This window comes from Tenrec ecaudatus, chromosome 6, assembly GCF_050624435.1.
Source record: "Tenrec ecaudatus isolate mTenEca1 chromosome 6, mTenEca1.hap1, whole genome shotgun sequence".
Classification (NCBI taxonomy): Eukaryota; Metazoa; Chordata; class Mammalia; order Afrosoricida; family Tenrecidae; genus Tenrec; species Tenrec ecaudatus.
This window is the reverse complement of record NC_134535.1, coordinates 97606403-97750581: the sequence shown is the minus strand read 5'-3', so window position 1 is coordinate 97750581 and position 144179 is coordinate 97606403.

The window sequence follows — 144179 nt, the reverse complement described above, 5'->3', positions numbered from 1 at the left end:
ATCAAACTATCAAACTTTCCATTTGTATTTCTTCATAAGTTTATGACCTGGTGGTTTCTAATTATGTGCAATGTGTTATTATCTACTATCATCATTCTGTAATTTGATTCTAAAATCATCCAGAGTTTGGCTACAGGGAGCCCATCATTCTCTCACCACTTCCTTGTTGTTTGGCACAAGACAATATTTTTGGTTGATTTATATTTTGCTTGCCTCCATGCTGGAGTTGGTAATATAATACCTTTAAAGAGCACAGCATCCTTTTAGTGAGGAATGCAATAAAGCAAGCTCTAGATGCTATGTGGGCCGTCAACCAGACTCGTAACCCAGGCAAGCAGGACGTGAACAAGGGGGAGAGGAAGAAGGTCTCCGTGTCTGTCTTATAAAATGGCCATCTTCCACCCCGAAAGAGGCAACATTAGGCTACAATATGATTGATAGTTTGAACTCCACTCCTACCTCTACACAGATACCATCAAGTTGACCAAAAAAATTTAACCATCACAGTTGAAAACATAACTTTGCAGTGATGCAATTATAATCTATTGACCCATTGCCATCAAGTAAATTCTGTCTCACAGCAGCCCTGTAGCACAGGGGAGAACTGCTCCTTCAACGTCCCACAATTATAAATCTTTATGAGGTAGACAACCTCATCTTTCTCCAGTGGAGGCGCTGATGGGCTTTAACTTCCAACCTTGGGTTTAGCAGCAATACACAAAGCACAATGTCACCAGATCTCCTTTATAATCCATTACACAGGTGACTTATTTTCTTCCTTATTCCTATATCAATTCCATTCTCTTACTGTCAGAAACCTTGATAATATATACATTTTCATAATACTTATTTTATCAGTGAGAAACACTGGATGCCCAATAGTTAGGAAGTTGACTGCTAATTGAAGGTTTAACAGTTCTAAGCTACCAGAAGTTCCTCAGAAGAAAGATGTGGCAATCTGCTTCCTTAAGGATGATAGCCTTGGGAACCCTATGGGAATGTTCTACTCTGTTCTATTGTGTTTAGAACCAACTCAAGGCAGTGGGGTTTTATTTGATCAATTCTCTTCTGTTGCGGAATCTTCCATCTTCATTACCCCGAGCACTTTTCTATGCATCATCCTCCTCATTCCATTTTGGCTTCAACATCTAGGAGGGAACCCTGTGAAGACTGCTTCGTGATCCTATTTGACCTCTAACACACTGCACTCAGCCCTCCTCTCCGCACGGTGCTCAGGCCTCACAAGCCTGCGTATCGCATTGTAAAAAAAATCCTACATGACTTGTTCATGCTCAGATACCCTAAGAAAGTCTCATCTTTGAGGAGATGCCCTTATAAACTCATAAAGACTTCAACACACCACCCCAGGCTGTCTTCCTGCATGGGTTCCCATAAATCATCACCTTGCTTGCATCCTAATACCCCATGCTGAGCCACCCCATCCATGTACGTTCTCTCCACTGGGTTTTGACACCTTGTAGTGGTTGGCCTCCTGGATGTCATCTTCAGTCAATTGTCTATTCCTGTCATGTGCTCGTTTTTTGATTATTTGTACTTTTCTTATTAAGATGTTGCAGTTTTCAATACATCTTGGAATTTAGTCCTTTACTTATCGCTCTTTTTGTCTTCTATAGTGTATATTTTTCATTATGCTTGGTCATATGTCTATGCTTTGTTTTTGAGCTCTTAAGTTTGTCCTATTTTTTATTGATGATCTTTATGGTGGTGGGGTTTAAATGTAAGTCTTTGATCTATCTTATATTTGTGTGTGTGTGTTATGGGACTTATTTCATTGTTTTGCAGGTAAAGATTCAGTTTTCCAGAACCATTTATGGAAAATTCTCTCTTCCCCACTTCATGTGTTTTTGTCCTTTATCAAAAATTTGGTATGTGGGGAATCAATCACAATGATTGACACATAATCACATACCTCCCTCAGGTTTCCCCACAGAAATCATGGGGGAAGGGAGACAGCAGTTGGTGAAAGATATGAAAATAATAATAATCTATCAAGGGGTTATGAGGGTGGGAGATGGGGGAAAAAGATAAGCTGATACCAAGGGCTCAATAAAAAGTAAATGTCTAGAAAAGAAGGCTGGCAACATATGTACAAACATGCTTGATGCAACTGATGTATGGATTGTTATGAGTTGTAAGAAGCCCCAATAAAATGATCCTTTATAAAAAATTAGATACGTATAGGTACCGATTGTATTTCTGGATTCTCAATTCCAATCCATTGTCTTAATATCTGTTGTACCAGTGTCAAGCTGTTTTGATTACTTTGGCTGTATGATAGGATTTAAATTCCAGAAGTGAAAGACTTCCCCCTTTTTAAAAAAAATTTTTGTTTTATTTATCTTGGGTTTCTTTATTTTCCATATAAAGTTAGTGATTAGTGTTTCCATCTCTTCAAAGAATTGAGGTGGGACAGGGTAGAAATTGCATTGAATTTGTAAAGTGGTTTGGTAATACTGACTTTCATTAAGTTTAGTCGACACCTCTAAAAACATGTTAGCTTGTTTCAATTGTGTGTTTCTTTTGGTTTCTTGTGGGAGTGTATTATAGTTTACCTTCTATAAAGCTTTTGTTTCTCTAGTGACATCTACTCCTAAATATTCTATCTTTCATGTAATTATTGTAAATTGTATCATTCTTTTAATATATATTTGGCGTGATCTTCTTTAATATATAAGAATCTAATTTCTGTATGTTAGTCTTATAGCTTGCTGTGTTGCCAAATTATTCAATCAGTTCTAGCAATTTTTAATCGACTCAGGGTTTTCTATACAAAATATTATATCATCTGTGACTAAAGAGGGTTTTATTTCTTCTTTGACTATGTGTATGCCTTTAATATCTTTGTGATATTTTATGGCTCTAGCCTAAACGCCCATGAGTATATTAAATAAAAGTGTTGATAAAGGGCAACCCTGTCTGTTTCTTATTTGAAAGGGGGAATCATAATTTCATGTCAACTTGAAGATATATAAAAGTATAGGGATGGAGTTTAGCCTGCCAATCAGGTCACAGCCTGATGGTGACTCCTTGTGGGTGTGGCTTTCTTATAGGGAGGGCCCTGGGAACTTCCCTTTTGCTCTCTGCCTTTGTCTTCCTACTGGTGGGCAGCTTGGAGACCTGATGCTCCCACTGCTGTTGGATCCACACGACTTTGCACCCACCACCCTGTGATGTTCCTGCATTCGGCATCACTGCTTGCTACTGCATGAGTCTGAATAGGGACTTATGGAATAGTTTGGAACTTATGGACCTAAGTTGGACTGTGCTGGGATGTTTCCTCAACACATAATTAGTTCTTGATATAAAACATTGTCTTACATGTGTGTCACTGGATTTGTTTCTCTGGTCAACCCAGCCTAACACATTCTGCATATATAGCTTTTATTTTGAGGAATTTCCCTTCTATTCAGATTTTATTGACTGTTTTCATCAGAAATGGATGTTGAATTTTAACAAATGTACTTTCTGCATTGATTGATATAATTATGTAGTGTTTTTTCTCCTTTACTTTGTTTAGGTAGTGAATCACATTGATTTTTAGAAGTATTAAACCATACTTGCATATTTAGTATGAATCCCACTTGATGTGCGATGTATTATTTTCTGATTCTCTGCTGAATTCTCTTAGCTGGAAATTTGTTAAATACCTTGGCATCTCTACTCATTTGAGATATTGGTCTATAATTTTCATTTCTGGTGATGTCTTTGTCTCGTTTAGGCATCAAAGTTATATTTGCCTTATAAAATTAGCTTGGTCGTATATTGTCCATTTGTATAATGTAAAACAGTTCATATAGAATTAGTAACTGTTCTCTAAATGTTTGAAGAATTCCCCAGTGAAATCCTCTTGTCCCAAAAATTTTGATGATGACAGTTTTTCTATGACTAGATTTGTTTATTTTTGTGTTATAGGAGTTTTTAGATTTTCTATACCAGTCTATAGTCATTTAGATATACAGTTCATTTCTATAAATTTATTCATTTTTTCTAAAATTTCAAATTTGTTGGAATATAATTTTTTTTCATAATACTGTACTTAAAAATATCTAATTTGGTTCTAGTTGATGACCATTTCAACCTGCTAATACTCCAACATCCCATATCAGGCCACATTCTTTGTGGACATCTTTATCAAATCTTTGACCTCTGGCACCTCACACTGGGCAGCCATCCTATGCAGATATTCTATTACTCCAAGTCAGATTTTGTGATTCCATAAACTGTAGTGCTTCAAGACCTGCTTCAGAATTTGAGTTAAGGCCACTCCTTTCCTAGGATACTCCAGCAAAAAACCGAGCACACTGTATTTGGTTACTAGTGGGAATCTTGTAAGGTCAATATTTGAGTCATACCTACTATTGGGTTGACTGACAGTTCCCCAAATCTACTTTTCCAACCTTATCTTTGATTCTTCCTCTTCTTCTTTCATAAGTAACAGATTGGCATCAAACTTCAAGTGTTCTCTTGTAAACCTTGTTTCATCTCCTCATTATCTGTTATAAACAATCCCCCAATAATCTTTTGCATATATAGCTCTGATTTTCTGAGGACCCGAACAACATAATTGGGCTAGAGTATTTTGCTCAATTATAGACTTATCAGTGTCTTTTTTCCTTCTAATAACTGATTTTCTGAGGACCCGAACAACACAATTGGGCTAGAGTATTTTGCTCAATTATAGACTTATCCGTGTGTTTTCTCCTTCTAATAACAGATTCTTCTCTTGGCATCTCTTTCATGCCCATGGAAATAAAGAAAAATACTATGTTCTATCTTCTCTGGAGAACGAGGCTATAAGCTACTTGCTACATCTCCATTAAGGTAAAAAAACAAACAAATAAGCAAATTAACAATAATCATAAAGTGATATAATGGCCTTCTCCATGCAATAAAGATTTCAGCCATCCAAAAGAGAAAACAGCAAAACCCAGCTGACTATACATAACCAAAGAAGGTAAAATGGCCTTGCCTAATAGTAAACCAGGGTCTGGAATGTGATTAAATAATTTTCTATCTCCTTTACTTGGTGTTGCAGGAAAAATGTGAGGTTTAACTTCCCTGAGACCCATAGTGGATAGAAAATGACCAGACTCAAAGAGAATAAAGTTTCTTAGTCACAAGAGTCAGAGTTTGTCCATGCCATATTTTTCATGGAAGAGGAATGATATGATTTGGATTAAAATAGGGGGAAGTGCAGAGTGGAGACCCAAAGCCCATTTATCGGCCAATGGAGATCCCCTTGCAGAGGGATCTAGGGGAGGAGATGAGTCAGTCAGGGTGCGATATAGCACCTATGAAGAATACAGCTTTCCTCCAGTTCCTAAATGCTTCCTCCGCCCCCTTCACCCCTCAACTATCATGATCTGAATTCTACCTTGCAAGTCTGGATAGAGCAGAGATGTACACTGGTGCAGATAGGAGCTGGAGGCACAGGGAATCCAGGGTGGATGATACCTTCAGGACCAGGGGTATCAAGGGCAATACTGGGAGGGTAGAGGGTGAGTGGGTTGGAAAGAGGGAACTGATTACAAGGATCTACATGTGACCTCTTCCCTGGGGGATGGACAACAGAAAGGGGGGTGAAGGGAGACGTTGGACAGGGCAAGATATGACAAAATAAAAATTTATAAATTATCAAGGGCTCATGAGGGAGGGAGGAGCGGGGATCGAGGGGAAAAAAGAGGACCTGATGCAAAGGGAGAGCAAAGGCTTTGAAAATGATGAGGGCAAAGAATGCACAGATGTGCTTTACACAATTGATGTATGTATGGATTGTGATAAGAGTTGTATGAGCCCCTAATAAAATTTTTTTTAAAAAAAGGAAGAAATATGAGTATCAAAGAGTGCCAGATTATTAGAACAGAGTGTTCTTGGGTTTAGGCCTTGAGTAGTGGCCCAAAGTCCATCTGCTATCTTAATACTTAACATAAAATGTTTAAATAAAAAAATATATAGAAATAAAATTTTAAAATAAATTAAGATATACTTTACTAAGGAAAGGTTGGTCTAAAAACTATTTCATGCAACCTGAGAAAATATATAAATACCTCTGTGTTAGGCAGGATTCTCTAGAGAAAGAAAACCAGGACACTTATAGTGATATGTGATAGATAAATAGATAGATAGATAGATAGATAGATAGATAGATAGAGAACATAAGAAATAAACAGCTAATAAGTCCACAGAGCAGTACAAATGGCTCAGTTCAACTCACTTCCGTGAGACAGTTAATACACTGGCAGTCCTTCAACTCAAGAGGGCTGCTGGATGCCAGTTAAGGAAGCAGACAGCTGATTCTTGTGTGGAACATAGAGACACCCTGACCACAGGCAGCAAACAGCAGGTCAGGTCACTAACAGTCAGCCAGATGATAGGGTCTGACAGTCCCCAGCTCAAGTGATATACACAGGTCTTCAAGGCACCTCAAACTATAGTGACACAGGCCATGGGTTTGGTGTCCCACAGGTAGTGTAGCTCACAAGTTGAGGCAGAGAACTAGCTAAGGTCTGATCATCAGAAAGCAGGAGACAGAAAGGTGAGGCTCACTGAGCCAGTTATCTCTTTGCACTTCAATTAAAGTGCAACCTTATTAACCTTCAAGCATTTATTGGCCTGTTTGGCACAATAATTCTATGTATTACAATGCACTCCTTGCCAATTTGGCATCTGTACACAATTTTTTAGCCATATATATAATTTTCAGACATTAATGAAATCACACTTATACTTAACATCAAACATCTGTCATACATATAACTGAAAACACACTGAGTCTAATTGTATCTGCTATATCATACATAAGCAAAGGAAAGATATTCAATAAGCACATATAAAGAAAATAAACTGATGATCACAAACCTCACTTTGCAATTGATCACATGATCATAACTGACGGGTTGAACTACCTTCTTCTACTACCCATTCTGTATCACCTTTGCCCTCAGCAAGCACCTCAGCTGGCTGTGGTTTTTTGCCTGGTGGGGTTACCCAGACCTTCATTCCTGAGGGATGTGGGTCAGCCTCTATCTTGTCAAACTATAAAAGTGGCATTTGCTGCATATTTCAAGTAGGTATTAAAGGAAACTTCACTAACTCTGTTTGGCTTATTGGAAATGCTTGGATGTTGCTGTGACGCTGGATGCTAGACCATCTGTGTTTCAGACACCGGCAGGTTTCAATGGAGCTGCCCAACGGAGACAAAGAAGGAGAACTTAGCAATCTACTTTTAAAAAAGGTAACCAGTGAGTATGCTATGAATAGCAGTAGAACATTATCTAGTAGTGCCAAGAGATAAATCCCTCAGGTTGGAAGGCATTCAAAAGTCATAATGTGAAAGATCTGCCTCCTCAAAGTGCAGTCAGCCTTCATTTGCTGATGTGTCATGACTCAGAATGAGAAGAAAGAACTGCAAACCTCCACCAATAATCAGAATGTGAAATTTGAAATATATGAAGTGAAACTAATCAAACGTGAAATTAAATTCATAAAGATCGATATCCTAGGCAGTAGTGAGCTGAAATAAACTGAGATGGATGATTTTGAATATTATATTTATATATTCTATTATACCATGAATGATAAATTGAAGAGCTATTGTGTAATATTTATCCTTAACAGAACATTTCCAGCTCTATACTGAAGAACAACTTTGTGAGTGATAGGATAATATTCATTTTACAACAAGGAGGCCAATGAGTGTTATTATTCAAAGTTATACACTGACTACTAATGTCAAAGAGGAAGAAATGAAAGATTTATCAACTTGAACAGTCAAGATACATGGACCATTACTGGTGGTCTTGGTGTTTAAATGATGTGGAGCTCATGGTGGACTTTTGCAAGCTCAAGTGTTCTCTGCAAATACCTCTTTTTGATAAGAAAAATGGTCACTATACTCATTGGTCGTACCAAAGCAATACAGAGGAATCAAACCAGCTACATCTGTGGGAAGAGACAATAGAGAAGCCCGACATCATCATGCAGAACAAGGCAAAGGGCAGACTAGAAAATACAATTAATGACTCACATACAAGTTCAAGTTGCACTTGAGGAAAATTAGAACTAGTCCACAAAAGCTCAAATATGATTTCCATATCAAAGAAAATCTCTTGCCATTGAGTCTGTTCCAACTCAGCGTACCCTATAAAACAGAATAGAACTGTCCCTGTGGGTTTCTGAGACTGTAAATCTTTACCTTTCTCCCTCAGAGCAGTTGGTGGTTTAGAACTGCTGATCTTGAGGTCAGCAGCCCAATGCAGACCCCACTTCACCACGAGAGCTCTTGAAATTGAGTTTATAACCACTTGATCATCCAGTTAATTGATCTAAGGAGATCTGGGAAGATGGCAGCCAGATAGCATCTCATCCCTAAAACTCTCCCTGTCCACGTCAGTAATCAATAGGTAGTGATCTAAATTCTGGGAAATCAGATGCAGGACCTGCATTCTCAGTACTCCACAAATATTTTGGTTTTCCCCTCCCCTTTTTGCACCCTTGTAGAAAGTGGAGCTAAGCAAAGGAGCAAGCCCATGCAACCCCCTGTCCTCTAGTTCAGTGACCTGCCAGTGCGAGGGACTCCCCCTTCCTGATCGCCCACCAATTAGAACCCTCTTCTACCTGGTTTCCCCATTTCCCATCCTTCTATGACCCCTGAAAACCTTAACTGGAGGCCAGAACTTGTGGTAGACAGCAAGAAATTTCCCATCACTCCACAATATCACCCATCACCATCCCACTCCTTGCAAGAGTTCAGTTCTGATGGCAGCCAGATAGAAACTTCCACGGAACGTGACCAATCTCACCCAGAATCTAACAGCTAGAGCCCCTCACCCTGGTAAACCAGACACAAAAACTGAACTCTGGGTATTTAAAGCGTAGTTTAATTTTTCCTTTTTAAAAAACAAAACAAACAAGAAAACAAAAAAATTTTTTTCCCTACCCCCCCAGAAAACTCTAAACCAGCAAGTCTTGTCAGCTTTCCCAGCTTGGTTACTAGCTGGTGCTAGGATATACCTCCTACTGACCTACCCCTAAATAGAAGCCCCCCTTCACCTGAAGACTCAATTTTGATTACCAATTTCCACCATGGGACATCATCCTGGAGGGCAGACAGTGTGGTGTGGTGCAGAATTCAGATGTCATTTCATGATCTCCTGTAGGGACTCTCCTTCCCTTGGAGCAGAGATGTAGTGTGCCACCAAACAGGGTTCTGTGGTATAAACTTTATTTGCTGCACTCCTTAAATTCTATAGGGGGTCTATAAGTGACTGATAAATTACTAAATATACTCTCCCCTTATCCCAACCTAGTCCTTTCTAGTGAGATACACTTTCACACAAACAGGCACTAACAAATCTCTTAAAATTCCCTCTTCCAATTTATCAAATATCACTATATTTAACTAGAATCCTACCTGTGACTGATACCATCATGTAAACCCTAATCCCAAATCTCCTATTTGTCCTACCCACCTGTATTAGTCTGGTTTGACTAGAGAAACAAATTCATAGATACTCATATGTATATAAGAAAGAGATTTATATACAAGAGCAATTGAACATTGAGAAAACATCCCAGCCCAGTCCAGACCAAGCCCATAAGTCTTATATCAGCCGATATGTCCAATACCTATCGAAAAAGTCCTCTTCAGACTGGCAAAACACTCAATGACACCAAATGCAGGAAGATCACAGGCCAGCATCTCAGCATCGAGGTCTCCAGGTGGCTCCTCCAGCTCTGGGCACTAGCATAGTTCCATGTGTCTTGTCAGCTGCACTGTCTCCCAGGGAGTGAGCAAGTGTCCCATGTCCAACAAGCTATTGATCTCTTTAGTACCTCCAAATGAAGTCATCAAGCTGTGACCTGATTGACAGACTAAATTCCCCCCTTCACTCATATGTCTCAAGTTGGCAAATGATTATGTAACTACCACACCACCAATACAATCACTTCTTCATAATCTCCACATAAAAACAACTTTCAGTTTTATTTTCTCTTCTTCCTCTAACCCAAAAAACCAAGTCTTACCCACAACCCAGAACCTTGAACACCATCTACAACTGGATCACTCTGCTGTGCAAACAACAGTTAGCAGCAGAAAACCCAACAACTTATAAACAAAAGTCAACAGCTGAAGATTATCTAAACTGAATGGAATACACACACACAAATTCCCTTGAACTACCAGAAAGAGAATACAGGATGTGTTAGACCAGAGTAACAAATCCAGAAAGACTCTTATATGTATGAAAAAGAGCTTTATATGGAAGAGCAATTTCATATTAAGAAAAGATCTCAGCCAAGTCTAGCTCAAGTCCTTAAGTCTGATATTAGCCCAGAAGTCCAATACTAGTCCATATCCATAAATCCCTCTTCAGCTCAGGCAACCCATGCAATGATGCAAAATGCAGGAAGATTACAGAAGAGTGGGCTCAAATTGTTGTGGATACAGTGGTGGAAGAAGCATCTGCAGGGTTCGCACAGGTCCCAGCATGGCTCCACATGACTTGGCTCCACATGATTTGTCCACAGGAAAGTGAAAGCAGAAAGAAGGCCACACTCACCAGTTGGAACCACCAGGTTGTGACCTGATTGTCATGGTAGACTCCACCCCTACACTCTATTTATCAAATTTACATGAAAGTGTGTAACCACCACACAGGAGAATGATGTTTAGGACAATACAGGAGTCCTGAGGATCCATCTTGACAACAAAGGAAGAAACTGAGATACTAAAAACTCACATTCTAAGAAAACCAGAAGCAAAATAATGAGATAGCAGAAATAATGCACATTGTATAAGAACAGTACAATAGAATAGAGGAAACAAAAATTGAGTCAATGAACTCAAAGACAACTATACAAATGATAGAAACAATCAAACAAAAAAGCAAGAGAATCTGAAAAAAAGCCTGAGGGTGATATAGGATGCCATGAAGAGAAATAATGTACTTCTAATTGGAATGCTCAGAACAGGAAGAAACAAACAAGTCTATAGATAAATAGTAATGGAAGTAATGGAAGAAAATCCCCCCAATATCACAAAAGAGGAGACCATAACCATCCAAGAAGCGGTGAGAACACCAAATATGTTAACTATCCCACTCCAAAATAGATAGATAGATAGATAGATAGATAGATAGATAGATAGATAGATAGATAGATAGAAAAAGACAGACAATAGTCAAATTACTCAACTTCAAGGAGAAAAGAAGAATCCTTAGAGCAGCTCAAGGGAAAAAAATCAGTCACCAACAAAGGTTACCAGATAAGACTAAGTTTAGATCTCTCCTCAGAAATTGTACAGGAAAGAAGAATATGGAGCAACATAACCAATATTTGAAAACACAAAAATTGCCAACCAAGCAGCCTATATCCAGCAAAAGTGTCTATTAAATATGAATGAGAAATAGAAGTACTTTCAAACATTGAAATTTTGAGAATTTGTAAAAACAAAACTAGAATTACAAAACATATTAATGGGAACTCTATGGTAACCAAAGCAACAATTGTAGTACACAAAAATATGAGCCCACCACAGTATGTAACACTACCCAGATGTCAACACCTTGACATCACTACCCCAAATATATATATCTAGAGGTGAAATTAAGCTTCCCCCAACCCACCCCACTCCCCACCCCCAAAAAGAAGGAAATTATGAAACACAAATAAGACATGATGACAGCAACTAACCTGCACTTAAAATTGATAACACTAAATTTCAATGAATTAAGTACACTGATCAAAATACAAAGTGTAGCAATCTGGATTAGGAAACAAGACCTATCAATCTGCTGCCTTTAAGTGGGACACCTCAAATTCACAGACAAAAACAGACAGAGTCAAATGATGGCGAAAATTTTATCAAGCTAATTTTCAGGGAAAAATAACAGGAATGGAAATATTAATCTCTGACAAAATAAACTTCAAAGTAAGCCACAAGAGAGAAAATAATGGTTATTACATAATGATCATATGATCAATAGACCAAGAACACCTAGCCACAATAAACATAGATATGCTTAATGAAAGATCCTTGAAATAAATCAACCAAATCCCCAAAGAGATGAAAAGAGAAATCATCAGATTGGAAATAATATGAGGAGGCTTCAATACAATTCTCTCAAGATAGATTCAATAGGGAAAGAATTCAGTAAAGAAACTAAAGAACTGAACAACACGATTGAACAGCCCAAACTGCTAGATGTTCACAGAGTTTCTCCAACCAACAGAAAAAAATACACATGCTTCTCCAATGTACTTCTCTCATATTGTGAAATAGACCACATGCTAGGCGATAAAGCAAGTCTTAACATATTCAAACACATTGAGCTAATTCAAACTATCTTCTCAAACCACATTGCCATACAACTGGAAAACAACAATCGAACAAAAACATAAAGACAGACACATGGAGACTCAACCACACCCTACTCAAGAAAGACTGGATGTTAGCCCCCAAAATAGGACATTAGGAGGTTCCTTGAAACATACAAAAATGGTAACACACCAAAAATCTGGGACACACCAAAGCAGGTATCAGAGGTCACTTTATAGCAATTAATGAGCACACAGAAAAAGAAGAGAAAATAATTTTCAACACCTTAATACAATATGTCTAACCATTAGAACAACAGCAGAGTCAACAGCATAAACCCTCCAACAACAGGATAAAAGAAATCATAAAAGTTAGAGAAGAAATAAATGAGCTGGGGAGAAATGGGGAAAAAATCAACAAAACAAGTAGTTCTGTCTTGAAAGGAGCAAAAAAAATGACAAACCGTTAGCAGACAACAGAGGAAAAGAAAGAGCGGATGGAAATATCTAGAATGAGAGATGAAGCAGGGGCACCACAACAGATTCAAATGAAATAAAATTATTAAGAGTGTATTCCAACAAATTCAATCATTTAGTTGACATGGACAAATATCTAGATATACATTCTTGTCCCAAATTAATCAAGCTGGACATTAAGAACTTAAACAGACCCATAGCAAAATAAGAAATAGACAAGGTCGTCAAGAAACTACCAAACAAAAAAAGCCAGGACCAGATAGCATCATGGGAAAATTCTACCAAGTATTCAGAGAAGGGCTGTCACCAATTCTGTACTAACTATAGTATTCCAGACTATAGACAGACGCAGCAAGCTCCCAATAAGCTCCCAAACTTATTCTATAAATCCAGCATAACCCTGATACCCAAACCAGGCAAATACCCCACAAAGATAGAAAACTACAGACCAATATCCCTCAAGAACATAGACACAAAAATTTTCAATAAAATACAACATGGCTCTCCTCCAGTCTCTGGTCCCCTCTCCTCAGGTCTTCTTTCCAGCCCTGTACCTTCTCCCACTTCCCTCTCTTTCCTACCCTTCTCAACTTCCACATCCCCACGTGGACCACCAAACAGGACTGAGAATAAAGCAGATGGACTCCCCGTAGAAGGACCCAACCACATTTGGAGAAAGATGAAGGACAAGGGGAAGTTAAAGAAACCACCTAATCTTAACCATGATACTGTTTCCAGGTTGTTTATGGTCCAGAGAGAGGGACTATTTGTTTATGTTTTCACAGGTAAAGGAGATAGGTGGATTTCTCTTCAGCCAGCAAGGCCCCAAAAAAAGGAGGGAAGCCGATGCTATGACCTGACCCTGTCCTGCTACTGAAGTCCTCCGAAACGTTAAGAAGACCTCACAGATTCCTGAGAATGGCGATCACTGCCTGCTGAGATATTTCTTCCATTGCTGACGCTGCCTAAGGGACACTCTGGGACTCTATCATGGCTGAACATTTTATACAATAGTGACTGGACTATTACTACAGACTGTTCTTTTGCTAAAAGATCAAGATTTTGGACATCAATAAATGCTAAAATGTGATTGGAATGTATCTGATTTCTGTATAACCCCTTACCCATATAAGAAGACACTGAATCATTGGGGTTTGATTAGGAAACATTTACAAGAGTTAAAGGGGAACATTTCATTAGATGTTGATCAGCTAAAAAAATGATATTTCCTATGTGTTCAAAGATTGACTCAAGGCTTCCACCTGCTCTGAGGTGATTAAACAAATGGTGGATGGCATAGAGAGAGGCTGGATCCTGCCCACTTGGATTCAAAGCATTTATCATAGCCTGGGTTCCAGCCTAACACTGCTGCTCATGATCAAAATTTTTGTCCTGGCTATCACATGTTGCTTCTATAGAAAGCTAAGACATGTAAGGGAAATCATACGGCTTCCATGGCCCTTTTGAATTTTATGCATAGAGCAAACGTTGTGGGGAGCAGAGAACGGGAAGAGAATGTTTATGGATGAGTCCTCTATTCTCACACTCAGAAGCCTGGAAGGCTGGGTTTCTGGGGTTGGAGGGAAGCCTTCCCCCTTGTGAGTTGGAGGTAAATGCCAATCCCATTCTCATGATATTGTTCCCCACTTTACCCTCCTATCTGGTGCTGACTTAAAGTTATCTCTTACAAGCACCTAGCTGGTTGCTGTGTGGCCAGCAGTTTTAACTATAGAAGCAGACATTCCTATTTACTCTATCTCTTCCCACCATCACATCCAATCCTTCTCATACCTTCCTTCAGTAGTAATTGGGCATGGGGATGGGGGGTGGGGCTTTATCCCCCATGTCTGGATTCAAATTGCTTACCATAAACCAGAAATTTTGTTTTGGCTACATTAATTTGGTCATTAAATTTGCCTTGACAGCTTTCAGTGTATAGAAAATAACCATGCCAACCCTGTGGCTCTTTTGAATTTAATGCATAGAACAAAAGGGGGAAATGTGGCAGACTAACAAATGGCATTCCTGCCTTAAAATGAGCACATGGTTGATTCGGTCTCCCTGTAGAGGTGGGTATTTCCTGATTATCTTCTCCCACTGAGGCACCCATCTCCCCTCATATCTTCACCCTATGCAGGTATTAAGTTTCCTCACCTGAGCTCAGAGATTACCACCCACCTCATGAAAAATATAACTACTGAATATGCATGTCTTATAACTACCTATAAATCTCCCCAAAAACAATAAAGATGCTCTCTTCTCCAGGAAAAAGAAATACAGCATAACAAAAATAATAATAATACATCCTAACCAATGACCAAGTGTGATTCTACCACGGGTGAAAGAAAGCTACAATATTCAAAAAATAATTAATGTACTCCACCACACAAACAAGATGAAGGATGAGAATTATATGATCATATCACTTGATGCAGAAAAAGCATTTGACAACAATCAACACTCATTCCTAATAAAAGCACTCTTATCTGGTGCAAAGAGCACATGGAATCCAGGACAGATAAACCTCTCAGAAACAACAGTGGGAGTAACAATACCGTGAAGGTAGGGGAAAAGCAGGGTGGGAAAGGGAGAACCAACCACAATGATCGATATATTAACCCTCTCCCCCAGGGGGATGAACAACAGAAATGTGGGGAAGGGAGACAGGGGTTGGTGTGAGTCACGAAAATAATAATTTTTAAATCATCAATGTTCATAAGGGAGGGTGGGTGGGGAAGGAGAAAAAAATATGAGGACCTGATACCAAGGGCTCAAGTTGAAAGAAAATGTCATGTAAAGGATGATGACAACATATGTACAAATATGTTTGATTCAATTAGTGTAAAAGGTGTAAGAGCCCCCAATAAATGATTTTTTTAAAAAACTGAATGTTCAGGAAGATATTGTTGATAATATTAGTCGTGACAATTTTTGTGTCAATTTGGCAAGGTTGTGGGATTTATTATTAGGCTAGACACTCATCTGGATGTTACTATGAAGATATTCAGATATGATTAACATATAAAAATTAATGCCAAAGATTTTTTAAGGACTCAATAAGAAAGTAATAGACAGGACATTTCTCAACAAAATAAAGGCCATATATAAAAAACCAAAGCCAATATGACACTCAATTGGGTAATACTGAATGTATCCCCACTGAAAATGAGAATCCAACAAGGATGTCCCTTATTGCCACTCTTATTCGACACATTTTGTAAGTCCTATCTGGAGCCATAAGATAACAACAAGAAGTTAAGTGAGCAAATTTGGCAAAAAAAAAAAAAAAAGAGTGAAACCCTTGCTGTGTGAAGACCATATGATTTTATACAGAAAGAACCCAAAGGTCTGCACAATAGGATTGCTGGAAACAACTGGGGAATTTAGTAAAGTCGCAGGATACAATATTAACAGCAGAATTCAATTGGACTTTTATGTATTAGTGATGATTTTTCCTTAAAAGACATCAAAAAAAATAATACCATTCACAATAGCCACACAAAAGTTGAAATTCCTAGGAATAAACTTAACCAGAGAAACAAAAGAACTATACAAAGAAAACTACACAGTACATTAAAACAAGAAACCAATAGAGACAAAAATGGAAGAATATTCCATGTGTTTGGATAAGACGACTTGATATTGTGAAAATCTCAATACTACCTAAAGCAATCTACATATTCCATGCAATCCCAATTCAAGTCTCAACATCATTCTTTAAAGAAATGAAAAAAAATCACCATCCTCATATAGAGAGGAAAGAAGCCCAGGATAAGCAAATAATTTTTCAATAATAAGAAAATGTAGGTGGTCTTACACTACCTGACCTCAAAACCTACTACACAGCCACAGTTGTCAAAACAACATGGTACTAAAAAATGATAGATACATAGATCAATGGAAAAAGACTGAACATCAGAAATAAAAGCTTCCTTCTACAGACAAGTGGCTTTCAACTAGGGTCCAAAAATCAATAAATGGGAAGGGGACACCCTCTTTAATAAATGGTGCTGGGAAAACTGGATATCCATCTGCAGAAGAAAGAAACAAGACCCATATCTCACCCCATGCAGGAAAAATGAACTTAAGGTGTGTCAGAGACTTAAATGTAATACCCAAACCTCATCAGCGAGAAAATTAGGAAAAATCTAAGGGCAGGTCATACACTGGCTACAAAATATAACAAAGGAAGCATACACATTGAAACACAAAATAGATAAATGGGAACAATTAAAAATAAAACACTTGTTACATCAAAAGGTTTTATCAAAGGATACTATGAGAGCCATCAGATTGAGAAAAGATATTTAGCAATGACATAACAGACAGGAGGCTAATTACTAAAATCTACAGAATACTGCAAATCTACAACAAGAAAAATATCTTCTTAAAAGTGGGGCAAAGGAGTTGGAATAGACAATTTACAAAGATGACTCCTGAATGGCTAACTGGCACATGAGGAAATGCTCTCGTTCAGCAACCATCCTGGAAATGCAAATCAAAGAATGTTGAGCTGCCAGCTAACACCCACAACCATTGCCCCATTTATTAAAAAAAAATGCTGAAGAGGCTGTAGAGAAGTGAGAACTCTTACAAACTGCTTGTGGGTCTGTAAATATGTACAAACATGGTGTAAAGAGATATGGTGACTCCTAAAACAGCTGATAATAGAAACACCGTAAGACAGCAATACCATTGTTGAGCATGTACACCCCACCCCCAGAATAAGAGACAGATCGTGAACAAATGTCTGCTTTCCCGTGTTCAGTGCATCACAGTTCACAATAGCAAGAAGTTGGGAAAAGCACAAATCTCCAGCAGTAGAAGAATGGATAAAAATCACCTCTGGTGTATGCACACAAGGGTATACTATGCATCCCTAAAAACAGTGATGAAACCGGAAACATCTCAGGACATGGAGTCATATGGAAACCATGATGCGGAGTGAAGTCAGTCAGTCACAAAAGGATAAACACTGTGTGAGTTCAGCGCTGTAGGGATGAGCACCAGGAGGGGCGCAGGCTCAGGCTCAGGGCTGTCCAGTCTGCTGCTCAGAGTAGTCAGACAACTCAGTGGGGAGGCTGACTGGTGCCTGTGAACCATGCCCCGTCCTCTCTGTGTGTGCATCTTGAAGGTCACTGTCAGAGGGGTGCTCATATGAGTTGGGATCAGATTTATGAGAGAGGGGGAGGGGAGGATGACCACTTAGTGTCTTCCATGCAAACATATGGCGAGGTGTCCCCAGACTGGCAGGCATTCCTATCAGAGTGGTGAGGGATACTGGTGGGAAAGCCAGGACAGGGGAAAGGGAGCAGACATGTCTAGAGAAGATAAGTGCATGTCTGTTGGTAGAAAAAGAGGGAGGACCTACTTATTAGTGGGGAAAAAATGCCTACCAATACTTTAATGGACCCTAAGGGGGGAGAATGCCTGGTAATTAGCACCTAATAAACCACATTGGCCTGAGTTTCTGGACAACCCCTAGGGACCCAGGGCATGTGCCACAGAACACTGGGACATTGAATCCTGGATCTTCAAGGAGAACAGCATGCTACAAAGGCCATACCAGAGGAATCCAACATGGAAACCCCACTAGATGAACTAGACTCTACATCCAATACACCTGTAAGCTGAGGCTTGAAGACTGAAGTGACATGGTGACATGGTGTGTGAAGAAGCAGTTGAAGAGTATTGAACTGTCGGGGATAAGGGAACCAACGTTTTCTTACTACTTCACTGGCCTTCTTGCTGTGTTAAGATATGGATCATCCTGGCAGACCAGTGACTGACATTGTCAGTGAGTGTCCTGTACAAGTGAATAATCCGGGTAATGCAATATGTAGTTAGCCTACACTTTGGGGGATTGGAGAGACCATAAGCAACCGTCAGAGAGGAATCTCTGTTATTTTGCTTTTTTTTTTTAAGTTTTCAACAAAACTGAAAAAGTAGGTGCAGAGGCTTGGTTTGTATGTGCCGTTGATTCTTTCAGGTGCTGTGTGATGTCAGTTCTTACCCAGAGCACCTCTGTGCACAACAGCAAGAAACACTGCGTGTGCTGAACTGCTAACTGCAAGGTCAGCAGGTGGAATCCATTAGTCACTCCTCAACATACAGATGAAGTTTTCTTCTCCCTTAAAGATTTGTAGCCCCAGAAACACAATGATTTAGTTTTACACTGTTTCAGGGGTTCACTGTGAGTCTAGGTCCACCAACTAATGGCAGTAGGTCTATTTCCAGAGTTCCTCTTCATTTGGAAGCACTCGTGTAAGCTGTCACCTATACAGTTGAATGGTGCTTACTCTGCTGGTTGATCCGGATTTACTGTGTCTCATGGAGCCCGGGTTACTGATTCCATTGGCTGGTAGGATGACATCAGCAGACAGTTTCAACTCTCAGTGTTGGACAGCCTGCAATGGCAGACGAGCATACAAAGGCACTGACTGGTAACTTCTACAGGTCAGATCCTCTGTCTCCTGCAGTGACAGTTTGGTGATGATGCTACCTGGCCTTGGCTGTGTGTGGCAAGCCTGGGATTCTTCAGATGTACATTCAGGGCCCCCGGGCCCATGAGTTCAGGGGAGGCTAGTCCAGAGCCATTCCCTTTCTATCTCTAGGTGGGTCAAGCACCTTGGGACAACCAAAACTGAGGATGCCAATTGTTCTCCTTTCTTTGCAGGCTTCTAAACAGACCCCAGAAGCCTAAGACCCAGAAAGAGCCAGAGTCATGCCTGCAGATGACCTGAGAAAGCCCACCCCTAATCAGCCTGAAACCAGAACCTGAGGGGCTTCCAGGACTGACAATACAAATGAGACACCACTGAATGTATCTTTCCAGAGGGAGCTCAAGTGGCCGCATTATTAAATGAGAGCCAGGTGTTGGTTTCTGTGAGCCAACAGTACATGAATACTGGTATCTTGGTCCTCAGACTCAAACACCACTGACCATCAGTGTCAAGGAGCACCAAGAAGCCTGCTAAGACCCTTCGGACTCAGACTCTCTCATCCAAGCCAGTGGCATGCAGTTTTCCTCCACTGCCCTCTTTTTCATGGGAGAAAGGTCGACCCATCTGCTCCTGTGAAAACTTTTAGGACCTTCTGCTCTGTCCTGTACTTATGATACCTCTCTCTCTGTTCCACTGCCTTCCTGCTTGCTGGGATTCTGCTTGCCTAGAGGAGGGAGAGGCCATCACCTTGTCTGCTGCCAAACCTGCTGTGGCAGATTTCCACAGACTTTAGAGCTATGAGAAACTGCACCCACAGAATTGGGATCTTCCTGTCGACATCTCACTGCATGTTTCTGTGCCATTTGCCTACAGCTATGTGAGTTTGAGAAGGCCCCATTCTAGCATCAGACTTATGCACTTATGGTGGGCCATGACCCAGATGCCTTCTTAATGTAAAATTGTTTCTTGACATAAAACTCTTTCATATATTTTATATATATATATATGTGTATATATAATTGATTTGACACATGAACTCTACTGGCCAAAGACCAGGCATGTCAAGGGATCAAACATGAAAGGCATCAAACATGAAGAAAGTAAAAGGTCATTAAAAATCCAAGAAATAAAGAAAGAAAGGACCAAAATGGATGGGAGAAGAAATTCTGAAATTGGCTCTTGAATATAAAGTTCTTCAAGTGAACAAAGGAAGCATTAAAGTAATGAACTGAACCAAAGATTCTAAAGAGCTGCTCAAACACAAATACGAAGTAAAAAATTATAACAAAAAAAATCCTCTGAAAGAAGCATATCCAGAAAGCTCCTTGCTGTTAAGAATGCCAGGTCTTTTCTCATATACTTTGAGACATTTTATTATGAACGAGTGACTTCCAAAGATCAGGGTTGGTCGGGGTAAGAGAGAGACAAGCTAGATGGACACAGTGAGTGCGACAATGGGCTGACACCTAGGAATGATTCTGAGGATGGCACAGGACTAGGCAGTGTTTTCTCACACTAGAGCTGCTTCCAGAAGTTTGAAAAAATTATAACTTATTTTAACAAATTATAATTTTTAAATCGGAAATGAACATTGACTTCCTTACTACTTCCATACCACTCTCTTTATTACAAATGTTAGCTAAGCATTGATCATTTGCTAAGCTCTGTGACTTAGTGAAACTGAGGTCTTTGCATTACGAACTTTTATAATTTTGACTTATTCTTGGGATTTAAATGCTTACCATTCAAAGTAACCCTGAGACTGACTGAATAAACCACAGGTGTTTTCCCTTATATGGCTACCTTTCAGTTTTAAATGTTTTTGAGTTCTTCGAAATTACTTATTGTTTGAATAGGAATCAGAAATCAGATGGCTTTGGTGCATACTCAATCATAAACAAGTGCATTGATTCATGCCATGTGAAAATAATCTTCATCCAATTACTATATTAATCAATAACAGTGAAGAAATGCAAGAGTACCTTTTAAATTAAATTTTAGGTCACATTTCCCAAATTCTCCTGTCTTTCCAAAGCAGGTCAAGAAAATTTTGATCCCAGAATTCGTTATAATTAATCACAGAAAGGTATTGCTACCCCTGTGCTACAGTCTACCAGCTTGTTGAGAAAAGTGACCTCCATCTTCTTCCAAGTGGCAGGTGGAAAGTATATCTAACTAATTATTAACAGATCATCTGTGAAGGGACCCCTGGAGGGCAGGTTTTGCTAACCGAGAGGAGGGTGGTTAAGCCTATCTGCTTTGCCCTGAGAGCTCTGTAGCAGTATGTTTCCATGATTACAGTATTGGAAACACTATGGGCCAGATTATATGAAGAGTAAATGAAATGGGGACTTTATTCTTTGGATTGTCTCTGTACTTTAAGGTTGTGACTGTAGATTGAGAGTATATTATTGGATAATATTTTAACAAGCTTGAAAATTAATGGCTCTAGCTTAACTGATGCAGTCTGGTCTAAATATTAATCATTGGGTAAATAATATGGCTGTGAAATGAAGTGTGTTTTCGTATTAATGATGCACTCAAACTCAGGTAAGCTCGTACGTCTCTGGCTTCAGCGTAGGAGGAAGAGGACAAAGGCCATTTCCCAAATGTTTCAGGGAGCCATCCAAACTAGCTCCAATGCCAGGGATCTGCACCCTTCGACAGCTATTGGTGCTTCTGTGTGCCATCGAGCCGGCTTCACCCATCCTCACCATGTGGGTCAGGGTAGAATGGTCCCCCAGGCCCCCAGGCTTCAATATCTACAGGAAACACTGCCAGGTCCTTTCTCACACAGAGTGGCTGGTGGGTTTGAAACACCAACCTTTCCAATAAACACTGTGACAGCAGGCCTCCTTACCCTCATCAAAGTGAAGATCAAATCACAATATATAAAAATGACCTCTTTCTAGCCCTGTTTCTGTGGGTTTTATTGTCTGTTGTGGAACAAACTTTGACACTTGTTATCTAAGAAAGAGCTTCAAAACATTCGCGGAAAGTTGAATTGAGAGATAATGTAATTTCCCCACAAACTTTTAAAAGCTTTTCTTAGTCTTGGACAATCTGAATCCCTTTAGAACGTGGATAGAAACCAGGATCAGTGTAACTCAAGGGAAAGAAAGGTGGCATCGCATGCAATGAATGCTAGGAAATACAAGATAGGAAGTGGTCTCAGTACCCCAGAAACTCAGATTATATCACTGTTTCTCTCTTCCTCCCTCTTGTCTTTTCTAGCTACTGTTCCTAATTTTCTCACATTTATTTCCTTCTGAGGATTTTCTTCACTCTTTCCCAAACATGTGGGTTTCCTCCATGCACTCTAGAGAAAGAATGAATGGAGCTACAAGCAGGAGGCACAGAACAGCCAAGTTTAGCCATCCCCCAGGAAAGAACGCATCTCTCTTTCCGGACTTAAACAGAAAACCTCAGGAAAGACATCTTGGTTTGACTTGATATGCGTCACATGTATAAACTTGGAACCAATAGACAGAAACAAGAATCTTTACATATACACACCTGAGTTAAACATAGTCCGCTTCTGTCACTCAGGAGTCAAATTCTAGATTGAGGAAGTACAATTTTTCCAAGCTACAATATAAGCAGTTATCAAAAGACAGGAGGGATGGGAATGGGCACTCTGTCCTGAACAAATATAAGCCAGAATATTTCTTCCATTGTCTACTCTTCTTCGCATTATTCACCCCCATGGATGTCATATAACCACATATTATATGTATATAATACATATAATGTATTGGATTCAGAAAATCTGCTGCATATGGCACATTTACAATGTTGAAGAACAAGGATGTCACTTTGAAGAACAAGGTGCACCTAACTGAAGCCATGGTATTTTCCATTGCCTCGTGAGCTTGTGAAAGTTGGACACTGAATAAGGAAGACTGAAGAAGAATCGATACATTTGAATGAAGGGGCTGGTGGAAAAGACTGATAGTACAGTGAAATGCCAACAGGACACACACATCTGTCTAGGGAGAAGTACCGTCGGAATGCTCCTTAGAAGCAAGTACAGTAAAACTTCATCTCGAACATAGTTTGGACGTGTTATCAGGAGAGACCAAATAAATGCAAATATGTTATAATTTAAAAGAAAATATTTTAAAATATCAAGAATCTGGTTACGTAGAAGGTTGTTTCAAAGGACAGGGAAGAAGTACCCAGCAAGATGCAATATTCTAGGTATTAAGTTGCTTAAGTGTTTATTTAATTATCAGTTCTATAATGTACACGTGGAGCCTTGCCAGTGAAATGGTTCAGTACTTGATTGCTAACTGAACCGTTGAAGCTCACAGTGACTTCACAGAAGAAAAGACACCGGTGCTGGTGATCTGCTTGCATAAAGTTCGGAGATAGTATCTACTCAGTGAGATAGAAGGAAAACCACTTACCCATCCAGTGTCGACTCAGAGCAACTAGGTAAGACCGTGTAAGTTCTACCATGTAAGGTAGAACTGCCCCCCTGAATTTCTGAGCCTGGCACTATTGAAGGGAGTGGGAAGCTCCGTGTTTCTCCTGAGGAGTGGCTGGCGGGGGGGTGGTGGGAGCGGTCAAGCTGCTTACTTCAAGGATCACGCACCCCAACATTTAACCGCGGTGCCACAGAGCTCTGAACTTCCGTATGTTACATGCAGTTTGTGCATGTCTCAAATGTACTAATATGTAACTACTACTTAGGGATCTTCTCTTAAACAGCTGAGAATTTCTAAAGAGAGCAACATGAATATTATTTATTTATTCAATAATGGACTAACTTTAGGTTTCTAGTCATTAAATGGAATAAACCCTTGTAAAAGATATTATGTTCAGAGAAAGTATACTATGTTTTATACCCTTTAATTTTTATGTCTGCGGTTTGTATAGTAAATACTTATTGAATGAATAAAATAGTTAAGTAAGTCACAACATGCCAGAAAATTAGCTCTAATTGTGGATTTGAATTTAACATTTAAATAACCCCTGAGCGGCAGGAGGGAGAATTTTATTTAACAAAGGAAAGACATGAAAACTTTTGGTGGAGGGATGGGAAATAATATTATATGCCTTTGAAAGATTTAACATATCCTTGCACTAACAAAGTAAGGTCTTTAAAATATCTAGGGAGAGAAAATATTCTATGAGAAAGTTAGAATGATTTGAGGTATAGGAAATTGCCTAATGACTTATTAAGAATTTCCCTCTACATTTGAAAGGTCAGCCAAATGCCTAGTGGGATTTGGCCTAGCTTCCTAAAATTGCTAATGACAACCAAATTAAAACAAACAAACTCGTCATGAAGTAGATTCTAGCCTATAACAATCCTATAGGACAGAGTATGATTGCTCCTTCAGACTTCTAAAGCTATACATCTTTATGGGAGCAGAATATCTCATCTTTTTACCTCCAAGCAACTGAGGGGTTCAACATGCTGACCTTGAGATTGGCCACACGATCCACCATGCTGTCAAACAGTTTCCATTAAAATAGCAATATAGATGCCATAATATTTAAATAAAGACTGAAAGATCATTTCTTCCTCACAAATTGAGACACATAGCAGATAAACATTTTCCGTGATTGCTTACCTCTGAACTTGAGTAATAAATTGTGCTGTTATTGTGTACTGTCGACGTAGAATAGTGATTCTGTTGGTGTAAATAACTAATACTGAGACCATGGAAGCCCCTCGGTGAGAAGCTGTTGAAATAAACTGCACAAGTGGCTCTAAGGGGACAGTACACAAAGCCACATCTGAAAGAAGCAGCTTTCAGGGTTCCATTCACCCACTTCAGGAACAAAGAACTCGAGTTGTGGAAGAAAGATTGTCCCCCGTCTAGGCTGCTTGTGGAAGTCCTTTCTGCTATTCTCAGTAGTAGGGTGAATATCTTTGAGAAACTCTTATTTTAAACTGCAGTTTATGGGCGAAACAGCAGAGAAATTCTCCTGCTTCAGAGTTTTCTTGTTGATCTTACATAAATTGCCATGGCCCGTGCTAAGGACCCACAAGTCCTGCCCTCTAGTAGCAGAGCGTTTCAGCTTACCCTCACAGTCGGTATTTCTCGCAAACACCAAAATTCACAGTTATCCATTCTTCTTGGGTCTTCCTTCTCATGGCCAATTTTACCTGCAGATGAGGTGCCTGAAAACACCATGGTTTGGGACAGGTGCACATTAGTCCTCAAAGCGACACTTTGGCTGTTTAACACTCTAAACGAGTCTTTTACAGCAGTTTTTCCTAAGGGAAACAAAGCATTTTGGACAAATAAAGTAATGTAGTTTGGAAACACTCATCTTTGGTATCAGTTGCCATGCCAATTCTGACTCATGATGATCCAACATGTCAGTGTGCAACTGTGCTCATTAGAGTAGTCGATGGCTGACTTAGCTAAAATAAATCACCAAGCCATTCTTCCAGAGCACTTCTCAAAAGCAATTACATTGCCATCAAGTCAGTTCTGACTCATAGCAAGTCTATGAGTGGAATTGCCCAGTTAGAATTCCCAGATGATAATTCTTCATAGGAGTAGAAATCCTTCGTCTTTCTCCTGCAGAGTTTCTGGGGGGTTTGCACTGATGTTCTCTCGGTGGTTATCAACCCAGTGGCAATCCACTATGCCATTAGAGCTCCTCTAGGTGGACTCAAACCTGCACCCTTGGATTAGCAATACCCATGCCACATAAGGACTCCAGGGGAGTTCAAATAATCCCAGGAGTGATTGCACAGACTCACTTGCAGATAGTCTTCCTGGCAATTAAAGGAGACAGGACAAATGGGCATCAGAGTGATGGTCTCCCTCTCTCAGTCTGTAAAGTGGATAAGGTCACTGGTAATTATAAACTCTATTCCTGGTTCATTTCTATTCAGCCTTCATAAGCGTGTCTGGTAACTATTATGCCCCTATCAGTCATCCTTATTCTTTATACTGGTCAGGAAGTTATCATATCTGCCAGAAATATTATGTGCCTAAAGTATAACTGGCAATGAGTGCCATGATGCATTTGATGTTTGAAAAATAATGAAATGTCACTTCCATTACAGAACAATATGGCATTTAATGGAGTTATAGGAAGTTATTTGCATGACTCTTCCACTGTAATGATGTTGCTTGCAGTCACAGCTGACAAAAATATCACCGAATGTTAATTCAGATGAACTTTAAAGATAGCCACATGGGGATTGAGCTGAAATGAAAGCCTCTGGTCTTTGCCTTGAAAGAAGCCAGCCATTAAGAGCATCATTAGATATTCGCCCTGACCTCTCCAGCTTCAAGGATGGAAAGTGTATGAGAAGAGAAAGATGTGGGAAAAGTGCATGATATACAAACGTGCATGTGCTCACAAACTTTTTTCTTTGATGGAAGATATCAACTTTACCCATCTAAGTAAAAGTATATGCAATGTTGATGCTGATTAAAATGTTAATTACACTAATAAATAGAATATATGCAAAGGATCCTGAGCTTAGTTTGTAAGAGTTTTCATTTACAAATATTAATGTCTTAAAAATCTTTGCAAACAACCTGTGCCCAGCAGTTACCTTGCAATATAAAAAGAGCAAGGGATTCCACGTATTCTTGTCTCTTCAGGACCTCTCAGGTAGATTCAAACTATTTTCTTCTCTGTCCAGCTCCAACAATTTCAGAAAGTTTGATTCAAAGTAACATATTTGTGATTAATAATCTTGAGTCTGATCAAATATAACACATTTTGAGAAATAGCTGAAAAAAGCAGAAAATTTACTGTTTTTGTTACTCCTCCACAAGTATTATAATATTTTGTAATACTTTCCTGTGTCAGAATCAAGTTGGCAAAAGAGGAGTTGATACCAGTTCTAATTTCTTGTCTTTAGACAATTTGACCATGTTTATTGTTCTTGTGAATTTGTATAATTTGGATTCATAATGTTAACTTATAATCAAATGATTAATAGCTTCTTGATTTTATATATGTATAGATTTACTTTTATATCTACAAATTTAGATGTGAAGATTTATAGATCTATAAGTACATATGTAAATACATTTTGTATATCTCTAATTCTCTATAATCTAATTAAATTTCTAGCCAAAATATTGATATCACAGATGAGAAATTTTATAATAGAATACTTACATTTTTAAAAAATAATTCACTTTCAAGTAAAATGGAATGATTTACAGATTAAGGGGGGAAAAGACCTTAGCTTCTAGACCCCTTTGGCCTCTATTCTATTACACAGACCTTACCAACAGAGTTGTTCTTAAGTGCTATTGATTTGGCACCAATTCACAGTGACCTTATGTACAACTGAATGAAATACTGCTTGGTCTTATGCCATCTTCACAATTTTTCTTATTTTTGAGCCCATTGATAGAGTCATTGAAGCAATCCACCTTGTTGAGGGACTTTGTCTCTTTGGCTGCCCCACTGCTTTTCCAAGTATGTTGTCCTTTTCCAAGCATGATGTCCTGATCTCTCCAATATGTCCAATATACATGAGACAAATATCTCCATCCTGGATTCCAAGAAACATTGTGGATGCGCTTCTTCCAAGGCAGATCTCTTTGTTCGTTTGAGAGCCCATGATACTTTTAATATTCGCCACCACTGTAATTCAAGTGCCTGGATTCTTCTTCATGCTTTCTTATTCAGTGTCCAACTTTCATATGCATAGGAGACATAGCATGCCTTTGCATTCTAGTTTAGATTGCCCCACACTGACTCAATTCATAGATTCATTGATTTCAGTACCCATCCACCGCCATCTAGACTGCACTTCCCTTTAGCTCAGCTTAGACAGCCTGTGAACCATTCCCTTTAAAACATTCTGCACTCTCTGGCTTCTCTCTGCTGCCGCCTTAGCCACCAGGCCATGCACTAATCCTCAAGTAACTCAACCACTTCCTTTCTTTTGTCTGCATCTTAACAGCTAAACAATGATGCCAAAATAGTAAAAAATGGTGTATGTTGACCATTTTTAAAATTAAGTTAGGACCTATGAAAATATTAGAACATATGATGGGTGTGAGGAATAAATATATATTATTTTTCATTGCTCATACAACTTATGAAGCAACGTCATATTCTTTAAAAGTAGAGTCTGATTAATTTTTAAAATCATTTTATTAGGGATTCATACACCTCCCATCACAATCAATTGTGTAAAGCACATCTGTACATTTTTTGCCCTCATCATTCTCAAAACATTTGCTCTCCACCCAAGCCCCTGACATCAGGTCCTCATTTTGCTCCTCCCTCCCATTCCCCCCTCCCTCATGAACCCCTGATAATTTATAAATTGTTATTTTGTCATATCTTGCTCTGTCCCATGTCTCCCTTCACTCACTTTTCTGTTGTATGTCCCCCAGGGAGGAGGTCACATGCAGATCCTTGAAATAGGTTCCCCCTTTCCAACCCACCCACCCTATTCCCTCCTAGTATCGCCACTCACACCACTGGTCCTGAGGAGATTATCTGCTCTGGCTTCCCTGTATTTCCAATTCTCATCTGTACCAGTGTACCTCCTCTGGTCTAGTCAGGCTTGCAAGGTAGGATTCGGATCATGACAATGGGAGGGTGGGGGAAAGAAGCATTTAGAAACTAGAGGAAAGTTGTATGTTTCATTGTTGCTATGTTGCACCCTGACTGTCTCTTCTTCTCCCCAACACCCTTCTGTAAGGGGATGTCCAGTGGCCTACAAATGGGCTTTGTGTCTCCACTCTGCACTCCCCTGCTCATTCACTATGGTAAGATTTTTGTTCTGATGATGCCTGATTACCTGATCCCTTGACACCTCGTGATCGCACAGGCTGGTGTGCTTCTTCCAGGTGGGCTTTGTTCCTTCTGAGCTAGATGGCCGCTTGTTTACCTTCAAGCCTTTAAGACCCCAGATGCTATATCTTTTGATAGCTGGGCACCATCAGCTTTCTTCACCACATTTAGTTGTTCACCCACTTTGTCTTCAGCTATTATGTCAGGAAGGTGAGCATCACAGAATGCCAATTTAATCGAAGAAAGTATTATTGGATTCAGGGAGTACTTGAGTAGAAATCCAATGTCCCTCTGCTACCTTAATACTAACCTTATAAATATATGCACATAGATCTATTTCCCCATCCTCATGTATAAATATATTTGCATATGTACATGTCTTTATCTAGATCTCTACAAATTCCCTCTGCCTCCCAGCTGTTTCCTCTATTTCCTTTAACTTCCCTCCTGTCCCACTATCATGCTAAGTCCCCAGTAGGGTTTCAGCAATTCCTCTTAGTTACATTACCATTGATCATGCCCAACCAGGCCTCCCTCACCCTTCTCGCCACTGATTTGGATCACTTGTTGTTCCCTTGTCCCTGGGTTTATTAATACCACTACCTTTCCTCTGACCTCCCCATCTCCCATGTCCCCACGGAACTATTGTTTTCTCCTCTGATTGTTCATCCAGCCTATCTTATTTAGACAGACCTGCAGAGATAGTAACATGCACAAAAACAAGACAGAGCACAGCCAAGCAACAATATACAACAAAACAACAACAAACCAATGACAATGACAAAACAAAACACAACAAGAAAGAAAAGCTTGTAGTCAGTTCAAGGATTGTTTGTTGGCCTTTAGGAGTATTTTCCAGTCCAGTCTGTTGGGGCACCATGCCCTGGCCCCAAAATCCACCTTCAGCTTTCCCTGGGGACCTCGCTGCTCCATTCTCCTGCCTCGGTGTGGCATATCTGATCGGGTGTAATTCCCTCACTGTGTCTCCAGTGTTGTTGCCTATAGGGCTATGGGTCAGTGAGGGATATCCTGTCTCATAGTGGGGACGCCCATGTAGTCCTTTCTGTCAACTGGCTGTTCTAATTGGGAACATCGACCTCTTGGCCTGGTGGGCCATGATGTGCTCTACTCTCTCCTCCTCCCCCTTCATCTGCTCCCATGTGCTCTGATCAGATATGTCCCTCTTCCGGAGCTGTAGATTCAGTGCCATCCTTTGAAATAAATTCTTCTGAAGGGAGGGGCAGAAGTCCCCTTAGTAGTTGGGGTTGGGGCCGACCCCCCAGACCTCTCCACTGGTTCCCTACTCCACCCCATCATGTTGGAGCATAAGGTTGAAGTCTGGTCCCTCTTTCCCTGTGGAGACACAAACAATACCCTCCACTTGGGTGGGTTAGTGCCCTGTGTCCCCTCTACCCTTTTTTTATTATTATCATTTTTTCTTTTCCCCACCTCCTTTTTTAGTAGTCTACCATGTGTATCCCTGTATTTGGTCTGGTCCCTGCCATATTACCTGGTCCTCACCCCAGGAATATTTGTATACTGTAGCTTTTCCTCTATGCCCCATTTGCCTTTTTTTTAAAAAAAAGCTTACCTCAGCAGCCTTTCAAGTCTTTCTATATTTAAGTTAATGCTGTCTTTAGGTCTGTTTTCTCTTTTTTTCCCTCTGGGTGAAGTTGTTCTATGTAGTGGTCTCTTATTTATGCTTGGTGAGTGTTGTTCTTCTGGCTGTACTGGGTCGAGAAGGATCTTTTGTAGGGCTGGGTTTCTTTTAATGTATTCTTTGAGTTTTTCCTTGTCTGGGAAGACTCCTACTTCTCCATCTATCTTGATTGATATTTTGGCTGGGTAGAGTATTCTTGGGTTTGCATTATTTTCCTTCAATTTTTTTGAATATGTTACTCCACTCTCTCCTCTTCATAGTTTCTCCTGATAAGTCTGAGCATAATCTTATTTGGGAACTTTTATATGTGATTGCTTGTTTTTCCCTAGCTGCTCTCATGATTTTCTCCTTTTCCTCAAAGTTGGGTAGTTTAACTATTATGTGCCTTGGTGACTTCTTGGGGTCCAGTCTTGCTGGGGTTCTTTCAGCCTCCCGAATGGTTGCCTGGTTTTCATTCATTAAGCTGGGGAAGCTTTCCTCCAAGAATTCTCTCACTATTGTTGCAGATGACTTCTTTGTTGTGTCTTCCTCCAGTAAGCCAATAATTCTAGTATTATTCTGCTTCATAGCATCAGACATAGCTCTTAAGTTTTTTTCAGGTTCTCTGAGGATCTTATTAGATTTTTGTTCATGTTTGTTAAAGTCTGCTTGGCTGTCCTCCAAGTCACTGATGCACTTCTCTGATTCCTCCAGTTGCTTCTTGAGGTCCATGAGTCTGCTACTGGTTTTTGTTATCTCCTCCATAAGCTCCTGTATTTCTCTTTGATTTATGGCTTATACCTCTTCTATCATTTCATCCTTTTTTCTGTATTGTTTCCCTCATATCCTCTATGACTCCAAGTAGCATTCTAAAATTTCTTTCTGTGGCAGCTCAATGTCTGCTTCCTCTATGCATGTCATTATGTTTAGGACAGCTTCTGGCATTGCCTTTTGTTTCTCCCATTTTTTCGTTGAGGTCATTGGGGATGACGGCTGTTGGTGTTGCGTTGTTTTAGAGGAGCCAGATGCCATATTCCAGGGAGTTGAAGAGCACTGACTCTCTCTGGGAGACTTGTAGGAGTGCTTCTATGAACTGCCTATAGCTTATTTCACTATGGAATTAACCTATCACTTTATCCTCCTGGGACTTCCCTCTCAGGGGAGTGACCTAGAAGGGTTGCCTGCTTTGGTGTTGTGGAGGTTGGGCAGAGGTTCCTGCAGCAGCTTGGAACATTGAGGCGTGTAGGCCAAGCTGCCTTATGGCCTCAGGTACACAGGCAGGAATTCTCCAGTAAGAAGGTGAGCAGAGTATCCCCTGGTGGAGGTCATCAGGGCCTTTCCCAGCCTGGCTGGCTACACAGTATGGAGTTCTCCTAGCTGGGTGTAGCACAGGTATAAATGCCCTAGGCTAAAGGGAGTGGTCTGGAGGTTAGCAGTAGAGTGTGAGAGACCAAGAAAGAGGCAAAGAGGAGACAAAAAAGTTAAAAAACAAGCCTGTTGAGCCTGAGGATTTTATTTATTTTATTTTTTATCTCCTGGGCCAGCTAGAGTATACTCAAATGTAATTTTCTCTCACAGTCACCGGGCTGCAGCTCCTTGCTGTTTAGAGCTAACTTTTGCTACAGCGGGTCTTTATTATGCTAAAAGGCGAAGCCCTGTAGCTGAGTTCTGGCATTCCTTAGCTAAGTTACTTCTTTTTTTTGGAATTGGGAGGACAACAGTCTGATGGACTGAAGTACCGAGTATATTCAAAGCTTGGTTTTTATACTCTTCTTACAAGGGAATGGTTACAAAACAAACATCAAAGAATTTGCTTTAAAAAACATTCTGAACCTCTTATCTATGCAGATATTAATTAACTTGGCACACTTTCTAAACACTTGAATAATAACAGCACTATATTCTAAGATAAGCACAAGGACATGCAAGGTTCAAAAGAATCTTAAAGAGGTCTTAAAGAACTCAGTTATCTCACACTGCTTTTAGCTAAACAGGGGACTAATTAGTCACCCACCAAGAAACACCTGGATCAGCCTAAGGTCTCCCACAGGCACCCATTTATATGATTTTTTGTTCTTTGACATCTGATACCTGGTCCCTTCTACACCTCGGGGTCACACAGGCTGGTGTGCTTCTTCCATGTGGGTTTTGATGCATCTGAGCTAGATGGCTGCTTGTTTACCTGCAAGCCTTTAAGGCCCCAGCCAGATGCTATATCTTTTGATAGCCAGGCTCCATCAAAATTTTTTTGTAGTCTTCTTTTTTTCTTTTATTAATAAACCTTTTTATTGGGGCTCATATAACTCTTATCACAATCCGTACATACATCAATTGAGCAAAGCACCCTTATACATTCGTTGCACTCATCATTCTCAAAATTCACCTTCCACTTGGGTTCCTGGAATCAGCTCGGTTTCCCTTTTTTTCCCCTCCCTCTCCCTCACCACTCCCCCTTCCCCCTGGTCCCTTGATAGTTTATAAATAATTATTATATCTTATCTTACACTCCCCGGCATCTCCCTTTACCCACCTCCCAGAGAGGAGGTTACACATAGATCTCCAAGATCGGTTCTCCCTTTCTACACCCCCTTCCATCCTGGTGTCACCACTCCTACCGCGGGAGTTGAGGGGTTCGTCTGTCCTAGATTCCCTCTGTTTCCAGATCCCTACTGCACCGCTGTACATCCTCTGGTATAGCCAGGTCCGCAAGGTAGAATTGGGGTCATGATAATTGGGAGGGGAGGAAGCGTTCAGGAACTAGAGGAAGGTTTTGAGTTTCATTGTTGCTACACTGAACCCTGAGTGACTCATCTCCTCCCCACTACCCTTCTGGAAGGGATGTCCAGCTGTTGACAGATGGGCATTGAGTCCCCATCACGTATTCCCCCTCATTCACGGTGATGTGATTCTCACCACCACCCCGCCTTTGTTGCTTGTGACCTGGTCTCCTCTGCCCTTCACGATCACCTATGTTGGTGTGCTGCTTCCGTGTGAGCTTTGTTGCTTCTGGGCTAGATGGCCACTTGTTTGCTTGCAGGCCTTTAAGTCCCCAGACGCTATATTTCTCCGTAGCTGGGCACCATCAACCTTCTTCACCACACTTGCTTATGCACAGTTTCATCTTCAGCGATTATGTGAGGAAGGTGATCACACAATGATTGTTTTTGTTCCTTGGTGTCTGCTACATGGTCCATTCAACACCTGTATTCGCTTAGGGCATGTGCTTCTTCTTTGTGGGCTTTGTTGCTTCTGAGCTAGTTGGCCGCTTGTTTGCCTTCAAGCCTTTAAGATCCCAGACACTATATCCTTTTGATAGCCGGGCACCATCAGCTTTCTTCACCACGTTTGCTTACACACATGTCTGTCTTCAGTGATCATGTCGGGTAAGTGGGTATCCTGCAATGACCGTTTAGCAGGGCTAGGTGCTGTTGTATTGGGGGAGTATGTGTGAGGAGGCCCAATGTCCATCTGCTACCCTACTACTGAACCTATAAATATATGCACATAGGTCTATTGCCCCATAATCATAAATATATTTACATATGTACATGTCTGTATTTAGGCTTCTCTGTATGCATGTTGCCTCCTACTCCTTTCCTCTATTTCCTTTTGCCTTCCTCCCGTCCCACTACCATGTTCAGCCTTCATTCTGGTTTCAGTAATTCCTCTCAGTTACCTTGCCCTTGGCACTCCCTACCAGTCCTCCCCTCCCCTCCCTCCACTGGTTTTAAACCACTTGCTGTTCCCATGTCCCTGTGTTGGGTGACACCTCCTCCCTTCCCCTACCTCCCGTGCACTCATGTCCCTCCAGGACCTTTGGTCCCGTTATTTTCTTCTCTCATTATTTGTCCAGACTATCTGCTAAGTTACTTCTTATGCTGATTTATGTTAAGGGTCTCCCCCTGTGTGCTCCTTTGAGCTGAGCAACCTGACTTGGGTTTGAGTTTTAAACCAATAATATATATTTCACCCCTTTTTTATTTTTGCTTGTGATGTGCTCGGATTTGGGGGCTGTCAGGCTGGCCGCCTGAAGGGGAGATCCAGCTTATTAGGGGGGGAGGGGTTGCTTCCTTTGGAACTAAATTTGCTCCCTGGACTCCCAACTTTCTGACACACATGCTAGTTAAAAGACAGTAATGGTCAGATTGAATGAAAAAGTAAGGTCCCACTATGTATTGATTATAAGAACTATAAAGATGGGCCATGCAAACTTTTACAACAGGAGCGCTGGAATGGCAATATGATTAATAGTCATGAGAGTAGTTGTCTGAGTTTACTAGTGCTGCTTTAACACAAGTGATGACTTTAAGGAAAATAAATGCATTTTCCTCACAGTTCTGGAGGGGAAAGTCCAAGTCTGTTTCTCTTCCATGTGGATTCCTTCCTAGATGGTAGTTTGGACCCTCCTTGGTTTCATTTCTCTACCCTCGAATATACTTTATTCTGTAGCTAATCTGTTCCTTGCATAGTTCAGAAGTAAGTCACTTTAAGATTCATTTATCACTAATAATGGTCCCATTAACAACATTCTCAAACAGAACTGCATCCATAAGTCTAGGGTTTGAATCTAAACACAGGTTTTCAGGTGTGTGTTGGGGAGGTGGGGCTCACAAATTGATCCACAAACAGTAGCCTTCAAACCAAAGAATATCATGAGAGATAGAGAAAAAATATATGACAGCTGTAATTTTTTCCCAGACGAACAAACACTCTTAAATATGTATAAACCTAAGAACGGAGCTTCTATACACATGAAATAAACAAACACTGAACTTAAAGAGGAAGAACTTAATTACTGCAAAAAACTTTTAAATTCCTCTTTCAGTAATTCATAGAAACAGTAAACAGAAAATCAAGAAGGATCAGAAACCCTTGAGCAACACTGTCAACTTGACATGATTGAAAACATAAAGCATTCCACCTAACAGCAGAGTGCACTTTCTTTTCAAGTACACATGAACATTTCCAAAAGTAGACTGTATTCTGAACAATGCTACCACCTAACAAATGGAAAACAATTGAGATAATATCAAGCAGACCCTACAGTGATTAAAATGATTATACAGTAACATCACAGACAACTCTATCATATTCTATGATTTTTAGAGGCAGACTTCAAATACCCAAGAAAAAATGAACAACTGAAATAGTTCTATGTCCACGTGTAAAAAAATCAGAACAAACTAAACTAGACTCATTGTCATCAGGTCAATGCTGACTCAGAGTGTAGGTTCCTGAGACTGTAACTATTTACAGGAGTAGAACTAGCCCAGTCTTTCCCCTGCGGAGCTGCTGGTGGTTTTGAATGGCCTGCTATGCAGATAACCACTACATATTCATACTACACAAAAACGGAACCACTATACTCCAATGTCAACGTCTAGTTAATAACTTTTCAGTGAAAATTCTACTAAAATTTTACACAATCTCTTAGAGAAAACAAAAAAGAAGGACGCATGCCTTGGCCCATTTCATGATGTCAGCAGTAACATCATGCCAAAATTATACAAAACATTATGAAAAAAGTAAAAGACACATTCTTTCTAAAATTATGCACTTAATATCCTAAGCAAAGTGTCAGCTAATCAAATTCAACATCATGGTAAAAGAAACTTGAAGCAACTAAAGTCTATACCTATAACTAAAAACAGATATAATGTCAAATACCAACTAATACATTTTACTGTGATGGTTAGATTTTATGTCAAGTTGATGGTACTTATAGGGAGCTACTGGTGAAGTTCAACCTGTAAATTAGGCGGCAGCCTGATGACACCTCCATGGGGATGTTTCCTCTACAGAAGAGAAATACTGGGAACTTCTCTCTCTTGCCCTTGGCTCTTTTGTTTGCTTGAATTTGGTATCTGCCTCCAGGGATGGACTATTCCCACATGGCTGGGCCATGTTCCCACCAACCTAGGATACATGTGGCTCTATCTACACCCACCAACCTGTGCTTCCTGCATTACCTCTCTGTTCTCTGGGCTTCCAGTCATGTGGGTCTGAACAGGATTCCAGCTAGTACTGGATACACAGACTTGACTTGGATTAGACTGGGATACCTTCTTGATATACAATTCCTTCTTGATAAAAAATTCATTCTTATATATACAGGAGTGTCATTGGTTTTTTTTCTGTAGGCAACCCAACCTAACACACGTACCATAAGAGCAAATTAAAGCAGTAGAATTATATGATAATCACAAATAATATAGAAAATATGTTTTAAAAACTTACCACATATTCATGACTGAAAATAAAGTTATAATAAACTGAGCACAGAAGATGCTATAGATCAAATTTTGGCTCCCCCAAATGTGTTGTAAATTCTAAACCCTGTAGCTCTGGCTCCTTGATGGCATGATGGGTTAAGCATTGGGCTCTTAATTTCAAAGTCAACATCAAATCCACCAACCACTCAGGAGTAAGCTAAGACTGTCTGCTCCTGGAAAGATTTATAGCCAAGGAAATCCCATGAGGCAGTTCTAATATGTCCCATAGATATCTGATGAATCAGTATCAACTCCATAGTAGTGAATTTAGTTTTTGGTAAGCAGTGGCCATAATACCATTTAGGATTAGGTTTTTCTTTGCTATGTTAATACCAGTGTAATGTGTGTCTAACATTAATGAAGATTATATATATAACTATATACATATAATTTGACACAGAGCAGTTGGTGGGCACTAGTTGGAGATCACCAAAGCACATTAGCCTACAAACTCAGGAACTATTCAAGGAATACTGGCTCAAGATTCAGCACAATGAATTTGGACTTCTAGCCTCCAAAACTGTGAGAAAATAAATTCCACTTTGGTATTTCTATCATAACAGCATGAAGAAATTAAGATAGAAGGAAATGTCTTTATTCTAATCAATTAAACATCTACAAAAAGTTTACAGTTATCTCCTTACTTAATAATTGAAGACTGAATGCTTTCCAATAAATTTGGGAATAAAGCAAAGGTATCTGTTCTCATAATCTTGTTTCTTATCATATTATATTTTTCCATGGAATTAAACAAAAGGTTAAATTAAAATTGCACATATTGGAAAGAAAAGTAACTTTCTTCGAAAGGTCATAATTGTCTATATAGAAAATCCCAAATAATTTTTCAAAGCAAGGCTCCTAGAAATAATAAATGATTTTATCAAGATGACACAAAATATAAGAGTAATTTACAAAATACTATTGTACTTCTCTAGTCTGTCAATTAACATTTGGGATGTGATTTTAAAACCAAAAAATTAAAGATGGATATAAAATTAAGGATACTACATTAGTAATATATGTATTCTAAAACCTACAAAATTCTGATTAAAGAACACATAGGAAATAGAAATAAATGGAAAGAGAGTAGATTGCAAGTCACAAGATTGTCAAGACATTAATTTTTTCAAAATTGATCTGTGAATTCAGTGTAATCTGGATCAGAAATTCTAATGTAATCTGGATTAGAAATTCTAAGACATTTTTGATCATTGTATACAAAGACAATTCAATGAACAAAGGTCTTTTCAAACCCTGGTTCTGAAAAATATTAGATCTCTCTATGGACACATGCAAGGAGTCCTGGTAGTGGTGTGGCTTAGGCATTGGGCTGTTAATTGCTAGGTCAGCAGTTCAAATCCACTAATCACATGGAAAGAGACAGGCTGTTTGCTCCCATAAAGTCTTGGAAACTAGAATCTAGTACCAGCTGGCAGGGTGGTTTTGGTATAGGTACACAGGCACAAAATTAAAAAGATAATAAGTAAAAAGTAAATTAATAAAACTTTTAGGAATATCAGGTTAGGCATTTGGCAAAATTCAACATCCATTCATGGCACATACACAAAAAACTTGGTAGACTGGATATTGAAAACATTTACTATGCAAAAAGCATTGTTAAAAGACAAAAAAAGAATGAAATGACTGAGAGCAGGTATATTTAGATCATACCTGCAAGGTATTTTACACCAGAATATTAAAAAGATCTTTCAAAACAATAATAAAAATATTTTAATAAACTTTAAAAATTGGGTAAAATATGACATTGACACATCACCAAAGAAGATATGTACTTATAGCTAAGCATTTGAAATGATGTTAAAAAATTATTCATAAAGAAATACAATTGAAAATCACAATATCACAATTAGGTATTACCTAGCATCTACTAAATAAAGCACTTCTCTCCAGGTGCCCTCCCCCCTCCCAAATACTGTCCATACCAAGCGCTAGTGAAAATACAGACCAATTGGGATTTCCAGGAATGCAAACTTGGCGAAAATGCAAGGTGGTACAGCTATGCATTTAAAAAATAATGTTTGCAATTTTATATAATGTTAGATGCTGATATGCTATGTGCTACAACCGTCCCACTTCTGGTTATTTATTCTGGATAAAAGAATAAGTATATTCACATAAACACCGGTGCACAGTTCTTAAGGCGTTATTATTATAATCAGTAAGAAAACATGGATGTCCTTCAACCATTGAGTGGTACATTCCTCTAGGGAAGAAACAGACTTTTATTTGCACAAAAAATAGATGAATCATATCTATTTGTCAATAAAAGAAACCAGACCCAAAAGGTACATAAGATTGATTCCATGTATACAATACTTTGAAGACTTCAGTGCCACAAAGAGGGGAAGTGGCAGTGATCGCTGGGGAATGGAGACTGAGGAGGACCAGAAAGGGAAGCACAGAGAACGTCTGCAGGATTTGAACTTTTCTGTCTAGATTGTAGCGTGGTTATATGACTTCACTAACTGATATTCTAGTACAGTTACATGTATTCACTAATATGCATTATGCCTATGTGGTTTTATATATATGTAGTGTGGTTATATGTATTCACGAATATAACTAAATTCAGTAAATGTTTCTGTGTATAAATTAAACTTTACTAAAACCCGGTAGATTTTTCTGTGTATAAACTAAAGAAAAAACCCAAAAAATATCAGCCTGTGTATGAAGGACTCCTGGGTGCACAGTAGATGATGATGATGACCAGGATGGAGGATGCTGACTGTAATTTAATTGTGTGTCTCCGCCTCATTGAAACAAACAAACGAACACACTGCCATCAAGTTGTGGCCGAGTCACAGTGACCCTCTGGGGTGGGAGAGAAGTGTCCTGTGGATCTCTGAGTCTATAACCCTTTGCAGCAGTAGACAGTCACGTCTTCCTCCCGCGGGACCATCAGTGGCCTATCTGCCAATCTTGTGGACTGCAGTCCAGGGGCAAAGATCTGACTTAGGTAACTTTGACTGGAAAAGTGTTTTGAGTGGGTATTCTAAGGATAAAGACAAGATTTAGAATTTACAGAGTACTGATCAATGAAAGTCCTAGTGGTATAGCGGGTTAAACATTGGGCCACTGAGCACGAGGCTGGCGGTTCGAACCCACCAGCTGCTCCTTGGAGAAGAGGAAGCCGTCTGCTCCTGTAAGCAGCTCTGGAAACCCACTGGAACAGTTTTACTGTGCTGCATGGGCTCTGAATGCGTCACAATTTACTGCCTAGCAATGGGTAAGAATAAAACTGATATTTCAATCTCTTACATTAATTTGTATAGAACTAAAACATGAAATGTGATTACCTTCCTATGATTACATAAGGATTCCTGGTAGTAAAACCATTTATATTGATTAACAAGTAAACACAATAATCCTGTGCTTATCTTGCTTTTTAGGTAATCTTCCCTGGATTTATAACCCCATGATCATAGCCCTGTTTTTGTTTTCCACAAAAAAATGCTTGTGTAAATAGTGTCTTGTCACTTAAGTTTTTTACCTAATGGTTGTTTAATCAATAATCCACATATTTTCATCTAAAAAGATTTCCTATATATGTGTACTTTCCTTTTCTCAATAATGTTTTAAGTCTATACCATTGGCTAAATTAATGATATTCTCAATATAATTACCATATGCCCCATGGGGATGGCATAATGTTCTCCAATAAAAGGATACTTATGTCTCTAAAGTGAATCAGGGACATACATGAACTATAGCTATATGAATGGATTTTGAGCTTACACTTAATCTTAGCTCAGGTCTAAAAACAATTAGTTCTTATGATATGGTCCTACTAGATACTTTCCCTCATGAAGAATCACTGAAAATGAGTATGCTAGAGTAAAGTGATGAAAAAATGATATGGTGCCCAGCTACTGTATCAAGAATGGCATTTGGGCTCTTAAAAGCTTGTCTTAAAAGAAGCAGCTATCTAAGTGATATGTCAGCTACTTCCACACAGAAGCATACCAGCCTTTGTGGTCTGAAGATTGTAAATAAGAAAATCTAACACCAGAAGAGGCAATATTATGAGAGCTTAAATTGTGGCATTCACTTCGCAGAAGTCTATGGATGACAGTGGAAGCCCGCCCCAAACCCATTTGCGGGGACCCTTTGTAGATTAAGGCTTGGTGAATCCCCTCTGACAAATAACCAGGGTTGTAAATAGCCTGGCTATCAGACAGTATGATTATTGCAGACATAATTGGTTACAACTTAACACCTTATCCTTTGATTTCCCCTTTGACCCATTTGAAATTTAGTCTACCTTTAAATATTGCAGAAAGCCAAATTGACTAGAGAAACAACTCCAGGGACATTCATATATGAATAAGAAAGAGATTTATATGGAAGAGCAATTGTATATTGAAAAAATATCCCAACCCAATCCAAATCAATTCCATAGTCCAAAATTAATTGATATGTCTAACATTAGCCCATAAATTCATTCCTCTTTAGACTCACGCAGCACATGCAATGATACGGAATGCAATCATGGGCCAGTGGGTGGAAAGTCTTGTGGATCTGGTGGCTGGGGAAGTCTCCCAATGCATGGGGTCTCTACACGGCTCCTCCAGCTCTCTGAGTGTGGCTCCTCAGTAGGAAGGTGAAGCAGAGTGTGGCCTACCTTCCATGAGAAAGAGAGGAACTTCCTGGAATCGTCATGGGGAGGTCATGCCCATCAGGAAGCATCATCAGGCTGTGACCTGACTGACAGGCTAAACTCCACCTCTATTTATCAAGTTGACATGAAATTATGTAATTACCACAAACATTTTCTGCTTTTTCTTCTATCGAGGTTTATTGTGGTTTTATTTTGTTATTGTTGCTGGGTCTTATTTTATATGATCTCTGTATACAAAATCTAGGATAAGTAAAGCTATAGATAGAGCTGGTACCTGGATTAAGAATTTCTTAAGGATCTGGCAGGGGAGGTTCAGACAAAATAGGGACCTTATTAGTTCTCTATTGAGTACAAAGTGAGGACATAAAAAGAAGAAAATGTTCTAAAATGGTGACTGTGATGGCACCACTCTGCTTAATATGATTAAACTATTGAATTGTGTAATGTGTGAATTGCATGCAAATAAAACTGCTTTTAAGAAGCTCTAGATAAACTCTGTGAATGCTCACTCAATATTTGGGAATCTGCAGATGCCTGTTTATTTCATCTTTCATTACATTTAGTAGCCGAAGGATAGCCACATTGTATTAAAGCTACTGCACACTTTTAAAAGTATAAAAGCTTCAATTGATTTAGTTCTAGGCTCTTCACTAAATTTGATGGTTTCCGTGGTACACACAAACTGATATTGACAACAGGGAATGAGCACTTCTCAGCTTGTCAGCTAATCTCCTATAAAAGCTGGTGGCTTGGTGCTCGCTCTTCCCCCTCCTTCATGGCCTGCTCTAAACTCAGCCACTGCCTTCTTTAATTGGTGGACAAGCCCAGGCACAGTTATTTATTTCTGTTATGCTACTAACCCCACCATGCTTAGATTTTTTAGAAACTTACTTGGAAAACTGTTATTTCATTATTTTTACAGGTAGTTCATTCTTTTAAGAGATACTATATCATTTTAAAGCAAGTTATAGTATTATAGATTTTATTCTAATTTTTGAAATATAAGTTCTCTCAGAAATCAGATCAGTTCAGATTGGTAAACGAATTACCCCCACCCAGTCAAGCTTGCTGACTTTAGAGGGGGAGTGGGGAGACAGAGGAAGCCAATAGTTACACGGACTGTAAGTATAAACTTTGGGGTTGCTTTGGAAACATCTCCTAAGCTCACAGGAATTCTAAAATGAACCATAATAAAATTAAAGTTTGGCAAATAGAAGAAGAAAAAGCTTCATATCACTGTTAATAGCGTAGACATATTGACTTTAATATTGAACCAACAATCACAAGTGATTCTGAGAATATCATTGAAGATGCCTATAATGAATGTCTTAACAATTAACAACATAATCTTTAAGAAGGAATCACAGCATCAAGACAACTTTAAGCGTATCCTAATATGTTCAGTATGCTGTAATTTTTCCTGTTCTAGACAGGATAGTTAGAATCATTTCCTTGTGGAAAAGCTATGACTGTATACTAAACTCTCACTGCCAAAAAAATCAGTGCCGACTCATAGGTATCTGACCAGGCAGATTAGAACTGCCTGTGTGAGTTTCTCAGACTGTAACCCTTTCCAGGAGGAGACACCCCCATCCTCACTTTTCCTTTAAGTGTTTGATGGTTTTGAACAGCTGACATGTTGATTGAAGCCCAATGAGTAATCACTATCCCACCAGGGCTCCTGTATGACCATGTAGTGGGAAAAATTTTTTTGATTTTGTATTCTCAATTTAGGAAATTGTGGTAGTTACATAATCTGGTGTCAATTTGAGGATTAAGAGATTAGGGGTGGAGTCTAGCCTGTCAACCAAGATATAACCAATGAGGCCACTGTGTGGGTATGACCACCTGAGGATTCTGGAACTCCCGTATTTCCTCCTTGGAGGTAGGAGACCACTCTCTCTTTGCCCGCAAGTCTGAAGAGGACTTTATAGATTGGTATCAGACATATGGGTTAATATAGGATTTATGAACTTGATTTGGACGGCTGGGATGTTTCCTCAAGCTTCAATTGCTCTTGCATATGAAGCCCTTTCTTATACACATATGAATGTCTATTACTTTGTTTCTCTAGTCTACCTGGACTAACACTGAACCATAACTTATCTATCCAGTAACAGATGTATTATTCACTGTTTTGTACTACATTAAAAAGAATTTTAAAAATACTTATTTTCCCTTAGCATTTATAAATTTCAGGAAAAAGAAATAATAAAATTCTATAACTAGAATTAATAAAAGTCTCAGAAACTCTCAGACTTCCATGGCCTAAAGCCTTATTGTCCCTGATGGGAATAATATGTTTACCTGGATTCCACAGATTATTTTTCTATGAGCTAATGACATACTTTCCTATCTGTTCAGAAACTTTACTTCTGGTCATAGACCCTCCTCTATTACAGATAGAGGACAACAGAACAAGGAACTCTTGTAGCAGTTGGATCAGAGGCAGCTTTGCCAACAGAACAAGGCAATACCGAAGGGTTTAAAATCAGGAAAGGTCTGCATCCGGGTTGTGTCCTCTCATCATGCTTGTTCAATCTATATGCTGAGAATATATGAAGAACAACGTGACATCAAGACTGAAGAAGGCTTATTAACAATCTTTGGAATGCAGAGTATACAACCTTGCTTACTGAAAGTGAGGCGGGCTTGAAGCGCCTGCTGATGAAGATCAAGGGTTGTAGCCTTCAGTATGGATTAGAACTCAATGTAAGGAAGACCAAAATCCTCACAACTGGACTAAAAGGTTACAGGATGATCAATTGAGAAAAGGTTGAAGTTATCAAGAATTTTGTCCTGTTTGGATTCAAAATCAATGCTCTTGGAAGCAACAGCCAAGATTTCAAGAGATGTATTGCATTAGGTAAATCTGCTGAATATGACCTTTTAGAGTATTGAAGGACCAGGATGTCACTTTGAGGATTAAGGTAAGCCTGACCCAAGTCATGGTATTCTCTATTGCATCAGGCGTATGTGAAAGTTAGACATTGAATATGGAAGACCGTAGAAGAATCAACGAATGTGAATTGTAGTGCTGCTGCTAAAAGGGACAAACAGATTTGTCCTGGAAGAAGTAAGGCCAGAGCGTTCCTTAGAGACAATGATGGCAAGATTTTGTCATGAGAGACAAGTCCCCGGAGAAGGACATCATGTTTGGTAAAGTGGAAGGGCAGCAAAAAGGAGGAAGGCCCTCAACAAGATAGATTGATACAGTGGCTATGTCAATGAACTCAGGCATGGGAACAGTGGTGAGGATGGCGTAAGACCATGCAGTGTTTCATTCTGTTGTGCATAGCCTCGCTATGGGTTTGAGTTGACTCAATGGCACCTCACAACAACAACTCATGACTAAGTGTTCACCTGCTAACCAGAAGGTTGACAGTTCAAACCCACAAGCTAATCCACAGGAAAAAGCTGCAGCAGATTGCGTCCATAAGGAATACCATCTTCGTAAACCCTATTGGTCAGCTCTATTCTGTTCTACAGGGTCACTATGAGTTGCAATTTGACTCAACATCAGTGGGCTTATGGCTAATTACTGTCAAGGACTTGTATGATCCCTTCAGTGCATTAAGATTAAGAAGCACCTTACCAGCCTTTGGATGATATCTTGTATGACAAGATATACGAACATTGTCCTTAACTTTAATAGAAAGGCCTTATCAGATATTGTTAAAATAATTACAACAGTAAAATTCTAAAGTTTCAAGTCATGGATTCACGTTCACAAATAAAGATAAACATTGCTTTCTCTTGACTAAAGTATCTTTATTTCATTGATATAATCCAAACAGAATTCTTCGGTATTTTCCCAAAACTGATGTTTAAATTTAAGCATTTTTTTCTCCTAAGATTGCAGAATAAAAGTGGACATCTTATATACAAGATGATGGAATAAGACTATTCTGATTATTAATTTTTCTCTTTGCTTTTGCTCACAACTAATCTATTATTATATTTTGATAGAATCTATTAACTGACTAAAATTCTCTCAATCTTTTTAACTTAATCTTATACACACTATCAATTATTTCTTGGCTGAAACAGTTGTCTAATCTCAAAGTTAAAATACCTCATCATATCAGTTATCTATATACCCCCCATATTTCACTTTTCTTTCACACACCACAGTTCAGACATACTGACCTTTCAGTTCAACATTCTTATGAATATTTCTTATCAAGGACCTTTGTATAAATTTTAGTCTCTTGCTCAAAGATTTCCCCAACTCGCAGTCTTATGTTGGCAAATACGGCCATTTTCATTCCTTGGCTTTCAACGTAAATAAGAGTATAAGTCAAAAAGTGTTGTTACAAAATCAGGATAATTTTTATTAAACAAAAATATCAAAATGTGAACTTACAGTTTTCCGACATATTCTCCTTCTAGGCCTGTACCCTTCTGAAGGCAGTGTTTTCTTCTCTCTAACCCTCCCCTGAAGAATGCTGTGCTCATCAATCTACACCATGGCAACTCACCATTTCCATATCCTTTAATGCCTCAGACCCTTTCATATGTTCTTTGAGCTTAAGGAACAATAATGTGCTTGAAAGGGGCAAGGTCAGGGCGGTATGATGAGTGGGGCACGGTTTCCCAGGACAATTCTCTAAGGGTACCCCATGGTATACTAGAAGAATGAGTGGGTGCATTCTGAAAACAAACAAAGCTCCTCAAAACAACTTTCCTAGCTGTTGTAATTTCAAATAAAAAAAAAACACTTCTCTATAAATGAGCCTCCATGTCCTTTTTCCTATGTCCTTTGAGAAAATTGATCATGATTACCTTTTGATATCACAAAACACGGTCATCATGACCTTCTAAACTGATCTGGCTGCCCTGAATATAACTTGCCCAGGAGAAACCGCTAGGAAGCCATTGTTTTGATTTGAACATTTTAAGTATGTACCTTATTAAGACCAAGACAAGCATATCACTGAGGGAGTTTGTCTGCAGTTATCCACAGAGCGCAGAGACTTGTTTAAACATGTTTTGTTTTGAATAAATTCCTGCAAGTACAAACCGGGACTCTATACGCAATAATGCTTGACTTACTCTCCTATCAACTCTTCCAATGGCAACCTAACCAAGCAGTCCTTTGCTGTTTATTTTCCTATCACTAAATACACCAGGAGGTGCAATTATTACTCATATATGTTGTTGTAGCTTTGCAAGATGGTCTCATAATTCTTGTCACTCCTTCCATCATTGGTTGGCTTTTGAACCCTCTCACTTTGGATCCAGGCTCAGTACATATCTGCAGTAAAGTGACACTGACTATCTGGGTCCCAAATGAGGACTACTTTCTGTATCTTGAGTCTCTCCCTTTTGGAAGTCGCCATGCTCTGGGAAAAACAAAAGTAGCCTAACTGGAAAGGCCACGTAGATAATCTAAGATTCCTTTTGCTAAATCAAAGCACTATTGAAGACCCGGTCAAAGTTAGCACTAACTACCAAACACGTGATTGAAATAGATTGTGATTGTCTTTCTTTTGAGGTGCCTCTGAACTAAGGTGGATTTGAACCACCAAACTTTGGGTGAGTTTCCAGTTCATAACAGTGATGCCCAATAGCTTCTACCAGATAATTAAGACTAATTAAGCAACTAAACAGTACTCAAAGCGGCCTGTTATAATTCAGTGTTATGAGTTATAAGTTGAGTTTTTAACTGAATGTCAGCAGTTTGACCTCACCAGTTGCTCTACAGGAGAGAAATGAAGTTTCCGCTAATCATCAAGATTTCCAGCCATGGAAACCCATGGAGACATTCTACTCTGTCCTGTGAGGTCACTATGAATCAGACTCAATGACAGCTGTTTCTTTGTTTTTGTGAACAATACTGTGCATAAATAGAACTTTTTAGGCTGTAGAGATTGTCTTCCTAATTATATGCAATATTTTTCAGTAAAATCAATTTTTCATTCATTCATCATTTTTTATTTATGAGCTTCCATAATGCACCAAAGATTGTAGTAACTTTTAGGTCTATCCTGAAATACATGGAATGGACAAGAACCAACTTGACAACAAATATTGGATTTTGTTTGTTTGCTTTAATTATCCTATCCTTAACTGAGCATGAAAGAGAAAAATATGCAATGAAAGACAATTTGTGTGAAGCATGTGCTTTAATCTTTATTTTTTTGGCAAGTTCTGTGTGTCAGAATTTTATAATGTGTATATCAGTTATACAAGTTAGATTAATTTTCTATCTAGACCTTGCACTTAGTGGCAATAAATTTGAAAATGAGGTTAACAGATTTCATTGACTGACTAGATAATAGATTTTAGTTTTTCTCAGTTCTAACAAGTACTCATATTTGCTCAGGTATTTTTGCCTGGAGCTGTATTAAACCCAAAGAATATCCTGCATTTCTTAGCCTAGCTCTCAGTTAGATCGGAACTATCTGATTACAAAGCCAGAAACCATCCCCGCCCAACCAAAAAACAAACTGTTTTAAAGTCAGTTCCAGCTCACAGAGATCCGATAGGACGACGATGGTTTTCAAAGTTGCACATCTTTACGCACAGAAGTTTCCTCTTCCTCCTGTGCAGCCCCAGGTGGGTTTGAACCATTCATCTTTCACTTCACAGCGGAGTGCTTTAAACATTGCACCACCAAGGCGTACCTGACCTTGTGACTAGCTCTGGAAAATGAATCATAAGTGGAGCTACTGTGCCTCCGAACCTCTGTTGTTATAGCAACGGTCTGAAGGCAGAATTTCAGATGTCGTGTAGCTTGGTGTGTGAGGAGTGGCTGTGGGGGAGACCCACACTCAGTGCAATGTTTTTGTCAGTGAGAAACACTTTTTGTGTCAAGGTACTTAGATGCATGATGTATTTATTACTTCACCAAAGCCTAATCTATCCTGACTAATATCAAATTACCATAAGACCATGTGTTCAAAAGATGACTATTCCACTGGGTGCATTGTCATTAGTTTTAGTCAATCACGCACGTCAATTCTCATGCCAAAGCTTGATAGGCTTGCAGAAGAACCACGAGACAATGCCAAATCAATGAGCCTAAGGCAAGCCTGCTAAATGCCCTGAGAAAAACTTTAATCCTTAAGTGTAGAAACAAATACGATATCCTTTCATTGATAACTTTAGAAGAGTTGCATGAGAAAGTGATGTGTGGAGCTGATAGCCATTGTGTAACTAGAAGAATTGTGAGTCGATACATAGAGGATCATATCGCAGAGAGAACTTGGCCTTGATGATACTCTCAGGTGCTAAATTAATGAATTTTAGAGCTGAATTGCTTTTGAAATTCTTGTCCTTCGAAAGATCATTGATCTGTTGATTCATCGAGCTTTGTGTTCTAGTATTGATAGAGGGGAAAAAAGCTGAGAAGAGGAAGCTATTAGAGTTAAACTAACAGCCATGGTAAATAATAGCAGATGGCAGCTAACATCTTAAGAGCTGGAGGAACAAATAAGATTAATTTGAATGTATGGATGGAACACAAATTCATGTCGGTAATAATAATAGCCTTCACGTCCGAAAGTTTTGAAGCTATGCATAATGTTTTCAGTTGCTCTTTCCTTTGAAGTGAGAGCCAAGTCAGTCTTCACTGTCTGTTCTTAGTCTGGACTCTCTGCTGAAACTTGTTCACTTTGAGTGACCTTGCTGGTTTTGAAATAGCAGTGACATAGCTTCCAGCCTCACAGCAGCACACAATCAAGACAAAATGACAGACAAGTAGTGGAATGGAAAGTTTGACACAAGAAAGACCAAACCGATCTGTCTTGGAAGAAGTAAGGGCAGGGTGCTCTTTGAAGGCAAGGATGGCAAGACTGATCTTATATACTCTGGACATTTCATCAGGAGAGTCCAGCCTCTATAGAAAGACATCATGCTTGGTAAAGTAGAGAGGCAGAGGAGGAGAGGAAGGTACTCAATGAGACAGAGTGACATCATGGCTGCAACAATGGGCTCAGGCAGATGAACAACGGTAAAGAAGATGCAGGAGCGTGCAGGATTTCATTCTGTCTCACATAGACTCTCTGTGGGTTAGAGCTGATTAGCACCCAGCAACAACATCCCAAAGTAAAACTAGGAGAGAAAAAAGAAAGACAAACAGAAAGGTAAGTAAACAAAATTATATTCCTTTGTAAGAATACAGAGAATATTTTTAACTATAATCATTTAAGTAGGACAATTTGTGGCACATTGAACATGCGCCTTCCTTAATACCATTTCTTTCACCAAAAGCAATACATTATCTTTTTTAAATTATGGATTCAGAAGGAAAAATATTATGAAAGAAGAAATTATGTTTTAGGAACTTTGAAAATTAGAGATCAGATAGATCAATTTAACTAATTTAGCACCAGAAAAAGCCCAAACAAAATGCAAGCCATAATGGGGAAACTCAGAATCCTGAAAAACTGGAAATATAAGGTCTCCCTAAAAGTAGAAATAAGGAGCAATTGAAAGAAAGGGGTGGATTTAAAGGCTGAATGAGAAACTACATGGTGCTTACAATTTTCCATGGATTCAGCACCTACTAGATGACTTCTCATTCTGCACCGCAGCCAAAGTTTACTTTTTGGAGCTTTTAACCCAAGAAATTGGACACCAGACATAACTAAAGACAGATAGAATATACAAGGAAATCAAATGACTAACTATGATCTAACTTCTCTTTTCCTTTCTAGTTAACCCAGAGGCAGGAGATTGAAGTTACTCACAAGGCTTCTAGGCACAGAGAGCTAGGGATTCCCCAAAGAAACAGTCTAAGTGAACCACATGCTTGAACACACAGCTCTTGGAAACATAATAAAAGGGTATACAGTTGTGAACTTGTGAGCAGATGGCTGAGCGCACACAGACTGGAGGAAAAGCTCTTCCCTGAGAGCAAGAAAAGCAAATCAAACAAATAAAATAATTTTTAAAAAGCCTTCTTTGGAATCAACAAATAGAATTTAGGGGAAATTTTCAATAGAAAGCTATAATTATAAATATGAAGGTAATAGAAAATGCTGCATCTATAAGAAAGTGTAAAATGACTAAGTAAATGTTTGATAAGCTAAAAAGAGAAATCTTGAAAATTAATATAAATAAGAAACAGGTAAAAAAGAAAAGAAGAAGGAGAAGAAAATATAAAGCCTTGAAAGATAAAGTTAAGGAAATATGGAGAAAAGAGAAAAGTATTCAATTAAAAGAAAATGAGAAGAAAATCTAAGAAAATCAGAAGATCAGTTTTCAAAAGGCGAAACACTCAAATAGGAATATCAGAAAGGAAACAGTGGGTGTTTAGATAAGGGGTGAAATCATCAGGATGTAATCCAAGAATTTCCCCCACAACTGAAATTCTTCCGTACTGAGCATGTTCTTTTTATTTTATGAAAGATACACAATAAGTCACCAGAGAAACAAACTCATGGACACTCCAATGTGTATAAGAAAGAGCTATATATACAAGAGCAATTGAACATTGAGAAAACACCCCAGCCCAGCCCAGATCCAGTCCATAAGTCTGATGTTTACCCACATGTCCGATACCAATCTATAAATCTTCTTCAGACTCATGCAACATATGCAATGATGCTGAATGCAGAAAGATCACAGGCCAGTGAGTGAATAGTCTTGTGGATCCAGTGAGGGTGTAAGCATCTCAATGCTGAAAGGGGTCTCCACATGGCCTCTCCTGCTCCAGCAGTCTAGTGTAGCTCCATATGTCTTGTCAACAGGACTGTCTCTCAGGGAGAGAGCATGTGCCCCGCCTCCAGCGAGCTATTTGTCTCCCTAATGCCTCCAAATGAGGTCCTGAACCTGCAACCTTATTGACAGGCTAAACTCCATCCCTTCATTCTTCAGTCTCAAATTGACCACAGATTATGTAACTACCACAACCCCATTTCTAGAAAGCATTAGGAACAGACTTCAGAGTTGTTAACTCAGTAACACAAGAATTTTTAATGTCAGGAAGAAAAAATTGTTTTGTTTTTATTCTTTACTTTCATCATTATCAAGATATATAACAACCAAAATAAGTTTAACAAATACAAAATTTGCAATGCTTTTTAAATGTAACCAAATTGTCACATTCATCCATGGATTTATAATACAAGAAAAAAAAATGAACCTTCATTTCTATATTATTTTTATCTTATTTTATTATTAAATAAAAAACAAACTGAAAACTTATTTTATTTATAAAATATAATACAAAATTTATTTGTTTGTAAATTTAGTTACTGTGAAATTGAACAAAACAATTTTTTTCTTTTGTGATACTAAGAGGAACTTTGTATTTGCTGCAGAAAAATACTGGTGCACTTTTGCAGTTTACATTTTTGCATCTTCCTCTGTTTGTGACCTCAGGGTAATGGAGAAGCCCAACCAAATGGGTATCTCTTCCAGGGATACTTTTGGTGGCAGGACCTCTCCTCTTTTTTGTTAGCAAACTCAGCATCAGTAAAGCTAGTAGAAGGCCTGCCTCTTTTTGTTGGTCTATTACTTTTTCCTTCAAGAAGAACTTTGGTGATGCTCATTTTGAACTCTGGCAGACTTTGGATTTTTTTTTTTTGTAACTGAAGGCTCTCACAGTCTCTATGATAAAGTAACCAAGAGTGTGCAACAGATGCAGCTATAAAATGAAAAAATAATTTGTGATTTTTTTTGATCTGATGTGAATTCTGTACAGTGCAATTAGCGAGTCTATCATATCAAGCAGTGTACCACAAAATTGCTCAAGTTCCTGGGTATTTAGTGCAAGAAGTGTATTGGGATTTTGCTGGATTGCATAAAGATTTGATTGGTCGACAATATGAATAATGATATCCTTCGAGAAAAAAATGTCTAAAATATTCAACAGGACGTTTTACTACCCCAGAAGAATCTATTTGTCCTAACCATTCAGGCATAGATCTAGCTGTACTGTCTCCAGAAATGTACCACCAAAGAGGAATTCTTCTATTGCTTGATGTAGATTGGCTTTGGACTTGTAGTTTTTGGAATTGATTCTTCAACTTCAACAACTGAAGTTTCTAACTCATCTTCACCAGCATTATCGTTACTAACTAGAAGGTCATCTAATTCCTATCATGGGAAAAATAAATACTGTTATCAAACTTGTTTGAATAGCAACATAATTAAAATTTTATATTGTAAAATCAAATTTTTAAAATATAATACACATTTTATTTACCAATTTCATGCATATTAGCCTCTGGTTCCTTGTCTGAGTCTGTACCGCTTCCATCTAGGTCATGTGGTGAAGAAATCTGATGGTGCCCGGCTATCAAAAGAGATAGCATCTGGGGTCTTCAAGGCTTGAAGATAAACAAGCAGCCATCTAGCTCAGAAGCAACAAAGCCCACATGGAAGAAGCACACCAGCCTGTATGATGACGAGGTGTCAAAGGGTTCAGGTATTAGGCATCATCAGAACAAAAAAAATTTACCATAGTGAATGAAGGGGGGAGTGCAGATTGGAGATCCAAAGCCCATTTGTCGGCCACTGCTGATCCCCTTGCAGAGGGGTCTAGGAAAGGAGATGAGTCAGTCAGGGTGAGATGCAGCACTGATGAAGATTACAGCTTTCCTCTAGTTACTATAGTTACTAAATGCTTCCTCTCACCCACCAACACCCCCCCCACCCTCATCTCTCACTATCATGATCCAAATTCTGCCTTGTAAGTCTGGATAGAGCAGAGGTTGTACACTGGTGCAGATAGGAGCTGGAGTCACAGGGAGTCCAGGGTGGATGATATCTTCAGGACCAGGGGTGTGAGGGGCGGTGCTGGGAGGGGAGAGAGAGGGGGGGGTTTGGAAAGAGGGAACCAATTAAAGGATCTACATGCGACCTCCTCCCTGCGGGATGGACAACAAAAAAGGGGGTGAAGGGAGACGTGGTACAGGGAAAGATATGACAAAATAATAATTTATAAATTATCAAGGGCTTATGTGGAGAGCAAATGCTTTGAAAGTAATGAGGGCAAAGAATGTACAGATGTGCTTTACATAATTGATGTATGTAAGGATTGTGATTAGAGTTGTATGAGTCCCTAATAAAACGTTTTTTAAAAAAAGGAAAGAAAATGATGGTGGCATGTGTGGATTGTCATAAGACTTGTTTGAGCCCCCAATAAAATGATTAAAAAGAAAAAAATTTCACTGTTTTCCATAAAACAAATCACAGTACATGCTGTGATAATTTTTGTCACCGTCGATTCAAAAGACAAACGCAATGAAAAAGTTACGTTTAGAAAAAGCAGAAATATATAAGTATTATTTTATGAGTATTACACCTTTGATATAAAACTAGTTTTATGAACATATACAAAAAATATCAACACTAAAACGTCACTAGATTGGAAATTATCCTAAAATGCACTGAACGCCAACGACCACTTAACCTCAAATGCACAATCGGTCAAAACATGTCAAGCATTTTGCCCCTAAAATGTGTGACGAGCGGTATGCATTTGTACTAGTAAAGTGCAACAATTTTGTCCACATCGTCGGCTCCAAAAGCTTCATAATTTCTGTACCACCCACGTTTTGATGAAAACGTCGCGCTCGGTGTTACAGGGTCAAGGAAGATACTGCAACTTGAGGCCGGAGCAGAGCAAACTCTAAAAGCGGAATTCCACTTTCATCTGATTCATTATACGAAGTTTTAACAAGATATTAGTTCCATTCAGTAGTATAATGTGCAATTATTTTTAATTATGTCATAGGAATTTAATACACATTTATTGTAGTATGATACAGTTTATGTAACATGCATTTATGTTGGAAAGACTATACAGTAAAATATTCAACCTTTTATTGAACAAAATACAGCAGTAGTATAGAAAAATAAATTTTAAAACATGGAAATCCAGTTTTGAGATTTAATTTCAAATGAAATTTGACACAGGAAAAAAACTCATGACATTTCCTGGCATTTCCTTTTTAGAAAAAGAGAGAAATAAGAAAGGTGTAACACCTGAAGATCAAAAAAACTCAGGTGCGGGAGTCCACTACCCCACAGGTTGTGTCCGTGAGAGAGCCTGTCGGACAGAGTAGAACACTCCTGTGGGCTCCATGACGGTAAATCTTTACTGGAGCAGAAAACGCATCTTTCTCCCGCAATGCTGCTGGCTGATGCGAAAGGCTGACCTTGCCGTTAGCAGCTCAACATGGAAGCCAGTGTATCAGCAGAGCTCTTCACTGAGGGAATGAGGGGACAAGATCCTTCAGTCAAGGCGGAAGCAGTTTGAACGAAGGTCTCAGCTGTGGGGCTGCCTTTCTGGGGTGCTGTACAACAGGCTAGCATCTACAAGTGAAGCAGAGAGGGACTTCCCAGGCCACAGAGCAAGTAAAGTGGCTTTAAAGTAGAAGGCTGACCTATGGGGTTAGTTGCCTCTGGGCACTTAGCCCACAGAAATAGAGCCAAGAGCTGGTCTTGCTGACCCACAGAAATAGAGCCAAGTGGCTTTAGGCTGTGGCTCATTGGCATGGGGTGCCTCTTAATGAAACTGGGCTCACTGACTCACTGAACTTGAGCTGAATGCCTTTGAGTTGAGACTTACAGCAGAATGACATGCCTTTGGGCATGTATTAGCAGCCCTGAGAGAATTTTGTAACATGCCCTGATGAATAATTTTTCCCTGAGCTGTTCTCACTTGCAATGCAATTGGCTAATTCCTTAGAAAACCCTTTAATCACGAGTCTTGTTTGTAAATTCTGTGTGCCCATTGCAATGGGTTACCAAACTCAGTAGCTGGAAAAGTAGAGTGTTGTGACTGACAGAACATCTACCTTGAGTCAGACATGCTGCTGGAGAGTGGAGATCCACTGGGTAGCACAATCCTTGTCTCTGTCCTTGTAGAGCACAGAGAGGGGGAAAAGAGTTGGCCATAGTCAAGTAATCATACAAATTTATAAAAACCACAGTTAAAAGAGTCCTACAAATGACTTCATACTTCATCTAATTCTTAACATAACCCATCCCTTTTCAGGAGATAAGCCTTTGGGGGGGGGGGGGACAATAGAAGATTTGGGGTTGGAGAAATTCCCCTAATGTAGAAAGCGTTAGGGAAAACAGAGAGCACACACAGATGACAACTAAGAAATCTTCCCGTGATATAGGAAATAACGGGCTTTACTAAAAATTGTAAGGAATTTGTATTTTCAGTAAATCTTTCAGATTAAAAAAAATAAGTTTAACAGGTGATAGCATAGTCATGTGAATCTATCCAACAGATTCTGGACAGCAGGTTGCTTAGCTTTGAAGAGGTGAGAAATGGCAAATGAATTTCTGGAGCCAGGTCTGACACTGTGTGATCTGAGAACCATGCTGTTCCTAAGGAGTCACTTCTGTTCTTGGATGTGAGAATGAATGATTTTTCTGGTCAAATGCTGTAGGCCGCCAATAAGCAAGCCGAGGATATCATATGAGAAATAACTCATTGTCTACTTAGAAATTAAACTCTGGTTGACTGAGTATGCTCTTGGAGAGGAGACCGAAGATAAAGCTGCTTATGTTAACAATTTAGTGAAAACACAGAAATTTGGGAGAAGAATAGACACAGCTGTTCTCATCCTTAATTCATGCCCACATTTTAAATTAAATAATTGAAGTGCCTAGTAGAGTTTTATGAATCTGTATTCCTTTGAAAATTTTCAGACTAAATTTGTATTATACTTTTCAGTGCAAGGGACACAAAAGGATGTCAATAGTTCTTAACAGGAAAAAATATTTTTGTTTCAAACTATTACTAATTTTTTATTTTTGCTTTTTATTTAATAAACTTGAAGGTGTAGCAGAACCATAATACAGCACACAATGCCTACATGAAGCAGAGGATGGGAAGTCTTGCAGAGCATCAAGGATGAGAGCAGCAATAGAAAAATGAAGTGTGGTTTTGGATATAATACAGAATTAAGTATGTATGATACTTTCAATTTATTTTCCTTCCTACATAATGAAAATAAAGTTAAATGCCCATATTTTGACAAAAATACATTACAATATAGATTAGCCTCCAAGTTACTAAACCATGACTGAACTGTGTTCATTAGATAGGTTAGAAATGTTACCTAAATGTCTGCTGAAGTCACTTTTTTCTTGGATATCAAAATAACTTTTTCTTAGCCGCCTCTTATAGTTCTTTTATCTTCCGCCAAATTATCAGTGTCATTTAGCCCCCCATGCTGTTACGGTTGCCCTTTTCCACATTGATGTGAGTTCAGAACACACACATTTCAGGCCTCAGAGGACCTCGCCGCACCATAAAGAATATCCTCGTATGCAAAAAGTGTATCAAAACACCAATGTCACACTTGGGAGCAGCTGCTGAACTTTTATAAATGTTGCTTCTGCCAGAACCCTGGGCCAGGCCCTCGAACAGATTCCGGCTTTTTCCCGGGTCTCCCATTTAGCACGTTCTCAGGCAACAGCCAGAGTGGTGTTGGGTAAATGCAACCTGAAGCTTGTCGATGAAAAAACCACCAATGCCTTCAGTTCGCTAAGTGTAGAAGCCAGCAGCCTCTAACACTGAGTCTTCAAGAATGAAAGGTAATTTATACAGGTACCACATGCTACAAGGCTTCTCAGTGATCCCTGGAGAAGTAACTAGCAGAAGTCTCAAAATTTGGCAGCTATACATTTACTCCAGAAATTGACACAGAAATGAATTGACTCCCTAGCTACATATTGTAGCATATCTGTCTCTTTGTAAATAAGTCTAATTAAAAATCAGTAATGTGTCCTGATGATTAACTGCATCTTGAGCTTTTCTCACTTGTATCGCAACCTTTTAACTTCCGTAACAAACTCTTTAATCATGAATATTGTTTGTGAATTCTCTGTACCCATTGCAATGGATTATCCAACTCATTCGCTGGAAAAGTAGAGTGTTGTGTATGACAGAGCATCTACTATGTAGCAGACATGACGGTGGTGAGAGGAGATCCAGTGGGAAACACATTGTCTCTGTACTGTAAGGCACAGAGGTGAGAGAAAGATCTATGTCATTCTTATTGAATAGAACACTCTTCAGCAGAAGGTGCTGCCTTTCCAAGTGTGCATCAACATTCACCAAAACTCAACTCTCTAATTACAAAGGATTCTATTAATGACAATAAAAATATTCAGAAATGAAACACCAGCATTCATTTCAAGCTTAAGTATTTACATGAGAAATAAAAGCTATGTCTGTAGACATGTATGAAAATGTTCATAACAAGTTTATTTATAATAGTCAACACCTAGAAGAGAGTTTACACAGACAGTATAGTTAGAGGTTTGATGTTCTACGTGAACAATTTGCAGACCGAAAAGGTGTTGGTTGTTACATATCAGTTTAGTGACACACTGAAGAACAGTTCTACAAGTGTCTTTATCTTGACGTCACTAATTCTCTAGAATTTCATACACTATTTCTTACTCCGAGGTTTAAGCCTCAATCTTATGAATGCCTATTGGGCTCACATGTACTGCAATGCCCGTGAAAGTGGGTGGTGGGCATCTAGCACTTCCTTTTAGAGTAGGGATGGGGGACTTCCAGGCTCAGCCCTTGTACGGTCCATGAAACCATCAGTATCAGTTAATATCACATGCCTCACCAAAGACAAGCAGTTCCAGCCATCCAATTAAGGGTGAGTTAATTAAATGTGCAACCAAATAGGGCAGGCTCACTTTTAAGTTTTGAATTTTCTATCACCCATGAATGATGTCATGACTATCCAAATGGCCCTGGGCAGAATAAAAAATGTTCCTCCCCCCTGTTTAGGAGCTCTTCTCAGTGAGCTGTGGAGTTTCTCTCTTTCCTTCTCGTTTGTTCCAGCACGTAGGACAAAGAGAAGAGGAACACACATCAAATAAAGCCAGTTGGTTGTTACCAAATAGTCAATTCCATCCCAGCTCATAATGCCCCCTTGTGTGCAGGAGAGAATTGTACGCTCTTGGATGTTCAAGGTTATGACCTTTCAAAAGCAAATGGCCACATCTGTCTTCCGAGGCATCTCTGGATGGGTTTCAAACCTTGGGCTTCAGCGAGTAGTGTATGTAGCGCACAGGGATGCTGAAGACGCAGATATTCCTTGTTGTTGCTCTTTTAATTATTATTTTGTCTTTACCAGTAAAGACAACATACCAGTAAAAAGATATATATATTTTAAACTTTGCCACAGAGCAGGTTCTGGCTGCTGCCAACCTGGTGGGTGGTGAAGGAGAACTGTGTTCTGTAGTATTTTCAATGACTGAATTTGGGGGAGTAGATCCCCAGTCTTTCTCCCAGGTGCCTCTGGGCAGACTCCAGTTGACAAGGAGTCAATTACCAGCAGGTGCTGATCCATTTGCACAGGCCGCAGCACCAGCGACTGTTGTAGGGAACTTCCAGGCCAGTTTCCAAACACATTATGCTCCACAGAGTTTGCGCACGCTTACTGTATGCAGGTCAGACCTCCTCTCCCTTGGTGTTTGACTTTTGTCGTTTGTTTAGACATAGGAAATTGAGTTCGTTATTCTCCCTGGTTTATATTTTAGCTGAGAAGTGTCTTCTCGTGTGTAGTGGACTTTCTATTAACTTCATTCCTCCTGACTATTGCTCTCCCCATCCACAGATAAGCACTCTATTTTTTTATGTTCTTACAAAATGGACATTGCTGATTTATGCTCATAAATCTTTAATTTTAGAGCCCTGGTGATTCAGTACATAAAAGACTTGGCTGCGCACTGAAAGACCACCAGTTCAAAACCAGCAGCCACTCTGTGAAAGGAGGGTGGAGCTGTTTGCGGCCATAAAAGATTATAGGCTCAGTAACCCTGTGGGACAGTTCTGTTCTACTCTATTGGGTCACTATGAGTCAGATTCAACTGGATGGCGGTGGGTTTCTTTGCTTTCTATCTTAAATTTATTTAAATAACACTGCTTTACATCTCTTCCTGTTTCCTAGAAACAGACACTGATATTCAGCAGCAACAAGATAGCAAGTAGTCTCTAAGGAAGGAAAACATTACTAGAGTTACTTGTTTAATAAATTCTAGTTCCCCTGGTGTCTCACTAAGCTTCTTAAAATTGTGTACTTTGAGATGTACCTGTGTAAAATAAAGAGAAATCTCTACTTTTATTTAACTTGGCTTACATAAGCTTCTCTTTCCGTAAAACTAAATCCCCAACAAGGAAGGGGAGCGTGATTAATGTTGTTATCTTTTACTTCGAGTACATATGTACTGCGGTTATTAAAGTGATAGATGAACACCAGCTTACCCTTTGTACTGTGAATCCATAAGAACTAGTGACTAGAGTATGAACTAACACGAGAACACATTGTTAACTGAAGGCTTCCTCTTCCAAAGGATCTTTGAGCTACTCTGATGAAAAAGATAGTCCCCTGGAGAAAGAGATAAAGGAATCCTGAACCTGCCAAAGGACTGAAAGGGGTAGGTAATCTCAGATGGTGGAAATAATAACTATTTTCTCACCTTTATTCAAATAGAATATCCTTGGATGTGGGGCCATTCTGGCTGCAACCTCTGTCACCCCATTCATTTCCAGAGTTGAATCCACTAATCTGGCCAGTTGGGGGCCCCCTTCTTTCTTTAAGGCTCCATGTGTGTCCCTCCCAAAGTTTGCTTGGTTGAAGAGGACAACTTTTTTCCTCCAATAGAAATGGTTATCCTTCTATCCAAGGTAGGCATTTAGTTGGGCTTCCTTGCTAAAACCACCAAATAAGCTTTCAAAAGGAATATCCTTATGGAAACTATGTTTGCTGGCCTGGAGAGCCTCCAAGAAGCACTCCATGGCCAAACACACGACCGTCAGCTGTCTACAAACACACCCTCCCTCATTCTCAGTAAGGAGCATCTGCTTTGGGCATTTAAAGTTTCTATTTTCTAATCTTGCCACGTGAGGTTAGAGTGAAATTGAGACAGATGCTTGGCAAGACAGTATCACAGGGAACAAAATCAGAAATTTCCAACTAGCAGATACTATAGTGCAACATGCAGATCTTGTCATGCAATGACTTGCTGTCTAGCTGCCTGCATACACCCAGATTTAAGTGTGTACATACAGAAGCATGCTTCACCTGTCAGCCCCTGTAGGGGTTACCTTGTCTCTATGTTACAGAGATACTTCACCCACGGTTAGGCAAACGTCTTCCCTGGGTAAACAACATCCACTGACTGGTCAACTTGGAACTTTAAAGATCTGGTCATCTCAATCCAACTCAAGAAATTTCTGAAAGGTCTTTCTAGTTGCATGGCTCTCAAGGAATCGAAGAAGGCTCTCATGGAGCCTACATCACAGCTCAGCTTCCTTCCCCCAGACATGGGTCCTTCCCCCATTTTCCGTAGTAGTTGATCTCAAGGCCATCACTGGAAATCTGTCAGCCTTGGATAGACTTTTTAACCTACCTAGTACATAAACTTGAACTAATTCCAGATTTAGACATTTTCATATAATGTATTTGTACAGTTTGCATTGTAGAGGCCCAAAATCTCAAACTCTGAATCTAAGTGCCAAGGTGGAGAAACCGAGTTGGAGAGAAAGGAATAGATAAGCAAAGACAAATCAGAGACTATGACCCCATGTAAAAACAGTGAAATACAAAACTAAATGCCATCGACTAGACAAAACATCTATACGGTAGAGTTGGTTGCCAGACCCTGCAGGTGGCAGCCTGGCAAACCTAGTAAAGAAGAGAATTAGGTAAAGAAATCTGTCTAGTATGTCTTTTACTCTGACATGTTTTTCTTAATTGCTTGCATATTTCATAATTGTCATGAACATTTGGTAAGCACATATCACCCAAGTGAGAATAATGTAAATTGATTACTCACTGGAATTCACAAAGAAAACCCAACTTTAAAAAACTCTAGACCTGCATGGTTCTGAAGTCAGTTCTCCTCTCTGGTCATCACATAAGTGTCCTGCTGGTAGTGGAAAAAGACATAGGGTAGAAATTATGTTCCCATGCATTCTATAAATTTGAAATATTGCATCATTACACTCTGTAAAAACTCTTTTTATATGATTTATTTAATAATGATTATATGTAAATAATGGAGACTGTGGTTTGAATCTTCACAGATGACACTCAGTAATAGAGCAAAGTCTCTTCTGTATCTTTATTTCACATTCTCTTTAGTATTTTTTAAATTGGATTTTTTTCTTATAATTAAGTGTTGCCTCTATTTGATCGAAGTAGAAAATAGAATGGTGGCTCAAGAGCGACTCACAAAGAGAAAACAAAGACTTATCGGAACTCAATTGTTAAGGTGAGTTGATTTTATTACATTTAAATCATATCTCTATAAAGCCGAGTAGAGGAAATAGCAGGGGGGGAAATCTCATCAAAACAATCTTTTCAACATATGTACAAATTCACCTGATGCAAGCGATGCATGGATTGTAACAAGAGTTGTAAGAGTCCCCAATAAAATGATCTCTTAATAAAAAAAAAGAAATTCCAATCATTTTGCTTCGTCGGAAGTCCCTAGTTCCTCTTTGAATTTTGTCTCCTTTCTGTTCCCCGAACATACTCTGTCTTTGTCTCGCCTTTTCCTTCAGTCTGTTCAGAACTCACACTAACAGACATATTTCATGGTTTATATAAAAATAGCACTTTTCTGGGATTTAATCAATGACCCCAATCAAGATACATTTAAACACAACATAACCTCCCACTGTTCCAGTGAAATATATGACCAAACCCCCAGGCCCATTCTTCTTACTCTGATTAAAATCCTACGTTTTGAGGAGCAGCCTGGTGACGTAGTGGCTATTCCTCCGGCTGCCAACTGCAGGGTCCGCAGTTGTAATCGCCAGCTGCTCTGCAGAAGCTCCGTCTCCGCAACGCGCAGGGCAGTTCCACTCTGTTCTTTAGGGACGCTGAGTCAGCACGGGCAGGATCAGACTGAGGTTTGAGTTTTGACTTGAGGAATCAATTGCTCTGCAAATACTTCCTGATGCTTATCAGATGAACTCTTTGAACCCTATTTGAATCATTTAAACTATACACTACATATGTAGTTTTAAATATATATATACAAAATCAAGTTAATGTCAATGGTCCATTATATTTTAGTTTTGTTTTTTCAATGTCCTCTTTGAAGTCCCTGTGTGTGTGGAAAGAGAGAGAGGATGAAACCGTCTAGCTGTGAAAGGAATTTTCTTTCTGTTTTTGTTTCTATTAAGAAAAAAACTCCAGCACAAAGTAAGGGGAAGGGCAGCACAGAAAGCATTCCCTTATGAAGGAAAGAAAACAGAGACATTGGAGATAATAAAATGGCTGGAGGAAGAAAGGACGTTCAGACAACCCCCACAATGACCGAATAGACCCTTGAGTTTGGGGTCCGAGACAAGAGCGCTGCATGAGGTCTGGGGAACTGGGTACCAGAATATGCTATGCATACCTGCAAGGAGGAGGCATACTACAATGCACCAGCCAATTGCAGAAGACCCACCAGAAGGCCAGTCTTTGGTGGGAAGTCCACCGTTAGCCAGCATTATGTTTTGTGGGGCCTTTTATACTAGCTAAAAGCACTTTGGAATTCTTTCCTTAAAATTTTCCCCTTTCAATAAACTCACTCTTTCTGTTCAAACCTTTTCTCTGACTCTTGTCTGAATCTTGTCCCTCTTCTGAAATTTTTCTTGTGAGAGGGTCAAGAAGCGAGGAATAGAAGGACCTGAACATCTGAGCCTTCTTCCTGGTAACACCCTCATATTCCGGAACCTGACTGAATCGGGCTCTTGTCTTGGTGCAATGAAAGCTAGGAAGGAACATATCCAATAACTTCAATGCATGTAGGAAGATTAAGTTTGGCCAGCAAGGAAGAAATTTTGAGATGATGAAAATGGCTGTAAAGTGTAGAGTGTACATGTAGCAACATTTTTTCAAAATATTACTGAACAATTTTAATTTCATTTTAAGGGAGTTAATGTGGTTATTTTTATGGATTATAAACTCTTAAAATATTATAACTAAAAATGTTGTTCTCTAATAATGATTCATCATTTAAAAATGTTCTCACTTAAAGTCTAACAGTTTCCATGTATTTTGAATAATATGTTGAATAATACAGTCGTCCCTTTCTGAGAAACTCTTTAAGCAAAGTCACCAAGTTTGAAATTCCTCATGGAAACTTTAATGTTGGCATTAAGCTGCTGGAGCCAAATCAGCACACAGAGAGCATGTTATCAATGGTGGATCAAGATGACAAATTTGCGTCTTAAAATCAGTAAGAGCAAGAGCTATGGGCTGCTAAACTGTGAGGTAGCTGGTTTAGGGAAAGGAGGTTGTCCCTCCCATGCCTGCAAAGGCCCCCATAGAGGAAGTTGGAAAGAAATCAGGCAACTATTAGACACCTACAAAGACTCCAAACTGAACATGCTCATACTCAAGGCCCCAAGGCACGTGGGAGCTACATATGGGCACCCCGCACTAGACCTAGGCTCATGACATTTCCCAGGTGGGCTCAATCCAGCCAATGGGGTCAACCAATACCATCAACCACGCCTCCCCAGCCAGAGCCATGAAATATCCTGGCTGTGGGAAGGCCGCTCTCTCTTTCCCTGCTCCTGTTCACATGTAGGTTGGAGGGAGGGGTCGCATATACTCCGCCTGGGTATGCCCCAGCAGGGCCCACTTCAGGCCTATGCTTGCTGCCTTGCCCTCTAGCCTGTGCACCGTCTTGTCCCTTGATCTTTTGACCCCTTGGGTCCTGGGATTTCTGTGCCTCCCCTCCTCTAAGTTCTGCACCCGTGGGTGCTCTTTTCCTCAAGGTGGCTTGTGCCCAATTGTGAATCCCTTTAAGACTGTAAGATCTGAAACTTGTCCTGCCCTTCAATAAAACCCAATTGGATTACACAGGGGGTTCGCTTTCATCGTGCGAACCCAAGATCCGAGGTATTACCTACTTGAGAAACCTAAGAAAACTGGCAACCGAGCTAGTAAACCCAACAAAGACTCCATTAGATGTGTCCTTCAAAGGTACCTCTCTGCTCAGGTCAATATCAAAAGTATGTTCTTCACCAGCAAACTAAGCAATGTTGCTAAGTGATAGACAGGAAAAAAAAGATGAAGAAAGCCATCTCTTTGAAGAAACAGCTGAGCAGTTGCTAAGTATCACTTAATTTATGTTTAAACAGAACTTTCGGATCATCTGCTGTTAAGTGCGTCACGCCATTATGCACCAATAAGGATTTCAGAGTAGAATAAAAGGTAAGAAAGGTGATAAAATACGGAACCTTCTAAAATGCTACTGACCCCTTTTCCCAGGTGACTCAAAAGAGGACTGTCAGCTAGTGGCCCCTCATGGTCATGTACTCAAAGGGAAAAATAGCTCATTCGGTATTATTGGGTCTCTTTATCAAGATGGTTTATTCTACCTGTGCAGAAAACCCATAGGTAAAGGGACTAGGGGAGGTCTGGAAAGGAAATAATATGTACATAAATTGTGTTGTAAGTTTATTGCATTAGCCATCTAAAAACAGTAATTTATGAAAAACAAAGCAAAACATTAGTTTAACCCTACCCTAAACCATATGAAAAATTGACCTGAAGTAAGTCATGGCATTAAAATTATCTAAAACTACAAATTATCTAAAAGTCATAGGAACATATATTTGGACTCCATGATAGGCAAATTTCCTTAGGAAAGAAGAACTTCAAAATAACATAAAAGAAAATAATTGCCAAATTGGGCTTTATCAAAATTAGAAGAAAAAGAAAACCAATCTATTGTTTACAGTGTAAAAAAATGCAAAAATATGCCACAGATTGAAATATTGCAAAAAACATGTACCAGGTAACAAACTAACACCCAGAATATATCTATATATCTATATATCTATATATCTATATATCTATATATCTATATATCTATATATCTATATATCTATATATCTATATATCTATATATCTATATATCTATATATCTATATATCTATATATCTATATATCTATATATCTATATATCTATATATCTATATATCTATATATCTATATATCTATATATCTATATATCTATATATCTATATATCTATATATCTATATATCTATATATCTATATATCTATATATCTATATATCTATATATCTATATATCTATATATCTATCTATATATATATATAGTATAACACTCAATAATAAATAACCTATCTCATAATAAACAAATAAACATAATTCATAAAATGCAACCATAAACAACGTATAAAATTCAAATAATAAACAACAAAATGAACAACCTAAGCAAACATTTCAACAAAGAGGATTAAAACTTTCAAAATAAAGATAAACAACAAGCACATGAAAAGAAGCTCCACATCGTTAGCTATTAGGGAAATGCAAGTTAAGTCCTCCATAGCCTATTGATTCACCCATACCGCCGGAGAAAGCCTATCATTCCCAAGAGCTACTGAGGATGTGGAGCAACGGGAAATCCCATCCGTTGTAGATGGAACATGCAGTGGGTACAGACGTTTTGGAAAACTGGAAGTTTCTTATGAAGATAAACATAGATTTAATAAATGAATCACCAATCTCATTCCTCTTGGGTATTTGCTTAAAAGAAATCAGTTTTTATGTCCACATAAGAGCATGAGTGTTTAAGTATTTCAGAGAGTATTTTTATTCTTTTAAAAAAATCATTTTATTAAGGGCTCATACAGCCTCTTATCACAATCCATACATACATCAATCGTGTAAAGCACATTTGTATTTTCATTGCCCTCATCATTCTCAAAACATCTGCTCTCCACCCAAGCCCCTGGCATCAGCTCCTCATTTTCCCCTCCCTCCCTGATCCCCCCTTCCTCATGAACCCTTGATAATTTACAAATTATTATTTTGTCATATCTTGCACTGTCTGATATCTCCCTTCACCCACTTTTCTGTTGTCTGTCCCCGAGGGAGGAGGTTATATGTAGATCCTTGTAACCGGTTTCCCCCTTCCAACCTACCCTCCCTCCACCCTCCCAACACCACCACTCACACCACTGGTCCTGAAGGGATCATCCGCCCTGGATTCCCTGTGTTTCCAGTTCCCATCTGCACCAGTGTATGTCCTCTGATCTAACCAAACTTGTGAGGTAGAATTGGGATCTTGATAGTGGGGATCAGGGGAAGAGGGGAGGAAGCATTTAGCAACCAGAGGAAAGTTGTGTTTCATCATTGCTACATCGCACCCTGACTGGTCTCCTCCCCGAGACCCTTCTGTAAGGGGATGTCTAGTGGCCTACAAATGTCCCCCCTCATTCACAATGATGATTTTTTTGTTCCGATGATTCCTGATACCTGATCCCTTCAACACCTCGTGATCACACAGGCTGGTGTGCTTCTTCCATGTGGGCTTTGTTGATTCTGAGCTAGATGGCCGCTTGTTTACCTTCAAGCCTTTAAGACCCCAGATGCTATATCTTTTGATAGCCGGGCACCATCAACTCTCCTTGCCGCATTTGCTTATGCACCTGTTTGTCTTCGGCAATCCTATCAGAGAGGTGAGCACACAATGATATGACTTTTTTGTTCTTTGATGCCTGATAACTGATCTCTTTGGCACCTCGTGGTCACACAGGCTGGTGTGTTTCTTCCATGTGGGTTTTGTTGCTTCTGAGCTAAGTGGCCGTTTGTTTTTTTTTACCTTCAAGCCTTTAAGACCTGCAGATGCTATATCTTTTGATAGCCAGGCACCATCAGCTTCCTTCACCACATTTGATTATGCACCCATTTTGTCTTCTGCGATTATGTCGGGAAGGTAAGCATCACAGAATGCCAATTTGATAGAAAAAAGTATTCTTGAATTGAGGGAATACTTGAGTGGAGGCCCAATGTCCATCTGAGTAGCTTTATTCTTATTACCTGAACAATCCCAATGCCTATCAACTGGTAAATGGATGAATGAACTGTAATAAAACTATGTAGTGGGATGTTCTCATTGTCATCAAGTCAATTCTGACTCATGGTGACCTTATAGGTCTGGGTAGAACTGTCCTGTGCGTTTTTGAGACTTTAACTGTTTACAGGAGTTGAACGCCCCGTCTTTTTTCTGCTGATTTGAGTTGTGCTTTCAAACTGCTGACCTTGTGTTTAGCAGACTCACAACTGTTGGGTTTCTGGGGTAGAATACCTCAGTTTTTGTTTGGCAATGCTGAAAGAATTCACTCCGCAGAAGAACTTTTATGAGGGGAAAGGAAAATTTCAGGTATTGGTCTCAAAAAGTACATGCAGGGACCCTGCTGGTGCTCACAACTAAAGATAGCCACTTCAGGGGAGCACATGAACCCACAAGAAATGGAAATCCAGACAGGAGCATGAAACTGCACCTGCAGAACCAAGAGCCTCCCCAGAGGCTAAGAGCCAGTGGGCACAAGAGCAGAACCTCACCCCCTGCTGGCAGCTCGGTAGCACCTGAATAATGAGGAGCAGGCCTGTGTTATTCATCCACACTGGCTGGGGATGCATGGTTGAGGGTGTTGGCCAATCGTATTGGCTGAGTCTAAGCCACACCTGGGTGATGTCATGTGGCTGCTGCCTATTATCATGTGTGGGCCCTGGTTGGATTTTCCCACAGGTGACTAATTACTGTGCCTTCCCCTTTATTGTGGCCATGCCTGCTGATTTCTGATAGAGCTAGCATTTGGGGGAGACAAACCCCCTTTTATCCCTAATCTAGCAACCTACCATAACCATTACGCCACTAGAGCCCATCCAAACGGTATACTACTCAGAAACTCAAAAGTAAAGAATTACTGAAAAATACACCTAAAAAATATTAAGCTAAGTGAAACAAGCTAAAGTTCAGAAAGTTACATATTATATTATTTCATTTATTAGATAAATGGGAAAACCCAAAATTATATACCAGAAACCAATTAAGTAGTTCCACAAGGGCCAGGGGTGAGGAAGGGATTGTTTGCATAGTTGAAAAAACATTCTCATAGTTATACATATTCTATAATTTGATTATTGTGGTGGTTAATTGACTGTATATATTTGTGAGAATGCATAAAACTCTGCACTTTAAAAGGTAATCTTATTTACACCTTAACAGCACTGATCTCCTAAAACAACACTAAAACCCCATTCCTTAAAGCACTAATCATTTACTCTGACTGGGTGAAGAGGGGCAATTTTGATGTGGTGGCAGCTACTAAGAGAGTTCTACTTCATATTGCTCTTTCTCTTTGGAACAATGGCCTAGTTAAGGCCTATTTATGCATATGGGAACAACATTTTTACATTCATGCTTTCATTACCTCTCCAACATCCCATTGGTTAAAAACCTGGCCGAACTCAAAGGTAAGGGTAGGAAAGCAAGCTCAGCCTCCTGCACCTGGGACTCCATAACTGCCTGACCAAGCCCTGGGTCGGCCAGCAATTCGATCAAATTGAATTCTAAAAGTTACTTTTTGAATAATATTTTCGTCCATAATTAAAGGAATTTCTCACTGCTATTGAGTTAATTCTGACTCACACTATCAAATTAGATAGTCTCAGATAAAAATTTCATACAGTGACATTTATTATACCAATATTTTAATTTATTAAAATTTTATTGGGGGCTTATATAACTCTTATCACAATCCATCCATCCATCCATTGTGTAAAGCACATTTGTACATTTGTTTCCATCATCATTTTCAAAACATTTTCTTTCTACTTGAGCCCGTGGTATCAGTTTCTCATTTTCCCTCTCCTTCCCTGTCCCCTCCCTCATGAACACTTAATAATTTATAAATTATTATTATTTAGTCACATCTTAAACTTACCAATGTCTCCCTTCACCCATTTTTCTGTTGTCTATTCCCCTGGGAGGGGGTTATAGTAGATCATTGTAATCGGGTCCCCTATCTCCCTGACTTCCCCTTACCCTTCTGGTATGGCTTCTCTCAATATTGGTCCTGAGGGGTTTATATGTCCTGGATTTCCTGTATTTCCAGCTCTTATCTGTACATGCTCTTGTCTAGCCAGATTTGGAAGGTAGAATTGCAGTCATGATAGTGGGGTTGGAGAGGAGGAAGCATTAAAGAACTAGAGGAAAGGTCTATGTTTCACCGGTGCTATACCTCACCTCACTGGTTCATCTCTTCCTTGTGATCCTTCTGTAAAGGGATGTCCAATTGCCTATACATGGGATGTAGGTCTCCACTACACTCTCCCCTTCATTCACAATATGGGATTTTGTTCTGGGTCTTTTATGCCTGATACTTAATCTTCTGGACACCTCATGATCACACAGGCTGATGTGCTTCTTCCATGTGGGCTTTGTTACTTTTCAGCTAGATGGCCACTTGTTTATCTTCAAACCCTTAAGACCCCAGACACTATATCTTTTGATAGCTGGGCACCATCAGCTTTTTTCACCACATTTGCTTATGTACCTGTTTTATCTTCAGTGTTCGTGTCGGGATGGTGAGCATCATGGGATACCAGGTTAATAGAAAAAAAGTGTTCTTACATTGAGGAAGTACTTGGGTAGATTCCCAATGTCGATCTGCTACTTTAATACTAAACCTATAAATATATGTACAAAGATCTATTTCCCCATCATCATATATATAAATATATTTACATATATACATGCCTGTATTTAGACTTCTATAAATGTCCTTTGCATCCTGGTTCTTTCCTCTATTTCCTGTTACTTTCCTCTTGTTCCACTATCCTGTTCAGTCTTCATTTGGGTTTCAGTAGTTCTTCTTGGTTACATTGCCCTTGATCAAGCCCTAATAGGCCTCCTACACCCTCCTTGCCATTGATTTTAGATCACTTGTTGTTCTCCAATCCCTAGGTTTGTCAACACCCACTTCCTTTCCCCTGCCTCCCTCTCTCCCATCTCCCCCCAGAACCGTCAGTCCTGTTGTTTTCTCCTCCAGATTGTTTATCCTGCATATATTATCTAGATAGACATACAGAGATAAAAATATGCACAAAACCAAGACCGAGCAAAACAAAGCAACTAAAGAAAACCAAAACAGCAACAACAAAATCCAATGACCCAAAAAAGAAAAGCCTAATAATAGTTCAAGGTTTTTTTGTTGACCTTTAGGAGTGTTTTACCAGAAGAGTCTGATGAGGCACCACGCCCTGGCTCCAAAGTCTATTTTTGGTGTTCCCAGGAGACATTATTGCTCTATTCCTCTTGCTGTTCTGTTGCACACCCTTAGTGTTTCACCTCGGTGTGGTGGGATCAGATTGGGCACAATTCCCACACTGAGTCACCAGTATTGTCCCCATTAGGGCTATGGGTCAGTGAGGGATGCCGTGTCTCATATGGGACCGGCCATATGGTCCTCTCTGTGCATTGGCTGTTCTGAGCAGGAATATCGTCCTCAGGGTTTGGTGGGCCAGGATGTGCTTCACTCTCTCTTCCTCCCCCTTCATTTTCTTCCCTGTGCACTGATCAGACATGTCCCTCTCCCTGAACTGTAGCTTCAGTGCTGTCCTCTGAAGTGAATTCTTTTTTTGGTGGGGGGTAGGGTAGGGGTGGGAGTCGGGGAGTGATGGTGGCGGTGACTGTTCACACAATTGGGATTGGAACCGGTCCCTCAGACCTCTCTATTGGTAAGGAGGAACATAAGAGTTAACATAGCTGTTGCTGTGTAAAACTATTCTGTAAGACTGAAGAATTTCCATGTCTATTTTTTTCTTTGGACCTAAACTTGGGGACAGTGATGTTTCCGTCTAAGAATTCTCTCTGCCATGAAAGAAATTTGAGTTCGACTCCCAACCAATGCATCTCATATGCAGATCCCATCCATCTGTCAGTGGAGGTGTCATATTGGTAAATGCTAAGCGGATTTCAGCAGCACTTCCAGGATAAAACAGACTAGGAAAGCCTGGAGACCTTCTTCTGAAAATAAGCAATCCATCATTGATCTTACTCAGGACCAGGCAGCATTGTGTCCATTCTATGGGGCCCCATGCAGATAAGAACAACTTGATCTTACATGAATAGCTGACTTGTAGAGGCCTAATAATATTCTAACTTTAGGGTGGCTTGTAAATGGCTTAATAATTATCAGCACCCCCAAATCTCTATGCCAAGAGATGAACAGAAAGTGGTTTAAGAATCAAACCTCCATCATGACTCCCAAGTACACATACTACAGAGCTTATTAGATATATTTTGTGAAGTTCATGATGGCAAGTATACATGGATTATGGTGCTGGTGAGCCACATTGAAAGTAGCGAGGGCTGCCAAAAGAACCAGAAACACTCTCTTGGAAGCAATGCTTCCAGGGTGCTCCTTAGAAGCACGGATGGCAAGTCTTTTCTTACATACTTTGGAGATGTTGTCAGGAGAGACCTGCCCCTGGAGAAGGACCTCGTGTTTAGTAAAGTAAAGGGGCTTTGAGAAAGAGGAAGGCCCTCAACATGATAGATTAACACAGTGGCTTCAACAATGGTCTCAAACATATGAACAACTGTGAGGATGCTTTAGTGTCATGCAATGCTTCATTCTGTATGCATAGGGTCTCTATGCATCAGATCAACTAGATGGCACCTAACAACAACATGGCTAAAATTTGTTAGCTAATCTGCTTTAACTTTATTATCATTAATGTTATAAATGAGAGCCTCTTTCCAACTTTCATTAGGCTAATCAACAAATCATCAATTTCACGAGGGAATGCTAGCATAGAAAATTGAATAGCAAAACTTGTGTTCAGAAACAATGATAAATGAAGTAATGATGGACAAATATTTCAAAAGCAGTTGATTCTAAAAGAAGATTTTTCCAGTTAAAAGTCATGTAACAATCCCTTAGATGTTAAACCCCAATTACAGCACCTAAAGTGTGCAGCCCCTCTCCCAACTGTCATACTGTGATGGCTTGCATATCGCTGCGGTTCTAGACGCTGTGCCATGGATATATCAAATACTGACCAGATCCTCCATGGTGGACAGTTTCAGCAGAACATCTAGACTAAGAAAGAGCAGGAAGATTAACTGGCAACTTTCTTCTGAGTTAGTCAACAAAAACATGGACCATAACATTGTGTGACACTCTTGCTTTGTACATATCAGCTAGGGGCTTTGACAATGGAGGAAGAAGCATGTTCGGTGAGTAGAAGGCCTTCAGTGGTGTGGAAGCCAGTTGGTGAGCTGCACTGACGCTGTATTCAGAAGGATGGATTTAGCTTGACAAGAATTGTCTTAATAATGCAGGACTAAGCCACGTTCCATTCTGTTGTACAGAAGGTCAGCATGAGGCAAACCCAATGGCAGATTCCATCATCTATCTATCTATCTATCTATCTATCTACAATCCATCCATCAATTCATGCATCTATGCATCTATCTAAAGGATAGCTAGCAGAACATTAGTTATACATTTGAAATGTCAGATTATGTATGCTACAGTTCTTAAAATCAAGTCTCACAGAAGACATGCATATCCATAACTCTGACACCAAATTGGCCACATGTCCAACAATAAGAATAAACGATTCTGTGTTTACATAAAGAAGAATTCACACCAACAATATACAGAAAAACATGACGGAAACTCATAGGCTAGCGGTTCTCAACCTGTGGGTCACGATCCCTTTGGGGGGTCGAACTACCCTTTCACAGGAGTTGCCCAATTCATAGCAGTAGCAAAATGACAGTGATGAAGTAGCAACGAAAATAATTTTATGATTGAGGGGTCCCCACAACATGAGGAACTGCATGAAAGGGTCATAGCATGAGGAAGGTTGAGAACCACTGTCGTAGGAAGATTGCTGAGCGGGCGAAATAAGCCAAAAACAAGAGAGTAATTCAATCTGATTTCATTAAGATGTTCAAAATGGAGAAAACTAATTTGAGGTAATGAAGTCAAATATTGGTCAAATTTTAATGCAACAAGGTGGGAGTATTTCTGACTATACAACAGCATGTGAGAATCTTCTAGGATGTAGGAAATTCTACTCATCATAATGTGGGTGATTGAAAGGTGCACTCATATGCAAAGCATTATCAAGCAGTGTGCTTAAAGATCTGCGCACTAGATGCTTCTCCTTGGGGATACAAGGATAGGTCCCAAAGTATTGCTATTAGGCTTCCACTTCTTATGCACACAAGTTTGTTCCAAAAAAAATGTATGCAAATGTATCTCAGGGTCAGAGGATAGCTGCAGACAGTGCTCTCCATAATTGCAGAGTAAGTCAAGAATGATTGTTACAAAGTCATAAAAACTGTCATTAGGATCTTATATTGATCCAGAGATTTCACTGGCTAATGTTCAGAAGTAGACTGCACCACTTTGTCTAATCTGAGTCTGGGAGCTCTATTGAGACCTGCCCAAGGTGGGGGACCCTGCTGGTGTTCAAAGTGCCACTGATACAGTCAACGGCAGAGCAACATCCATGACACCGCACTATGACACCTGGCCGGCCGTGGTGGATCTACATCGCTACAGAGAAACATTTCTGAATCACTACTTTACCATTTAGGTTGACGTTTATTTCATCTATATCCAGGCATATAAATGAAATGTATATATGTTCACGGTGCTTCTCATGTGTGAAGGTGTGTCCAATTTGATCGTAACTTTTTATTTATTGGTACATTGTTCAATAAAGTATTCCTTTATCACTTTATACAAGATCCCTCCCCAAAATAAACTAAAAATGTTTTTGGTCAAAAATTTATTTCGTGTAATTATTATGGTATAATATGGTGGTCAGTGGTTATGAGTTGGGTCTTGATGGTCAGAAGTTCAAATCCAGCAGCAGCTCCGTGGGAGAAAGAGTGAGCTATCTTCTCACATAAAGAGCTACAGTCTTGGAAACCCACAGCGGGGTGGCTATGAATCAACACTGACTGGATGGTAGTGAGTAATACTTAACTGTGTAGACATTATTATGCACATAGTATACACAATTAAATATTATATATAGTAATCATGTATCACTATAATAATACTTTGTTTAGCAAATAATAGCATCTCATGTTATATAATTTGGTTAATTGCTACTTCAGCAGTATTTAAATAAGAAAATGTAAGTCACAAAATTAATTTTAAATTTTCATTAAATTTTTCCTTAATTTAAATGAAAAATTCTATGGAATAGCCCTTATTTACATTTACTCTATGTCTTCTAATCTCCCTGGTGACACCCACACCCACATGCCACAAGATACATAAAATGTAGTCTTCCCACAAGCATCTCATAATGTAAAGATAAAAACAATTACCCCCAGACTATCTTAATGACAAGGATTGTACATCTCTAAATAATACTTTCTTCCTGTAGATACTAGTGGCTTGTTTGATGGATGATCTAGCACAGAAGTTGGAAGTCTATTGGAAGCATGGAGTTCTAATCAATTTTATCCTAATGGAATACAATGTGGTGGATCCATAAAAAGAGGTAACAGATTTTATAACATAATTCTTTTTCATTTATAATTTAATATGAACACCTTGGGAGGTGTAACAGAATGTAAAGCAGACTAAGCTCCTTGAAAATCAGGACTGTGTTAACCACAAGGCCTAATGAAGAGCAGAGCAATCTCTGAAAAGACGTTCTAAAGTCTTATTTCAGGGAAAATACTTCTCTGTCCTTATCTTAGTGGAATATGACTAGCCCTTTGCTGATATTAGTTCCAAGTTCTTTGGCTTAGAACATGATAGATAGATAGATAGATAGATAGATAGATAGATAGATAGATAGATAGATAGATAGATAGATAGATAGATAGATACTCATTTGAGTTAGTTTTACTCTTCACAATAACGATTTATGAGAAACCATGTTAGTCAGGAGCTTGTACTTCCAAAGGAAGAGAAACAAGGAATAGTAAAGTGTTGGGGTTCTGACAGAAGTGGAGGAGAGCCAATGTTTTACTTGTAAAGAAAGATTCCACTGTATCTGTCAAACAACAGAGACATGTTTGGAAACACACTCACAACAAATTTTACGCCTTCCAAAGAAGTGATAGATTTGTTCTTGTTGAATTCTACGGCACTCATTCTAAAGAATTTTTGTCTGAGTTTCACTTCTTTTAGTATTACGCATTTGTTGTAGTCTATTTTTACCATCACCTACACACACTCTTATCCACTTTAAGAAAAGCACTCCCTCTTCCTCATATCCTTTCCCCATCTTTTTAGTTTCACATTTTATTTTCTTGATGCTGCCTAAAGCAAGAAAAATATGTTATTCGGCTTTAAGAAGAGACAGAAATGGCTAAATTGACTACTTTTCAATAACTGATGGGAAGCAGAGTTGGTTTGCAAGCATTCTTTCTCTTGATCTCCCTGGACTCCAGCAACATGCCTGTTAATATCCTCAGGTGCATTTTACCGTGAGAGCATCTTTCAATATCAATGCTGTAGTGCAACCAAAGGCTGGGTCTTCTTTCTCAAAGTCAGAAATATACATCCAAACAATCGAAATCGAAAATTTCATCTTAAATAGAGTCTTTCTTTTAGTTCATAAATGCATAAGTGCAATTGTATTTAAATTGGTCTTTCATTAAAAGGAGCACTCTTCGGGCATATAAAAGTGAACTGTGGGAGCAAAATGCACTCCTCTAATGCGTCCTGGGTGGCGCTGTTGGGTAAGCGTTGCCCTGCTAGCCACCAGTTGCTCCTACAGATTCACAGCCTTGGGAATCCAATATGAGCTTGCTATCATCAGAATCGACTCAATGGCAGTGGTCTTTCTTGGAGGTGGTGGTGGTTAATAAGTGTTGCCAGTGGGCCCTGGTGGTATAGTTGGTGTGGTACTTACATATTTTCATATAAATTGTAGGGGCGGAATCTAACCTGTGAATCAGGTCAAAACCTGATGATACCGTCTTGTGGGCATGGTCTTCTCATAAGGAGGGAATATCCCCTCTCCCTCTCTACCTTTACCGTCCTGTTGATGAGCCATACTGAGACCTGCTAAAGCCCGGCGAGGCTTCCACTGCCATCGGATGGATCCACAAAACTTGGCACCCACCAGCCTGTGCTCTTCCTGCATTCTGCATCACTGCATGATACTGTGTGATTCTGAAGAGGGACTTATGAACCAGTATCGGACTTATAGACTTGATCTGGACTGGGCTGGGATGTTTTCTTGATATACAATTACATCTTGATATAAAGCTTTCTCTTGCACATATAGGTCACTGAATTTGTTTCTCTAGTCAACCTGGCCTAACACAGTGGGTTTACACATTGTTTACCCATCATTCGCTCCTAGGGAGAAAGACCTGTTCTTGTAACAGTCTCTGAAACCCTATATGTAGGTTGCTATCAGTCAGAATTACTTGATGACAGTGGGTTTGGCTTAATTTGGTTTTGATGTGCAGAACAACTGTATAAAATATAAAACTCACTGAAAGAAGATCGATGTCTCACTCAATCCCTACCATCTGCGTGATTCTCTACAGATTCATTCCGAGCCTTTGTTTCCTCTGAGCACAAGGTCAGTAATTGTAAACAGCCCCCCAGAATTGCCTGCCCTCTGTTCTGAAAGCATCTGATCTACATTTCGAGAAAAATTGGAGGTTGATATGAGCTCTTTGTTCTGTTATTAGTTTTATCATTTATTTCCTGTGCTGTACAGTGATTACTAAGTATTACCTCAAAGCAGAACATATTTTTAAAAAGAAAAATCAGACTTGATATAAATTAAGAATATTTGGATTTAAAAGTTTACCATCAAAAAAGGGAAGAGCATACACAGACTAGAAAATATTTGAAAATCATATCTCTACAAGTTAATTGTATCCATCCTACACAAACATTTACAACTCAACAACAGCAACAACACAAAAACTCAATTGAAATATGGAGAACAATTTTGAATAAGCATATCTCAAAAATTATACCATCAATCAATAAACACATGAAAAAGATGCTCAACCTCATTCACCATATGGGACATTTGAAGGACAGCCAGAACATGATACTATTTTCCACATAGTAGGATGGTTATGCTCAAAAATTTAAAATAAAACAAAGCCAGATAATAACAAATGTTGGCAAAGATAGAGGATTTAGAGAAAATGGAATTCTCATACACAGTTAGTGGCAATTTTTAAAAAGTGCAGCCATTTTGGGATACAATTTGACAACTGTTTTAAAAAGCTAAATATATGACCGGGAAATTATACTCCTAACTGTCTACCCAAGAGATGAAAAACACAAGTCTACACAATTACATGTGCAGGAACCACAGTATTTTTTTACTATTGTCAAAGTTTGGAAACTACCAAAATTTCCATACACTGGAAAGAGAAAAATAACATTTGGTATAGTTAAGGACCATTACTCATAAGTAAAAATAAAGTGCTGATACATACTACTATATGGATGGATCTCAAAAACACGCTTACTTAAGTTACAAAAGAGCATATGTTGTTGCGGTAGTTACATAATCTATCAATTTATGAAGGGGTGGGATTAGGTTGCACCTTGGTGACCTACATTTGGAGTCACGAAGGAGATAAATAGCTCACTGAAGGCCAGATATACTCTTTACGTGTCTCCCTGAGAGACATTCCTGTTGACAAGCCACATAGAGCTACATTGATGGAGCCAGAACCCAGGAGCTGGAGGAGCCACCTGGAGACTCATGTCAGCGCTGAGATGCTTCTACCACCACTAGATCCACAAGACTTTCCACCCACTGGCCTGTGATCTTCCTGCATTCAGCATCATTGCATGTAGTGCATGACTGTGAAGAAGAATTCATAGAGTAGTATCAAACATATTGACTTATGTTGGATTTATGGACTTGAACTGGACTGGCCTGGGATGTCTTCTTAATATACAATCATTCTTTGATACAAAGTTCTCTATTACAAACATAAAAGTATCTCTGGATTTCTTTCTCTAGTCTACCCAAACTAACACAGTTGGATGGTTCCATTTATATAAATGTACAAAATGGCATATTGTAGAGATAGAAAACAGATTTAGTGTTGAGATTGGGAATGGAGGATGACTATCAATGAGCCTAACATTTCTTTCTAGGATAATACAAAGGTGCTAAAATTAGATTGCAGTGATGTTTTCTTAAAAATCTGTAAATATATTAAAATTAATTGAGTTTTAGTCTTAAATGGATCAATTTTAATAAATTATGACCCAATAATGTCATGATGAGAAAGAAAGGAATATTTTTTTCTGAAGAATCTGTGGAACAGCTTGCAACTTCTGACACAGAGATCTTGCCTTAAACATGATAGTTGTAATCTGAAGTGCCAAAATTATGAACAAGATATTAAACTTACATGATGCATTATGAAAATTAGCTAAAGATATAATTTTGCTATAAAGAAGGAATCAGAAAGAAGACTAATCACACTTTTTATGTCTCTAATTGTGCTTGTTATAAACATGATAAATCAAATTTTGTTCCTGTTCAATTTCTTGGTTAACAAGGAATCATGATTGCAAATTGGCATGCACTGATTAAATCTAACATGTCAATTGACACTTTTGGCCATGAAATTGGACAAGATTTGTAATACCTCTGAATTGCAGATGCTAAAGCTACAAAATAGAATGATACACACACTTGAGTCTTTAAGTATTATTTGGAAGATTAAATGGGCCTGGAACATTATGTAATGTAATAAACACTTAAACATTACATTTCATCTGTCATTCCCTGTAAACCTCCCCCCAGGTTGTAGAGCTACTGATGTCAATTTGATCTTACGTAGATACATTCTTTTTAAAAGCACACGGTTCAAAGCCAGTGCTCCTTAGTCGTTGGACTAAATGGTCCCTTAGTTTAAAAGATGCGGTCAAGGGATGGCGTTAGTTCAAGACTTAGATTTTATCACAGCACAATCGTTTCAGGTAACCCTTTCAGTCACAAGGAGTATAGTAATTTTGGATTTTAGAAGATTTTAAAATTCTGGTCCATATTTTCTTCCCTAGATCAAAACAATCAGGAATGTAGCCAATTACCATCCCATTCTTCGGGTCTGAAAACACAGAATCAATAGACCTACGGTTCTTATTGTATCTTTTCCCGAGGTCTCCTTCCTCTGCTGTTCCAGGCAAATAGAGAACAATTGTTGTATATTGGATGATTGCACGCAAGGCCCTCCAAATCCTAGGCATAATTCACTAGAAGGTAAACCAATTACTCGGGCCACATTGACTGCAAAATTTTCAGAATCATAATACTAAGATCATTTCTTTTCCTATATTATTTATGTTAGATTTCTTTAAAAATATTTCACAGGTACTTATTTTTCTTCTTAATTGATTTTAAAAATAATAATTCAGTATACTCATATATTGTAGGTTCAGCATGAGATATATAACAATAGGATACCACATTAATAATAATAGTGTATTTTTTTAAAACCACCACCAACCAAGGACAAATACCCTAATCTGTTTTCATCAATTCAATTAGAAATTAGATCCCTAAGTTAACCAAATGGCTAGGAGCATTGTAACCAAAGGATTTATGGTTTGGTTACAGTGCCACTGAAAGATAAACTTGGCCACTTCATTGCATAACTACGGAGCAAATCGTTGACATTGAAACCTATGTAATTGGTTTCCTTTGGGTTATATTTCATATTGAACAAATATATATATATTGTCATCGTCCCTAGTTTATGCTACAAATACAAGTAAAATTAACATGAAAATAATTCAAAAAAATATAGATAGCGATGAGAAAAAAATAGTGATTCAGTGGTATGATTTTTATTTGGTAAGGGTAGTATGACTTTCACTACCAAGAAGAATGATACAATTATATTGCACTGGATAATTCCATTACCTGTAATAATAAAATAAAATTCTGAGGGAAAAAATATTTCACAATAAAAGGGATATTGTTCCTAAATGAATTCAAGTATGATTGTGCTGCTTCTGCGGAGTAGACATTCTTAATGCTCATAGCTTGCTCGAGTTTCACATTTCATTTTCTTTCTGATAAATAATTCTTGGAAGTCTTTATGCAATATTCACATGGGTTTGGGGGCTGATTTCAATGTTTATAGAAAGAAAAACAAACAAACCTAGAAATTGAAATGGCATCAAATGTCCTCTTTTAGATACATAAAGAGGTCTGATACGATCCTAGCATGGCTTCAAATGGATGGCAGAGAAACTAATATTAGTAATGATAATAATATGATGGGAGACCCTCCAACCTCCTACGCGCCATGTGGGAATAGCATTTGGGACTGCTTTTTACTTTACCCCAACTCGCCACATGTCACCCGCAGACTTGGGAGAGGAACGCAAACGTGAGCATTAGTTTCGCACAGTGATATATTGATAACACGTCCAATCATATCAAGAGCAAGCACTTTGGATGGAAAATAATCAGTCTAATATCCAATTGAAAACTTTGCTTCCTTGGAAATATAATTTGCTTTGTAACTATTTTCTGTAAATTTTTCATTTCTGGTATAATGATACCCATGTGCATTGCCTACTCACTAAGTGCTTGTTAACTGTAAAGTGTGCAATTTACATATTTAATTCATGTAATATTCGTAAAGCTCTGATATGGTCATGTTATTTGTGCTTTTCAGAACATCTTTCTAAAAGATCACATTAGCTTGTCACCACAATATTGTAGATGAGGCAGAATGATAGCTTCATAAAGGAAACAGATACAAAATCAAATGACTTTCTGTAAATCACATTTTGTATGTGTCAGTTGAGAGTCAAACTAATTCTATTATCTAAAATACTCATACACTGAACAAGCAAGATCTTTTATTGGGACAACATAGATATATATTACATTATTTTAAATTTTATGAAGCTTTCTATTTCTCAATCCACAGTACATTTTTGCAAGGAGCTAGTATACCAGACATTATAGGTGTTCCTTACTGTGTCTAGAGCACATAGGTTTGGAACTGTTTGTGCAGATTCTCACATTGCTCTCGCCCTGTCACACCTAGAAGTATTAATACAATAGAGATTTATTTTTATTTCTTAGTCACTGCAGCCTTTCCAGGACCTGGTACAGTGCCCGACACCTAATTTACATAAATGTGATTTAATATAATAAAGGTAGGGGCAAAATTGGCCACTTCAGAATTATATTGTCATTAAAACTTGGAAAAAGCAAGGCTAAAAGCTCATGTCCTATTTGAACCCACAAGTCACCCTGCCGTGAAAAGATGAGGCTGTCTGCTCCCACAGAGATTTACACTCTCCCAAACTGTATGTGGGATTGCCAGAAGTTTACGAAGGATTCGCCAAACTCAAACTCGCGCGCATCGAGGTGATTCCTACTCATCTTCTGTATGCACTGTTAAAGTAGTCATGAACCAGGGCGACATTATACTCTCCCACTTACATTATCAAAGCCAAACATGGACTCCATGTTCTTTCTGCTAGGTAAAGCCAAGCAGATCTTTTGGCTCCCCTTTACCCGCCCCCACCCCGACCCCGCTGGGTATTTGTGTATACTTAGGAGACAATATTAGTTGGACTATATTAAGGTTTATTATTGAAAGAGAAGCCCTGGGGGTGTAGTGACTACGCGCTGGGCTGTGATCTGCTTGATGGGCAATTGGAAGCCACTAGCAGGGCTTTCCACTCCTGTAAACGATTACAGTCTTGTAAACCCACAGGGGGTCTCTATGAGCCAGCAATGACTTGATAGCAGTTAATTTGTTGTTTGAAGAGGAAGAAGAATAACACAGCAAATATTAGAGAAAAGCCCCTTAGATCTTCATATTGAATATTTCTAACTGCAGAATAATTGAGACTTTATGGCAAAATGCTGCCGCAGTAAGTTACCTGGAAAAGAGAAAGTATAAATATTGCAATGAGGATAATTGAAAAGGAAAAAATGAGAGACAAAGAGAGTATTAGTTGACAAGAGAAAGTTCTGACTTCTGCCAAGATGTATACTCAGGTTATTAACTGTGAACGCTATATTCATCTTCATGTCCAGGGCAGATCAGTGGAAAACTCTGGAAACAACACATTGCTTTTAGGTTAATTTTACTGTCTCCTCATTCTTCTAGTTAAAATAGGGTTAGGGATTTACTGTGAACTGATTATAGATTGCTAAGCATTGATTGTCAAAATCGGGATGACATCATTTTTCTTTTGACCTTACATGGTTTCTGGTTATGTTAAGTAAATTCTCCCTGAAACCTTTTTTATTAAAGCAAGGTACATCCCTTCCCTTTATACACATAGCTAAGCCAATGGAGTTGGATTTCATTAAAAATGAATTTCTGGGAAAGACTGTGGTTTAGTACCAAGACCATTGACTTTCAAGATTACAGCAAAGAACAACAACAAAAATCACTTGGTTTTGATTTCTGAGTTGGTTGCTTACTAGAAATGCAATCTTAGACTATGTACCTTTTCTGAATCTATAAATTTAAGATAATAATTCCTGATTTCCCTGGTGATTATGAGCATTAAATGAAAAAATACAGCTTTAACTAGAGATATATGAGTGGGCTTCCAAAAGTTCATGGGAAAAATGAAATTCAGAGATAGACATTTTCCGTTAATGCTTGGAAGTCTCTTCACATAGTACCACTATACCTGACTCACAGAAACCGTTAATAATAGCAGTTGCTGTACTCGTTCATCACCAAAAGATCATCTAGAACAAAAGTCAGATTTTTTAAATTTCCGTGGAGAACACAATAGTAATAGTGTAGACATTGTGGTCTATACCATCTCTTTGAAATGAGTCCCCTGTATCTGTGTTGCATGAAAGCTCCTGACAATAATATGTAAATGAATGGCAGAGGTTGTAGTCCATTGCATTTTATTTTTTTATCATATAAAAAATTATTGTGAATTGTATGAAGGTTGACAGAGCAAATCAGGTTAACATTCAATCGTTCATACACATTTTTCATGTCACTGATTGCAGTCCCTACAGTGTAGCATCACTTATCCCACTTCTTCCTTGGGTTTCCCATTTCCATTTCTCCTTCTTTCCTAACCTTCAGTCTTCTGTCTTCTGAACGTTGCCCTCGGGTAACTGTTTTCCTTTTAATCTCCAGTGGTTGATTATTCTAAGGAGTGCATACCTCTCAGGTATTATTGTTCGCCTTATAGACATGACAATGATTTGGCTGGAAATTGAGCCATGGGCCTGAATTCAGTTCCCAGGCAGATGCCTACCTAAGGACCACAGTCTCTGGGGTTCTCCTAGTTTCTATCCTAAACAATAAGCCATTTTGATATGGTTTTGAGTTGGTTTCACACTTTTTCTTCTACTCTATCCAGGACCTTCTTGAATCATCGATCCCTTTCAAAGCAGCAGTGGTACCTGGTACTCAAGCACAATCGAATTCTCCTAGTGTGGGGTCATGGAGGCTGGTTCCTTTTGTCTACTTGTCCATTAGATTAATTGTTTCCATGTAGGCATAATCTTCTTTGCTATCAACATAAGAGACCGATAGTTGTGCTTTCTATGACGGCACACACTCTTTTGAGATCTCAGACACTACGAACCAAAGTTGAATGTAGAACGGTGTGGATTGTTGTACAAACTGACCTTGTGTTCTCCAAGGCATTGGTTTCAGAGCTAGCAAGTCATTCCCTGAAAGTGTTTAGTTATGGCTAATAAGTTTTTAATAAGTTTATCATCTGCATTTTCAGCATAAGTAATTACACATGCAGAAAGATCTTCTGTCAAAATATATAGTGTATATATTCCAGTATAAGCCAACCTGAATATCAGCCAAGGCACCTAATTTTATGACAAAAACTGCATTAAAGTGTGCTGAAAATTTCAGCTTCTACATGAGCATACGCAGTATGTTCATGAGTATAGACTTACTATCCTACACCCGGTCATTTTTTTTGGGGGGGGGCAGATTTGCCCTGCCTTTTGTCTATATTCAGGAGCCCTGGTGTTGGAACCAATAGATTTTCAGCTGCTAACTGAAAGATTAGTGATTTTCACCAACCTATTCATTCCATGAGAGGAAGGCCTGGCATTTAACTTCCATAAACATTATAGCTAGGAAAACCCTATTGGGAAATTCAGTTATTTTACTTTGGTTTGCTATTTCAAAAGTACTCAATAGCACTGTGGTAGTTCATAATCTGGTGTCAATTTGAGGATTAAGCATGAAATGGTGAAGTTTAGCCTCTCAATCAGATCACAGCTTGATGACCTCATCTAAGGAGACAAATAGCTCATTGGCGGTGAGATTCACACTCACTCCCTGCAAGACATCCCCGTGGAGAAGAAATATTGAGAGATGCTGATAGAGCCAGACCTCTGGAGCTAGAGAAGCCACGTGAAGACCCATGCCAGTTCTGAGATGCTTACAATACCACTGGATCCACAAGACTTCCCACCCACTGACCTGTGATCGCCCTGCATTTGATATCACTGCAGGTGTTTGGTAAGGCTGAAGAGGACTTTATAGATTGGTATCAGACATAAGGGCTAATATCAGACTCATGGACTGGGCTAGGATGTTTTGTCAATTTACAATTGCTCTTGTATATAAAGCTCTTTCTTATACATATATGAATGTTTATGAATTTTTTTCTCTTGTCTACCCGGACTAACACAAGCACCTAACAGCAAGCATTGATTCAGAAAATTGTGATTTGGAGATGCATTTAATCATTGTTTCTGTGCTTTAGTCTCCCCAGGTGCTAAAAATATAAAATTAGAAATTTCTATGATAGAGGTCATTTCATATATCTGATGAAGATATATGAAATATATAGAAAGATATAGGATCCAGTCCTTTTCTATACCTTATCGTTTAGTTTTAAATTCCTAGTTCCTCTTGGTAAAAATCACTTTATTATATAACTTTGAGAACTTATGTATCCATTCTTACTGTTTCATTCACATCAACAAGCATTTAGTTGAATGCCTAGTCTTTAGCAGGGAGTTTATGTGGATAAAAGCAATCCATGTTATTTGCCCTTAGTTTGAATACATTCTGACTATATTGATTCTATTTTTCTATCTTTAAAATATAGACATCAGCGATTCCAATATAATATGCACTTAGTAAATATTTAAAATCCATTAATATCTACGATTATGTAATGAATATACTTTAAAGAATGAAAACCCCTGCAGTGGGAAGAGCTCTGAAGGGGAGGACGAGTGTATGAGAAGAGGAGGAGGAACACAACACAGTTATGCGCGCTATAGGGAAAGAACATTTTCCCCTTCTTTCTGTTCCTTTTTTTCAACTGTAAAACATAAGAAAGCTCACTTGCTTTACAGACTTTTCCTCTTGGTTCTGTGGGTGATGCACACAGTTATGTGCTTGGCCGTGAACCACAAGGTTGCCTTTCTGAACCCACGCAGAGGTACCTTGAAAGACAGTCCTGGCAATCTACTACTTCTGAAAAGACAGAGCCTCAAAACCCCACTCAGTGGTTCCACTCTGCACTCTCGGTGGTGTCCGACATCAAGATCGACTTGGCAGCAGCTAACAGTTCATCTGTTGCACAGGAAAAAGAAATGTTGGCCTTTTGATGTTGGAAGGATGCAAGAGATGGTGTCATCAACTGGTGGGAAAACTGGAAGGGTTCTGATGATCTGTGTGCTGGATTCCCGGGTGTTTAATCCTAGACAAACTTATGCAAACGGTGACTGAGGAGTAGGAGGAGGCACTGATCATAATGAACTAGCAGTTTTCAGAAGGAAAGTTACTCCAATCAGGAGCAGTGTGTAGCCCGGTATCACAGTGTGGAGATTGTGCCCGATCTGACCCCATCACACCGGGGCTAAAGGTGTGTAACAGTGCAGCCAGGGGAGCAAATCAATAAAGTCCCAGAGAATATCAAAAATAGACTTTGGGGCCACGTTGTGGCACCCCATCAGAGTCCACCGGAAAACACTCCTAAAGGTCAACAAATAGACCTGGTACTATTCATAGGCCTTTATGTTTGTTTGTTTCTTGGCTTTGTTTTGTTGTTTTATTTTTCTCTGCCTTGTTTTTGTACTTATTATTGTTTCTGCATACCTGTCTAGATAAGATAGGTGGGATAAACAATCCAGAGGAGAAAACGAGAATGATGGTTACAGGGGGACATGGGAGTGGAGAGGCAGGGAATGGAAGTGTGTGTTAACAGACCCAAGGAAAAAGGAATAACAAGTGATCTAAAATTGATGGTGATGAGAGTGTAGGAGGCCTGGTAGGGCTTGATCAAGGGCAATGTAACAGAGAGGAATTACTGAAACCCAAATGAAGGCTGAATATAGTAGTGGGAAAAGAGGAATGTAAAAGGAAATAGAGTAAAGAACTAGGAGGCAAAGGGCATTTATAGAGGTCTAAATACAGGCATGTACAAAAATTAAATATATTTATATATAACAATGAGGAAATATATCTAGGTACATATATTTATATGTTAAGTATCAAGGTAGCAGACATTGAACCTCTTCTCCAGTACTCCTTCAACACAAGAACACTGTTCTAATAGCCTGGCATTCCTTGGCACTCACCTTCCCGACATGATCACTGAAGACAGAATGGGTGCATAGCAGATGTGGTAAAGAAAGCTGATAGTGCCTGGCTATTAAAAGATATATCATCTGGTGTCATAAAGGTTTGAAGATAAACAAGCAACCATCTAGCTGAGAAGCAACAAAGTCCACATGGAAGAAGCACAGCAGCCTGTGTGATCATGAGGTGTCGATGGGATCAGGTATCAGGCATCAAATACCCAGAACAAAAAATCATATCATTGTTAATAAGGGGGAGTGCGGAGTGGAGACCCAAAACTCACCTGTAGAATTGGACATCCCCTTATAGAAGGGTCTCAAGAAAGAGACGAGCCAGTCAGGGTGCAGTATAGCACCGATGAAACATACAACTTTCCTCTGGTTTTTGGAGCTTCCTCCCCCCCACACACCATCATGATCCCCATTCTAGGTTACAAATCTGGCTAGACCAGATCATGGACATGGATACATATAAGATCTGTAAACACAGGGAATCCAGGACAGATCAACCCCTCAGGACCAATAATGAGAGTAGCGATACCAGAAGGGTAAGGGTAAGGAGTGGGTGGGGATGGAAAACCAATCACAATGATCTGTGGTTGGACAACAGAAAAGTGGATGAAGGGAGACATCAGTCAGTGTAAGACATGAAAAAATAGTAATAATTTATAAATTATCAAGGTTTCGTGAGGGAGGAGAGGAAGAGGGAGGGAGGGGAAAAATGGAGAGCTGATACCAAGGACTCAAGTAGAAAGAAAATGGTCTGAAAATGATGATGGCAACAGTGTACAAATTTATTGACACAATGGATTGATGTATGGATTATGATGATAGCTGTAAGAGCCCCCAATAAAATGATTAAAAACAAACAAACAAACAAAAACATTGTGTAGCATGGAAAGGGCATTTAAGGATTTTGGAGGCAAAATCCTGGCTGTGTTGTTATATTTTCTAGTTTCTAAGGGAGATAAATGTAATGATATTTACTTTCTCTATGTCTTGCATTTTCCTGCTGAGTCATATTATAACTATTTAGCAATTTAAGACAGCTTTATGAACGTTCTAAATCAAATAATAATTGAATGTAAGAAACATTTTTTATTTGAAAATAAATGACCTAATTTTCTTTTTACTATCCTTAGAAGTTTATATTTGGACTGAAAAAAGATTGTAGTTTTTTAAACTCAGATTACTCATCATGTATCTTTCCTATGAAGCATACATTTGTTCTGCTTGGTTTAAGATACCTTTTTTCTGTATTCCTTGAAATGAACCTGCAGGTGAACCCACATGGAGCCAACATTATATTTCAGACTACCAATGTCTACCCCTCTCCTCTAGCTCACCACACATTACAGAACCAGTGTTTGGGTTCATTAATACTTAGTTGTTTTTAGAAGCTTCACTATTAAAAATCTCTGACCTACACTATTGAAAACCTCTTATTGTGATGTAAGTGCAGGTTTGCAGAGCAGACCATAGTTTTACGTTCAACAATGCATGCTTTATTCAACTCAGCCCGTTGCTTATCCCACTTTCTTGCCTGCAATTTTTGTTTCTATTTCTCCTTCTTTACCTAACCCACTAAATTTCATCCTGTGGTAAAAGCTGCCTTTTTTCCTTCAATAGTTTATTACTCTAACACGAGTGGGTGAGTTAACTTCCAGACCTGGAGAGTAGCCCGCAGTCTCAGGGGCCACCCAGTCTCTTTCTGACCAATAAGCCTGATCTCTCTTATGATTTTGAGTTTCGTTCCACATTTTTCTCCCACTGTATCAAGGGCCCTTTCATGCGGTCTCTTCCAGAACAGCTAGTACTGTGGCATCCGGGTACCGCTGCATTCTTCTGGTTTCAGGGGTGTGAAGATCGGTGCTTGCAAAGCTTTCTAGCCCTTTGGACTAATTGTTTCCATGTGCCTTTTGGTTTCCATCGCTCTCCCTACCTTCGGATGGAGAGAGATAAATCACTGAACTGACCCACATATGTGTTGAGTATTTTCTTAGGTAACTTCCTATATCTTCAATGTTTTTAATACATAGGGTGCTAGCACTGGTGCATATATAATTTGGGCCTACTAGGCAGCTAACAGCATCTTCCCATCATGGTAATAATGACTTTTAGAAGAATTAGTGCCAAATTAGTCCCAAAGAGTTGGAGATTTAAGATGTCTCCAATGTCCAACTCTTCCATGATGCTGTTCTTCTCCATCCCCCACCCCTCTGAGGACATTCCCTCACTTCCCTGGGTTCTGCGATTCACTGTAATGCCTTACAGAAGCTAAGAAACTTTGAAGAAATATTTCATGTGGGAGTGGATGCTGATAAGTCCAAAATCCAAAGGTGAGGCAGAGGAGACCCAAATTCAAGGTCCAGAGCTAGAAATCCAAAATGTCTAAAAGTCCCGGTAAATCTTCTTTCTCCTAAAGCTCAGTTAGGAAAGAGAGGTATGGCTTTCTAAGCAAGGTGATATGTGTTAGAGCTGTACGGTGGTACCGTCTCTATATAGCTCATTCAAGGAAAACAGAAGATGTCTTTTAAGTCATACTCCCTAATAAAGGGTTGTCTCAAAGATGCCCCCAAGGAAACAAAGGGTATTATTTAAATAATAAAGGAAAAAAAGAATAGTTTAAAAGGGTTTAGTATAATTCTACTCTACCCAAGACAAAGTAACTAGGCCTATTCAGCTCAAACATCATCAAAATACAAGCTCAATTCTAATAGGCAACTATTTTTAGAAGCTGAATGTAAGGCAGCATTGGCCTGTGAACTCTGCAGGTAAAAGCATGTGCGATGAGCCCTGCCATCATTCTCACTTTCTTCATAGAGTACGGTTTGAAGTGCTGCATGCTATAGTACAGTCACAAGAGGCCAGAGGATTGCTAATTGGGGGGATAACAATCAATCCAAAATGTTGGCGAGGCAGATAGATTTTGTAAAACAAATAAAACAGTCAAAAGCAGCTCTAGTCATCTGGATATACATTCCTTCCTTTCTTATCTCTGTCTGCTTAGAAGACCTAGAAACAGTGATATGCTCAGCATCTAGAGTCAGTTTCTAAATTAAAAGGAACTAAGAGTGCTTGGAAGAACTGTGGTGGGGAAAACAGAACTTGAACCTGAAATGTCCCGTTTCAGCAGAAAGTAAAGCAGTGCTTGAAATTTTTGATGAAGTAATAAACGGCCACAGGATTCACTTGGAAGGAATTCCTATTGACCAAATATTGGAGAATCTGAACATGAAGGCAAATAATGCTAGGAAAGAATATAACCCATTGCATACAATAAAAATGAGTTCATGTTTGCATAACAAAAGTGAATAAATAAATAACTGGGAGAGAAGGCAAACTAGTGTACACACACACAAACATATATACACACACATTCATATGTAACACATTTGCATATGTGTATATATATGAAACAACTAGGTTATCAAATCATGCATGGATGCTAAAATTAGTGATATTATTTGATTAGAAACAGGAAACTTACATTGCCTCAACCTATCTTCTCACAAATTACTTGTTAGCAAAGAGGTGAAATTGGAAGAATTCCAATAACTTATTCTGTGAGACACAACCTTCACTAAGTAATTAATTTTTATTCATCAAAATATGGAGAAACTGACATCATAGGGTCCTTGAAATGAGTGGTAAGTAGACTGCTCCACCACCTCAGGGGTGTTTCTGATAGCAACAACAACAAAAGCAAACCCTGATTCCAAGGAAGTCTCAGAGAGTGGGAAGGGACATCCTATAAAATAAATGGGTGGTACATTTCAAAAATGTCCTGGAAGATGAAGACTGGATAAAGATCAAAGGCGTCTAAAGACTGAATATTGTGCATGACATTGAGTGAGATCCTGTAGAGGAAGGAAAATGTCCAAAGGGATGTAATGAGGAGTATTTGAATATGAACTCTGGATCTGACAACAGCCTTATATTGATGTTAAATTCCCTGTTATGATAACTACATTGAGTTATGTTAGAGAATGTCATTTTTTAAAGGTTAAAAACACAACCATATTTAGGGGTAAAGTTTCATTATCTGTATAATCAAGTTGCTCTTAAAAGTTCAGAAAATAATAAATATACATAAATCAGTATGTGCAGCTATAAGGAGAATGATGACTCACTTGGGATAGAATGTATGCCACTGATGAATCCAGGAAGGCTTTGGCTATTGTAATTTTTTACAAGTTAGAAATAGTATGATAAACAAGGAATTGTTGGAAAAAGATGAAGAGTTATGGGAAAAGTGCTTTATTCATTAATGGCTGGTAAAAATATATGTTAGACATTATTGCAATGTCTGCCATGCTCATAAAATTTGCTTCTCCTGGGATCCCACTCCCAAACCCAATGAGTAGGATTGGTGACACCCAAATTTATTCTGTATAAGATCTTTATCGTTGACTCTAGTTGATTTAATCAACTAGTTTAAATCACCTGACCCAAACTAAGTCATATTTTTAATTTACCAAAAATAATAGTTCATAATTACTTTCAGAAAAAATGCATTCTTATAAGTAGCTTTCCCCACAGTAATAGTTTCTGTTTATCTCCCTTACTTATAATTAATTTACACAATTAGTTAGTTAGTTAGTGAGACACTAATGTTCATTATTCCTAAATCATCCTTTGAACAGCAGAGTTTAAAAACCTTGCACACATATGACTTCTCCCTCCAGGGTCTGCTTGCCTCGTCTGTTCCTCCACACTGTAAGCATCCTGGGGAGGCTCTCCCTGCAGGAGTGAAACCTATAGTTCTGAGCAGGTTTAATTCAGGGGAAGGTAGTAAGAAGCTCAGTTGGCCCTAAATACAACCTACATTTTCCAATCTAGTCTTCACAAGAATAAAGCTATTATTTTTATCTTCATCTGTCCAATTCCTACATATCTAAAATTGGTTCAGATCCCATGCAGTGTAACAGGGTGTGATTAATTATCCCCCTCCAACTGCACCAACTGGCAGCCAATCCCTGCAGGGTGGCTGGAAAAGCAGCCTGCAGGAAGAACAATGAAGCAGGCTTCAAAAGATAAGCATTGGTGAAATGTCGAGTTCTAATGGCCTTTCAATTTATTCTAGTTCCTTCTTGAATCCCTAGTACATTTCTCTCTCCCTTTGGCTCCCAAAAGACACACACACACACATATATATATCCTTACAATAAATCTTACTTTAGGACTTAAACTAGTATTCAAAGTGTCTGAGCTGATTCTAGGTATTATTAACCTTGCTTATAAGAAAATTTTTAGAATTGAAATTCTGTAAATGCAATGATAATCAGTATTCTGGAAAACCTAGCCTCATCTTATTTTAAGAGCCATTTAGATGGCAAGACCACAGAAGGAAAACATCATTTGGGAACCGGTTCATTACAGACTGTGCCTCAGGCTAGGTGTTTGGCTCAGACATGAAGAAAAGAAGGAACAACAATACCCAGAGGGGGATGGTGTGGACCATCAAGCAGCTGCTGAAATTGGGACTTGTCCTTTGTCTTAAGCCCCAGGGTTCTGAGTTCTCAAAGTAGAGGTAGAAAGAATTTATTCCAAATTTGTTCAAACTTCTCTCAGACAATGATGGTGCAAACAGGTGCCTGAAAACTAGTAATAATGTTAAATGAAACCTGTAACCCTTAACTCATATAGGATGTCCTCTTGAGGGACTTCTAAGAATGCTTTGACAGAGTGAAGAGGCCAAAATCACTTAAACCGACTAAATTAGCAGTCCCAAACTATTGATTGGGCCACTGACAACCCAGCCCTTCTTTCTTACAGTGAAACCTAGTCCACTCTCTCAAAAGCCCCTGGCAGAATCATGTCTGGTTTCGCCATATAGATTTGCCAGATAAAGAAGCTGCCCACTGACAGTTTTGAAGAACTAATCAAACTTCTTAGGAGCACAGATAGCTAGACTTCATCTCATATCCTGTGCCTATGTTATCAGGAGAGATCTAGATCTTTGAAAGCACATCCTACATGGTAACGTAGAGGGCCAGCGAACAAGAAGAAGGCTGCCCAGGAGATGGATTGACACAGTAGCTGCAACAGTGGACTCAAACTGAACAACTCTGAAGAAGATATGGGGATGATATGGCAGAGTTTCCTTCTGTGAAATACTAAGTTGTTATGAGTCAGAACCAACCCAATAGCACTCACCACAGCAAGCATGGACTATTTTGCCTCTGTGGCCTATTCCACTGCAGAGGAGAGACGCTAGCGAGAGGTCCCCAGACCGGAAGCCAATAGGAGAGACATAATTTTATTTTCATCAGGGGCTTACAGAAAAAGATGAGCAATATCTCTTATGTGTGGTGGCTGGACAGAAAACTTTTCGTTGTGGGGAGTGGTGCTGCTCTAAGTGTTCTTTTGACGTTTGAATGATGAGAGTTACCACAAACTATTAATACCACAATGCTAATGCACCAGAAACCCCTGACACTCTGCTATGGGGGAGGGAGCAGGAAGCATGCAAGATGTCTTTGGCTGCGCTGTCACACCCAGGCTCTCTGTGTGGAAAGGAATCCTCCAGGTGAGCCCCAGGACACACAGGAAATGGCTACCTACCTGAAGTGGCCAATTTAGGAGTGTTAGCTCATGTCTTGTCTCTATCATCATTAAAATGCAGTCCAAATACTAACTTGTTAAATAAGATAATTATGTTAACCGTGTGTAGGTACTACAAAACCAGAGCAACCTACATTTATTGGTGTAAGTGCTTGCAGAAGATAAACAGCAGGTTTTTCCTCTGAGCTGTTTCTGAGTTCAGTCCCGACGCTACCAGTTAATATATAAGAAACAGGATTTCCTTCTTTTTACAGAGAGATGAGCACGGTTTTACAACATCACAGGATATAATTGATACTTAAAGAAAGTGTGGTTTGCAATGACCACGGGCCATTGGATCATCATCCTCTTAGACTCATGTGCCCTTCTTTACTCCCTTCTGAGCGAGGGTATCCCTGCTGCTTATCCTTAAAAGGAATATTGACTACAAGGTTGCTACATTTTGGATCAATAACCAACTAAATATTAAACTGTTATGCTTCTAATAGTTTTTTATCAGCAGACTAACTCTTTCACTCTTTCTATCAGTATTGCTACTTTTAGGAAGCACTGATGAACCCGGCGCCCTCACGGCATCCTGGTTACATGTCGGACTGTGATCCGCAGTTAAAACGGCAGCCCACTCCTCGGGAGAAAGACAGGCTTTCTACTCCTGTAAGCAGTTACAGTCTTGGAAATCCACAGGGGCTGTTCTATCCATCCTAGGGGATCCCTTGAGTCAACATCGACTATGTTTGTGAGGGATACATTTGGTTGGTTTGTTTTTTAATGATGTAGAAGATGGTTGATCCGAAAGAAACGATATAAATTTTGATTCTGTGGTGCTTAAGGTAAGAATGAAAATGTTATATATACAGAAGTAGAATTAAAAAAGTAAATGCTATATATTGTATTATAGATATGTTCCTTTCCTTTGTATTGTTTGATCATCCTTCATATGGTTAATAATTATCATTCTTTAAACTACAGTGAATTTTTTAACATCATTGTTATTTAACAGTAAAAAAGGTGATGTAACTAATGAAAATATCTCCATGGTATTTCTTAATTTTTCATTCTAAAAGGCTCATGCCTCAACTGTTTTATTCATTAGCACTAACTCTTCTGACCTTATGTGCTCATTGAGCACATACTCCATATTAACGCTTTAGCCCTCACAGTCAGATTATGAAATAGGTATCATGTGTAAACTAAAGCAGAGCCCTTCAGTGTCTTGCTCAAAGTCATATAGCTTGTTAGTGGCAGAATTGGTATGCAGACATCCTAGCTCCTGGATGGGAGTTAAATCTGATAGAACAAAGAGAAAATGAGGGTGATTTTTTTTATCATATTCAAGTTAAGGAAACTGAGACACTGTGGGACACCTTGTGTCTCACTAATATAAACCAAAATTCAAATTGAGCTCCAATTTCCATGATAATGGGAAATACTTTACCCAGAGAGCTAAATATCATTGGAACTCTTTTCCCAGGAGGTAGCACCCATTCCTGGGTGCTACAACACAGCCAAAGACATCGTGTATGCTTCCTGTTCTGGAGAGCAGTGGCATTTAGGAATCTACACTAAATTGGCCTTCACCTCATACCCTCATGCATGGGGCTAGGCTGTCCACATCTGAGGCCAGCACCCTGAATTAGTAGTCATTGAAAGTGAAAGGAGGTATAACATTCTGTGTAGCTTATGTATACCCGGGAACTGAGAACTATCCCCTTTTGCTTCTATTACTCCATGTTTGTTTCAGGATCCGCTTTGTTTTTGTGCATCTGTGTGCTTGTCTGTCTTGATAACATGTCTGATAATGAAAGGATCATTCAGTTATTTTTAACCCCAAGGAAAGGTAATTTCTTGTGCATTAATATTACACTGCACGTGTCTTTTCTCTGAATATTTTCTGTCTGTTAAGTGCATCATCTAGCCATTCTCTTAATCTTCTACTTTCCATTTATTTTGAGAATTATTGATCCAGAAAAGAATTCCTGGTTTAGTTCACCATTAAACATCATAAAGAGGGATGGTGGTGCAGTGGGTTAGGACTTGAGCTTCTAACTTCAATGTCAATAGTTCAAACCCACCAACCTCTCTGTGAGAGAAAGATGAGGCTGTCTACTCACAAGATTTACACTCTGAAGACTTTTATAGGGTTCCTATGAGTTGGGGTTGATTGATTGACAGGCAGTTTTGCTAACTCCATTGTTAACAGACCATAAAATTCTGGGGGAAATTACTCTCATCATTGTACTGACATTCAAAGTCAATCCACATCAATTTCTGTCCTGTTACTGTCAGACGTACTTATGAAGAAGGAAAGTTATATGCTGATTTCTAAACTTTGTTTTGTGTATTTTTTTCATTTTTATTCATTCTATATTCATGTACTGAGTACCTGTGCATGTTTGTTACTTAGACTTGGTACAAACCAGGGACACCAAAATAAGTCAAAGTATAGAGGTTAGAAGACTATAAGAAGCAGATCATCAAAGCATATGACAATAAAGGTGCCTGACTTGTAGAGGCATGCATAGGAGAGCTTTGTTCCTGAAGTCTTGTGGAGAGAATCAAGAAGCATTTTCCCCAAAAAAGCTGTCTTTCCTCATGTTTGAAAGAAGATTGAAATGTGTGTGGCTAGATAAGGTGACTAAATATTGAAGCATTAGATACAAAACTTAAAAGAGGTAAAGGGGCTTACCAGTTTTTGTGCCCAGCAATTGACCGCTGAGACCAGACAGTTATCAAATCAAGTTGCCATATAAATAATAGATCAGTGCTATTCACTTACTATTTTTTGTATCTTCTATAAGAAAACTCTAGTTAATCATTTGTATAACCTAAAAATTGCTTAGGGTTAATTGCATTTAGTTGTGTTAAACTAATTTGAATATTACTATGTGGATTTTATTCTCAAAAGTTTCGTGGAAGCATGTTTATGGCAAAGAATAATGAGGAAATGTACAGCTCCCAATTTATATTTCAGATGTTAACACAAAGGAAGAATCTTTGTGACAGAACCAGGAAAACAAAAGAACAGATAGGTAGTACATGAGTTGAAAGCAGTGATTCATTATAGTAATTTCACTTATATTCCAAATGTAGCAGGCTATAGTGCACTTGAATTATCAACAGAAAGTTTAAATTCTTTTAAAATGAAGTTGCAATCATCTGAACCTTGCAAAAACAAAAGAAACATATGACCCAAAGATGTTGAAGAATTTTTCCTAAAATTATCTTGATGAACAGGGTAAACAGTGAAGCAGAGATGAACTAGCAGTGTAACCAGTGGTGGCTGCATGTCAATTATAGCATCTATTAATGCCCTCCTTCATAGCTTGTGATTTTATTTTAAGCAGGAGCAGTTTGAAATGCAAACCCACAGGGGGCAGTTCTACCCTGTGCTGTACGGTTGCTTTGAGTCCCATAAACTTGGTGGCAATGACTTTGTTCATTAAAGTCTGGGGAAATCACACAGCAGACAAATAATAATACATTTCTTATTTGTATAGCACATCATAGCATCTCTATTTAAAATAGTAAACATGACAGACATTATTTTAAGAGTCCAAAATAGCAGCAATTTTATCACTAAGGTATGAGTGATATAATGGCATGCAACACATATTCCTTATCCAAACAAGACTTGAGACATCATAGAAATTAGCGTTTCGAACCTTTGAGCCTTCCTTAGCTGAAACTGGCTTTCAGAATAATTTAATGGTAGTCTGAGCCAGAACACAGGGTAGGGTTGACAGATGGCAGGGCATAACAGTACCTCTCCGGTAAAATCACTGCAATTAATGAAGTGTTTTGACACACACAGGTGTTTTATCCTTAGTATATCCCACTTGTAGATTTCTGCTTCATCTCTGTGTGTACCCCTCTCTATTTCAGTTTGCCTATGTACTCCCTGAGCAAAGGTTATTGCATGGAGTGGGGTAAGGGTCACGTTTCATCTTTCTACAGGTGGTTATCCATTGTTTCCAGCATCACTTGTTAAAGGGGGCATCCACCTCCCACTTGATGCTCTTTGGGCTCTTCTCAAAAATCACTTGCCTATATGCTGATGGATTTATTTCTGGATTTCCTGTTCTTTTCCATTGGTCTGAGGAACTGTCATTATTACAGTTCCTCACTGTTTTGACCACTGTGGCTGTGTAGTAGGTGTTAATGTCAGATAAGGAGAGCCCTCTGATTTTGTCCTTCTTCTTCAGTTCTCTGCTAATTCTGTCCTTCTTCGGACTCCATATGAAATTGGTGGTCAGTTTTTCTAATTCCTTGAAGAAGGCTGTGGGTATTTGAATTGGGATAGCATTAAACATATACAGTGCCTTGGACAAGATTGACATCTTTACGATACTAAGTCTTCTGATCTATTAGCATGGGATAGTCTTCCATTTGTGGAGGTCTTTTTTGGCTTCCTGTAGTAGGTTTCTCTAGTTTTCCTTGTGTAAGTATTGTGGGGTTTTTTGTTAGATGTATGTCTAGATATTTCAGTTTGTTCTTGGTTATTATGAAGGATACTGTCTTATTGATCCCCTCTTCCATGGTCTTGTCAGTTGTGTATAACAAACCAATAGACTTCTGTTTGTTGATCTTGTATTCCACCACTCTTCCACTTAGCTCTATCATGGCCAGTACTCCTATTGTGGATCTTTTGGGGGTTTCAATGTGTAGAATCATGTGATCTGTAAATAGCAATAGTTTTATCTCTTCCTCTTCCAGATAGATAGGTTTAATATCCTGCCACTGCTTTATACCTAATATCCTTCCACATCCTCCAGTACGATGTTGAAAAGAAGTGGAGACAAGGGTCATCTTTGTCTGGTCCCCTTTTTCAGTGAGATTGTTTTCATCTTTCCTCTCCCCATTTTCGGTGGGATTGTTTTTGTCTTTTCCCCATTGACTATGATGTTGGCTATAGGCTTTTCATGAGTAGATTTTATTAACTTGAGGATTCCCCTTCCATTCCTATCTTCTTACGTGTCTTAATTAGGAATGGGTTTGAATGTTGTCAAACGCTTTTTCTGCATCTGTAGATATTATCTTGTGATTCTTATCTTTTTCTTATCTATGTGGTGAATAATACTGAAGGGCTTTCAGATGTTAAACCATCCCTGTATACCTGAAATTAATCTCACCTGATATGTTTTATATAATTTTGTAGTCTACTGGCCAATACCTTGTTAAGGCATTTTGCATCTATGTTCATTCCAGATGTTGGTCTGCAGTTCTCTATTCCTCTGGAATTCTTGCTCAGTTTCAGTATCAAAACTGACTTTATAGAATGAGTTTGGGAGTTTGCCGTCTTTTTATATGCGCCAGAATAACTTATGGAGGATTGGTGTCAGCTCTTCCATGAATGTTTGGTAGAATTCTGCGAAGCTGTCTGGTCCAGGAGCTTTTTTCATTGGTAGTTTCTTGATAACCATATATATGTTTTCTTTTGCTATAAGTCTGGTGAGATTTTTGACTTCTATCTGAGATAATCTAGGGAGGGATTGTGTTTCCAAGTATTTGTCCATGTCTTCCATATTGATGAATTCATTAGAATACAGATTTTCATAGTAGTTTGTGATTATCCTTTTAATCTCTTGTGGTTTGTTGTGATTTCCCCAAATTCATTCATCATGCTTGCTATTAATGTTTGCTCCTTGCCTTCCTTGTTTGGGTTGGCCAGCAGACTGTCTATTCTGTTGATCCTTTCAAATAACTAGCTTTTTTGATGCATTGATTTTTTTTTGCATTGATCTCTTATCTTCCCTTTCATTTAACTCTGCCCTGATTTTTATTATTGCTTTTCTTTTAATATTGGAGAGGTTGTTCTGTTGACTGTATTCTAGGCCTGAAGGCTTCTTGGTAGTGTATCAGTCATAAGTCTCTCATCTTTTTTCATATATGCATTAATCGCTATCAAGCTTCCTCTGATAACTGTTTTTTCCTCTGTATCCCATAGGTTTTGGATACACTATATTCTCATTCTCATTAGTTTCTAGAAATTTCATAATTTCCTCTCTAATCTGGGCCAGTACCCATTAGTGTTATAGAAGATCTTTATTCATCCTCCAGTTGTTTGCACTTGTTTTCCTGGTTGTCCTTTTGTTGATCTCCAGCTTTATAGCACAGTGGTCCAAGAGAGACATCTGAGCGATCACTATGTGTTTGGATTTACTTAGGCTCGGCTTGTGTCCCAGCATGTGGTCTATTTTCAAAAGTGAGCCATATGCACTTGAAAAGAATAAATTTTTCATTGGGGTGGAGAGTTCTATAAATGTCTATCACGTCCAGTGGCCTAATTACAGTGGTTAGCCTCCTTGCTGAGCTTCTTTCCCATTGATCTATCTTTCTCTGATAGCGATATATTAAAGTAACCTACTATGATTATTGAATCTGTGATTTCTTTTTTCATTTTTGAATAGTTTTCTTGACAAATCTCACAGGTCTCTCATTTGGTGCGTCTATATTTATTATACTTACTGGTTCCTGGTCTACTGATCCTCTGAGCATTTTATAGTGCCTATCCTGGTCTCTTGTTATGGTTTTCACCATGAGATCAATTTTGTTGAGATTAGAATTGCAACCCCTACTTTTGGGGTGTGTGTGGCTGTTTGCCTGGTATGTTTTCTACCAGTCTTTTATTCTTAGTTTGTTTTGGTCTGTGAACTTAACGTGTTTCTTGCAGGCAACAGATTGACGAGTTTTGTTTTTTGAGCCTTTCTGCTAAGCATTATCATTTAATGGGTGAGTTCAGACCTTTGGCATTCAGAGTTATTACCACCATCTGCATTCATTGTTGGCATTACTATCTCCCTTCATATCAGTGTGCTGTGTTTATGTAAGGGGTTTCATTCTTGCCTCCTTTTTCCTCTGAGACAATGTTATCTTGGTAATTTTTTCAGCACATTGACTTGTGGATGGAGTTCAGCTATATGGTGGCTTCCTGCTTGTGCTTGCTGGGTTTTGGTATTCTGACCATTGCGAGTTTGCAAGGATTTTCCATGGGGTTGGATGTCTTATGGTGTATCCTTTGAATTTTACCTTGTCCAAGAAGACTATTACCTCACCATCTATCTTAATAGATAATTTGGCAAGGTAGCTCATTCTTGGGTTGGTGTTTTGTTCTTTCAGCTTTCAGAAGTTACTCTACTCCTCCTCTTCATGGTATCTGGTGATAGGTATGAGTATATTCTTATTTGACCACAATTGTGTCTGACTGCCTTTTTTTTCTCTTGCTGCTATTAACATTTTTGCTTATCCCTCAAAGTTGGATAATTTAACTACCATTTACCTTGGTGAGTTATTCCTGGGTTTAGTTTAAATGGTATCCTCTCTGCTTCCTGTATGAATGTCTGCTTCTCGTTAAAGTGGGGAAGTTTGCTTCCAGGAATTCCCTCACTAATTTAACTGTAGACTTTTTCATTGTGTCTTCTTCAGGAAGTCCAATTATTCGACTATTTCCTCTTCATCTGTTATTGTCCTCAGGTTTTCTTCCATCTCTTTGATTATCTTGTTCAACTGTCTTTCCCATTTGTTGAAGTCTGCCAGATTGTCTCAAGATTGCTGGTATGATCCTCCATCTCTTTTAGTCTTTTGTTGAGGTCTGTTATCTTGTATTTTGCTTCTGTTACCTCATCCATTAGTTCTTGTATTTCCCTTTGATGCGTGGGCTTCATCCTTTTTATTGTGGACTTCATTTCCTCTACCATTGCATCCTTATTTTATGTTGCTTCACTCGTATCCAGATTACTCCAAGCAGCATTCTACATTGTTTCTTCTATGAGCATCATTAGGCTTAAGGTTTTTTCCACTGTTTAATTTTGTTTTCTTTGTTTTCTCATTAAGGGTGTTCTGTGTGTCATTTGGGAAGGAATGGGTGCCATGTTCCTGGGAGACAGAGGGTCCCTGAGCTCTTTCTCTGTGTGACTGGTAAGACTGGATTTGGGCACCACCTGTGGCCTACTGATGGTGGGTTTGGAAGCTGTGTAGGCAAAGTGCTGTGGTGACTCAGTGAAGTCAGGCAGTCGGGCTCCTTGAAATGTGTGCTGGGCCTGGAGACTGAAGGTATGTCTCTGGGCCAGCTTGGGGCATATCTGCAGCAGTGCACTGGTATGATATGGACTGGCTGGCCACAGTTTGCAGTGTTTTAAAGACTCTTCGTGGAGCCCATATCTGGGTAGAGTCAGTTTTTGGTTTGGGTTGTGGCTCTCAGCCCCTGGCTTTTCCTGTTGTTTTTTAATGTTAAAATCCTAGGCTGTGCTCTGGGGATCAGAGTTCTGCCTGTATTGTTGTGCTAATATTATGGTAATAGACCAGTGCCAAGTGTCTGTAAGCTTACATTCAAAGTAATGCAAAGGAACATGGCCTTGAATTGTAATCATTTAAAGAAAACAACTTTTTTTCTTCTTGCTATAGTGGGCTTTTGATATGCTGTGTTATTCACCTTGTGCAGCCCTGTCCCCCAGGGAAGGTGAATAAGATTAGCTGAGTGCTTTGGAGGCTGACTGGACCTAAATTCTACACCAGTTGCACTCCTGTGTCAGGCCTGACTCTCCTGCCCAGCCATGTTATGGGTAAATATCTCAGGGACCCCTCAATTGCTGAAAATTAGTGACTAATTATCTATTGTTACCCATGTTGGAAGGCATGGAGCTGGGGAGAGGGGCAATGGGGATTGCTGACATAGTCGCTTCATTCCTGTCTGAGAAGAGAGAATGCAAGAGCAGCATGGATAGCAGAGAGGGAAACTTCAGTGTAAGGTTTTGTGGCTAGTTGTCAGAGGGTCTCCTAGAGCTGGGATTATGACCACCGTTAGACAGCAAGCTGGGGGAATTATTGCATGCTGTGAGTCTCATATGAAAGGGTGGAAGACACTATCCCACTGGATCTAGTGAGGTATTGGCAGAGTTCAAGGGCAGACTCAGTGACCTTAGAGCATTTCAACAAGTTCTTGAAAGGCTCTGTTGGTGAAAAACACAGGGGTGGTGGGGGTGGTCTGAACCAGACCCTAGTACACTGAATCCATTTTTTAGCACCAAGTCTCCTAATATTGACCTTCTTACTTCTTAGTTTTCTAATATAACAACAGGAACACTCGGCAGATGATTCTACCTGGATGCCATCTTGACTCCTCTATCTAAAATGTTCAGACTTTCAGAAATAGTCAATAATTATGTTGTGGTGGTTAGATATTATGTTAACTCGTACAATTTAATGATGTCTCATTCAGGGCTTCTTCTTTTTGTAAGAGACACCAGGGAGAACTCTTTCTTCCCCCTTGTCACCTTGGTGCTTGTCTAGATTCTATATCTCACTTTGGGGCTGTCATTACCCTGCCATGATGCCTACCATTCCACTACTCTGCACCCACCATCTGTGATCTTCTGTTTCCCACTTCATTTCTACCCTCATTTTATTATTTACTTTCTTCTAGTGACTGCTGCCTTCCTTTGCTCATCGTTTCTTATTTGATACAATTGTAGGGTTATACCATTGAGTTGGGTCTGTTTGTCTTTTTGAATATGTGCACTCATCTCTATAAATTATCTCAGCATTGCTGTTGCTATGTCCCAAAGGTTCAGATATTTTGAGTTTTAATCATCTTTTCATTATAGGACTTTAAAATTTTCTTTGAAAAATTTCCTCTATTACTTACTTCTTTTAAGTAAGGTGTGACTCTTCTTTGTATTTTATTTTCCCCCTTGTTCTTCCTATGTTTTATTTTTAGTTTTATAGCATTGTGATCAGAGAAGATGCTTTGGATTATTTTGATTTTTTTTTTTAACTTTTAGAAACTTTCTTTTGTAGCCTAACATATGCTCCACACTGGAAAATGTGCCAGTTATGCTGGAAAAGAATGGACATTGTGTTGCTGTAGAGTTAGTTGTTCTATACATGTCTATGAGGCCAAGTTGGTAGATTACATTTTTAGATCTTCTATATTTTTTTGAGACTCTTTCTAATTTTTCTCATCAAAAATAGTGTGTTAAAGGCTACTACTATTATCATAAAGAGCCCTAGTGGGGTAGTGGTTTATGAATGGGAGGGATAACCACAAGGTCAGCCATTCAGACCCTCCAGCTACTCTGGATCTACAGCCTCAGACATGCACAGGGGAAATTCTGTTCTCTCCATAGCAGAGTGCCTGCAAGCCAGAATGGACTCATGGCATTAGGTTGGTTAGAATTATTATTAAGGAGACCTAGTGGTGCTGTCATACATTAGACTGCTAACTACAAGGTCAGTATGTATGATTCAACATTTCATTTGAGAAGATTTAGATATGTGAGTGAATGAGCAATAGTCCTGTCCAAACTGTCTGGAGATGTGTCCTGTAAGATGTACATGAAATGAAAGTACAAATGTTGATGCCAGATTTTGGGATTTGTTGGGTGTTGCTTCTGAGGTGATTTGTCTGAAAATTTGGTTACCAGGTTTGGGTGCAGGGTGTTAGTTCTATTGCTGGGATGTATGCTTAGCTGGAAGCCAGCAGTAAGAGTGAGAAGGTAGGGGGCCCTGGTTTCCCTACTGTTAGCACAGAAGCTTACACTGTTAGTTGCTGGGGTAGGAGCAGGGGAGAGCTCTTGCACATTTGGTCACTGAGTGAATAGCAACACATGCAGATCATCATCTATGAAGGGAGTGAGGAATTGGGGGAACATAGGAAAAGTGGAGCTACTCCTCCAGGTATAAATCGGCAGTATGTTAGATCATCATGGACCACATAGTGGGTGAGGATGCATATCCTACCAGTTGCATAGAAGTGCATGCCAATGGACATAAGGGAAGATGGGCAGTGGTGGGCTAGACTTCACAATGCCAATTGATGGGGCAATGTGGTAATGTGTGAGACACATGATCTATGGTGGCACACACCACTGGGTACCATGAGAGTAAGCTACTAGTGGGTGCAAATATATACCACTAATCACCCACATGGCAGATGCTTGATGCCAAATGCACACAAGTGTGTGCCTCTGATCACTCAGGGAGCAGGGAAGGGAGGGACAATGTGTGCCTCTGATCACTTAGGGAGCAGGGAAGGGAGGGACAATTGTGCTGTCCAGGAATGCATGCTGCTGGGTAATGGAGCTGCATGTGGACTGTGGATGGGCCGGATGGTTGCACTGCCTCAAGCAGTATCCCCCCCCAAAAAAAAACCAACCCCAAAAAATTTAAACACAGTGTTCTGCAAGTAAGCAATTTTACCATCTTGGTGCCTCTTAGAGACCTCAACATGCCAATGAATATTGAAAATAGGCATCTCTCTGGTTTAATATGCATGCCATATTATCCAGTTACAGTGTAGAAAAATTAATGTGGAGAGATTAAAAGACCAACAGAATGACTACTGATGTTCCAAATGGTCTTAACGTGAGATTGTACTAAACAGACAAGAAAATGTGTAACAAAAAACTATATTGCTTTTGGATGCAGGGAACTATAATTCTAGAAGGTGGCTCCAAATATACTTTGTTATTGTTATTGTTGCTATAAAGTGGCATTAAATTGATTCCAATTTAGAGTAACCCCGTGTACAAGAGAACAAAATGCTGGTCATGTACCAGGATCACAACTTTATGTTTGAGCACATTATTGCAGCCACTATGTCAATCATCTCGTTAAGGGTCATCCTCTTTTGTGCCACCTCTCCACTTCGCCATGCATGATGTCCTTTCCTAGTGACTGGTCTCTCCTGATAATATGCTCCACGTGTGCGAGACTAACTCTTGCCATCGCCTCAGAAGCATTCTGGTTGTACATCTTCCAATTCAAATTTGTTTTTCCTTTGGCGGTCCATGGTACGTTCATTATTCTTTACCAGGACAACAGTTCAAATGCATTAATTTGTTAGTTTTCCATATTCAATATTTAACTTCCATATGCATGTGAGATGACTGAAAATATCATAACTTGGATCAGGCATATCTTAGTCTTCGGAGTGACATCCTTATTTTTCAACACTTGAAAGAGGTCTTGTGTGGCAGATTTGCCAACTGCAACGTGTCCTTTAATTTCTTGACTGTTGCTTTTTAAATCAGTGATTATGAAACACACAACAATCTTTTCTCCATCCATTGTGATGTTATATATTGGTCCATATCTGAGGGTTTTTATTTCCTCTAGATTAGATTGTAATCCAAATTGAAGGCTGAAATCTTTTCTTTTCATCCTCAAATGTGTCAAGTGCTCTTCACTTTTAGCCAACAAGGTGTGTCATGTTCATATGACAGTATATGACGGAGTTTTCCTGCCATTGCAGTACTGCGTGCTGCATTGTCTAGTCCCGCTTCTTTGACTGTTTGCTCAGCATACAGATGAAATCAATATGGTGAGAGAATACAAAACTAAAACACACCTTTTTTATCTTAAACCACGCAGTATCACTTTGTTCTGCTTGAATGATTGCCTCGTGCTCCATAATCAGGTCCTTGTCCTTTTTAACTGAAGCTAGATGAGAAGATTGTGTGATGGTATCAGCCATGCTTTTTTTACACACACACACTCTCTCTCTTTCTCTGCTTCTTCTATAAATTTTATGCACCATAAAGAGACTAATAAAATAATGCCTGTACAACATGGTCTTTTAACTCTATAACATGATTCATTATACAAATGATAATGTAATGGTATAGAACTAAGCACAACGAACCCGCAGAGGTAAAACCTGGACCAGGCATTCAAAGAGAATATGTGGTTTAGATAAGAACTCAGTAACTCAAAGGTTCATCTCTCCTCTTCAGCCCAAGCTAAGGAAGTAATCAGACTACAGCAATTAAGAAACAATGGGCATAAGATTAAAAGGGGGAAAAGAGCAAGCTACAAAGAATACAGTTTGAGAACTCCATAGTAGAGATTAGATTAGACCAAGCCTAAAGGATGCAATGTAATGATATTTAATTTCTTATAGTATTGTCCTTCAATTAATCAGAGTTACTAAGAGTTTTACTATCAACTAGGTTATACCAATTTATCCCTCTCATGCCTAAAACTTTCACAATTATCAACACATTTAACATTGTAAACACTGCAGCTAAAAAACAAAACTATATTACATGGTTCTAATGGTAAAAATCCTATAAAAATTGATGTGTATATCCATGCATTTATTTTGTATAAGATTTCTTCACTGAAGTGGATTTTATCTCATTTTAAATCAGATTAGGAAAGAGACTGAATTTTCCCACCCCCATTTTTTAAGTTCAGATGACTTTGAGGAACTTACCCAAGCTAAGAAATATGGATTCAATCATAACCCACATCTGGTTTGCTTCCCCCACCGCCCAATCCGGTTAACATTTAAAAAATGTTTTACTGGCATTTTTCCTCACATATAACAAATTTAATTATTCAATCATATCAAAGCATTTTGTGCAATCATCACCACAATAAACTTCAGAATGTTTTCTTCTCATTCTCATTGTCGTAAGCTCTCCATTTCCCTTCATATTCCACTGCCATGTCCCTAGGTAATTATTCATTCACTTACTGTCTGTGTAGCTGTTTTTAACCTAGATTTCAGATACAGAAGATTCTACAAATACAGAAAGAAGTTAACAACAAAAGCCAAGAAATTACTAGAAAAAAAAACAACAAGAAAACCTCAATTGAAAAGAAAGCAAAAAAATATTAAGATCTAAAATAACTTTAAATATGAGTCAAGAGGCAGATCCAGAGCGGGACAACATCAAGTGGGCCCGTGACTATGAGCTGCAGGAGTAGCAGGCTTCTTCATTCACCCCTGCTTTGGCAGCACCACCATCAGACACAAGCTCTTGCAAGAGTGAGGCCTGAGAGGACCCCAGGCAGCAGAGCCAACAACTTGTCCATAATTTCCTCATATTTCAATGATCCTAACATGTCTCCACTCTGGAAATGTGCCCTGGTTTTGTGGTTCCATTTTGCTTACATGTGTGATGTCTCTGCTTCACCAAGGTGAAGCTGATCTTCCATGAACCCCTTTTGGGAGCTATCCCCTGGGAAGAAAACCACGTCAGTGACAGATGCGTGGAAACAGTCCAGAGGGTCAGTGAACCACACAAACACCATTCTCTGCATCCCTGAGACCAGAAGGACTAAATGGAGCTTAGCTACCATCAACCATGGTTCTAAAAAGGATCCCACAAGAAGGTCCTGGATAGAGTGGGAGAAAAATATGGAACAAAACTCAAAATCAGAAAAGAGACCAGGCTTGCTGGTTGGATAGGGACTGGGGTGACCTCCATATCTGTCAGGGCTAGAACGGAACTCACCCTGTGTTAGAATAATCAGCATTTCAGATTCAAAGATCAGCATTTACCCAAGGACAGGGGGTTCAGAAAGAAGGAGGAATGGAAACAGGCACCACTGAGAAACTGGATAAGTGAAAGGACATTTGGAATTGAAGGGGAAGTGTTGAAACAAAGTGTGTATAAGTAACACTGATGATGTACTCTGTAAACCTACACCTGATTCATAATAGAAAGTTTGAAGAACTTTCGAACAAAATGGGTCAAAGGGAGATCAAATGGTAAGGTATCGATCGCATTTTAACCTAACTATCACCTCCACGATTGACTTTATTTTGACGCTCTGTCTAATAGAAAGGCTATTCACATGCCTGAACTGCACTTACAGGGAATTCACTGGAGGCTTAACCCTTGTGTGGACCCTGCAATTGGATTTGGGGCTTCTGCTGTCATCCGTAGCCTTTTCCAAAATAAATGCTCACAGTTTAAGTTCTGAAGCCAGTCACTCCTTGGGATTTGGATTTTATTGCTTATAATCCTTGGATCACACAGGCTGGTGTGCTTCTTCCATGTGGACTTACTTAGTTGATGTTCAGTTAGATGGCTGCTTGTTTTCAGACAAATCTTTGAAACAAACGCTATTGTATGTATTACAAGAATAATGTGCTTTAGTTTCATACCTTTACAATATTTACCCATTTGGCTAATTTAAATTAGTCATAGGAAGAGGAGTAGACCAGACCCCCATGACAAGGAGCTCAACCAAAGAAGGCAAAGAAAACTCAGGTACAGGAATTGAACCTGAGGAATTAGTTGCTTGGCACTAGTTCACCATCTCATAATAAGTGATGACAGCCTACCCAGAATCCTTTGCCTTGGAATTCATTTCTGAACACCTGCTGCATGTTCAAAATTACCATATCACCGCCCATGTAGACCCAATTCCCGGAATTCTCTACCTTTGTTTCATAAATAAAAATTCTCTCCCTCCCCCCGAATTCCATTACAAACTTCTCTTTTTCCTTTGTTCAGGCAGACTGTGGCCTGCAAGAGAGCAGACAGAGCCTGCGGTGTCTCGTGGCTTCTGGCATGTCTCCGCTTGCAAGGTACTTCTCTCTCTGAGGAACTTTTCTGCTTATGTGATAAGCTTGGCTCCAGGTGTCATCTTCTTACCTAATAGACGAAAGGACTCAACCTGTGGGACACCCTGCAGTACTGTTTTCTGACAAGTCCAGGGTTTACATCCAGTAGAGTACTATCAAGAGAATTTACATTTGGTTAATGTTTTCATAGCACTTATGAAAGATTTTGAGGGAAAATGCTACCAAAAAGGGAAATTTAATAAAAATTGCAGATGGTCAAATACACATCTGTCTTATGCGTTTGTCTGATTCTTTTCTGATTTTGTTTCTTTTGCTAACAGTGCACACTCAGACTCTTTAGAAACCTTTTGTAATTCGAGTTTCTTTAGGATTTCAGATTGGTACAAAAGCCCATTTTTAAAAGCTGGAACAGGTAATTTGGGCAAACAATGGTACATTGTTTCATCTACCAACTCAGTCATCTAATCAGCTGAAAAGGAGGTCAGGCTTCTTGAGCCCAGAAAGAAAGAGCTTGGTCATCGCGAGACACAAGAGAACCAACAGAATCTCTTGACTTGATTAGACTGAATGTTTTTGTTCTTGGTTTAGCCCATCCTGGAGTATACGCTATTTTCACCTGTAGCACTATGTTAGAAACCACAGAAAACTGTGTGTTGTAGGCACAGTTGGACCTACAGTCGCTTATTATGCCTTGAGTCTGTAAGGCTGTAGATAGGGTAGTGCTTAGAAAAGAGAGGGATATGAGTTTGCTTCCCTTCAGTGTAGAGAAAGAACTGTTACCTTATCCAGACAAACTAAAGAGTGGTGGGGAGGGGGACAAGGGGGGCATGATTTCTTTACAAATGAACTTTCTTTTGGCCTTTCCAATGTAACTGCCTTCCTATAGGTACATATTGATTCAACTTCCTTCTAATATCAGTGAAAAATGCCTTCTAAGTGCCAACCTTTTGAGGAGTAATACGTGGACCCTTTTATTCTAGCCATGGCAAGCAGCAGTTGAAGAAGGTGACCCGTGGGGCTCGGATGGGTCTGAACATTGCCTCGCCCCAGGGCCCCTGCTCCTAACAAGGCCAGCCGGGTCACTGTGACTGCAGGGGCTCCCTAGGGACAGTAACACAGTTAAAGTTATTTACAAGGAACAAACATCTTATTACAACAAGGAAACAGAAGAAAGAAAATGAAATACATTTGCCAATCATAGATTCTCAGCCAATTTCTAAAAGCCTCTTGTCAAGTTTATAAATGTAATTGTCAAATGTCTGGTAAAAGTGGCCAGCATAATGCCAATGGCCCGAATTGAAGAATCCTTTCTTAAAAAAAAGAAAAAGACTAATTTTAAGGTGCCAAGTCAAGGGCACGAAATCAATTTATTTCTCTTTTGAAAATATAAGTCTGCTTTAATGAGATTTCTTCCTCCAGACATAATTATTGTTGGTGTGTGTGGTCCAGTCAATTCTGACACACATCAACTATTGGACAGAGCAGGGAAAATTGTCAATAGAGTTACTGAGGCTGCAATCTTTATGGAAGTAAATTGCCACATCTTTATCCCATGATGTGGTTGGTGGCTTTGATGTGCCCACCTTTCAGTTACTGGTGGAACACCTGAACCACTATGTCATCAGGGATCTTTAGAACAGAGATGACTGACTTGGTTACGTGGTGAGGAATGTTAAAATGTGTTTTCACTCATGTGAATTGTATTTTGTTGTGAGAAGAATGGCTGTTTGATACAATTAGAACTCAAGAGAGGTGCACGTATTAATTCTGATTTCATCCAGAATGTCCCGTTTCAGAATACTAATAAAATGCACTTGCTAGTTGTCATTGATTCAAGCACATCTCCTGGTAACCTCAGTTGTAAGGTTTTCAAGGCTCTGACCTTTCGGAAGAAGATTGTCAGCCATGTCTCGGTCACCTCTACTCTAGATGGGTTAGAACCACTAACCTTTGAATTAGTAGTCAAATGCTTAACCATTACCAAATTGTAGTTTGTAATGAATTATTTTAACTTTTCTTCAAAATAAAAAATTCCCCAATACCTAGTCATGCAACTTTTGAAAGTTAATTGCACAAATCTTTTTGAAGACATCTTCCACACCATTAGGCTGAAGTTGATTGGTGCTAATAATTAGAATATATATATTTGGGGTTGCATGCACAAGTCATGCAGGCTGAGTGCTGAGCATGCATATGTCAGTAAAACACTAGATTGTGTGCTTTATTGAGTCATAGTTCTGCTACTTCTAGGCATCTTGGAGGGAACATCATCTGATGAGCTCATAGTAAATAGACTGATCAGTGAGATTCAATACTTGTACAGTTTAATTTTTATATATTTTTAAATGTTGCAATTTTTACTCCATGTGGCTCATAGCAACCTGTGGATAGCATTGAGAAGAATGAGAATTCTAAAATATTTAAATGTGCTCATGTAAAATCTATACATAGGCCAAGGCATTCATTTAACAGAACAAGGGTATATGTGTCAGACTTGCATATTTTCGCCATTTTTATTCAATGTCTACGCTGAGCAAATAATCTGAGAAGCTGGACTATATAATGTAGAATTCAGTTTCGTGATTGGGATGAGATTTATTTACAACCTGTGATATGCAGACACAGAATCTTGCTATATTAAAATGAGGACTTGATACACTAGATGATGAAGATCAAGTATTGTAACCTTCGGGATGGATGACAACTCAATGTAAGGAAAATCAAAATCCTCACAACTGACCCAATAGGTGACGTCATGATAAATGGAGAAGAGATTGAAGTTGACAAGGATTTCATCCTGCTTGACTCCTAAAGCTCATGTAAGTAGCTACCCAGAAATCCAACTATATATTTCACTGGGTAAATCTGTCACACAGGACCTCATTAAAGTATCGAAGAGCAAAGATGTCACTTTGAGGACTAAAGTCATGGTATTTATATTTCAAATCATTTCATTGGGAGCTCATACAACTCTCATCACAATCCATACATACATCCATTGTGTCAAGCACATTTGTACAATTTTTTGCCTTCATCATTCTCAAAATATTTGCTTTCTCCTTGAGCCCTTGGTATCAGCTCATTTTTCCCTTCCCTCCCTACCAACCTCTCCTTCATGAACCTTGATAACTTATAAATTATTATTTTTGTTATGTCTTATACTGTTTGATGTCTCCCTTCACCCACTTTTATATTTTCCACTCCCCAGGGAGGGGGTTATATGTATGTAAATCCTTGTAATCCGTTCCCCGCTTCAACCCAACCCTCTTTCCACCCTCCAGGTATTGCCTCTCTCACCACTGGTCCTGAGCAGTATGCCTGTCCTGGATTCCCTCTGTTTTCAGTTCCTATCTGTACCAGTGTACATCCTCTGGTCTAGCCAGATTTGTAAGGTAGAATTGGGATCACGATAGTAGGGGGAGGAAGGTGATTAAGCGTTAAAGAACCAGAGGAAAGTTGTATGCTTCATCATTGCCCCCCTGACTAGCTCGACTCCTCCCCACGACCCCTTTCTAAGAGGATGTCCAGTTGCCTACAGATGGACTTTGGGTCTCCATTCCGCAGTTCTCCTCATTTACAATGATATGAGTTTTTGTTCTTTTAGTGCCTGATACCTGATCCCTTTGACACCTCGTGATCACACAGGGTGGTCAGTCGTGATATTCTTCATTGCCTCCTATGCAAGTGGAAGTAGGACACTGAGTAAACAAGACCAAAGAAGAATCAATCCGTCTGAATGACAATCCTGGGAGGAATTTTGAAAGTGCCATGAACTTTCCCAAGAATGAACTAACCTGTCTTGAAAGAAGAATGTTTCTTAGAGCTGAGGATGGTGTGACTTTATCTCGTGGACTTTGGCCATGTTATTAGGAGAGACTAGTCCTTGGAAAAGGGCACATCATATTTGGTAAAGTGGAAGGGCAGCAAAAAAAGAGGAAGACTTCAAGAAGCTATACAAGTATTTTCACAATGGCTGCAACAATGAGCTCAACATAACAATTGGGAGGGTGGAGCATGCCTGGGCAGTGTCTCCTATTGTTTGTAGGGTTGCTGTGAGTGGCAATGACCCAATCTCAAAGGCACCCAAGAGCAACAATGTTTACTCTTGAAAACAATAAAAAAAGCTCATTTATCTTTTCTTCAGCGTTGTATTAGTCACGTTTTATATAACCTTCTTCCCTCTTTCTTCAAAGTTATTGCAGTCACTAGATTGTGGTGATATGAAGGATCATGTATTCTTTTCAGTTTTCCAAAGTTGTGGTATTAATTTGATTGATTTTCTTAAAAAAGAAATGTGTTATTAATCATTTATAACATTTCCATGCTCATCAAAAAATACATGACTGTGCACACCACAAAACATCCATTGGCAGTGATTAATGGATTTCCACAAAGGTGGGGGGTGTGTAAATGTGATTTTCCTTGGGAATTAAGAAAAAGGAAGCAGATGTTCATGTACCATATGAGGGCTTAATGCCACCATTTCTTCAGGGAAACAAGAACATTGCTTAGGAGAGCAATTGACATTTCAGAAGTGACTTGAGATCCTTAACTACGCAGACACTGCTACTAAATTTGAGAATATGTGTGTATACATATAGCAATTATGACAGATAAATGTGTCACCTAGATTGTTATTGCTAATTCTTTACAAATACTTTAGCACAGTAGGGTTTTAATTTGGCTTTATGTGTGTAGGTTGTTGATTTTTTGTTGTTGTTGTTAGTATTTCTTGGAAGATAGATCCAGGGCAAGGAGGAAAGAGGAAGCAATGGAAAGAATCCCAGTACAGAGGAGGGTGAAGGTCAGAAAGCCACATTTCCTCGGATGTTACATCCCACCAACTGTCATTGAGATGATTCCGGATCATAGAAATCCTATGTAGATTTATGCTTGTTTTTGTTTTTTGGACTGTAAATCATTATGGGAGAAGACAGCCTAATCTTCCTTCTATGGAGTGACTGGTGGGTTTGAACTGCCAATCTTATGGTTAGCAGTCTAACACTTATTAAAAGCTGCACCAGAGCTCCTTCTAAATTGTTATAGAACCATAGAAAGTGACAAGATTTATTCTCTATAAGGTAGGAGAAAAGAGTGTACCTTAAGGTTACAATTATGAGTAACTACAGAAGACATATTGTGACACAAGTAACTACAAATCAGAAAGAGGAAGTAAATGGAATGGAGAAGAGGGATGATGACAGAGACTGGGTACCATAGAAGACAAAATCAATCACAGGAATTGGAAGAGGACCTGGAACCAAGAAAATATACTCTTAAAGAGAAATCTAGGACTGGGGGCAGTAAAGTGTCAACATGCAAAATTGCACCATGATGATAAGAAAACAGTACTATGATTAGGAAAAAGGTGAAAAGTATCAAGCTTTTAAAAATATTTAAATGGGAAGTAAAAATTGTTTAAAACTAAAGTCATTATTCCTTATGAAGGTCAGAGTCTATAACTCACATTAGCAGAAATAAATCTCTAAAGCACCTTGCTGTTAAGGGGGAAAAGGCAAAGCACAATAAAGATAGGACTATTGCTGAGTCTTTGAACACACAAATAAAGATACTGGGATATAAGTGGAATGACTATCCTATATATTTATTACATGCAATAACCTATGACTCCTGGAAACTTTATATGTAACAGAACAAAATGTTGACCATTCCTGTGCCATATGTGTGTGTTTGGGTGCTTTGTTGTGGCTGCTGTGACCATCTGTCTGATTGAAAACCTCCTTCATTTTTCCTGACCCTCTCCCAAACATATATCCTTGTCTAGAGATTGGTCTTTCTGAATAACCTTTCCAAAGTCAGCAAGCCAGTCTTGCTAAAAAAGATGCCATGCCCTTGGGTGATATTTATTCTCCTTTTAAATATTCTGAAATTGAATACCATGATCTAAAGTGAATATATCTGATATTTTATGATACATGAAGGAAGGAAACAAAGATATCTGCTCTATTTATTAACATACGAACATACAGTCATAACAAAAAAAGACATGCTCATGCTAATTGCCATCTTCATACCTGCAACTATTCACATGGTGGTAGCTAATATTTTATATATCTCTATGTGTACATATATGAGTATATATATAGCTGCTGGGTGGAGGTTTCATAGTATGTATTTTTCCTGCTAGGCAAGCGTCTAACAACTCTCTGAGTTAGTGCACCCAGTGGTGTCACCAGGGAAAGTTCTCTCGGGTCACAATGAACTTTTTCATAAAAGCAGTTTGGCTTGAACCTCGTTTTTTGTGATGCCGATTTAAGAGAACAATGAGCAGCTGTGAAACTTTGTTTCCTGCTCTGGAAAAATGCCGCAGAAACGGTTGTGATGTAGAACACAGCTGACAAGGACCGCGCTGTGGGAAAAGCTCAAGCATATGAGTGGTTTGTTCATTTCACTCTTGACATCTGTCAACTTTCTGAGTGAATGAAAATATCAACAAAATTTGTGTACTTGTGCTCTAACACCAACGACAGACCGTTGAAGAGGTGGGCAGTTATCTGGACTATCTTGGAACTTGGTTCAGCTAATTTTAACGGAAGATTTGGGAATGAGAAACGTGGCTGTGAAATTTGTGCCTCAGATTCTGACTGACCAGGAAAAATAGCATTTACTGGAAACATGCCCTACTTTGAAAGAACAGCCCTGAAGTGACCCAGACTTTTTTCCCCAAATCATTATTGGGGATGAGACATACTGCTATTCTCATGACCCTGAAAGTAAACATCAATCAAGCCAGTGGAAGGCACCGTTGTCACCTTGCCCCCTAAAAGCTTGTCAAGTGAAATCAAAGCGCAAGATGATGCTCATGTTTTTTTCACTGTGACGGGCATAATGCATATGGAGTTCGGTTCACCAGGTGAGATTGCTGATCAGGCTTTCTATTTAGAGGCCTTAAAGGATTGTGTAACAGTGTGTGACAAAAAAGACCTGATTTGTGGCAGACGGGGAACAGGTTTTGCCAACATAACAAGGCACCTGCTCACGCAGCCACTTCATGGCGCCGGTGTTGGCAAACACAGCATGCCTCGTTTGCTGCTAGCACCTGTCTCACCTGACCTCACTCTGTGCGACTTCTTTCTGCTTCTCTGAATGCAGAGGGACATGAAAGACAGTGCTTTGAGGACATAGAAGAGGTCAGGGGAAATAGAGAAAGGTGCTGTCCGCTATCCAGACAGATGAGTTTGAAAATGTTTCCAGGGACGGAATCGCAGATTTGGTATTTTAAAAAAAAATTAAATACATAGCCTTGAAAAAAAAATCCGATTTGTGGGAGTATCCTCTTGCATATATTTAGAAGTATAATTTAATATCCATTACTAATTCCCTTTATTTTCAGCAATCCACTGTACTGGTAGGAGTTCTTTGCTTGGTAAAGTGACCCAAACATTCCAAGATGAATTTTGAAATACAAATGATTTTATCTGTGGTAGAATAATATCTATATTATTACAAGAAAGACTAGTTAATATACTTATTATTATTCAAATGTACATATCAACAACTAAAACTAGTGATGAAAAAGCTGTAGAATTCTACCGACTTGTTCAGTCTGAAATCAATTACACATGTAATGAAGATGCAGTGATCATTAGTGGTGACTGGAATATAAAATTAGCAAACTAAGAGGAACTATTAGGAGTTCAACAATGGGGCCTTGGTGATAGAAACTGTGCTGGATAGTATAGAATAGAACTTTTCAACTCCACTGACTTCTCTATTGCATTGACTGTACAAAGGTCTTAGCGTGTGTGGATCTTAACAAACCATGGATGGTCTTGGGAAGAATGGGAATTCTAGAACACTACATGGTGCCCCCTCCAAACTTATACATGGATCAAGAAGTAGTTTTGAAAACAGAACAAGAAAATACAGCCTGGTTTAACTTCAGGAAAGATGTGCATCAAGGTTATATCATCCGGATTGGAGGAAGGTGCGTTAACAAGCTACCATATAGTACCAATCTGTGCAGATGACACAAACTTGCTTGCTGAGAGTGGGGGGTGGGGGTGGGGATTTGAAGCACTTGATGATGAAGTTCAAGAATTTCAACCTTCAGTATAAGTTACAACTCAATGTCAAGAAAACTAAAATCCTCACAACTGGACAAATAGGTAACATCATGATAAAATGAAGAAAATCTTAAAGTTGTCAAGGATTTTATCTTGACAATCAATCAATGCTCATAGAAGCAGCACTCACAAGAACCAGTCATGTCGCATCGAGTAAACCAGCTGCACAAGACCTCTTTAGAGTGTTGAAAAGCAGGGAGGTTACTTTGACAACTAAAGTGCACCTGACCCAGGCTTTGGTATTTTTAATCGTCTTCTATGGATGTGAAAGTTGGATATCAAATAAGGAAGACCAAAGAAGAAACAATGCCTTTGAATTGTGGTTCTGGAAAAGAAGACTGGAAGTCCCATGGACTGCCAAAAGGGCACACACATCTATTTTAGATGGTGTGCCATCAGAGTGCTCCTTGGAGGCAAGGATGGCGAGATTTTTTGTCTTACATACTTGGGTCATGTTATCAAGAGCGACCAATCCCTGGAGAAGGTCATCCTACTTGGTAGAGAGACAGTGAAAAATAAGAAGTTCCTCAAAGAGATATATTGACACAGTGGCTGCAACAACGGCTTAAGCATAGAACCATTGTGAGGATGGCGCGGGCCTAGGCATGTGTCCACGTACGCCAGAGCCAGTTCAGTGGCGCCTAACTACACGGTACCTGAAGAAGTAAATATGTGGTTGGCTTACATAGATATAAAAATATGAGGTGGACTCCACATTTGGATCTGCGTTGAAGAGAGAAAACAGAACACCCTAGACGTACACTATGAATTTGATTGAGCGGCCCCAGCGACTGGAAACCGATTTGTAGAGGAACCGGGACACGTGATCGCCTTCCCCTTCAGAGATGCTCGCGATGTCATGGCGCTAAGCCTCTTGAGCTGAATTCTGAATTGCACCCACTTTGCTTACACAACTTTTTGGCCATTCCCTGGATTGGTGCATCTGGTGTTACAGAGCCCTACCTCCACACATAGAAAAGTTAAACAACAAAAAATCACTTATACCAATCACACAAATAGATTTAAAATACTCGCCTGCACTGCAGTGCAAGAGAATATCATGGCAGAGAGCGGAATGCTTAGATGGAATTTTTCACATGTTCAAACACAGGCATTACACGCGCTCACTGCCATCGTGTTGATTCCCATTCGTTGTGACTCTATAGGACAGAGAGCTGCCTCTGCGCTTCTGTGAATCTCTATGGGGGCAGAGAGCCTCACCTTTCTCCCACAGAGGGGCTCTTGGGTTGGAACCTTGAGTTCAGCAGCTCAACACATAAGGCCACAAAGGCTCCTTCAAAGGCATCACAGGGGATGATAAAAAGTTTTGGCAGGTAGTGTTTTTAAACTAATGTCAATGATAAAATAATTCCTATGAAAAGCCTTAGAATATTCCCTTTAAGCCAGAATATCCATTATTAGAAAACCATGATGTACCGAAATATTTACTTGTAAAAGGATTTATCAGTGTTATAACAGGATAAAGATGATAGCAAAGAAATATTAGTTGCCTTAGAGTTGAGTCAACTTAACAAAAACTACATGTGTGTCAAAGTACAATTGCTCTCTGTTAAAATTATAATGACAGAGGTTTTGGGGAAGTACAGAGGCTTTTATTCCAAGGTAAACTTCTACTGGTTATTTAAATATGAGTTTTAATGTGGCCATTTGAGGCATCATAGAAGAATGGTTATTGAAAATGACATGGACTTATGAAAAATAAGGGGCTTGAAGTCAGCCATAGAGTGGCATGCCCTTTGAATGTACATAAGTGTCATTAACAGCGGACAGAATGAACATGGCACAGCAGTAGAGTGGGCAGTAATATCTTTCATTGTTTTATCTAAGTTTTATAATGACTATGTCCTACTTGTATTCAAAGGGAAAATTTAAGCATATTAAATAAATCTAGTTTATGAAATATGTATTACATTTTTTATAATAAGTGTTTAGCAATCTCAGATGCACAGGTAGGTATTCTTAACCCGATAATATCAAAGAACTACTTATACCTAGTGTAATCAATCAATCTGAAGATTACAGTACATAATATGTAGGAGAGCTAGCAGAGTGAGCATGGTGAGAGAGAGCTCACGAGCGAGTGAGCAGATCAGAGTAGGTATATATTCTTTTGTTACTCCTTGGCAAAGAGGCTTCACCAATTTCTGATGAAGAGAATTTATGCATCAATATCAGACTCTACATAATAATTATATACTTTGTTATATATAATTATGTTTAAGTTAATTGTGTAATAATATAGAGTTAGTAACTGTTATATTTGTCCTTTGCTGTCTTCAAAACTCCTTAATTATAGAACCTTTCCTTGTTTGATTTCAGCTTGTTAACTAAACCAGATAAAATCAAATTAATATGCAACCAAGATTGAATTGAATTGTGTGTGATTCTGTGTACTATACATGTAAAAAGAATGACAAATATTTTGTTTGTGTGTGCGTGCGTGTGTGTGTTTGGCTCATAACTACCTGCATCCACTGGGTTTCTTAGAATGTAAATGTTTACAGGAACAGACTATGTCATATCTCTACGTCAGAGATACTGATGGATTTGAATTGTCAACTTCGTGGTTCGCAGCCAAACACCTAATCCACCTAATCCACAGCTATATATATCACGTATATACATCAATACCTGAGTAGAAGGATGAATACCAAACTAGCCCAAAGGAGTTGGAGATTAAAGGTGTTTCAAATGTCCAACTCTTCCAAGATGATAGTCAACTCCACTTCCCCATCCCTGTGTTCCATTTTTTCTATGAGTATATTCTATCATATTCCTGCGTTATATGATCTCCTGCAACATTCCATAGAAACTCACAAAATGTTCATGCAATGCCTCACATGGTTGTGGGTGTTGTTTAATCCAAAATATCAATATCAGGTACAGCTGGGCCAAATGTAGGATCCACAACCAGAAGCCAAAAATGTCCAAAAGTCTTCGGCTTTTACCAAACCCAGTCAGGAAATAAAGGTAAGGCTTTTTAGATGAGGTGTGTCCAAACTCTATAGTGTGCCAGCATTTACACCTCATCCAGGGAAAACAAAGTAGGGTGCTGTAGAAAGGTGCCCCAAGGAAACAAAGGGTGTGGCTTGGTTCATACCCTCTATTAAGGCAGGGTTTTAAAAATGACCCTAAAGAAGAAAAGGGTGTGGCTTGCTTAACACTTTGAAAGTCAGGTCTTAATCACATCTTAATCCTGTTCATTAGTATATTAGAGAACTGCTCCAAACAGGCATAACTCATTGCCATCAAGTCAGTTCCGACTCATAGTGACCCTGTAAGGCAGAGTAGAACTAACTACCTCTGTGGATTCCCAAGACTTTAACTATTAATGGAAGTAGAAAGTCTTGTCTTTCTCTCATGAGCTGAATAGTGGTTTCAAACTGCTGACCTGGCAGTTAGCCACCCAATGCAGAACCGCTAACCAGGGCCCCGGAGTTGCAGTCAGAGAGCCCAGAAGTATAATACATCATATAACACATCACATTATCATATATAGCAAAGAATTATGGCTAGAAGTACACATTCATTGACTACAACTCAACCTATACCACAAATTTAAAACAGATTCTGTATTTCCAGCCTGGCCTGGGCACTAGGGCTCCCCAGTAGTGGTGAGCTAGGAGATGTTCTGCAAGAAGAGTTGGTCTTCCCTCAAAGAAGTCATGACCAGAGTGTACACCGTCAACATTCACAGGTGCATCCATGGGGTGGGCTTCAAGAAGTCTGCCCCTCGGGCCCTCAAGGAGATCTGAAATTTTGCCATCAGAGAGATGGAAGCACCAGATGTATCAAGTATGAATCAATAACTCTTAACAAACCAAACTTCAAAATAAAATGAATTGAGATGATTGAATATTAATAATGTGTTCAGGAGGACACACAGTCTTTACCATGAGAACGTTCCTGACAAATTGAAAACAAAAGACAAAAAAAAAAAATAAATCCAGGAGCACTATTATTCTGCCCTATGAAGAAATACATAGCTATCCCATTTCCCTCCATGTTAAGTTAAAGATGTTTCCAGCCTCATTAAAACTATCCTTCATAGATAGTGTGTTGTTTTGTTTTGCTGTTTTTTAAATCATTTTATTAGGGGCTTGTACAACTCTTATCATAATCCATATATACATCCACTGTGTCAAGCACATTTGTACATTTCTTGCCATCATCATTCTCAAAACATTTGCTTTCTACTTGAGCCCTTGATATCAGCTCCTCAATGTTCCTCTCCCTCCCTGCTCCACTCTCCTCATGAATCCTTGATAGCTGTCTGATATCTTCCTTCACCCACTTTCCTGTTGTCCATCCCCCAGGGAGGAGGTTATATGTAGATCCTTGTAATTGGTTCCCTCTTTCTACTGGACCTTCCCTCTGAGTCAGTCTGGGTGCAGGGTAGCAACGATAAAACACACAACTTTCCTCTAGTTTCTAAATGCTTACCCTCCCCGCCCCCTCCACTATCATGATCCCAATTCTGCCTTACAAATCTGGCTAGACTAGAGGATGTACACTGGTACAGGACAGATGATCCCTTCAGGACGAGTGGTGAGAGTATGTTGTTGTTTTTAACCAGATTCTATTGTTTGATAAACTAACATTACCTTAAAAATAAAAAATAAACCAAACTCTGCCATCAAGTTATTTCTTACTTATAGTGACCCTACTGTCAGAGTAGATTTGCCCCTGTGAGTTTCCAAGTCTGTGCGTCTTAATGGAAGCATAAACCTTCATATTTCTCCCAATAATAAGCTGTTCAGTTTGAACTGCTGACCTTGAAGATAGCAGCCTACAAGTAGCACAGTAGCATGGACAGTAGCACAATCCACTCCACCAGTAGAGCTCCCTCAGTAAAATGTAGTCATTACTAATAACCTGCCTCTGAGGAACCAATATTGTCTTTTAAAGCACGAAGTGCCTCGTTGTCATAGGGGCCATCAAATTGGTCTGGCATCCAGAGAGCCCATGTGCAGCAGAACGAAGCACTGCCTGGCTCGTACCGTCCGCACAATCACTACTTTTGAGGCTATTGGCGCAGTTGCGGTGTCAGTCCATCGAGCTAGAGATATGCCTTTTTTTATTTTTTCACTGAGCCTTGGTACTAAGGGCCATAATCCAGGGTACAATGCAGGTGTCTGCTGGCAGCCGGGTAGTGAAGTGGGTTCAAGTTGACTACAAAGCACAAGGTGAAAAGTAAAACCCCACCAGCCCCTCTTTGGGAGAGAGAGGAGACTTTTTACTCCCTTCACGAGTTACGGTCTTGGAAACCCACAGGGCAGTCTCCCAGAATCACTCTGAATCAGAACTGACTCAATGAAGTGAGTTTCAGTAGGCTTTGGATCTGCTTTTGCAGCCACCCTGGTTTGTTCCAGAACCTACTAGGGAGCAGTATCATCCACTTTAGTCAACATTGGTTTAGACCAGGGGTTCCCAAACTTATTTGGCCTATCACCCCCTTTTCAGAAACCAAACCAAACCAGGTTACTTAGCACCTCATTAGCAATTAAAAACGTTTTTACTGCAGGTCACAATACAGAATAAAGTGTTAAGTATCTGCTTTGCCGCTCCCTTGTATCGTTCCAGCACCTCCATCCATCACCAGGTATGGTATCACCCACCTTGGGAAATGTTGAAACTTGAGGTAAGCAAAGGGGGAAATAATGGGAGATTATTCATTGGAGTCTTAGTAATAATAATTTTGTAAGACTTGAAGTATTGTGATTTAGTTTATTTTCCTCCTAAAGTACAAACTAAAAAGAGTGAATCCAAATCATGAAGAGTTAGAAGTAGATCTCATCTCAATCTTGAAAGAAAAATGGGTGAGCTACTTGTGAGGTGGTGAGTTCCATATTATTAAAGGAATTCCTCAATAGGAGCACGGCATAAACTCCTCTTACACTGCTTAAGAAGAGGAGTCATCATCTTTCTATCCTCCAACCTCAAGAAGTAGTGTTAGATTATAGAAGTTGAGAGATGCTGGTGCCAAACTGCCTGTGTTCAAATGGCAGCTCCCCTACATCTTGCCCAAAATAAGTTAGGGAAAGCTACATGATATCTTCATACTATAATTTTCTTATCTGAAAAATACAGACCAAAATACAGGTTACCAATCCCTTTGTAAAATTATAAAATACTTTTTTTCTCAATACCTAACCTTCTTTAGTTTGGAGTGAGCATATCTGGTAATAAGAATAGATCAGACCTGATGGAAGTTATTTGTGGTCTTATTTTCCCAAGTAGTATCTGGGTGACCCAAGTGGGCAAGTAACCAACTACTAACCAGAAGGTTGGTGGTTGGAACCCACTGAGTGCCACTCAGAGGAGAGCGTGGCAATCTGATCTGGAAAGGTCACCACCATGAAATGGAATGTGCTATCGTTCCTTTAGGATCTACATCGATCTCCACGAAAAGGAATCAAATGATGGTAAATGATCTCCCACCCCACGTAGTGTGAATAGGCATCAGTTTTGCTAGAGAAATATTAATAATTGTGATTATGAAGAACTGCCCTAGATATAGACTCTTGTGGGAATATGATGTTACCTATGACTTATACTATGTCATTTTCTGACACTTGAAAAATTCTAATTTTTGAAATCCATTTGGTCCCATGTATTTCAGAAAAAAAGAAAAAGCTTGCTATACATAGAGCTATATAGGGTTAAGTGAATCCATGAAGTACATATAACAATGCCTGTCACATAGTAAGTATATGTTAGCACTTGTCACTGAAAAGATTCTTTGACTCTGAGTAATTATTTTCAGAACAAAGTAGTACAAATAGCCATGATTCTTTTACGGTTCATGCAAAAAAGTAACAAATAAGATAGCAGGTATATTAGTACTTTAAAATTGTTGTGCACTCAAAGGCTTTCAGCTCTTTTATAAAAAGACCCAGCTTATTACAAATCCTATAATCTTTAATTTATAATAATTGAGAAGTGTTAAAGAAAATTATTTTCATGGAAAATGTCTACACCATCTTCTGTTTATGGCAAAACTAAAATTTGAGAGCACATTCTTAAAAAGGATAAGCTTCAAAATACTTTGTACCAAGAATAAAAAGTGAAATAAGCGATGAAATTCAGTGTGTTTCTGTGAAAGGTATTGTTGTGTTCCTTGAAATTCTGAGAATTTTAATTCCTAGAAGACATAACTTTGTATTTATGTGGAGTTCACATTAACTTTTACAATACTGTTTTAATATTCAGTCTACAACAAGAACCCAAAATTTAAAATATAACTGATGCTTACAAACTTTCTTTCTCTTTATAGATTTGTGTATTATATATTTATTCCACGAGGTTTGAAGAGATATATACATGTAAAACATACCTTTTCATCCTCCTATATATTACAATCTATCTGATATGAAGAAGTTACTATTGGTCAGGTGGAAAAATGGAATGCTAAAAAACAAGAGCCAGGAAATAGACTGTAGTGTTCAGGGACCCAAAGCCAATTCATGTCCACTTCCATCATTAAATGAATGTCAACAGCCATGACATTCATTACTATCATGAAATCATATTGGTTGTAAAGATGAACAGTTTTGCAAAGAAGAGCACACGTGATTTTATTTCATTTTTAGCACAATACTACTTGTTGGAAAAATGGAGACAATAAAAATGACATAGTTTTATTTTCTCTAGACTCAGTTAAATGAATGGAGGTTGATTGTATTCACTGAGTGAGTGAAGCTAGTAGGAAAAAGAGTTTGAAGTAAGAGTGAAATGAAAGACTGGTTTGATCAGTTCAGCTGAAATTTCCTTTAAGACACTTACTTGGCAATTGCTAGCGAGGCCCCTTCCTCCTTCACATGGCGCCTGGAGGGAATGATGCGAATCTACTCTTCTATCCTCTCACCTCTTTTCCTCAAATGCGCCTCCAGGGAAATGGAGAAACATGTGTTATTATCATTTTGCCATTAGAAAGGATTTAACATCCACTAAGTTAAATTAACAAACTGCGACAAACAGAAATAGAATCCTAATGAGATTCATTTTTCTCCCTCACATGCTCCTAGACTGAAGGCAAAAAATACGTGTGTGTGTGTGTGTGTGTGTGTGTGTGTGTGTGTGTGTGTCAGGGGGAGCAGGAGAGATAGATAGATGATAGATAGATAGATAGATAGATAGATAGATAGATAGATAGATAGATCGATGAATGATAGTTAGATAGATAGATAAAAAGATAGATAGATAGACAGACAAAGAGTAAAATTGACATAAGAGTGCAAATAAAAAAGAGTGGATATATTGCCTACTTTAGAAATGTTCAAATTTCCAGTAATTTAGTTGTGGTAGTTAAATAATCGGGTGTCGATTTGAGAATTCAGAGAGAAGGGATGGAGTCTAGCCAATATCATAGCCAATGAGGCTTCTGTGTAGGCATGGCCTTTTCCTGAGGCTTGTGGGGGCTCCTATTTACCTCCTTGGAGACAGGAGTCTCTCTCTCTCTCTCTCTCTCTCTCTCTCTCTCTCTCTCTCTCTCTCTCTCTCTCTCTCTCGGTGTACTCCCTGTGAGACATTATAGACAATGAGCCTGATGGAGTTACACTGATGCAGCCAAAGTCAAGCTGGAGGAGCCACGTGGAGACCCTTGCCAGCACTGAGATACTTACAGCACCACTGGATCCACGAGACTTCTCACTGGCCTGTGATCTTCCTGCATTTGGCATCATTGCATGTGTTTTGTGATTCTGAAGAGGAATTTATAGATTGGTATCAGACATATGGACTAATATCAGACTTATGGACTCGATCTGGATTGGGCTGCATTGTTTTCTCAGTATTCAATTGCTCTTGTATATAATGTTCTTTCTTATAAGCATATGAATGTTCATGAATTTGTTTCTCTAGTCTACCCAGGCTAACACATTAGAATTCCCAGAAAGCTCCAATCTAAAACTAGCCATGCCTTTTTTGTGTATAATTGACTTCTTACCTTGGCAAAAATCAGGAAAAGAGAAAGGATAATTACTTAGATGATCCCAGATTCAGAGAAATATATTCACTAGATGACTGAAGACACAAGTCTTCAACCCATACGAGATAGATATTTGGGAACTGGCCAACAAAATGGTCATTGAAACCTCGGGAGTGGATAAGAGATCATTTAGGGAGTGTTGGTTAGGGAAGGAATGATTTCTAAAGATAAAAACCTTGATAATGACAGGCAAAACATGAAAACACAGAGGATGTTCAGAATGACAAAAGGAACCAAATACGTGAGAAGAAAACCAAAAGGCTGTAGCATTCTGGACATCAAAGCTAGTGTTTCTAGAGAGAATGTGAGTCATCAAAAGCATCAACTGTTTCACACGCTGAGTGACACACTCACGAAATGATTATGAGCGACAAAGGCAGAATCATCCATCTCACTCACATTGAGTTGGTGGTGAGTGTCTGATTTATGTATTTATGTATAGCAAGAATTTCCGTTTCAGAAGAAAATTGCATTCACACTTACTTTGGAATAACAGATTAAATAGAAAGAGTGCTAGGAGACTTTTACATAGGAATTAAGGAGTTTCCCGTGGAAAAATGAAATAAGAAAAGCTTGAACTGATAAAAAGAAAAACAAAAAACCATGACTTTGAAGGAGAGGAAAAGATAAATAGGCAATTACTTCAATGCTAAATAAACACCTAGAGAAAAATTCAAACTACTTTACAAAAGTATGAGAACTGGAATCAATTAAGTATGCATTGTTATTAATAGCATGATATCCGTATCCCATACATTTCTAGACCTAGGAAAATTTTGGAGAGATAAATTTTATTGTTTTTCTTATACAGAAATGCATATTTATTTTTTTACAATAAGTAAAAAGAGTATAGTCTTCTATACTGACCCCATGCTGCAAAAATATATTTGTACAGTCAAGTACTTAATATTATATTGTATCAAATATATCATCTGATATTCATCAAATATACTTTAGCAAGAAATTTTACTTTGAGTGACACTGTTATAAAATATGTTAATTTTTGGATAAAAAGGAACACAACACAATACAGCTTTAGCCTTCTAACTATATATTTATTTTTTAAATTTTAACTTCATACTGTCCTCTTATTCTTCTTTCTATTCCAGTTTAATGAATTTACTACACACATATTTGTATCTGAATGACCTTTGTAAAATGTTTGAAGAAAGACCAACTATTGTTCCAGTGCAAGTTTTCCAAATTGACCCAAGTCATATTTCTCACATGGCTTCCCATTCATGGCATTACTTCCACATATTCTAAACAACTACAAAATTTCATTGAAGCCCATTTTTCCATTTCTACAAACATCTCTCTTTTCATATTTTCACAACTTGATTTATGTGTTTTGTTTTTTCAGGCATAAAAATGTCTTTCAACTTCTCTGCCTAAGATCTGTACATTTTTTTCAGATACACCTCAAATGCAAATTCCTTCACAAAAAAAATCTCAGTTATAACAAAAGATCATATTTTCTTTAACTTCTATAATGCTTGTTTCTCTTTTATAGTAATTTTTTGTATTGAGATTAATATTCTTTCAGCTTTCCCTTATTAGAATTAGCTCATTAAGGGTTATGCCAGTATTAAGTGCTGGAAATATAAAGATAAATTACATAACTACTAGTCTTTGAGGAGTTCACATTCTAATGAGGATCTTTATGCCGACGCTGTGTAATGAACAATATTACAATATATAATAAGCTCTCAGAGACCACAAATGGTAGCAGTGAACCCTGCCTTGTAGGAAGCTGCTACACCTTCAAGGGAAGGTAACTATAAGCTTTCTGTGGCACAGAACCCATGCCATGCCTCAGTCCTCTCTTCTGTATCAAGGAGTGGATCCTGAACTAGCCTCGCCTCTCGTAATCACTGTTTATTTGTACTAGAACAGAAGCTGGAATAATTAGGTGATCTCCCTCAGAAGGTTTTATTTTGGAAACGTAAATTCTAGGCCATTCTGTTATTAATTAAACAGAAACGCATGTAGATTCCTGTCTAGCTTCTTTCACCATGTACATGGGTACATAGTTTAAGTTCTTTGAGAGACAGCAAAAATGAAGCAGATACTGAAGAGAGAAAAAAAAACATTTAGCTACATAGAAAGAGAGAGAGTTTTGATCCTAGTTTAGTTTCCATTTTCCAATTCTAGACCTCCTGAGGTCTAAACACATTTCTTAGCCTTTGGTTCTGTTTGATAGCTTTTGTATCCTCCTCCCTCAAGTCCCATTAAATTCACAGTTTTTATAAAAGCTAGCTTTAGGGAATTTCTGTTACTTCATCCAAACCATCTATGAATAAGACAGCCATGTCTTAAAGGATAAATAATAATTTGTCTTCAATGTGAAAGGATAGAGCACTCCCATCCAGAGGGGCAAATGACCCAAGGCATGGAGAATTATAAAGTCAACCAGAGCAGATACAGTATATGAGGAGTGAAGGGTTTTGCTGAAAGCTATTTAAAATAGCCTTAAGAACTAAAACGAATCCCACTGCTGCCCCATTCTCTTTGACTCTTAGAGACACTGAAGGGCAGGGTTGAACGGTGCCATTTTTCTAAGGCTGTAAATCTTTGCAAATCAGACAGCCACATCTTTTGGCCATGAATGGGCTAGTGGGTTCAATCTGCTGACCTTTGGGTTAGCAGCTAAGACTGTAACCACTGCATCACCAGGTTTCCTTTCAAATTAGCCTTAAAATACTTACTGCTATTGAGTCAATTCTTAATCCTAGTGACCATATAAGACAGGAAAGAACTGCCCTTGTTGTTTTCTGAGAATAGCTTTTTATATGAATAGAAAGCTCATCTTTCTCTTGCATAATGGTTGGTGATTTTTGAACTGCTGACCTTGTGATTAGCAGCCTAACACATAGCCCACTATTCCACCAGACACCTATTTAAGGAATTTGGAAAGCATGGAAAAGAGGATATGGAAGTATTTTAACCTAAATGTCAATAAAACAGAATCGAATCCATGGCCATCAATTAGATTCTGACTCATAGCAACCCCATAGAGGATTTTGGAGCTGCAAATCTTTAGAAGAACAGACATCTAAGCTTATGCTTATCAGCTTTCTTTCATAAGATGATTCTTTTTTTCTCAAGCTATCTTCAGTATTATTTTTTTTCCTTGAAATTGAATATTTTGACTATGATAGGTCATGATGTTCTTTTGGGAGGGGGGCATCTATCCTGTTTGAAGTTCTTGAATAGTTATTTTCTCCTTTGTGATATTGGGGTAATTTTCTTCTATGAATTATTCTACTTTTTTTCTGTAGCTATTTGTTATTGCTGTTTTCTTTTTCTTGCATCCTGATAGTGCCCCAGATAATTCTCAGGCTTTCTTCTGATTCCTTCTCTGGTTTGTTTTTGCTGTTGATTGTTTTTTATTGTACTCAGAGTGATTGACTTCAGGCTCACTGATTTGACTTTTCCCTTCTTCCATTCTGTTACTTGGGTTTTTTACCATATTGCCTATTTCTATTTTCTCATAGTTTGTCTTCTGGGATTACTTTTGTTTAAGGACTTAGTTTTCCAATTTCTCCTATTGTTCTCCATAGTGCTCTCCACGTATTTTGATAAGACCTGAACATCATTCTTCTGAGTTATATATCTGGTAGTTTCATGGCCTTTTGTGTTCCATTGAGTTTGAGTGATTTTTGGGTTGTTTGGGTTTGTTTTAATTGTTTTGTTTGTTTTTACTTTAGCAAACTGGCATTTCCTTACCATAATTGTAAATCTACTAGTGCTGTGTGAGGTTGTAGATTGTGTCAAGGTAGTTGGCTCTGTTTAATGTATTAGAAGTGTAATAGGATCTGGAAAATACATGGAGAAATAGAGGAGAGAGATAGGAATGTGGCAAAGTGGTTGACAAGGAGTGAGAATAAAATAAAAATAATGATAATAATAAGTACTGTCTATATAGCCTGGTAAATTTGTATAAAAATGGGGAAATGTATTTTAAGATGACCAATCAGAATTAATATGTTCCACTGAAATAAATTCCATGAGGAAAAAGAGAAAGAGCAGATAGAGATAATGGGTGAATGTACAGGGAGACAAGGTAAAAGAGTGTCAGGCATGCTTAATAGTTTCTGTTGCTGTGGAATATGAATGTGCATATATCAGTGCACTGTGGGGTAAGGGGTACCCCATATTTGGGTGGGTGTCCTGGGATCTAAAGAGCTGCCTGTTTTTGCCTGTGGAGTGTGGATATTCTCAAGGTTATGGGTTGTACTCAAAGAGGCAATTAGAAGAGGAAGTGAGAGAGAATTCCAAAAATATAATCAGAGGATTGTAATAGAACAAAAGTACAATAAATTGAGGAAAATCATGTAAAGTAGAAGATCAAACTGCCTTGTGGGTGGGTAGCCCTGCTTTTGATAGTGTTATCTTGTGAGCGTGTGTGCTATGTAGGGGTGGTGGGTCTAGTGGCCAGAGGAGAGCACTGGGGACTGGAGCAAAAGGAGGAAGGGAGAAAACAACAACTACAGCCCTCCAGACAGTTAGACTTCGGTGTTGATTATGTCTGCATTCAGCTGCTCACCCAGAGCTATTTCCCAGAAGTCAGTGCAGTAAGAAGTTTGACTGGTTGGCTTGTCTCAGGGGCTGGGAAAAATCAACTGTGCTAGGGGGAATGAGGCTCACAGAAATGGTTCAATGATTAAGGGGGAGTCTCTCAGCAAGCGTTGCTGCTCTCCCATTTTAAGAAAATTCATCTATTTAGTTTTATGTAGGGATTGTCCCTGTTAGGAAGCATAGGCTCTTCCTTCTAAGGGACCTTCTCTGGGAGTTACTGAGGAGAACTTCCCGCACTTGTCATTTGGCAGCCATCTTCCTTCTTTCCTCTCTGCTCACATTACATTTTCTAAAAATCACACAGCTTCAACTCACAGTTCTGCTTAGAATGTTAAATTTCTTATCGTCTAAAATATATTTTTAACTTTACATAACAAAACTTATTCACAATTACTGTTAATGACATGAATATAAGAGCCCCGTCAACTTGACATTCTGAATACAAGAGATCAGAAGCCAAAAAATGAGGCTTTAGAATTTAGAATAATCCTCAGCTGACATCCAGCAAAGAAATGACTCAGTCTATAATCCAAAGGAACTGATTCTTGCCAGCCATTCAAATGAACAAGGAAATTATAGACTCTGCTAGCACCTGTAGAAAGAAAGACAGCTGTGCTTATACAGTGACTCTATCCCGTATCATGGATTGAATTCTGTTCCTCAAAAGATGTGTGCCTACTGGGCTGGGCTATGATTCTCAGTGATTTGGTATTTATGTAATAATACAATGTAGCAATCATGTAATGATCACCCATGATTCCCTTATGCAATAGACCAATAAAAAGATTAAAGGTGGGATGCAATGTCTTTAATCCTGTTACAGTTCTCCCTAGGGGGTGGCCTGTGCAGCTTTTATCTTGAAAGAGATAAAATGAGAGAGAGAAACATGCAGAAATGAGAGATCTACTACCACAAAAAAATAAAAGCTAGCAATGGAGTGTGTCCTTTGGACCTGGGGTCCCTGCTTTGAGAAAATGCCTAAAACCAGGGAGAAATTGATGGGAAGAAATAAGATCTCCAACAAATGGTGGGCCTACAGGTACTGACAGGAGACAGGACCTTCCTCCCTCTCAAAGGGTAAGCCAAAAGAGATAGAAAGCCTCCATCACCCTCGAGCTGCTGCAGTCAATTTAGACTTCCAGCCTATAACTGCAGTGGATAAGTAAGACGTCCAGTGGGACTTGTGGCAGATTTATGATCTACAGAACTGTAAAATGATAAATTGATATTATTTTAAACTGTTAGATTTGGGATGATTTGTTACAGCATCAATTAATGCGTTTCATCAGGTTGAGTTATAGAATTTCACCTCCTTATCAGGAGATTTTTCATTGAGAAATTGCCAATCAATTTCTTGCAATGGCATAACAACACCATGTAATCCTTGATCCTTTGTCAATACTCTTCAAGAGTCGGGAGGAGAGTGACATATTTTACTTAATTGGAACATGAAAGAAATTCTAGGCCAATTTCTATTATGGATTTATTTCTTCATTTGCATATTTATAAAAATGTATTAAATATCATAATATAGGAACATTCTTCAAGTTGGTGGTACAATGAACAATATTTTTCCTACCATTATAGAGATTGTACACTAGTATAAGCATCTGAAGTGAGTATCATTTTTCAAACAATCTAAAAAATCTTTAATTTATCATTAATAGTATATTACTATATATATACTACATCTAAAGTGAAGGAGCTCTGATGGTGATGTCAGGTAAACATTGGACTGTTACTCACAAGGTCAGCACTTTAAGCCCACGCCTCTGCAGGAGAAAAATGAGACTATCTGGTTCCATTCAGTATTATAGCCTTAAAAATCCTTTATAGGACCTCTATGAGTCAGAATTAATCAGATGCCAGTGCGTTCGGTTCATCCAGCACACATGAATGGGAATAACTTAGGGTTTCAGATTGGCTCATTTGGTTTGTTCTCAACTACCAACTGAAAGATTGGTGATTTGGACCTATCCAGGTGTACTGTTGAATAAAAACATGGTGATTTACTTCTGAAACGTAGGCCATTGAAATCTCTGTGGAGTGCAGTTTTACTATGAGACACATGGATGGAGTCTTCAGGAGTTAGAATCAACTCAATGTCATGTTCTTAAGGTCTACCTTCATAATGTCAAAATTTTAGAAATATTTCATAAGAGATTCGTAGGTAGGAAGTACACACTTTACACAGGCTATAAATGTAATAAAATTTGGACCAAGTAATTGCTGAACCAGCCTCATATTCTAATGATAATGATCAAGCACTTTCAATATTTTATTGCTCTTAATATTACAATCTGTACCTTTACTAATAATTTATTAACTTACTAAAATATTGCTTTAAAATAATTATTAGTCAATATCACTCTAAGAGTTCTTTCTTTTGAAACAATGTTCAAATTATATCCTCTTTCCAGAAAATCTATTAACTTTGCTTATATGCTAATTAGATAAAAAGTAGACAGATGATTAACTAAGAATACAGTGTATACAACCTTTCATTCAGAATCCTGGCTGAAAAACCGAAGGTACATTGAATTGGTTATGGAAAAGAGTTTATGGAGTATCTATAAAGATGTGGTCAGCTTTAAAGAAATCTAACAAGGAATCATGAAACATCCTGGAACAAGTAAATTACATAAAGCTTGCCATCACTAGGCTTGAGACCAGGAGAGTAGCTAGCAAGAAGATAGCTGCCAAGAGAATGGTAACTACAGCCTTTGGACAAGGCCTCTGGTCTTGTCAACTCACGTGAGGAAAGAGCTGGTCCTCCTCCTATTGCACATCGCAAATTTCCTTTACAATAAGAAATATTGCAAAATCAGGGAGAAGTAGAAAGAAAGCTCAAAAGCAGGAGTCCCAGAGCCCATTTCCCCCACAAAAAATACAAGAGTGAGAGACTGAGTATGCAGATACATCAGGTGTAGCTTTTGTAAGAATGAATGCATTTACTTTGGAAAATGTTTGTTTACGGTCTGCACGCCATGACTCCTACATCCCCATGAGGGGGCAATTTGCCTTAAGTGTGCTAGAGACACTCCTATGTGTGTAAGAGAGTTGTATATCAAAGAGCAGTTGTAAATTAAGAAAGCATCCCAGCCCAGTCCAGATCAAATCTGTAAGACTTATATTAGCCCATATGTCCGATACCAATCTACAAATTCCTCTTCAGATTCACAAAACACATGACGTGGGTCTCCACGTGACTCCTCTAGCTCCAAGGCTCTTGTGTAGCTCCATGTGTCTTGTCATCAGGAATACCTTGCAGAGTGTGTGTGTCCCACCTGCAGTGAGCTATTTATCTTTGTAGCGCCTCCAAATCAGGTCATCAAGCAGCGACCTAATTGACAGGCTAAACCTCATCCCTTCGCTCTTAATAGTCTCAAGTTGGCACCAGGTTATGTAACTACAACGAGAATGAACAAGATCAATAAATCAAGGTTTCCCTGGGGTGCACATTTATGCATTAAGCAGTAAGTCAAAGCCTGACAGGGACAACAATGGTCGATTCCCTTGCTATTGACGTTTGCAGTCAGATAGAACCTTATATGTGGCTAAGCAGAGATCTCAAGCAGACTGTTAAGCCCCAGTATGCTTTGGGGTGGGGATTTGGGATATCAGTAAAAAAAACCCAAAAGTATCCACATTTAATATTCTTTTATAATCAATTTCACCAGTTTCTTTGCCCGTGGACAAAAAGCATCCAAAAAACAAACCAAATTCACTACCATTGAGTCAATGCTTACTCCTAGCAATCCTATAAATCAAACCCAACCAAAATCACTGCCATCAGGTCATTGCTGATTCAATAATTAGAGTTTATTTTTACAACTTTCATCTTAACATTGAAAAAAAGTCTGGCTTTACCAATCAATAAGTCCTAAGGATTGCAAAAGACCTGTTAATTTTATGCCAAATATTGAAGAGTGCACAGACTTTAACTACGTGTCTTTACTGCTCAAATGGAATAAAGTTCAGAAAAATTAGAGCATTCCTAAAATACCACCTCTTTTGACATTGCACTCATTCTGTTCATTACAATGAAGTAAATCTCATTTTCAAAAACATGGAATGGAGAATTTGGACAAGCACTTATTCTTCCCATTTATTTTCGATCCTTACTCTAAAATAAGTATTCCATTTACTTTGACTGGAAACTCCTGGAGACTTGTTTTTGCCTAATGCTTTTAGTACACCTTGAACTTGATCAGACGCTACCTCCTGAAATGGGGAAATGTCGACCACTTCTTTTTGGTGCAGTGACTGTAGTTTTTCCATCTTCTTTTGATACTTCCTGATTCATTCACTATTTTGCCCAGAGGATCTTTCAGTATTACAGCCCGAGGCTTGCCCTTTTCCTGAGGTTGTTTGGTTTAAGATATGCTGAGCATGTTCTTTTTCTGTTTTCTAACTCTAGATCTTTTCACATTTCATTCTAATATTTTACTTTGTGTTCTCGAGCTGCCCTTTGAAATTTTCTACTTATCTCTTTGACTTCATTAATTCTTTCATTTGCTTTAGCCACTCCATGATTAAGAGCAAGTTTCAGAGTCTCTCCTGACATCTCCTCAACCCAATTTTTCCCTCGTTCCTGTCGTGTTAATGACCTTTTGAATGTCCTCCCACAGCTCACCAATTCGTCTTTTATTAGTGTTTGGTATGTCAAATCTGTTCTTGAGATGGTCTCAAAACTCAGGTGGGATAGACTCAAGGTTGTTTTGGCTCAGGTGGACTTGTTTTGATCTTCTTCAGCTTTAATATAGACTTACATATGAGCCGTTTATATGTATTGCTCAGTAATGTGGTCATTCTCTGGCCTGGTTTTAGCAGTCGACATTGAGCTTCTCACAGATGTAGTCAATTTGATTTCTGTGTATTCCATCTGAAGAAGTTTATGAAAATAGTCGCCTTTTCTGTTATGGGAAATAAGTGTTTGCTGTGAGCAAGTCATTGGTTTGGCCCAATTCGATCATGGAATCTTCAACTTTGTTTCTATTATCAAGCCCCAAGCCCACAAATACTCTTCCTTTCATTTTTGTTTCCAACTTTTGCATTGCATTCCAATCTCCAATAATTATGAATGCATCTTGATTGTATGCTTGATCAGCAACATTGTACTTCGTATATTCCAACTTCAAATCATTAGAAGATTTTTGCATCTGTTACTTCTTACCTTGAGTTGTGCCCTCTCAGCAAATGACGATCCCAAAGGTTCCATTCCCACAGGTTTATGCCATTCACGTCACCATGGTTGACTTCACTTTGAGAAGGCAATTCTTCCTCAGTCACCTTTCACATGCCCTCAGGCCCAAGGGGCCCACCCCTGCTACAATTTTCAAGAATGTTCTGCTTCCATTCATTAGCTAATCAGTATGTGACAATGTTTCAAAGCTATGCATCAGTTTTGCAGTAACTACTTCCTCTGAAGTGGGTGGCCAACTACTTCTGCATCATTTGTCTTAGTCTGGAAGCTCCGCTGAATCACTGAAACCTGTACACTTTGGGTGACCCTGCCAGCATTTGAAATACCAGTGACATAGATTCTAAGTCACAACAACATACAAGACACTACCATACAACAAACTGACAGAGAAGTGGTGGAAGCACTCAATTGTTTATACCAGGAAATGTGGAAGACAGTTACTTGACCAACTGACTGGAAGGTATCTATGTTTGTGTCCATTCCAAAGAAAGTGACCCAACAGACTGCTGAACGTACAGACTGATATCACTGATAATCTTAGGCAGGTAAAATTTTGCTGAAGATCACCCAACAAAGTTTGCAGCAGAACATTGACAGAGGGTCAGGCCAAATTCTGAAGGGGACATGGAGCAAAGTGTATCTGATGTCAGATATATCCTGGCTGAAAGCAGAGAATAGCAGTAGGATGTTTACTCGTGTTTCATTAATTATTCAAAGACATTTGACTATGTGGATCATAATAAACTATGGATACCCTTTAAAAGAATGAGAATTCCAGAAGGCTTCAAAGCGCTTATGTAGAACATGTTCTTGGATCAATAGGCAGTTGTGTGAAGAACAGCACAGGAAATATTGCATGGTTTTAAATCAGGAAAGGTGTGTGTGCGGGGAGGGGGTTTGTAGCCTCTTACCATACTTATTCAATCTGCGTGCTGAGCGAATAACCAGAGACGCTAGAATATATGAAGAATGCAACTTCTTGATTGGAGAAAGGTTTAACAACAACTAGTGATATGCGTATGACACAGTCTTGCTTGCTGGATGCAACGAGGACTTGAAGCACTTGCTGATGAAGACCAAGGATTGTAGCCATCAGTATGGGTTATGACTCAGTGTAAAGAAGACCAAAATACTCACAACTGGACCAATAGATAACATCAGAACAAATGGAGAAAGGGATACAGTTGTCATGGAGTTTGTCTTGCTTGGATCCACAATCAATGATCGTGGAAGCAGAAGTCAAGAAATCAAAAGACACATTGCATTAGTTAAATCTGCTGTACAAGACCTCTTTAAAGAACTCAAAACCAAAGATGCTACTTTGAGGACTGTGGTGGCCCTGACCAAAGCCATGATATTTTCAATGGTCTCATGTACATGTGAACGTTGGGCATTGAATAAGGAAGCCTGAAGAAGAATCCATGCATCTGAACTGTGGTGCTGGTGAAGAATCATGTGGTAGTTACATAATCTGGTGTCAACTTGAGATTATTAAGATTGATGGGGTGGAGTTTAGCATGTCAATCAGGTTGCAGCTTGATGACCTCATTTGGAGGCACTACAGAGATAAATAGCTCACACTCTCTGCTGACAAGACTCATGGAGCTATACTGATGGAGTCAGAGCCCTGGAGCTGGAGGAGCCACTTGGAGACCCCTGCTAGTGCTGAGATTCTTCCACTGCCACTGGAACCATAAGACTTTCCATCGCTGGACTGTGAACTTCTTGCATTTGGTGACATTGTATATGTTGCATGAGTCTAAAGATGAATTTATAGATGATATTAGACATATGGACTAATATCAGACTCATGGACTTGATCTGGACTAGGCTGGTTGTTTTCTTAATGTACAATTGCTCTTTGATATAAAGTGTATACAACCTTTCGTTCAGAATCCTGGCTAAAAAACCGAAGGTACATTGAATTGGTTATGGAAAAGAGTTTATGGAGTATCTATAAAGATATGAGTGTATCTGAATTTGTTTCTCTAGTCTACCCAGACTAACACAAATATTGAAAGTACCATAGACTGCTAAAGGGTGGGGGGGGGGAATCTATGTTGCAAGAATTAGGGGCAGAGCGCTCCTTAGATTGAAGTAAGGATGATGCGACCTCATCTTATATACTTTGGACATGTTTTCAGGAAAGACCAGACCCTGGGGAAAGACATCAACTTGGAAAAGGAGAGGGGCAGTGAAAAGGAGGAAGGCCTTTAATGAGACAAATTGACACAGTGGCTGCAACAATAGGCTCAGGCATAGGAATAACTGTGAAGATGGTCAGGACCATGCAGTGTTTCATTCATGGTGCATAGGGTCGCAGTGAGTCAGAACAGATCCTGTAACACCTAACAAATGAAAAAATATTAGATCAAAGATATCTTCCCCTCCTACAAAATATTCTACTGATTATATTACACAGCATTATGAGCCATTTAAGAACCAGAAAATATTTTTCTGAAACAAATTTATTATTTGAACGCCTTTTCTTACGAGGCAGAGAAACCAAGTCTAAGAGATATCAATTACTTGGCTGAAATCACTCAGCTACATATAGTAAAAAATACCAATTTAAAGACTTTCTTCTATTTCCTGACCAGTATCCTTTGCTTAGTTGGGATATGTTTAGCATATGTTGATGCTAGGTTCTGTCAAGTCGATTCTGACTCATAATGATCCAATGCACAACAGAACAATTACCATCTAGCACTCCGCCATCCTTGCAGTCATTGCTGTGGCTGATCCACTTGTTGCAGCTACCGAGTCAGTCCATCTCACTGAAGGTTTTCATATTTTTCCTTGGCACTCTTTCTTTCCCAATATGATATCCTTCTCTAGGAACTGGCTCTTCCTGGTAATATATCCAAAGCGCGTGAGCTTTGCCATTTTGATGAAGTATTCTGGCTCTACATCTTCAAAGACAGATTTATTTGTTCTTCTAATAGTTCTGCTTTTTCAATATTCTTTTTCAATACCATAGTTCAGAGACATTAATCCTTTAGTTTTCCCTGTTCATTATCTAGCTTTCACATATAATATTGTAACCATCATGGCTTAGGTCAGACACACCTTAGTCAAAGTGACATTTTTACTCTTTAATACTTCAGAGAGTTCAGCTGTTTCAAATGTCACCAATGCAATAATATTTCATTTGATTTATTCACTGCTATTTTTAGTGGCCATGATTATGAATCCATATAAAATAAAATCCTTGATAATGCTAATCTTTTCTTCATTTGTCATATTTTTGCTTATTAATAGGTCCAATTCTAAGTATTTTTGTTTCCTTTATATTGAAGTATAAAAATAGATCATCAAAATGCTAGTATGCTTACCTTTAATTGCTGATTTTGGTTTTTTCTTTCTGTTTGTATAGTGTCTTGGTCTAACTAACCCCAAAGCAACCCCGGTGGTCATGCAGTTACCCTTGGGCTTAGACCTGTCATGAGGGAGGTTGAAACTCACCAGCACCTCTGTTTGAGAAAGATGTGGCTGTCTGCTTTCATAAAGATTTATTGTCTCAAAAGTCCTATTTTGGGTTGCTATGAGTCAGAATCTACTAGATCACAGTAGATTTTGTTTTGGTTTTTGAAGTATAGAAAATCATGTACTCCCCACAGCTCTGACATGGAATATGACGCTGACCTTCACGTATACCTTTCGGGCTGAAGTGAGATCATTACTGATAGTTGCCATTGAGTCAGCTCTGACTCACGGCTGCCTTATATAGAACAGAACAAAACCAGCCGGGGACTTCTGTGTGAACTCAACTTCCAAAAGTGCTGGTTGCCACCAAAAGTGTTAACTGGGCACCATCAGCTTTCTTCACCACATGTACTTGTTCACCCGCTTTGGCTTCAGCAGTTTTGTCACGAGGGTGAGCATCATTGAATGCCAATTTAATAGAAGAAAGTATTCATGCATTGAGGGAGTGCTTGAGTAGAGGCCCAAGATCCTTCTACCACCTTAATACTAAACCTATAAATATAGACACATAGATCGATTTCCCCACCCTCATATGTATATTTGCATGTACATGTCTTTGTCTAGACCTCTATAAATGCCCTTTGCCTCCTATCTCTTTCCTCTATTTCCCTTGACTTTCCTCCTGCCCCACTATCATGCTCCATCCCCACCTGGGTTACAGCTATACCTCTTCTTTACATAACCTTACCCTTGATCATTCCCTACCAGGTCTGCCCGGCTAGTTAGTGTCTGGGGTCTTAAAGGCTTGGAGATAAACAAGCAGCCATCTAGCTCAGAAGCAACGAAGCCCACATGGAAGAACACACCAGCCTGTGTGGTCATGAGGTTCCAAAGATATCAGTTATCAGACATCAAAGAACAAAAAATCATATCATTGGGTGCACACCTCCATGATACGATCGCTGAGGACAAACGGGTGCATAAGCAAATGTGGCGAAGAAAGCTGATTGTGCCCGGCTATCAAAAGAGATAGTGTCTGGGGTCTTAAAGGCTTGAAGGTGAACAAGCAGCCATCTTGCTCAGAAGCAACAAAGTCCACATGGAAGAAGCACCCCAGCCTGTGTGATCATGAGGTGCCAAAGGGATCAGGTATAAGGCATCATCAAAAAAATTTTTTACCATAGTGAATGAAGGGAGGAGTGCAGAGTGGAGACCCCAAGCCCATTTGTCGGCCACTGGAGATCCCCTCACAGAGGGGTCTAGGGGAGGAGATGAGTCAGTCAGGGTGCAATGTAGCACCGATGAAGAATACAGCTTTCCCCCACATCCTGGATGCTTCCTCCCCCCCACCCCCCAACTACCATGATCTGAATTCTACCTTGCAAGTCTGGATAGAGCAGAGGTTGTACACTGGTGCATATGGGATCTGGAGGCACAGGGAATCCAGGGTGGATGATACTTTCAGGACCAGGGGTGTGAGGGGCGATGTTGGGAGAGTGGAGGGTGAGTGGGTTGGAAAGGGGGAACCGATTACAAGGATTTACATGTGACCTCCTCCCTGGGGGATGGACAACAGAGAAGGGGGTGAAGAGAGATGCCCCATAGGGCAAGATATGACAAAATAACAATCTATAAATTATCAAGGGCTCATGAGGGAGGGGGGAGCAGGGCGGAAGGGGAAACAAAAAGAGGACCTGATGCAAAGGGCTTGGGTGGAGAGCAAATGCTTTGAAAATGATTAGGGCAGGGAATGTACAGATGTGCTTTATACAATTAATGTATGTATATGTGTGGATTGTGATAAGAGTTGTATGAGCCCCTAATAAAATGTTTTTTTAAAAAGAAAGAAAATACATACTGAAATGTAAACGAATAAAGCAGCATGGTATATCCACCAAACTGTTGTTTGGGAGCGTAAAAGAAGCATGCTAAAACAGATGATGCAAAATAATGTAAAATTTTGTGAATCTAGGTAAAGGTTGTACAGCTACTTTGCATACTTCTTGTACCTATTCTGTAAGACTGGAATGATTTAAAAATAAATAAAAATACAACGGAAAAATAAAAAAAAATTAAAGAGAAAAAATAAAATGCTTTGAAAATGATGATTGATAAAATTGATGTATGGATTGTGATAAGAGCTGTAGGAGGCCCCAGTAAAATGATTTTAAAAAGACAGAGAGCTGTAAGAGGCTCCAATAAAATGACTTAAAAAAAAGTGTTAACTCTTTGTACTGTCTAGGGACTATAATGATCAGCTTTTTATCAATAAAAAGGAATAGGCAATAGAATGGATAGATCTCAAAATAAGTACACTGAGTGGAAGAAGACAAATGAGGAAAAAAAATGCATGCTGTATCCCATTGACATAAAATTCAAGAAGATACAAACTGATCTGTGGTGACAGCAGCATCGGGATTGCTTAGAGACACGAGCAGAGTGAAGAGGGAAGGAGGGGCTCGACTAGGGCCGCAGAGAACATTATGACTTGATTGATATGTTCATTATCTTGATTGTGGTAATGGCTTCATGGGTGTACGCATATGTCAAAACTTATCAAATTGTACACTTTTTGAATGCGAAACAACATGCCAATTCAATTATAAGCCAAAAGCTATTTTGAAAGGGACATTTAAAAGACCTCACATAAGTCATACTAAACAAAATGGCACCAGATTGCTCATGAAAGATAGAATATGTTCAGTAGTTATTTTCTAATTGTAATTTCAGTGTAGTTCTATAGGTGTACCTATATTCTGATTTTAGGAAATACCTCTATTAGACCTCTTTCCTTCTTTCTATAAAAGACAAAAATCAATAAACCTTATTTTTGGAATAGTTCCACTTGTTTATATCTAGAAAGGTCATGTTAAATGAGATTGAAACCAAAGTTTCTGATGTTGACCTTCAAACTCAGAATCTACTGAGTTATAATTGATCTCAGCCACTCTCTTATAAGGGAGTCACTCATACCATCTTCTGAAGCCTACAGAGAGGAAAATTAACCAGCTCTTTCTAAGACAGCCAATTACCTTTGCTTGTCAACTTCAAACACTTAATTAACTATTTCTTAGACTGACCCGTCTTAGATTCACAAAATCTAAGTTAAAAAATAAATAAATAACAATAGAATGTAAATGTTCTCATTTCTTAGCTTCAATTATTGAAAATATCAGAATACTTAACAGGTTTATTATCGAATTATTTCATTTGAAATTGAAGGGGGTAATGCCATGGAAACGTGTCCTTCCTCCCTGTCCTAGTTTTTCCCTTCTCTATTGTTCCATGTGGTTCTTTCTACAATATAACCCCTGTGGAGATCACAATCATGTACAAAACAATTTGAACTCTACTTCAAGGCACAGGGGGTCACATCATGTTGGAGAAAAATTTGGAAAAAAGAACTCAATTTGTTAGGTAAAGGCTTCAGGGAAAGAGGGCCTTTGAATTATTTGTGAATATGGGGGTGGTGGTGGAGAGGGGTGTGTGTGTGTGTGTGTGAAAAATTCATGTAAAATTCCAGCATCTTTTAATTCCATCTCTCCATGAACTTCATGAAGGCCTCTTATGTACAGATATAGATGAAATATAATATATATGATATTCTTTTTGTATTTTTTATTAAATATTGGCAAGCAAATTAAAGAGTTTGAGAGTTTGCTGATGTGATGCTCAGGTAAATAATTAACTCAATAGATAAATTCCTTTGGCCCTGCGAATATCAAATTTACTGAAAAATCAATACTTACAATTCTGTGCACTGTCTATGAGATGTTTATGTCATAATTTGTCTAACATTGGAAATCACTACTTATTTTTTTCTGCCATGAAGATTTAACACACGTGGTGTCTCAACATTTGAAATGATCTCTCCCATTGTCTGTTTAACCATTCGTGCAAAGCGGGTGCTTTGGGCAGCCTGTCTCAAGAAATACCATCCATGGGAATGTCTCAGGAGTGGAAGGGGAACCAAGAGCGCTTATTGTGTGTGGATGCCCAAAATAGCACAGTGGATCGTCCCCTGGGCTGCCAGCCACAAAGTCAGCAGCTATTTGGTGGGAAAAAGATGAGTCTTCCTGCTTCTTTGAAGATTTACAGCCCTGGGAACCCACTAGTGGCAGTTCTATCCTGTTCTATTGGGGCACTATGAGTTAGAATCCTCTTATTACCAGGAAGGGGGTCAGCGTTTCAAACTACTCCACTCCTCCTGTAAGAAATACTTAAGGCAAGGGACAAAATTCAGACTGGCGTCAACTAAAAGGTTTGAGCAGAAAAATTAAATTAATTGAAGAGGATACTTTGGAAATTAATCCAAAGGGCCTTTAGCTAGTCCGAAAATGCCCTGCAGAAGGTAGAGCCAACCCTTATAATAATGGAGGGTCTCCCCTGGTCTCAGGCATAACATTACCTCATGTTTTCAGGTATTGTTAAGCTTCTCAATAATGTTAGGGTTAGAAATGCCTCCGCCCTTGGCTTCTCACAAGAAAGAATCCACGCAGAAGCCTGGTTTGTGATCCAAGTGGGTTTTAAATGAAGGATAAAGCAATTTCAGGCATTACAGTAAACTGAACACAGGCAGAGAAAGAGAGCTTAAGGCAGAGGGGTGTGAGGCTGCCGGGAGGGAGAAGGTGGCCTCAAAATTTCTGGCTTTTTCAGGGTCTGTTGGGAAGCATGGTCAACGGGGCTGTTTGACCCCATTGGTTGAATTAAGCCCACCTGGCCTACATGGGGTCCCACTCAGGTCTACTGGCTTCCTGTCCCAAAGACCTGCATGAGAGCATGCGCTCTAGCCTTAAGCAGCTTCCAACTTCCTGTAATGGGGGAGGGAGACTTTGGCACGCAGAGGGGCAACATCTAGTACTGCCTCTAGCTCCCTAACGGTATGGCAAGCCAGATTAGACCTGATCCATTCAAATCTGCTTCCCGAAGAAACAGTCAATTGTAGTCAGGATATGGGAGAAGGGGGTCTTCTTGAACAGCCTGGTCTATGCCCATGCCTTCTGGTTCATATATAGTAATCTGAGCTATTTTCTCCTTCAAAGGGAGATAGATTCATCTTAAGTTCTACAGGGAAATAGCAACAGTTCATTAG